General features: G+C 43.0%; 14 protein-coding genes across 14 annotated transcripts; 7 read left to right on the forward strand and 7 right to left on the reverse strand.

Annotated features, from left to right (window-relative positions):
* Positions 1-19,300: 19,300 nt before the first annotated feature.
* On the reverse strand, positions 19,301-21,739 carry LOC128709263 (ubiquitin-conjugating enzyme E2 G1). Its single transcript, XM_053804250.1, has 3 exons — positions 21,598-21,739; positions 20,359-20,461; positions 19,301-19,776 (listed from the first exon to the last, which is right to left on the reverse strand). Exons 1-3 carry the CDS (start codon positions 21,641-21,643, stop codon positions 19,422-19,424), a joined length of 504 nt encoding a protein of 167 aa, XP_053660225.1. The 5' UTR covers positions 21,644-21,739; the 3' UTR covers positions 19,301-19,421.
* Positions 21,740-23,658: 1,919 nt separating this feature from the next.
* LOC128709871 (zinc finger SWIM domain-containing protein 7-like) lies at positions 23,659-50,967 on the forward strand. The gene is made up of 2 exons (XM_053804907.1): positions 23,659-23,758; positions 50,606-50,967. Exons 1-2 carry the CDS (start codon positions 23,659-23,661, stop codon positions 50,965-50,967), a joined length of 462 nt encoding a protein of 153 aa, XP_053660882.1.
* On the forward strand, positions 24,970-31,053 carry LOC128709869 (WD repeat-containing and planar cell polarity effector protein fritz). Its single transcript, XM_053804904.1, has 7 exons — positions 24,970-25,052; positions 26,901-27,642; positions 27,729-27,935; positions 28,018-28,840; positions 28,911-30,604; positions 30,684-30,858; positions 30,962-31,053. Exons 1-7 carry the CDS (start codon positions 24,970-24,972, stop codon positions 31,051-31,053), a joined length of 3,816 nt encoding a protein of 1,271 aa, XP_053660879.1.
* On the forward strand, positions 31,654-32,137 carry LOC128709872 (ribonuclease P protein subunit p21). Its single transcript, XM_053804908.1, has 2 exons — positions 31,654-31,853; positions 31,921-32,137. The coding sequence occupies exons 1-2, from the start codon at positions 31,654-31,656 to the stop codon at positions 32,135-32,137; spliced, it is 417 nt and encodes a 138-aa protein (XP_053660883.1).
* Positions 33,311-46,397, reverse strand: LOC128709870 (3'-5' ssDNA/RNA exonuclease TatD). The gene is made up of 4 exons (XM_053804905.1): positions 46,265-46,397; positions 33,959-34,307; positions 33,740-33,851; positions 33,311-33,622 (listed from the first exon to the last, which is right to left on the reverse strand). The coding sequence occupies exons 1-4, from the start codon at positions 46,395-46,397 to the stop codon at positions 33,311-33,313; spliced, it is 906 nt and encodes a 301-aa protein (XP_053660880.1).
* A 46-nt stretch (positions 50,968-51,013) lies between the features above and the next one.
* On the forward strand, positions 51,014-52,020 carry LOC128708454 (cell cycle checkpoint protein RAD1). The gene is made up of 2 exons (XM_053803432.1): positions 51,014-51,163; positions 51,238-52,020. Exons 1-2 carry the CDS (start codon positions 51,014-51,016, stop codon positions 52,018-52,020), a joined length of 933 nt encoding a protein of 310 aa, XP_053659407.1.
* Positions 52,021-52,547: 527 nt separating this feature from the next.
* Positions 52,548-53,416, forward strand: LOC128707351 (RNA-binding protein 7). The gene is made up of 2 exons (XM_053802303.1): positions 52,548-52,631; positions 52,700-53,416. The coding sequence occupies exons 1-2, from the start codon at positions 52,548-52,550 to the stop codon at positions 53,414-53,416; spliced, it is 801 nt and encodes a 266-aa protein (XP_053658278.1).
* A 1,641-nt stretch (positions 53,417-55,057) lies between these two features.
* On the reverse strand, positions 55,058-55,891 carry LOC128719292 (tetraspanin-33-like). The gene has a single exon (XM_053812917.1). The coding sequence runs from the start codon at positions 55,889-55,891 to the stop codon at positions 55,058-55,060; it is 834 nt and encodes a 277-aa protein (XP_053668892.1).
* A 2,062-nt stretch (positions 55,892-57,953) lies between these two features.
* LOC128719805 (mediator of RNA polymerase II transcription subunit 31) lies at positions 57,954-59,192 on the forward strand. The gene is made up of 3 exons (XM_053813442.1): positions 57,954-57,984; positions 58,355-58,444; positions 58,534-59,192. Exons 1-3 carry the CDS (start codon positions 57,954-57,956, stop codon positions 59,190-59,192), a joined length of 780 nt encoding a protein of 259 aa, XP_053669417.1.
* A 13,351-nt stretch (positions 59,193-72,543) lies between these two features.
* Positions 72,544-72,882, reverse strand: LOC128708636 (uncharacterized). Its single transcript, XM_053803616.1, has one exon. It carries the CDS (start codon positions 72,880-72,882, stop codon positions 72,544-72,546), a length of 339 nt encoding a protein of 112 aa, XP_053659591.1.
* A 2,652-nt stretch (positions 72,883-75,534) lies between these two features.
* LOC128718052 (structure-specific endonuclease subunit SLX1 homolog) lies at positions 75,535-76,811 on the reverse strand. The gene is made up of 4 exons (XM_053811725.1): positions 76,627-76,811; positions 76,493-76,544; positions 76,230-76,424; positions 75,535-76,170 (listed from the first exon to the last, which is right to left on the reverse strand). Exons 1-4 carry the CDS (start codon positions 76,809-76,811, stop codon positions 75,535-75,537), a joined length of 1,068 nt encoding a protein of 355 aa, XP_053667700.1.
* Positions 76,812-77,726: 915 nt separating this feature from the next.
* On the forward strand, positions 77,727-79,667 carry LOC128708001 (DDB1- and CUL4-associated factor 12 homolog). Its single transcript, XM_053802957.1, has 3 exons — positions 77,727-78,764; positions 79,257-79,445; positions 79,509-79,667. Exons 1-3 carry the CDS (start codon positions 77,727-77,729, stop codon positions 79,665-79,667), a joined length of 1,386 nt encoding a protein of 461 aa, XP_053658932.1.
* A 4,900-nt stretch (positions 79,668-84,567) lies between these two features.
* On the reverse strand, positions 84,568-105,570 carry LOC128719013 (GTPase-activating protein). The gene is made up of 7 exons (XM_053812632.1): positions 105,516-105,570; positions 90,707-92,772; positions 89,692-89,939; positions 89,077-89,082; positions 87,909-88,107; positions 85,259-85,413; positions 84,568-85,195 (listed from the first exon to the last, which is right to left on the reverse strand). Exons 1-7 carry the CDS (start codon positions 105,568-105,570, stop codon positions 84,568-84,570), a joined length of 3,357 nt encoding a protein of 1,118 aa, XP_053668607.1.
* Positions 105,571-116,798: 11,228 nt separating this feature from the next.
* LOC128709369 (adenylyl cyclase 78C) lies at positions 116,799-126,912 on the reverse strand. The gene is made up of 11 exons (XM_053804368.1): positions 126,498-126,912; positions 124,488-124,885; positions 124,030-124,356; positions 123,517-123,709; positions 122,103-122,329; positions 121,119-121,280; positions 119,026-121,053; positions 118,638-118,934; positions 118,343-118,568; positions 117,011-117,156; positions 116,799-116,927 (listed from the first exon to the last, which is right to left on the reverse strand). Exons 1-11 carry the CDS (start codon positions 126,910-126,912, stop codon positions 116,799-116,801), a joined length of 4,548 nt encoding a protein of 1,515 aa, XP_053660343.1.
* Between the last annotated feature and the right edge of the window lie 15,628 nt (positions 126,913-142,540).

Here is a 142,540-nt window from a genome sequence, read left to right on the forward strand (position 1 = left end):
CGACCGTCAGCGGGGTAAATTGTATAGGGCTACCCTTTTGCTTTGATGTTACGGCCCTGGAAAATAAACAGCGTTGGCGTGCTGCTGCTGCTACTGCTATCCTTTATCGTGGGATCATCCTGCAAGCATGCAAGCGACATCGCAATGTAACCCTGACCATGGTTACCATGGCAAAGGAAAAAATCATGGACCATTGAACATAACCACACTAACACACCGCAGACATTAGGCGAGTATGTTTTCGTGTACGGATGTGTGCTTTTTGCTTGGTCAGCTGGGTGAAGAAATGGAGGCGAGAAGAAAAACAATTACCACCTGACAGCGTGCTTCACGCTTGATCAGAAAGCTTGTATTGAAATGACATCAAGAAAAAGGGAGGTGTTTCAACAACAATTTAAGCTAGTTTACTATTTGTTTATATTTTATTTTTTCTTACCGTTTTCTACACCTCATGTTGGTGAAGTACGAATAAATCTTCAACTATCGAACCATTTACTATTGCTGCGTCAGCTAGATAGCAATCTACAACGAACAAAGCGCCAAACACCGAAAGAACGGATAAAATTCACGGGCAAAGAAGATTGACTGCAAAGAATATTCATCTATGAAATCAATCGTTACCAGGTCGGACAGTCGACAAACTGCCACAGATAAAATCAGTCCCGGGCAGGAGAAACAAAACGGGATCTGTCAAACGTAGCAATACCACGTTTCCTATCGCCACCGCCTATCATCGCCCGTATCACGATCGTGATCTTCATGGGTCACGTACGATTCGTGCGCACCTATCTTGCCTCCAAAGCTATCAATTACGGTCCCCCAACCAGTGGAATGGTGTCTTTTTTATGTTGCAAAGATCAAGATTAAAACCGTTTCCGTGCGGGTGCACTCTCCGTTGAATGTGGATGGCCGTGCCGAAGGTGTCGTAGAAATCATTCATGCGGTTTGTTTTGCGGTTCACTTACCGTCACTCCAATCGAACTCAGCGACGCAGTGGGACGCGGCTGCAAACTTTTGCCAATCTTTCAAATACGTTTGATTTTTATTGTTTTGAAGCCGCTGCTAGTGTAAACTCAACGCATTAGATCAAGCTTTGCTACTTGCGAAGCTGATTGTCAGACAAATTCTTATGTATTAAAAATTGTTTTCCATTTCATCAAACACGATTCGCAAGAATTTAACCTTCGTAACGATATTTTTGTTGATTATTGTCGTTAGTTGAAATTCTTCCATTACGTACCAATTTTTTATTGGAATGTATTGATTCCGCATTCCGAAAGAGGAAAAATCAATTCCAAACCCTGAACATCATCCTGGCAAAACAATTCCCGCATTCGTTCGTTATCTAGGGCACACTCCGCAGAGGTCAGCGAGCTACACACACACACACACACTTATCAGCGCTGCTGGGTCAATAAAGGGCATCAGCTGTCCGGGAACATGCTAGCATCGGGCTAGTCAACCCGGACATGTGTGGCTCCATATCAAATCGCCCCGCTCTTACGGACGATGTTGTGAAGCTGCAGCTGTACTACAAGATGATCGTTTGTGCTGTGTGACCTCAAAATGGGGCACACGTAAAGCGTAGCAAATAAAACACGCACAAAAGCAATGGTGCAGAATGCGCCATTGAAGATGATGCCATTGAGAACACTTAATAAACATTGCTCGAATTGCGTGTCACAACGGTAATTGAAGCTTATGCAATGAGAAAATTCTTCCGATTATTCTAGTTGACACATAACAGGTTGCTTTTAGTAGAGTTGAACAACAAAACATCTTTATAGCAATGGCGTAGTCTTTCCGCCATTTTGATACCTATCCGTCATACGGGACGTTAATATTTGTTTCATTATTGGAGCGATGGACTGGCGGCATTAAAATTACGTCGACTTAACTACATCCCGAAATGAAGCAACAGTACGTGAGATATCATTAAATATGAAATGCTTTCGTCACCTTCCCTTTCGTAAACTAATATCATAACTCAATTAAGATGCGCATTAAACCACACCGCCACCCAATCCAATGGCCCTTCCAACGAGTACGAGCTGGTGAAAGACGAAAGGGATAGTTTACCAATAAAAATGATACTATATCGAACACAATTTCTGCAACCGGCGGGCGACTACTACACCAACGGGCAAGTAATTAATATCATAGCTCCCATGAGAACCGCTCGATTAATGGATACCCCATCCGTTTCTTCTGAGCATATGGGACCAGCAGGGTAAGGCAGGGTGGGCTCATCAGCTGCAACCTCTCCTACCGCTCCCACCCGGCGAGTCTTTCAGGGCCGGGGCCAATGCCACCGATCTAAGTGAGACAAATAGACCCCATCAATTACGCGCGAAGGTTACGCGAAGAAGTTCCGCCAAATATGGCGTCCGTTATTCACTATCCCCTACACACACCCCGGGGGTGCAGGGTGTAGCCTACTGCCAGGGCCCTTCATTAGCATCGATCGGCTTCCAGCGGCCAGTACCATCACTATCTTGTCTGCCCGGTTTCTAGTGCCACAGTACCACACGGTTGTCAACATCGCGCAGCGGATAGCTTACACGGTTCTGAAGATTCAAAACTCCAAGCCCATCTGTTTTTGCGCTGAGTATCCCATCAATTGTACACGATTGGACATTGTACGTACAACGATTCGATAATGCCATTCTCATGTTCTAATCGTTCGCGATCAATCGTTACTTCACTTAAAACCCGATAGGTGTGCAACCTTCTCTAAGTCGCTGATACGATGATGCAACATTCCACCGCACTTTAAGACACGTGTACAGTGCTGCGTAGATCGCAATAGTACAGATCGTACGGCTTTCAGATAGGTCTTTAGCTAATATTTATCACAACGTTGAAACACTCCGCCGGCCCGACTCCCGGCTGTGAACCGATAATTTATTCCCGGATAAATTAAACATTATGCCAATTACGACGCTCATCAAAGGAATATGCAAACGAGCAGCAAATGAAAGGCATTAAAATGCATTCGAAATAAACTTCTGCCTAACAAGCGCAGGACACGGTGAATACTTTTCATCGTTAATTTTATGAAATGATGAGCAAGACATTAAATGGAAATTCGCTCGCTACAATTCACTTTAAGCAACATTAAGGGTTCGTTCGCCCCTTCGCAAATGGTCTGCGCCGGTTCCCTGTTGGTGGACAACAATTAAATGGAAATAAATCTCCAGCATCAGGCCGATGGTGCCAGTATCTCTCTCTCCCCCGGATACACGCCCGTAAGTACATGTGTAAGGTTCCCGGGAGTTACGGAGAAAACATGCAATCAATTCCCGTTTGTCTTCAATCTGTTTGCGTACACGGGGCGGGAAGTGATCGCGGTGGCCGTACAGTATGGAACGAAATGCGATCTCGCGGCGAGAGGAGCGAAAGCAAAATAGTGCACAAGAATTGAGCACTAAAGGCATAATTGACCGCATGGTGTCCGAGTCTTTTAGATGGCCAGTTCTAGATTACAACCGTACGGCACGACGTTGCTTTGCCCGGCGAACGTCGCATATCAATTCCCGTGCAGCATGCTCTCGCCCGGGCCGGGTATGAACGATCCCGAGCAATTGAAAACGTGAACCGTCGCAGATAGGGAACATCCATCGCGGGCATCGTTTTCAATTCGTCAATTAAAACAGAAACCGTAATAAATGGAGGAAACGGGGCGGGGTAAGCTGAGCATTGAGCTGGTGCACCAAACCACCAAACGTTCCGTGCCGACGCGTTATCTTTCACTGATGCTCAAGCGCACGTTACCGATATCTGGGCAACGGAGACCTGATGGCTGTGTTCCCGTTGGCACTTTCGGTAAAGAAGTTGGCGTATATCATGCGGCTTATTAAGTATTCCGATCGCTCACTTTTCGCACCAGCACCACACCGCCCAACGTGAAACGCAAAACGTACGTTCCACGCTGCTGGAGTTGATCTTTAACGTTTTGTCTATTTTTAACAAACGGTTCCCAGCTGGAATCCCCATCATGTACCACCACCCCATTCCAGCACTGTGCCCTTTGCACCGTGTCTGACTTCCTTCCGGGGCTTCTTTCTCCTTCTGCTCAAATATTTTTAGATCCGTCGGTTTGTGGAGGCAAGCTGATTAAAGGTTTCCTAGGCGTAAGCGCTCAATGGTAAATGGTATTCCGTGAAGATGCCGTGCGGCACAATTTACTTTCTAACAAGCTAACTTTTTTTGTTTTTTTTTGTGGACGAAGTTTGATTTTACAGCTTGCGCAAACACTAATCAGTGCGAGCGTTTGGTAGAAAGGTTATCAGGGTATAAACATATGTTAAAACAAACCTTCCAAACTTGCCACAGAAGATTAAAATGGTACAGTCAGTCAGTGCTCACTCACTTCATGTGCTGTTCCATGGTTTTGTGCATAGCATGCCTCATCTTCCAACTCATATTTAACGGCCCGAACCACTTGATACAGTGTGAAAACATGCGCCCCAACACGTTAAGCAGTAAACGTGGCCAGGTGGCACGTCACTCAACCGTAAACGTTTGAACCATCAAATGGTTCGGTACATGATTTCTACCACATGTTTCATATCAAAAAGTTTAACGTTGCCAACTTGCTGGCGCTGGTTGATATCGAACCGGTGGTCGAAAATTCGTCCCAAGCCAGCATGTGTTGCTGCACTTGCTTCCACCCGGGTGCAGCTTTTAACTTTTACTCGCCTACTTTTACGTACTGCTGCAACCTTTCTCTTCCACGATGATTCGATTTTGATGAACTTCCTTCGCCAAGACCTACGGGTCGTGTGCAGTAGCTACTCGCTTTTATTGCTTCCGACAGTGCGGAGTGTTTTTTGTGTGATAAAACCCACTAGCAAAATGAGTTTTCCGTTTACAGCAGTCCCTACGAGCGAACCGCTTTCTGCAGTCAGCCGTTGGAGGAAAACACATCCACCCGCAGCCGGGTTTACCGGGGTCGCTGTCGCGCACAATTTATCGCTATTAATCATCGATCAGGAGCAAAAGGTTACTTCATCCGGATGGTGATGGAAACGGTAGCAGCAATGGAAGAGTCGCTTCGGTTTTCTAACCTTTACTGGGCGAGTTCCCCGTTTTTTTTTTTGTTACACGAGAAGGGACTCGTGAGGAAATAAATAACGAAAAAAAAGCACCCCAGTTGATAACCAATGCACCATGTGGGTTACATGTTGAACCTTCGACCTTTCTTCCAACGTTTGTTGATAGCAAGTGCAGTTGTCTCTTTGCTGGCTGTAGAAAAAGCTGTTCAATTATTTCGCTCTATCCATCATGGGGTTGGATGGGCGATTGACTGTGTGGTGTGCAATAGAAAAGAATGGCGAGAGAGAGGAACAAAAACGAAACAGCACATCCAAACCGATCGACTAAAACAACAAATCCCATTAATTGAGTCGCTTGAAACTGACTACTGCCGATAGTGTCCTCTCGTCTCGTGTTCTTTTTTTTGCGTTGTCTAAACAGAACAATGATCACCCAAACGTGCACAGAACTGTCCAGTAATGGTGAATTGTTCGTAGCAAACACACGATGCAATGTCGTCACTACTCATCATACCATAACAGCGCAATAGATTGAAGATTTGCTTAACCGTGCTGCTCGAAAGCTTCGTCCAATATTTATTTAACCGAGTGCCGTTCAATCTCCGCAATAAAAAGAACGGCAAATAGTATCATGACGCATCGAAGCTACATTTAAACTGTCAGTTTATATCTCGGTTTTGTCTATTTCAAATAGTTTTGAGTGAATAAGTTCATTTTTAATTTTAGAACGCTTTTCAGCGGTCAGCGTTCCGATGCGAGTAAGGTCGCACTTCTAAAAAGCTCTCTGTTCTGTGTACTACCTCGTACACTATCGAAAAATCTTCTAAGAATAATGATTGCGTAATTTCGAACGCTATCAATCCCCATCCACCGGGAGTGTAGTAAATTCATGCCGATTCTTTCATCAAATAAAATCCTCACGTACTTTGGTGATATTTTGCAAGAGAAAAGCAATAATGCACGTGCGTGTTAGATCTTCAAATATTCTAAATGACAAAATACCTCCCTACCGGGACTGGCGACCCGCAATTGTCGTCCATTCCCCGCGTTTGCCAGCCAGGAGGTCAGTGGCAATATCCTTGAGCATTGAAAGTGTGCGTGTGGCCAACCGTGTCCTTGGAGGATGGCTTGCGAGAAAAATCTTGCTATTCACTTGCAGCAAGAATGAACGACCTGTACACCTGACACGTCGGGGTTTGTTCGTGTTTAACGAGATTATCGGGAATTATTTCCCGCACGTGAAACTATGAGCTGGCTACGGAGTTTGTCGTATGCCGCGTATCCTGCTGGTGGCGCCTACGGTCCAGCAGCATAGCGCTCGAGGTGTATAATTGAAGCAATCGAAAAGAGGATGCAAAAGAAAGGGACAACAAAGTTTTGGTGCAAAGCAAAACCATGCAACGTACACACGAGGGGAAGGCCAGTTGGGGTTGCCGACGATTCGGGAACTAACGAACATCTTTTCTGAAGGGCTTGAAATCCCTTCAAGCGCCATCCTTTTGTGATCATTGTCTGGTAAGGATTATTCCACGTTTGATCTCGGAAACTACTACCGATCGGCATGAATCATGTCCCAAAGCAATTTAGGTTCCCTTTGAGAAGGAAATCTGGCAAAGCAACAAAAAAACAGCAATACCGTACTGATGGATGGATAAAGTCGTGTACAAAAGAACAAAATAGGTCGTCTGGTGTATGAGCGAAAATAGTGCGAACCGCGTTCGGAACGGTTGCTATATCGGTTCAGCTTTTCGGTAGTTTTTGAATTTTTTTCGATCAACCTGTCTTTTGTTGGCAGAAGAAAAGCATGTGCGTTTTCCTGTGACCTTTTTCCTGTTCAAATGAATGAAACCCGAGGAAATTGCTCGGTAGTTGAGATGTCATTGGTAGCCATGTAGACGAAATGTTAGTATTAAAAAGAAGATATTTAAAATTATAATCAAAAATAACTTTTAATGAAAAATTACAAATAATATATCCGCGGCAATAAAGTAACCAATATCAAGACTAACTTGGTGCAATTTAGTACAAAATTCTCGACAGCACTAAAAATCAATTAGAAAAATACGCGAAAAGTAACAGAAAGCTAGTTACCGAGCCAATAGAACACATTCAAGATAATGATTCTACGATTTATGATACAATCCATTGAATCTCACCCAAAAGATAGCGCCTTCATATGATCCCCATGTCACGTAAACTCACCTGCAACAATCGTTGCCTCATCCGGTTGGCTTCTCGCGCTCATCACTGATCACCGAGATAGCCGATTAGCACTTCATTTGCTGGATTTACGCGTTGCTGACGCCCGGGGTCTTCAAAAACACTCCCTGGTCGGGGTTTTTTTTTCTACTCTTGTTGCACGGTGCTACTGGCGGCCAAGCCCGTTTAGTCGTTCGGATATAATCACTTCCTGATTCGCTTGCCGCTGGCCGGAGTTGCTAGATGTTTCGCTTGCACGAACAACACCACATAGAAACAAAAAACAACCACACGATCGAAAATAGAAGCCCTGGGGCAATATCGAACCTCTTCACTCCTAAACCAAGCCCCTATTCACATTAACATCAAATCAATACGGCACAATTGCACTACACTGTTGTTGCAGATTTACCGGACCGGTATATACTTGCAATCATTTGCTTGATTTGCCTTTTGCGCCACTTTTCCTAACGGGCCCGATGGCGGTAGCTCGCATTTGCTTTCTTTACTATGAAACATTCAACATACTAGCCCGCGCCCGTTCTAGCGGTTCTGGCACATTCTAATGAGGATATTCCTTTTTCTTTTCAATCAACACTGCCTTGCTTTACGCTGTAAGCACTGGCCTATTTCTGCGATTGCTTCGGAACATTGATATCTGTGAATAGAAATAAAATTAAAAAAGAACGATCAACTAATTAATATTGACAAACGTTTGTATGTTCATGCAATTTATCTTTATATTAAACTTGATAACATTCATGTTTACATACTCGTCGTACAACGACGACAAAATGTTGGAGATGGTACACTTGTGGTGGTATCATAAACCGGACTAAGCAACCGGGGCTCATTTCCATGTTCGATCGCATTTTAAATTATTCAACCCACAATCGATATCAACACACATCGCGAGGCACTCGTAAGCAGTACTGCTGTGTGTTGCTGTGGGAAAAAACGGGAAGAAAACAATGCATTGCATTGACCGAACACCTGTCCCATGGTGCAACAGGCAGCGGTACTGTGAAGTAATTGTAACAATTTTAATAACGCTCAGTTGATATACACCGGGAGTCTACACATTTCCGCAAGAGTTGTGTGATCAGTTTTGTACAGTGCAAATCTGTTGAATAGTTAAACATATGTTCAAATAATAGTTTTATTAAAAATGAATAAAATGAAACGAACAGGGTAATGGAAGGAGTTTGAAAAAAAAAACATCGTTTTGTGGGAGTACTAACAAGTGGGCTCATAATTGTTTGCCCTATGATGATAAAACATAATTCTTACATAAACATACATCCCTTCAACGGTGGTACACCGATTATAGCGGTCTTTCAATTTTTCGATACCATTTTTATAGTAGTATTTGTTCTTTGCCTCAAAAAAGGCCTTAGTTTTGGCGAACACCTCTTCATCCGACGAAAATCCGAAGAAGCAATTCGTAGCCTAATTCAAGAAATTTTTCTATTGTTTTCACAGATTTGTGGCTCGGTGCGCTGTCTTGATGAAACAACACGTTTTTTTTTCTTCAAATGTGGTCGTGTTTTGTGGTTTTCGTCGTTAAAATGCTAGTCTAGCTTGATCTAGTAGTCGCTGATAATGGTTTTTCCTTTCTCAAGATAGTCGATGAAGATTATTCAAAAAAACTGACGCCATAATTGCTAGCTGATTGTTGCGTTTTTCGCCGTTTTGGAGCATCACGTCTAGTCCACTCGGATCACTGTCTATTGGAGTTTGGAGTGTAGTGGTGAATCCAAGCCTCATCTATGGTAACAACGGAAAAACGGACGGATTTATTTCGCTCAAACACTGCTCCGAATCATCAACTCGTTGCTGTTTTTGGTCAAATGTGTGCCCGCATGGCACCCATTTTGCACATTTTGCCAAATACTCGTAAACGATAAATTCTACACGTCCTTTAGATATCTTTGGGGTGCTTTTAGAACATCCTCAACAGCTTAAGGAACATCCTCTAGCAGTAAGTAGTGGGAAAAATTGAACCAAAATAGAAATTCTGGAAGCTGTATGCTGTCTCTGTCTACTCTCCACTGTATAGCTCTCCAAATTTGTGGTGAAATTCCGCTACTACAGCTATGGTTTCTTTCGCATTTTGTCCAGATACTGTCTATTAAAACCTACAGCTTTATTCTTGATTTTGTTTTCGCTCGAAATTTGATGTTTTTCGGCAACCTAGTGATGAATGGATAGGCTAATTATAAGGTATAATTTCACCAATGGAATATGTTCCTCTAGAGTCAATGCGTATTGCATTTGTTGGCTGGATACAGGAATCATAATTATAGCCCTTATTTCTTGTGAACACAGTTCTTCGTTCACCACAAATCTTCTACATTTTTATTGCCAGTCGGAGATCTGGTTTACGGTAGTTCTGTACAACATTTTCTACTACTGTTGTTTGCTAATCTGAAATTGGCATAATAATAGTTTTTACTTACAATAATTCCACTATGGAACACATTTACAAATAAGAAGCCAAATAATGTGGTCAATCATCCAAATGGATCACAGTTAATCGTCTTATTAACGAAAGATATACTTATCGATTATGTCGTTATTTTTTACTTCCAGATTTTGTAGATTATGCATATAAGAAGCACATACAACAACACCATTTAATATACATTCTTTGAGCAACGATTCCGTAAAAGATTGTTCTGCCTTTATATTTATGACTACAAGTGTAATTTCACTAACACTTCCTTATGAGCGTTTCGGAAGCATGTGCTGAACGGTGGTGCCCTGATGCAACAGTTGTTGTTTTTTCCATTTACAAGAACATGTATTGGATTTTTACTTGTTTTGTTCAATCAATACGCCGACAAATCACTCCTCATTGATCCCAAATGACACACATCATTACCGCCGTCTCATTATCATTTGTACGAAAAGTGCACCTAGCCGGGCAGAAAGGAGAAAGGAAACAAATAACGATTAGCACCGTAACGTCCTTTCGCTGACCATTGCATCAAACACTTCCAAACAAACTTTAGCTTCATTAGCTCGCACGTTCCAACTGATTAGATTCCCGCAAAACCATCAACAACGGCTTTGACCCCAAAAACCTGTACCACCAACCGTTCGATCCGGGTGGGCCTCTGCGCAACGGGAAAGAATCTCCTAGCCGAACATCCTGAGATGACGACGAACGGCACACTCGACGCCTGCACTAATGCTTCATTAGCTCGTTTCGGTGCGAAACCATTCCAAGAAACATTTATAGTCGGTGTGAATAATGGCGTATGCCGGCGATGATTTACAGCATGCACATTCTAATTATCTTGTGCGACCCCTTCGTGTGGGCTAGGGGTAGTTCGGAACGGGTGGGAAAAGGGGAGAAAAAGTTTGTCTCCCCCCGCCCGTTCGCTCTATGTGGCGCTGGGAAGGGTTTGCGTACAGTACGGTGTTGTAATAGTAATTACAGGATTCATGTACATGCATGCCGCCATCGGTGCGGTTGCTAAGCGATAGATACGATGACGAGATTAATGTTGCGGCCTTCAGCAGACAGGCTGACATCTTCAGGTTAACAGCATTTTTCGAACGTCCAAACGGTGGTTCGTTTGTTTTATTTTCTTATTGCATCATCTTTAATGAGCTAAATGAATTGCTGGTGAGACAACATACACTATAAACCTCGTAGAACAACAGGTCGGATCTAGGGGAATCACCGTGGAGGTAGCTAACACATCGTGAGCTAGTACACAAACATATCATTCGTATTATTCCGGACTTCAAGAGATCTATACTGGGATATATACACAGGATGTATACAGAGAACTCTACCGTCCATCCGTCATCTTTTCGAGTGTTCATTCAGTAGTTGTTTTCATTTCCGTTTGTAATTAATTGAACATGACTGTAGGACGTCTATTATTGGTTGCAACTTTGGAACACTCGAGAGTGATCATTACTACGGGTAAGTTTTCCTGAAGAGGATAATCTATTTCATCTCTTTCCATTCAACAATCCAACGCCTTGCATGGATTCTATCGCAAGCCTCGCTATGAGATAAGGCCCGTGAGCTAGCTCTTTGTCTTTTTTTCAAGTGAGTTGTTTAATACATCACAAAATGTGAACCGTTCTAAAACACTGACCAAATCCCGTACCTTCATCAAAACGGTGTGCATGTACAGTTGATCCCGCAAACTATTGGCAGACTAGTTTGGCAGCACCAACCGAGCATGAGATGCCGATGAATACAAGCTGAGTAAACCCAGCAAAGCTTCCTGTCAGTATACTTAAGATGAGAAGTAACATTTACCGTATCTCCTTCAGGCGTTCTGTAAACTATCGTGCGGCCTTTCCAACGGAACATCCCTGACAGTGACAGGTGTTTGTCGGCAGGTTGATGAAGAGTGGCCCAAACCTAATACATACTCTCAAAAGTTAGATGAACAATTGCTGATGCTAATGTGCAGCAATGTGTGTAATACAATACACAGCCATTCCATTGAAACCATTTGGCGGGGAATCATTCAAGAATTTATCAATATCATGATTTTTTTTTTGCATAAAATAATACAGCATCATCACAAGGAAACTCATCAAAGTCAATCATTACATGCGCTTTACATCGGCACCCTTCAAACGCGTTTGCCGATTCCGCCCTCCATCCCTGATGTAATGCTAACCTATCGATCATACACTTTTGTTTTGTTTTGTTTTTTTTTTTCAAAGTGCTAAGGTAAGATTTATTGACGTCAAAAATAGAACCTCGACGCAAAACAAAAAAAAAAGCCAACATCTTTAACTTCTTACCCACTCAAAATTCCTTCACCGTACACATTTTGAGTATACAACCCTTGATTTGCTACCGAAAATCGTTGCAATCACCACCGTGGTGGCACACACTTCATTCGTTGCTACAAGTTGCTCACAATCAAAAACCATGATGCTGCAAAATGGCACTGAGTGTCGCGTAGCTTGTGTGAATAGCTTGAAATGTTATGGTAAGTAAAGGCTTGGGTTATTTTTTTAAACGTTCAATTGAACCAAGGTCAGCATTGTTTCTTTTCCGGTGGTACAATGCGATGCTGCTGCTGGAAAGTGGAAGAATACAATTTTGCTCGTGTGTATGAAAAGTAAGCAAAAGTACTCAGGGCATTGCTCACATCAAACAGGGGTTGTTGATAAAACTTACCTTTACCCATTTATTATAAGGTTGTTGCATTAAAATGTCCGATTTCGAGCATAAAAATCATTATTTATTGAATAAACTTATCGAAAACAGGTTACAATGTCGAGGGTGGTATCGATGCCTTAAAAAATACGGTAACTTCGACATTGTCGTTGTCAGTCATCGTGTAGGAAGGGCAAAAACGCTCTAAGACGATGAGCTGGTGGGACCTTAATGGTATATACTACTATGAGTTGTTGAAATCTAGCAAAAACACCATTGGAAAATGGCGCGATACACAAAATACATTAGCATTTCAAAATGATTCTACCACACGGCAGCGCTGGTTCTGTTAATGCAAAAGCTATCTGGAAACGTTAATATTGGAGATGCAAACCCCATCATCAGGGGCGGCCCGGTGGCATGATGGTAGCGGCGCCGGTTTTCACACGAACGGCCCGAACCAAAATCCCATCCGGACCAATTCCCCGTAGCAAGGACTTTGGCTATCCAGCTACGGGTAAATAAAGCCACAGAAAGCCAGAATTGGCAGGCAATTGAGACCTCCTTGATAAAGTTGTTGTGCTGATAAAAAAGAAGAACCCCATCAACAACAACACCAATGTGTTCCACCAGTTCCAATCATAAAAGAGTGGTGGAGAAATGCTTCAAAAAACGAGTTCCCTTCCTTGGGAATTTGTGATTTAACCGACGTGTACATTAAAGTCACCTTGCGCTTACAGGCTGGAATGTGTTCTGATCAACATAGTTTTCAATGATAATTTGAGAATTTATGAAACGAACAAGCCATATGGTAATTACTAGAGAGTACTAACTTGCTAAGCTGTGCGAGGGACACAATCGTTCTGTGTCCATTGTCAAAGAGAAATAAGTAAATGGATGTTTAACGTACGTGTTGATTGTACTGTACGTGACAAAAGTCGTGTAAAGATGTGTGGCTTTCTCACAAATGTACTTTTAATTCGTTTGCCACACTTTCCTTAGACATAGGTGGCTATTTCCTTAGATATTATGCATTCTTTTTATGTACTTGTAAAAATACATTTTATTTTTACTTTCATAACAAAACACCTTGACCTAGTATTAATTAAAAGCTTCATTATTGGTTCTTAATGCCTTAAAGCCGCCGCCACCGAACCACCACCGATGGGGAATCTTCGTGTGTGAATCAAACCCCATTTCTAGTGACGTGGTGTGACGTATCCCACCCTATTGTATCGACTTATTTCTTTATTCATATCCATATATGTATGCTCTACAAGCTACGTGGTTCTATGCATATATCGTATCCGCAGCACTGATACGAAAACAGTCACGAACGGTGCGGTGTATGCTGCCTTTGGCCTGGTTCTTCAGCATTGGTAAACTTTAAATTTGTGTCACGAGAACCCACCGAACAGCCACGGAGTGCTGTTGTACTCCCACCACACGAAACAAGCTTTTTCTTATTATTATGCGAAACTTTGCCAACGATCGCGTACAGCTGCACCGTGGAAATAAGTTTTCATGCATCTGGGATTAGTTGTGTTTGATTTGTGCCAGTGCTCGGATACAAGATGTCAAAGGGAATGTAAATTGTTTCGGTAAAGTTTTATACAGCAATGGTTTGCTTTCGGTACGCAGGAATGGGAAAGAAAATCATGGAGTTCAATTAAACCAAAACGTGGTTCGTTCACTCGAGTGTTCTATGACCCAACAGAACCTTTAAAATAACTACACCAACATAATCCATCTTTTCCCACACAACAAACGCCCCCAAATGTAGCGATGACGGTCTTTGGTCTTCAGTGTGATGACCGTTGGCTACAACCTTCCAGATGAGGTTTCCGTTTCTTCTTCGATCACCATAGAACAACCCCACACGGTCAATTGTAAAACTGGGTCAATCGATTAACATAGAAGAACGTTGCTGGATGTGAGAAAAGTGCACTGCACTGCACGAAGCCAAAAGTCGATCACTTTACACCCGGAACCACCTTCGCCACACCACCATCACACTGGCGAAGCGAACACAAAAAAAAGGCCAAAGACTCACGAGGATGCAGTCTGAAAAGCATGATGCATTTCATAGCCCCGTTCCTATATCGGACGTCGTCTTTCGTACCATAAAACCGTCACTATCCAGGGGGTTTTAGGCAAAAAATAAACTGCTCTGAAGAAGCAAAAGAACATCCGCGTATCAAAGGAACCCGACCGATGCTGTGATTCTGTGCTTGGGGATTTTTGTTTTTTTTTTTTGTTCTTCACCCTGTTCTGCTTGTGCTCTGTGCGTTGTTGGGTATTGGTTGCTTTGGTGAAACGTAAAATTGAGCATTCTATCGCCACTTAAACGAGAACGATTAAATTAGGTCACACTTTCGCTTCGCGTTTTCGCGTGTTTGTCGTTTCGTTTCGTTGGGAAAATTGGAAAAATTATGCACAAAATTATATTAAGATTTATGATACCACTCTTTTTCGCTAGCAATCCTGCCGCACAACAAAATTAGCAAATTGTTTAATGACACACATCAAAAGAACCATTTTGCCCAACTTAACAAACAATGGTAGAGGAAACTGATAAAATGTTGGTTCACTGGCTAAATGTGTGTCACATAATTTTATATAGCTGGCATTTTCTTCTACCAGCAAACACGCAAAAGCAGCCGTCTTTGGGCAATGTAATAATATTCGGATGGAACGTCTTTGCACACCTCTCGCGGGAATGGTGATCAATAACTCAGCTAATTCCCAGTATATTCACCATTACTTCCCACACGGCGCACACGTGAAATCCGGCTCCGGTGGCAACGCACCCTAACCAAACGCCCATTGCCGGTCGTGGAAAGAGCTAAAGCTCGCGCGCGCACACATGTACACAAATCTCTGACCGGCATCGAAGGCCAACATCTTCGAGGTCATCCCGCGCGAGCAACCACCGGCACAAACACGAATCATATGGTTGACGCAGCGCGTTGTAGTTGTTGTCAGTTGTTCTCTTCACCGGCCGCATGTTACGCGTCTGTTTTCTGTTGCTGTTTGCACAACTTGCCTGCCTCCATTCACTGGGGTGGCGCACACCCCACAATAAGGCACCCCCCCCCCCCCCCCCCCCCCACGTCATCCCCTGGCCCGGTATCGCTTTTGCAACCAACCCGCGACTGTAACGTTGACGATCGGGTGAAGCAACCACAACATCCCCAATTCGACACGGCACCTTAAGCTCATCCGTGTTAGGTCGACGGGGCCAACATTTTGTTTAACGCGTTTTTTAAGGTTGCTTTTTGTCTTGAACGACTTTCAAAAGCTTTACGGTGCTCCTTCTTCGATTTGCCACAGCCGACAACAATACGGTGGAGCGCCAAGCATGAACCAAAACAAAACAAAAACAAGAAGCAACCTTAAGACAAGCGCAGCAGCAGTCGCCAAGATCGCGCCAAGAACAAGAACGAACGTTTTATTTTCACATCTTCTACGCTGTTCACTGCATTATACCTTTTGCCGGGTGTTTGATGCTGGGATGATGTGGGTATGTGGGGAGCTAATACGCTGAAGAGCGAAGCACGATGGAAAGAGAAAAAAAGAACCACAAACCGTCGCTTTTTGTTCGCCCAGCCGGCTTTGGGGGGACTAGTTTGCTGCGGCAGCCGGTTTTATTCGCGTCTTCCGCACTCTCGCTGTAACACGTTCGCACTCGCGCGAATCTTGCACGCACGCACGCACGCAAAACACGGACCCGTAGCGCGCGGTTTCGAACGTGGTGTTGTTTGCCGCGAAGCCAAAGCTTGTTTGTTTGCGAACGACGGTTCGACCAGCTACGTTCAGCGGTGTAACGATCGCGCGCGTGCGTCCCGGCTTTGGAAGCATAGCATTACGCGCGCCAAAAGGGAGTGAAAGAGATACGCTACATTCGCCCTCATCAAGCGAAACCCGAAGCGACTGACGGAGTGAGATGGCGAAAGATCAATCAGCGTTCGGCTGCTGCGTTCTCTTTTTCGTTCGTTTGTCCGTGCTTTTTTGCCCTACCGGCTCGTCGTGGAAACGATAAGTTTTCGATCCCGGGTTTTAAACAAAAATCTAATGCGGAAGCTTTCGCGTCTGAAAGTTTGTCGACCAGTTTACATGGAAAGCTTTGTTTTTGCGTACAGTACAGAATAATTGGGGTGATTTTACCAAATTAAGGCATATAAAGCTTAAAATTTAATTTTCAATGTTTTAAATTTGCAATATTTTCTCGAAAATATTTTTAAAAGTAAATTTTCTAATGGGAGTGGCTGTAACAATTGGTGATGGATTTTGGGTGGAATCAAGATCCCAGATAGCCGAAAAGTGATATTCGACCTGTTAAGGAAATCATGCCGAAAGGGTCGCACCCGCCGCTCGAAAATGGAAAATGCGTTTTTAGCCCGTATCGTCCAAGACTCTTGGCCATAGAGGGCTACTGAACGTATCGGATTGCTGTAAAACGTAAAATGCAGTATACGTTTTGCATCCATACGTGTTATGGTTGAGTCTTCTGCACCGTAGTAGCTTGTGCAGTCCATATTAAGCACCATTCTCGATAACACTGCGCTTCTGGGTCACGTTAAGTTACGCTTAAGTTTTTGTCAGAAGTTACGATCGTACCTTGGTAGCACAACTCCCAAACAGTTACTACATCTAATTCGTAACCATCAACTTTGCTCCCCAGACGGACCCTATCACGATCAGGATAATAGGATGCTACGTCCACGGCGTAATATGGCTCTCCAAGTTTTCTCCAAAACGGAGAAAACCATCTCATAGGTGGATGTATGGTGGAACTCAAATTGTTTCCCCATTGCGATAAAACTCTGAAACTAAATGGTTCTCTCTTAAATCGTATCATTCAGATGCAGATCTTCTTTATTTGTATTGAATTGTTTTACAATTGTCTCACTTGTACGCCCGATGGTTCTTACATGCCCTTCGCAGTGGTTGGGAAGGAAGCCGGTAAGAAGAGAAACAAAGAGTTTAAGTAGTGTAAGAATGTATTGCGTTCGGTAAAACATAAGACTCTTTCTTCTGTAAGGAACTTAGCCGAGAATGAACCGGAAGAAACTAACTAACTACGACACATTAGCTTCGCACTCATTTAATAGTCCATTCCGATCGTTATGCTGTAGCCAACACCCTCGGGTTTCCTTTTCACTTTTGCTACTTTTACTATTAGTTGCTATTCGTACGGGATTTTTCACGGGATAGTGCATTATTCTTGCGGCGCTTCAATTGCTTTCATCCACACATTCGCAATGCCAATCATTTTCTTTTCTTATTCCTAACTAAGCTGCCTTTTGCTAGAATACACGCATAATATTACTGAACCGTTCGTTGACAGGTTTGCTGGAACAAACGGCACCCTGACGACTTTTTGCATGATTCAGTAGCGGTATACCTTTGAACTACTGCCGTTGGCTGTATCTTCTCTTGTGGTTAGTAAGATTGTGATTATTGTGAAGTTTATGTTGGTAAGGTCACATTTCTGTTTTGTATGTACCACCCCTCAGTATGGGGAAGCAGCATCATTCGTGGGCCAATTACGATTTCCCTACTCCTGAAACGACTCAACTGCATTAGCTGTCCAGAACCCATTGCAAATGCCGCGTGTATTGTCTTCAGCCAATGCAATGGGAAAGCTAAAATTCTTGGCTAGAACTGGCTGGGCACTAGAAGTTACTTTTCCTAGCTTAACCACACACACGCATACACACACACACATTCAGCAGCTTGTGAGAAATTTAGATTGGTTTTGACTTAAGTAAAGAACAATATATTGGGCGGATAATTAAAATTTAAAAACACAAACAAATTAACCAAATGTTTGCTGGGATTATCATAATGATATGAAGGTACGCTATTTACAATATAGAAGCGACAGAAGCTCTCTAAAGCATGCCAAGGAATGGCAGGAGGGTTAAAGTGGTCACCAACACAAATCACGGCCGGGTAATCAAATTGCACCCAAATGAACTTCTCAATTTGAGCCTAATTTCGTTACAAATCATCATTTGACTACAATAAAAACTAAGCAAATGATAAAGAAAGCGGTATCATAAATCTGCGTTAGATTCGTTGATTACGAGAAGTATATTATTATTTGTTCTGCCCTTGTGCTTAACAAGCGCCACGCAAACTACCATCATTGCCCGCTCGGATTAAGACTGTTTGTTTTGTTTGTTTTTAATTCTTTCGCATGCACTTTACTTGTCGCCGTAAATGTAATAAGTTGTCGTAGCTTAATGTTCCTGAGTATCAAATTTTCTTCATCAAAACGTTATCCCATTCGCACGCTTTAAAAAAAAGTCTCAGTCCGTAAGCCGGTATAAGACATTCCCAATAGTTTCATATCAAACGAGCTAGAGGTTTGAAGACCGGATGTAACGAGCAAACTGAAGTATAAGGAACAAATTTTTGATCATTTGCGCAATCATTGATTTCGACCGTACGGGCTAAGAATCCTAAGTTTCACTTCATTTCAGTACGAGCCTGGAACTAACAGTCAATCTGCACTCACTGTTTGCTTATATATTCGATCAGTTGCAAATGTGTAGCTTAATCTCATCATCAATCACAGTCCACTTAATATTTTCGATTCATGCACAGTTTCCGGACAGGGCAGCATACATTATTTCTACTACCCTCTTTTCTCTCGTATTGTATTTACTTATACTCAGGCTTTCAAAGACTTTGCTCTCTTCCCGTCGCTTAGCAATCCCACTTCGCGTCTGCACAGACGTGTCACACCAACGTTATTTGTTTAATAACACATTCTTACCAAAGCTTCACCAAGCATGCCCGGATGAATGTAGGGGTCGTTTGTAGGAGTAGTAACAGCAGCAGCAGAGATAACGGTAGTGATAGTCAGTAGAAGAATAAGGGACACTAGTAGTAGACGGTACCGATACTTGATCCTTCAATGTGTTTCTTTCGTTCATTTAAGGTAAGTGTAATCGTACAATAATTAATTAATAAATATAAGACAATTTAAAAAAAAAGTATTATAAATGCTACTAACAATCTTCCTGACTCTTTCGAACACACCGGGCTACTTTTCGCTTAAATTCGGGATACGCCTCTCGCCATTCCTTTGCCGCGTCCACGTTCGCCGGCGACTCATCGTTCGGATCGGCCAACATTGAAATGACCGATATTAGAATCGTTTCAACCGTATGCACTGGTAACCAGCGCTCCGATGCCTTTTCGTAGCCCCATTTATCATCTCCCGGTTCGTGCAAGATGCTGATACAAACGTCTCCATTGCGATCGATGTTCGGATGCCAAATCTCTGTGACGAACTTCATGCGTGGTGGCCTTAGAGGATACTCCTTAGGAAAATGTAGATGCGCCTTGAAGAATCCGCCCTCGCTAGATAAAACAGATTTAATAAGATAAAAGATAAAACAACAATTAGACATGTAACTATTATAATGCATAATTTTTCAGACTTTCCATTTACTTTGCTAATGAAAGCAATTGCACTAACGGCTGTTACAGGTAAGAATTTTATGTAAAAAATGTGATAACTATTTTCCTCACACTTAAGCGCATCGTAGTTGACATGGTAAATGTTGTCTAAAGAGGTTAACGATGTTGTAACTTAACAAACTGGTAAGCAGTAAGAGACCTAAGGCTTTTGTTATTCAAAACTACATTAACAAGCTACGTCGCTCGATTATCATCGACGCTACAAAAATCTTCAGTTAACTCCCATTTCTTTCAGTTCAATTGTAACCCATTGCTCTCAGTGTACTATGGCACGGTGAAAGAGGTCAGCAGCACTATTGGAGCAACGTTTTCAATGTTTTTCCTCTATTTAAGCACACTTGCATTCGGGGTCTCAATGACAAGTGCTTTCTAATGAGGTTTCGGGTAAACCCTTTACTAATTTTTCCAATCAATTTCTTCGGCTTAAATATGTGTGTAATAACGTTTGCAACATGTACTTACTATAGAGTATCCGGTGGTCCTATGATAAGCACTTCCCATCGAAAGATGTCGTTATCGTCGATTAAACCGGCCGAAAATCCTTCCACAGGATTTTTGCTCAGCTCTAAAATTATAGAATATAATAATTTGTTAAGTACAAGCATTGAAATCTTTATCTTTTACTACGTTGAGTGGTAGACGGAAAGTCTTCTTCGTGTCGTAATGGTGTGCAATATGTCATCATACAGTAACAATATTACGTAAAAAATGCTCACAATCTTATATCTATACCTAACGAATCTTTTGGTTAGTGGAGGAATAAAACAAAAATATGTGCCATTTTTTATTGTACTGCTTGTTCAGAAAAGCAATAATATTGAAAAACCCAAAACATCCCACTAATATTAAATCGTGCCATCTTCATTAGCTCTCTCCCCACCCAACCAGCAATGGGTTGTGTTTCATCTTTTCATTCATTTTGCGTTTTCGTTTCACTTTCACGAAGGTTAAAGCGTAGCGAAAAGGGCAATGCCTCTGATGTCTGACCCTACACCCTACCCTACTACTACACTGCCAATGGTCGGAAAACAAAGAGACAAGTCACATTATATTCGCTCTTCCGCAGAACAGAAACTGGCTTCTGTCAACAAAAACGAAAAAAAATGCAAAAGGAAACTTTAATGCATTAGAAGGACGCCAAAGACGGTCTCGAAAGAAACGTAAGCACAGGTGTTGTCCACTTTAAGCATGCCGGTAGGGAATCGAGCGAACGAGTACGTAGGACATAATCTGACAAAGTTCAACGACGCACCGCACCCGCACGCACGCGTCCTTTCCTCATCATCTGCCAGGGCCCTTCAACTTGTCAATTTTAAACGTACGCAGCAGAGAGGCTCGCATCGGTGTACAGCCAGCGATCCGGCATTGTGGTGGAAAGGCGTCAAGAAGCCCCACCGCAGCTTGTTCTTCGGGGCACCATCACACGTTCCAGACCAGCGGACAAAATAAATACATGATAATTTGCTTATCGATTTACAACCCTGCAAGCTTGCGTAGCTTGGCCCTATAATGGGGTTTGCAATCAAATGGCTTACTTCTGTTGCTACCACTGCGGACCATTTGCACCGGCACTTCCCATAACGGGAATTTTAAACACACCACACACCGAGGACATCAACGAGGACTTTCCGTCTGGAAACACCCCCGTCACACAAACACATGTCCGGTCCACCCACCACACCACACTACTCCGCTACTTACCAGCCAGTTGTTTCTTGAGCAGCAGGGACGACTGAGGTTCTGACATTGGATGTCCGGGATATTGGGGTTGAAGAACTGCACCGCTTCTGATCCGAAAGTTAGCCAACGAAAACAAAAATATTGCACTGTGCACAAGTATATTTTCTACAATACTTTCGGTAGCACGAGCACCAGCAGCAGTTATTGAAGTTACTTTTTCTCCCGATGTTCAATCGCTTGAGCAAGCGTACTTCGTTGCCTCTTTGTCTCGCTTGGCTACTTTTCTCCCTTTTTACCTACAGCTGGTGGATTGCCTTTTTATTCTCACCACACCGCGCTCCCACCGACCCAGACTCGTTTTGTTCGTTCCGCACGTTTTTCCGCACTCGACCGCGTTTAGCGATTCCCGGGCCCCTGTTGCAAAATGAACAAAAATTAATATGCTATTACCATGTTGCTCAAAAACATTAAACAGCTTCCTCGGCGGTGGCGTACGGTACACTGCGTTATATCGAACGCGAAAATGCTCCGAAATTACCGGTTCCTTTTCTTCATCCACTCTGTCTATCTTTGTCGCACTATCGTTTGTCTCTTTTTCGCACACTTGCTTTATCCGACCAGTTCAGCAAAATGCTATTTTATTTCCAATTTTGACAAGTTTATAATTAATTAACGTCTCGCGAGTACCGCAACACCACACCATAAGAGAGCAGTATTGCAAATTGTTAGAATTTTTTATTCAACTTCTAGACGCTTCTCTTTAACGATTGCTTGCGCACAAGATAGCAACAACTCCACATTAAAGCCGCTATGGGCGATCCGAAACGGCCGATATAATCAGACAGACCATCCGGAATGCAAACTCATGCAACTTTTTCAATTGGTGACAGGACAGTAGCACAGCAGACAGACAAAGGGATGAATGAGCGAACACGTGCACGAGTACCTATTGCCGAGGCAGGTGTACAAATTAGCTGAAACGGGTCCGTACTATTTGCTAAACTTGAACCAATTCAGGGTCCTGTCTGATGAGTACGCAGTCCTATTTCGAGCGAACACCAAACGGAAGTGAAGCAATTGTGACACCAGTGTTGCGAGAAGGTTGCTCTCTCGCAACTCCGCACACCGGGATGATCCCGCTCAAAATCGTGGTCAGCAGTAACATTTTCTCTACGGAATATGTGGTATAAAATTGAGGCTTTTTGTTTGAGTTTGTTTGATTCCTTTGGTTTCAAATTGCTCCCGTTGCTATCTGAAGCAACTTTGTTCGGGAAGCTTTTCTTATCTATTGTTAGTTGTTCTATTGTTAGTTGCAGCCAAACAATATGTTACAAAAATTAGAAAAAAGAACATAATTATATAGAAAAGCTCTATTACATAGAAGCAAAGCACAATACTAATTGTTAAAATATTCACTTTTCATTTCAAAAATATCTCATTCCAACCGGAAGTTGAGTTCAGTGCTGCCAGCTGATGCGCCTTTTTTTAAATTACCGGCATATGTCAGTTATCAGCATGTTTGCATAAACCACTGTCTGCCTGGTCGACATTGCCGATAAATCGGTTTTTCTAAAAAGACAAGAATTGTGCATCGTAATTTAAAACTGTGAAACGATTACTTTTATAAACGTGGTTTAGCAAACAGCATCTTCCAACAATGAAACAGTTTTTTTCAATAGTAGGTGCGTTGTCGAACTGGAAACTGTTTTCTTCAATCGGCTTCTAGGTCCCTGTGTCACTTGAACTTGAACGAACGATCGAAGAAATATTTTGTGTGTCTCAAATTGTCCCAAAACATTTCCGCGTTTATGATTAATAGTACAGTTTTGCTCAAATTAATAATTGAAAAGAACATTTCCCGGTCGATTACGCATTGTATGCAGACGTTCGAAACATAAACAAACAATTTTTGAACGTGACATTTGTTTGACATCCAGTTGTGCTTTGGCGCTCATTTATTTGGAACATCACCGATTCTATCGAACCAAGTTTGCAGGTGTATAGTTAGAGAACTTATCTAACAAAACATACTGTGCAGTGAACTAGTGTGACTAAGAAGTTAAGTGCTACAGCATAACGTAAATGAGCTCTTTTACGCTGTTCGATGCAGTGGAGTGTTTGTTTCGAAGGATCAGTCAATCAATACGCGCCAACCAGCCAGCCAGCGTTGAATCAGCTGATCGTAAGTGTTTACATATCATTGGATGTAGATCGAACGAAAGAATGTGATGAATGTGATGTGATTTGTGTTATCACACTTTTAGCAGGCACCATTCCTTAATCAATGTTTTAGTTTATCGCGAAGCGTACAGTTTGGGACGGCGCGGTGGTGTATTGGTAGCGGCGCCGGTCTTCACACGACAGGACCGGTCGAAAAATCCTATTCGGATCAATTCCTCCCCACGCAGGACTGACTATCCGGCAACGGATAAATAAAATCAAAGAAAGCCAGAAATGGCAGGCCTGGACCTCTTGAGGTTGTTGTGCCGATGAAGAAGTACAGTTTTGTAGCTATAACTTTAGCCGGCAATGGTTGTTGCGTTGCTTTTGTAAACAACCAGGCCTTCCATGCTATGGAGAAATGTTCAACGGATTCTAAACTCTACTTAGCATGTGTACCACTTCCTAATTGTCCTTGTTGTGCCTCTATGCAAGCCTTCCGTATTCCAAAGCACCGGGAGTTTTTATCAATACATATATAGTTTCAATTTCAACTCGACCTCACGGTATAAACGCTTTGCATCTGTTTGCTACCGTTGGAAAAAAAATACGAGGAGACGAGCAAAGTCCGCGGAGCTCGCGATCGCGATCGTAAAACGCCAAACTGACAGCGGTATAAAGATGGCCCCCTAATTGAGTCGCGTTCGGTCACAGTCAACAGGTTGCCAAAATCCAGTCCGTTCTATTTTTAGGTGTATCTATAATGTTTATGTACGCACGTTCGACTATGATTAAGTAAAGCTAAGTGAAATTGTGTCGTTAGTCCTAGTGTACTTGAAAGTGTTTTCCCATTTCCCAAAAGCATCCAAGTGTTGTGCGTCGATGGTCGGATGTGTGTGTATGTGTGTTACTGCTGCTTACATGATCGAATAATAATGATCGCCAAGGGCCACTTGCTGCGGTTGTTCCATCGACGTCAGCGAAGGTGCTGTCGGTGGCTGTAGTGTACGTGAAAAAAAAGCATTTTTAAAGGGCCTTCCTATTCCGATGCCCGAAGCCACCGCTTATTGGCATGGTCGAGCTCCTTTTGAGCGATAATAAGCAAAGCCCTATCAGTGCTACAGTAAAAGCTACACAAATGAGGAGTGGAAGTTGAAACGACGGTGCAGTGCGAGTGCAATTGTTTACATACGATCCCGTGGGGGTGGTTGTGCAAGGTGAAGCAATCGCATCATGTTAACGCTACTGACGGAACTGCGATATTGGTCCACCAGGGAGGACATCATCATCCAGGATACGGATCTCGGAACAACAAAGTAAGCCACGTGAACCAGAATGAGCACGCTATGTGGAGCCGAACCACGGCAAAGGAGGATCACTTTGCTACGCAAAAGCAGATTTCCTAATCGATTACGCCAGCAAACGATTCGGCCACCACCGCCTGCATAATGTTGACTTTTTTTTTGTGAACTTTCCCATCGCATCCATCCAAAACTGCGTCGTGCATTTTTGCATTAATTCCAGTGCTTCACTGTGAGAGAAAAACGCGCCGAGGGTGCAGTGCTTTTAATCTATTGTCTTTGTGAGATGTTGTGACGGGTCGGGTTGCGGTTTCGCTAACCTCCCTCTGGGGTAGGGTGGTGGTTTCGTTCCACCGATCCTACTTTGCCTACTTGGAAAGCAACATCACCCTCCCTGCGCTGAGAGTGTGGGAAGTAAACGGCTTTTATGTGTTGTAACGCAAGACCCAGCCTAACAGGCAGAATCATAAAAGAGAAAAAAAGCTGTATGCGAAAAATCAACCACGAAACCCAAAATAGCAAGGTACAAAATCGGCTTTAACGATGTGCCGCCCAGAAGGCGGATCACCCACTTAAACCAAACCAAACCCCTCACAGACCGTGTGGCTTAAGCGTGCTAGGAAAGGGTTGAAATGAAAGCAAGGGCTGGGAGCATATTGTTTTCACCAACCAACAGACAAAATAAACACCACAATCTGGGGTGTTATCAAGATGGGCATCATTCTCACTACATGGAAAGCAGTTATCCATTTGATATTTTTGGAAATAGAGCAAACCCAGGGATCAGGGAAGAATCGTTTATGCATGTTAAATAGTATATTATGTATTGCACAGCGTAACCGCAAATACTTCCCATGTCCAGAACTAACTTTGGATAATTCATGTAACATTAGTGCAGAAAACACCGGCAATTGTTGTTGTTTGTAAAATGATAGACATTTTGAACACAATGGTTGTAGAAGCCAAAAAGAGCAAGGAAATGATGGATCACTTGCCAGAAGGGCATTTAATTTGTAAGGATTCTCAAACTGTTCAATACACAACCTAGCTACGATAATATTCGGAGGGGAGCACCATGCGCCAAGATTCCCATTCCCGGGCAAAGGGTAATTTAATTTTTGCTAAATTACTATATCAATCAGAGCCTTCCAGAGCTAGTAAGCTTGCCCTGTGATCAATTCAGTTTAGCAGAAGAATGTGTACTATGTTTACTCCTTAATGGTGTCGCTTCGACGTTATGATGCACATACCATGAGCAGAGCAACAAGTGCACTGCCTTGTCGCGTACGGTACACCCTTCTTTGCATGACCACCGATACGGATGCGTGCGATCGTGATCTGCAATTAAAATGTACCGTTCGTTCATTATTATACCGCCGGGTTGATGGGCTGGCTCAGTCGACGGTGGTTGCTCGGTAAAGGTCATTGCGAACGACGTGCAATCATGATGTTGGCGCACGTAAGTTGCTCTCCCTGAAAGAAGCACACCCGCCTATTTTGTCGCTGTTGGCGTATTATGAGCGCCAACACGAACGAGGTACAATGTTGCTCAATTCACATACATATTTTATCGTCGTGGGTGTCTGAGAGTTATACAATTTGATCTATATTTCGGCGATTGTACCTTTGCTATAAATTTTTAAGTACTACAGTATTGCAATCCCAATTTACGATGAACACTGGTTGTTATACTAACGTGTTTCCATGAGCAAGCAAACACGCAACAGCTGGATGGATGTGGAACGTGGAAGAAAAGAACAAGAAAAAAAAATTCTGCAAAATCATTATTTTTAGACCGTCAATTGGTTATCGAATGTCTGATGGTTAACACGCTGCATCACGCCACACGGCTTTACATTTTAGGTATTGTGAGAAAAAATCGGAATCCGGCCGAAGTCTTCTCAGCGAAGGAAAACGAAGCTACTGCGAATCGAGGGGCCTGAAATGGAGCCTGGACAACAAAAAGCCAAACAAACTGCGACACTCGTTACGGCTGTTGGAGGACGAACTTCGCCAAAAACGGCTCGTGTATTGCAAATGGAAGAACAACGTATTGCTACAGCTAATGCTCGCGAACGGGCTACTGGTGCATTTGTCGATAAATCCATTTACCGGCGATATCAATCGAATCTACTTTGATAAGTATCTCATTGGAAAGCTTATTTCGGAACACATTACCGATGTGGTTATTACGCAAAATCACATTCTGGTGGCGTACAATGAAAATCAGATTACCTTCGTTCAGCTACAAAAACCGACCGCACGGAAAAATAATCTCGAAAAGATCAGTCTGATGGACCCGAAGATTTACAATGTGCTGCTGAGCGGTACGGGCTCAACGACACGCAAAGTCCCGAAGCGGTTGGTCTGCAGCAGCAGCCTGAATTTAGTTATCGTGTGGACAAAATCATCCCAGAACGAGGTATACCCATGGCGGCCAACGGTAAAGGATCAGGATCGCGCTAACCTGCACGTGTACAAACTGAACGGTGCCCGTATGGAACTGCTCTGCTATTATTGGACCGAGTACGATCCGATTTCAGTAGAATTTTCACTGATGAACGACTATCAAGTGCATTGTGTGGAGCAAAAAATTTCCAAAAAGGTACGATGCCTGACTGTTCTACCATTCTGATGATTGTCTGTGAAGAGAACCAAACCTTTACTCATCAACTTTCACTTCCACCGTAGGGCGAAGTAACGATCGACAGCTGCATCTACCAGATTAATAAGACAAAAATGCGTCGTGTAGCCGTCACCTCCATTCCACTGCAAACGCAGGTTTGCTGTAACGCACTGAGCCCCGATCATGAGAAGCTCATGCTCGGTTGCATTGATGGTTCTATCGTACTGTTCGATGAGGGCCGCGGTATAACACATCTCGTTAAAGCCGCTTTTGTAAGTGTTGGAGCTAGCTTCAGGTGTTCCTGCTGTAGAGTTCGGTTTGATTTTACTGCTGTTTTTATTACCACCCTGACAGATTCCGACGTACGTTGCCTGGCACAGTGACTCATCGGTGGTTATGATCGCCAACGAAAAGTGCCAACTGCAGTGCTTCGACATTGCGCTATCCTGCGTTCGGATGCAGCTGCTCAGTGAGACGCAAGACAGCATCCCGTCCGGCACGTTCGATTTGTCCAACTATTTTCTCGGCCATCATGCACCATCCATTCAGTTGGGACGACTCAGCTGGAGCAAAAAACCGGAACTGGTTAACCACGGAGAAAAGTACGCTACGACGGATTCTTTCCTGTTCTGTGCCTTTGAGCAGGGGCCACTGGCATGCATTCGAGTGGTGGGTGGTTCCGGCTTGAAAGGTGACGTCCACACTTCCGGCCTCACGGCTGACGTTCTCGTGCACAAGTATATATCACTGAATCAGGTGGAAAAGGCGATCAACATTTTGCTCAGCCTAAACTGGGATACGTACGGGGCCATGTGTTTGCTTTCGTTGCATCGGATAGCGAACTATATTTTCAAGCAGCCGCTAGGCACGGAAAGGGAACTACAACTCCAAAAGGCACTCGGAAGTTTTCTCATTCCTGTCAAGTCACTGTGCTACGAGACGGAGCTCGAATTTGGTGATCAGGTGAACGATATTACGCTAAAATTCTTCCATTATCTACTGCGCAACAAATCGTACAACAAGGCGTTCAGTTTAGCCATCGATATCAATGATGCGGATCTGTTTCTTAAACTGCACGATAAAGCGAAGTCGGATGGTGATGTGGAGCTGGCCAGGGAGGCTCTTAGGAAGGTAGACGATATCAATCGGATATGCACCGATCGGAGCGATAGTGAACGTAAGTACAGTGTTTGTTTCGCAAAGTCAGCATTGAGACTAAACGCATCCCACTCTTTTCCATCTTTTAGATTCTCTATGTTCAAACTCGTCCTGTTCCTTATGTGCGGACAGTTTTGACGATGATGACGAATTCGAGGATGATGATAGAGAAAATCGAGTTGATGATGAAGAAGAGATTGTCGATGACGAAGATGAACTCGAAGAGGAGGAAGAAAACAGTAGTCGGGATGAGGCAACACGTCGTGTTAATGGTTTAAATGGCTCTTACCAGAACAAAAGGAGCGAAAGATCTGTTTCAGAAAATCCACGGCTTGATGACCTATCGAAACAACCCTTTAATAACGAAGTTCGAGAGAAAAGCTGTCGAACGTTCTCAACTTCCTCTGGTTCATCAAAGTCCTCACAGATCCAACGATGGAGCGTTGATCATAACGAACGCACAAAGAGTAAATCAACTCTTGCCCATCCTCCGCTACCGAAAACAGGCGACCAATCGTCCAAATCAGTCCCTCCTAAGTTTAACACACCACCGAGCAGTGCTAGCAGTAGGCAGGGAAGTAATTCTAAGCCCAACACACAACAGGATACCTTCTTTGGTCATCAAGATCGGCCTCCATTGCCGTACGTTTCCAAAAAACCGCCTCAGAACAAACCGATGGCGCCACCACCGTTTGCTATGCAGCGTAGCCAGACGGCTATGGCGCTGAAGTTGTCCAAACAGCAGCAGTCTCGGATAGCGGAATCAAAATTAAAAGGAAAATCGTTAAGCTCCAGCAATTTGTTGCTGTTGGATGACAGTCCTTTATCGTACGCGCATCCCTCATCCGGTATGGCAGCGCTCGGCCCCGGAACACGGTCGCGGCAAATTGTAAATCCCCGTGAAAAAGCTGCAAAATATTGGCAAGCAAACAGTTTGTCAATGGATCAGCTGAACGCTGCAAATGTTATGACAAACCGGGGCGGTCCCTCGCCGATGGTTTTGCCACATTATGCAGAATATGGCGAAACGACGGCTCTAGGCAACAGTCGCACTAGTATGTTACCTCCATCGTATCATCACCACCATCAGGACAATGCTCATCAATCGCCATCAGCCCAGCAGCATATTGTAATCGATGTCGTTCCTAAACCTTCCATGAATGGTTCGTTTCCTGGCGGACCTTTATCACCGTATGCAACGCAGTCGTTGGCCGGTGTGGTGCTGCCAGGATCAGCACCAAACATACTCGATCAAACGATCGGCATACCGTTAGTACAAGACGAGCCGGACTTCATTCGACGTCCGGGAGGCACACGTAAACCGCCGCCACCACCACAGTCGTCGTGGTATCCGAGCGTCAGTGCTCCTACGAGCAGCTGCAACAGCAGTAACGCTCCTCGCACTATCATTCATCAGTATCCGTTGATCTCTGGCAACATTCCGTCCAAGTTTCAGCTGCAACAGCAGCAACACCAGCCACCGTTTGAGTTGCAGATGGCAACGGCCGGACCGGGTAAATATGGGTCCAGAAAAAAACTGGACGCTCCCACCGCATCTATACTCTCGAACGGTGGTAGCAGTCATTCGAGTACCGGACAGTCGCTACAATCGGCAACGGCCAGCAATGGAGGAACGGGCACCGTCGGCTTACATCTAGCAGCAAGTAGCTCTGCCGGTGGTAGCAGCGGTGCCTCAACCTCATCATCTGCTGCCAATAAGCGAGACGGTGCGGAGAAGAATAAAGTGAAATTTTCCGACACCGTCACGGTCGCCGTCGTACCGGTAAGCATTTAAATCGCTCAATTTTCACATTTAACGTTCGGATCGCAGTACGAAAACTATAACTATGTTCGTTGAACAGGAAATACCTCGTAAAGAGAAGTTGCTCGTCGAGAAGTTGCGTAAACAGCCAATGCCACCGGGACCGGTAGGGTATGGACCATTTTCCATTGCCGATCCAAAGCGTGAGCTGGCAGAAAGTTTGCCCCTGTGCCATCCGAACGAGGACTATTTGAAGGATTTTACGCCAATGCAAGGTATGGATATACAAGGATATATGGGAATTTTCTGAGATCTGACAATTTTCCATAAATATTTGTGATTCTAAATAAAAACTGTTTCTTTTTTCCACTTTCACAGAGCTTATCGGCAACGGAAATGGAGAAATGGAGAAGAAAGAGGAGGAGAAAAAAATTCCAAACATCAAGGTGGTTCACTTTGGTGTAGTTTGATAACCGTATCGGAAGGATGTGGGGAGAGTCTTTGGCTCTACTAAAGCAGTATTCTGTTTGGTTTTGTAGGTGTACTTTATCAGTGTATTTTATCATTGTAAAATCAATTGTTATCCACCCGTCCAGCATCTGTTAATCATTCCAGTTACAGAACAAGAATATTATTATGTTTTCAGTTGTATATTTATTGTACTTATACTATGAGAGAAAGATGAAGTAGACGTAAAACATGTTTATGTTTATACATGTTTATAATTATAGATGCAATAATAAATACCTCTTATTCGGTACGAATATGTCTATAAACTAAGGAACAAAATTAATTTATCACTGGATCTTAAGTCGTTTCTTACATGTTGGTTATATGTATGTACGATTAAAACTTATTTTCTTATTTAGAGTTAAATTTAAATTCTCGATTTTCAAACTCTGGCGTGTCATCCAAGCGATTGTCGGAGTGGAATTATCCCCGACAAGCATTTGTTTTTTTTTTGACAGCTGTTTGTGTACATTCGGAGGCATTAACGACTCGCGGCACGTAAAATATTCAACACCGCGTACGATACCAGTTGTAAAAATACGTAAAAATATAAATATACTATGGTTTCCACCGAAAAAGATCCGGTAACATCAGCCAAAGACAAGAAAAAACCTCCAAAAATATGTGTTGGTCGCGAAACGCTCGAGAGAATGAATTTTCTCTACCAGGCCGCTGCGCTTATGTCCCAAACAAACCCACAACTTTCCGCTTCGTACGGAAAGTTAGCAAAATCAATCGGGAAAAAGGCTGTGATTCGGATGTACGTGAGTCAGCAATGTACAAGCTTTTGTTTTTTTTTTTTGACTAATGTTTCTATATTTTTGCAGGGAACCCGCGATCAAACGCACGCTGTGTGTACGATGTGGAGTTCTACTAAATCCCGCTACTACCGCGGATGTTGTTGATTTTCGACACAAGCAACTGTGCTATGTACAAGTGAACTGTAAACTGTGTGGATATGTTAAACGCTTTTATAACAGCAAAAATCATCAACTATGGTTAGACAATCCTAGTTCATTGGTAGAACAAATAGAATTCGATTAAATTTCGAAAAATGGCTTAAACCAAACTGTACAATATCCCGTTTTCGGCATAAGTGATATCCCTACATGATGAAAGCAAAATAGATACGAAGCCTTTTACAAAAATATATGATTCATTTATTGAGCTACCATTTTCAATAACTTACACAAACAAACAGTGTTACACTTTATACAATCAAATGTTACATACATCAGCGCAGCTTATTTGAGACATATAAAGTATGGCACTTCCGGCGTTTAATAGGCCGAACTGTAATTCTATTTGCTGATTCGCTTCTCACGATCGCTCTCTTACATGTACGTTGTGAATCATCCGAATAAGTCGCGTCAAACGGTTGGACTTTGTATTCTAGTAGTCGAACAAATTCCTGCGGATCTTAGCTTTGGCTCGTAGGAAAATGTCACACCACTATCTGGAAGACCATCGACAACATCTTCGCATTTTCATTTGTTTTCTTTTCTTGGCGTATGCAGGGCCAAAACTTTCTACGTCTCCACTTTCCCAATAGCCGCAATGTTTGATCCCTAACAATTCTGCCGCGCTCAGTCTTTCATTTGATATCGTATTAATAACATAGTTTGCTTACATATCGTAACAGTTTTACTAACATACTAACACGGGTAAACAATCTAAACTAATGTAACACTATGAGAGTATGAAAAAGCAATATTTTTCAAAACAGTAGCGTTTGAGCTAAAACGATAAGATAATCAGATAAGAACTACAATCGGATATCAGAACGAAAAAGGGATTGTTCTGTCTCGCAAGAAATGTATGTTTAACGTTAACTGTATCACCCATATGTCGCTTAATATAGCAAAAAGAGAAGTTTAACAAAATACACCTTATTTATAATAGTGTATAAGCTTGGAGCACTACTACTTAGCGCGGCTAATGAAACAAAGGCGATATTAATGATAGTTTCATTAACAACTGATCAGCATCCTTACTCGTACTAGCAATTCGTCCGCAGGACGTAATGTTTCGCGTTCCCCACGTCCTGCTCCCTTTTTTTTACGCTTAGAAGAACATGTTAGTTCCGTGTCGAATAAATCGTATAATTTTCATCCATCTGTTGGGCAGACAGGATGTCGTTCGTTTTTCGGTAGATTCCTCGCAAACTCGTCGTAGGTACCGGGTGTGTGCTGTTTGAGTATTCGCGTGCATCCATCATCATTGCGACAGGCCGAACAGCTTCAGTGCGTTGAATGCGGTGGCCAGGGCAACATCTTCCGGCTTTTTGTTCATAAATGCCGCTATCATTTCCACTATGGCCGGCAGACTGCAGGGTTCGTTCCGTTGAAATGTGCAGTAACGATGCAGGTAGAGTAGAGATCGTTCCGTCAGGCCACCCTTTACGTGCTGCGGTAGCTTGGAGGCCCGCGTATTCGGATACATGAACGGGGAGTCCGTCTCCACGAGCAGGCGCTCCATCGGTAGCCGGCCATCTTCGAGTAGCTTCCGTACGCCGGTGTCGGATTTGTCCTATCGGAGATGAGGAAAAACATAACCAGACAAGCCCGAAGCGAGCGTATTAGTGATTGTAACGTTTCGTGCCAGTGTATTTGCTATCTGCTCGTTCATTATTTGCTACATAACTACCTTGCACAAATATCCGGTCAGCGAGATGTAATAATCACGCTCCAGATATTTTAACGCTTCGTCCGTTGTGCCCATGAAACCGCGCACGATGATCGGCTGCGCTGGTTGGAATCTGGTTGGCGGAAGAAAAGATGCAAACAAACATGTATGTAAATTTGACTGCATTAAAAAATCGGGATTTTTATTTACAAGCTAACAACAGCCAGCCGTGCTACCTACTTCGTAAGTATATCCAATACATCCTCCTGGGCCGATCGTTCGTGTATGAGTATGGGCTTCTGCAGCTCGCAAGCCAGCTTTAGCTGACGCTCGAAAATCTCCTTCTGGATGCATGGTTCGGAAAAGTCGCGCTGATAGTCCAGTCCGCAGGGTCCGATGGCGACGCACTCGGGTGCATTGGCCATCACCTGGAAATCGTGCCAGGTGCTCGGTTCTTCGATGATCGATTTGGAATCGTGCGGGTGTATACCGGCGGTCGAGTAGATGATGCCGGGATAGATGCGGGTTAGTCGCAGTGCTTCCTTGCTCGATTTCACTGACGTGCCAGGAACCATGATCTTTTGTACGCCTGCAACAGAGATAGAACATACGAGATTTAGTTGTCGAATTGTGTTTCACATCAACTGGATGGAAAAAAAATGCTGTAACATCTTTATTGTGGGCAAGCATTTGGACCATAAAAATTACACACTTTTACGAAAAATACATTCACATTTCAGGTATCTAGAACATGAGCTTTCCATGCTCTACAGCATGAATGAACAACAACAGTGTTTACTTTTCACAGAATCGCAGCCAACCGAGCAAATCCTACATAAAGTATGGACATCATATGTTTATACTCCCCCCTGTGGATCTCCCTTGAGATTCCCCCAACCGATAGTAGTAAACTTATGCGCTTTGTGTGTAGCATTTGCGTGTTACTCGCCTCAATGTTGTGGCGGTAAAGTTTTGTCGTTTCTTCTTCCACCGCCTGAACACCATCAAATAGCGAAGCTAGGTGCTCTTCTTACGCTGAGCTGCAATAGCCACACCATTGATTCCGTCCGTGCCTGTCTGTGTTTTAGTAGCGACGCGGGACGAGCTAAAAAGTACATGTGCATGCAAATAAGCAGCACTTGGTAGTAGACGGTGGCGAGACAGACGGCTGCATGAAAAACGTGCATCCTCGAAGAATGTCAGGGCGGACACGAAGAGTACGGGCATCGGGCACAGAACGCAACAACTGGCGGAATGGAATGAAAAATCAATGGCCTCTTTATGTGTCTTCCACCAAGACGATTGTGTTAAGGGCATTTTGTGTGTGTGTGTGTGTGTGTGGGGCAGGTCCACTGTTAAAGGGCTGTTCTTTCTTCGCGAGACAAGGCAAGGTGAGAACCAACCACGTATTCATATACCAATCTAGTTCATTATTTGGCTTTGGCAGTTTTTCAACAAAATGTGCAGTATTATGGAACGTTAACATATGCTACAAAGTTGGTGTCCCATGTTTAATGTCCAATCATGGTAACTAAAATGTAAAATCTTCGATAATCGTGTTAAGCACGTTAACAGTGTGCCTAAAGCATGATGCGGCGTTGAACATCTGAAATACTTGTTCTATTGATATCATCCCGAACAGCATTGCATTATTTTATCGATAATCGAAAGTGTCGCTCAAAACCTTGCAGCAAAACTGTCGTTTCGCGCTATGAATATTTTAGTCCATGCTTAGTACAGGATGGTCCCAATAACAGAAAGCCCTTGGCTGATATGTTCAGGACCTTCTCCGAACAATGCCACCAGTTAATGCAGTTGTGAAGTTGACCAATAGTTTAGACTTCAGCATCGAAAACAATCACATTCAGAAGCTTCTAACAGAGCACATGATTACTGATAACACGGACTATGGACCACAGATATTCTTAAAGCATGAGATATGCTATTTTCTACTATAGTAAAACATTATCCTGACGATGCAGTGACAGTTTACGAATGAATAACGTTAAAATTCGTTATAAAAGGGTAGACTGAATGAAAATCATAATTCAATAACTCAAATGAGCTACAAAAATGAACCATTTTTTTTTGGTTTGACTCCCATCACGCGTTAGTTGAACGTTATTCGAACTAAATAAGCAACAAAAGCATGCTGTGGGCCACCAATTATCACACCTTAATTTTGCGAACAGCACAACCGCAGCAGCGTGGTGGTAGTAAAATAACTCATTTCGCTTTAGTTACGCATCATTTGCGACGTATTTTGCGAACCATTGAATGGGAAAATCTATTTCACTCCTCGTTCGCCATCTTTCGGGGTCGATTTCTATTGTGCATAGCTGCTGTAGCTACCAAACCAAAAACAAAAAAAAAACCCCAATTGTTCAATTGTGAAATTGTTTTTTTTTTGCGCGAAAAGGAAGCAGAGTCTGCCGTTTTAATGGGCATATTTTAGCATAACCGACCTGCACACTTTGCTGCGTATTGTAAAACTTTATACCGGGGGTGACCTTCACCGTTTTGGTTTTAGAAGTGTTTATAATCGTTATAAACTGGGCTATTAACACACTGGAGAGGGAGAGAGAGAAAAAAAATTGGTCCATTACCTTATTACCTACCATTCATTCTATTTACACTATCGCCGCAATGGTTCACATAATAAAAATGATACTTTGTTGTGTAAACTTGTGAGGATCGCCTCATAAATCGCACCCAACTCCAAAGCGAACGGCGATCGTATGCAAAAGGGAGGCAGAAAGAAAAAAGGCTAACCTGTCGTAGGACGGCAACATACTATCTCAATGCTGCTGGTGATTTTTCCTTACACAGCACCATATTTGGAAACGAGGAATAACGACCATCGTCATCGGAGGATAGTGGCATCGCCATTCAGGGTTACAGCGGAGAGAACACTCCGCCGGTTGGAGCATCGAAGCCATCCAGCAGAACCCGTTTTTTACTCGCCACAATCTGTCCCAAGCGATGGCAAATGGTGTCTAACCGGGCAGGTGGAGGACACATAAATACACGCATATACACACACACACACACACACACACACACACACACACACACTAAAAGCGGTGTGCACGTTTTTGGCATGGTCGCGAACACTATGTGTTGCATAATCCGCCCGCTGCATGCGGAAACTCCTTCCATCCTACGTGTTCTGATGGTGCAACACACCACCATGAATTAGTGGTTAAATGCAAAGAGTGGTGAGTTTCTCACTGCGTTCGAAGTATCGAATCTCTTTTCAATTCTCGCGACTATCCACCCACGTTAAACATGTTGTCCCCTAGTACAGTGCGTAACATAACTGTAAGCCCAATTTATCGTTTGGAAATTAACGGACAAGTGAAAGGGATAGGAAATGGAACTCCTGGCACCAAGGACCTCGAACAGAGTAAAGCATAATTTAATCTTCTCTTGGCATTCATGGGGCAAAGTTTGGGTTTTCGAATGATAAACTCTTCATGCTGCAGCAGCTAAATTATTTGCAAAATGGCCGGGTGTAGACTCCAACGTGGGACAAAACTCCTGAATCCAAAGTGACCATTCCTCGCCTCCCAAATCAATGCTCCGTAATGGGCTGAGGGCTGCAGTATCAAAACGCAGAAACCTTATATTTTTGAGAACCAATCGCCGAAACCTTTCTGTATTCGAGAAGAACGGTACACCAGCCCGAACGACAATATAGTCCAATCCTGATAGAACAATTTAATCCACATTCTGGACGAAACTTTATGGACTTTCAGAGTACCAAGGATTTGAATTGTTTTCACTCTTTAGTTGTATTGTTGTTTTTGGTTGGTCTTGTATGATGTCGATTCTCTATAACTGTATCAGCATCAATACAACCACTTAGATCCAGTTCAAGATGGAAATTCTCAAAATCTCGAACGAATTGCAAAATTGAGAAAGGTATAAAACACGCAACAAAGTACACAAACTGCGGTTTTTTTTAAACAGAAATGTTGTAAACGTTCCGAATAAACATAGTTTCCAATAACCCAAACCCAAAAAGTTATTTTTGTTTTAAATCGGAAAAGTGTATTCCGAGTTATTATTGAACATTCCGTGTAGTCCGCGGGTACCACCCACTGACTCTGACTCCCGCTGCTACCGAATTAATCGATACAATATTTTAGTGATGAAATATATTTTAATTTTTCGCATTTTAGAATAATTTTAACAACATTTTTACATACCAATAAAATAAAATAAATCGCAATCAGTGAACATGAAGTTGTCGCGGAAGGATTATGCTTAAAGTTTTGTTCATTGAATCACAATTTTAATATTCAAAAATTTAAACACCTGTATTGTAGTGTTAAACTCCTATCATAACTACAAAAATGGAAACAAAATATTGGGTGGAGAAATGCGATGGAAATAGCAAATTTAGTAAAACAAACCGAAGTGTATCCTTATATTTATTTCCGAAGGGCAAAACACTCAATCTTTCGGTTGTAAGGTGTCCATAACGGATACTTTAAGTAAATTTTTGGAAAAAACAAATAAATTGGTGCATCATTCATTAAGTTACGCGCATGAAAAGGGGCGTCCTTATACTTATTTCCAGCACTGTATTGCTACCAATTAAAGAGTAATGATTAGGAGTAACGAAACTTTTTATCGTTTAATCAAGTTGAAAATGACAAAAATATGAAGAAATAACGTAAAATTTTAGCACTATTAAATATCTACGTCCCTCTAGACATTCAAGAATAATAAATTAGCCATGAAACGAATCGAATCACTCAATCGTTGATTAGATTAGACTTCGGTACAATACTTATACGAATGGAAATATGCCAAACAAAAAGAAACGGTTAGACTAGAACAGTTTTACACCAATAATAAAATAAACACTTCCACTAGCTGAGTGGTGACGCAGTTTTGGCTTACGGTGAAAATCTTCGCCTTGTTAACCCCTAACCACTGCTGCACGCACTCGCTGAACTGCATTCTGGCGGGCTTCATGGTGTCACGGTCTTGATTGAGTTTAATTTCTCAACCGTGCGTTGCCTTTGTCCTCGGCCCGACCAGTTCGTTCAACACTTTCAACAACAGTTTACGTTCAATGTCGCCTCTGTGCTTGCTGGTTCGTATCAAACGACGAAAGGGAAATAAAACGCATTGCATCACACTCTTTTGCATCGTTTGCTTTCGTTCGCTCGCTTGTCCATTTCAAGTGTTGCTTTGCTGGTTACAACGCGAAGAAAGTGTGGTGGTAATTCTAAACGCCTTCGGGTCAAACGGAACCAACAACACCAACAAGTAATCTCGGGTGGCATGTATGCACATAAAAATGCACTAATTTAGAAGAGAATGAATTGGGAGGTCGGCAGGCGTCTTCAGCTTTGTAAGAATTCTTGATCCCTCCGCTGTACATTGCCATCCCGCAAAGGATGTAGGGTGTGCTAAACTCCCAATCAATGGGGAAATTCCACGGCTCATTCCATTCCATTCCGTTCCGTGAATGGTTTGAATCGAGATTGTCAAACAAGCTGAGGGACCGCTCGCATCGGTTAGAGATTACAATCAGCTGTCATCTTACGACGGGTTGTATTCCTCAATCGTACTTAAGCTGTCGAAGGTGCCGAAGGGAGAGAAAACAACTAACCAATACGATCGACAAAACGCTTCAATGGGTGAAGCATTCAATGCTTGGAATGCTTTCTCTTGGCGTGGATGGGATAGAGCCGATCCGTTAGTCGCCGTAATCGATCCCACCCGGATTTGCAAGAACAACTTAGCCGCGCCACCAAACAAATGCAATGCGCATGCGAACGGACGGCTGGCGTTGAGCAGAACGCTTGTTAAAGCCGTCCAAACTACACACCCGTGCACCGAACGCTGAATGCGTCGTTGTTTTGGGGTTGAAAATTTGGTTTAATTTTAGAAATGCGATCATATGCGATCACAAACAACATCGTATCATATGGTGTCGGGTGGGTTTTTGCAGGGGGGCGGAGGGATAGCAGAAGCAAAAAGAGGGACCAAATGTTTCCCTTATTTCACTGATTTTGTGAAGCGTTGTGCGAGGATTGTGAGCGAATTTTATGTACAGAATTTGCGTTGTGTGTGTGTGTTTTAATATAACCTCAAAAGTATAAATTAATTGTACTAATTCTGAAAATGCAATAAGCGGAAACTTGTAGAAATTTTCACATTTTCTCAGGAGTGCCTCAGATGGTTTGAGGAGTACTGCGAAGCATAAACGCATAAACGGCAACAGCCGACAATAACTATTCAGGAACAAAATCAATGAACAAGACGAACGATGAATAAAATAGTACTTCTTATTTCCCCAACCACTGTGCGCATAAGTTGTCTGCAACCATCATCCGAAAGATTCCCCAAACTGGTGACCCCGACGAGATCCATCATCCGAGAGATTCCCCAAAGGTTTATGAAAGTGTATTTACATGAATATTCATTCCTTCTTATAATGGTCCTGTTAGGACTTGACACTGATGCTGCCGTGTGCTAAGCCAACGCCGCTACCACTAAACCACCGGTCCGTCCAAATAAATATGAGTTCCTTGCATAATTAACATCTGTACGATTTATAATCGAACAATAAACTGTACACAAAAGCAATCACACTCTTTGTATCGGTTTGCATAGTTTGCTGAGATCAAATCGTCTTTACGTATTTTTTCCATCCGTTTTATCATTCCACAAAACCGGAACCGGTTACGGAAGTAACGTATCAATAAAAGAAATTTGTGCTGAAATGATCCTTCGATCATTATCTGGCTTTTTTTTTTGTTTCCTAAGACAACAGTGTACACTATCGCACACCAGCATCATCAATTAATCTGTATTGGAACGCACAACGGACAGTAAGTTTGCGACCAAAAAAACAAAACACACACTCACACACACTAAATGCGCATAAGAGAATGTCGGTAGCCGCGTCTTACGGAATTCCGATACAATTCACCAACGAAACAAAAAAAAACTCATCGTAACTTATGCCGATAAAAAGAAAATCATCTTTTTTTTTGAAAATTGAAAGTGTGTTCAACCGCGCACCGGAACACAGGTGGCGAAAAGTGATGCTGGCCAGGAAATAAATCGCATACGGCACAACCACACTCGCACACGTGCGTCTCACAAATCGCATCGGGCATCGGGCGCGCTGTGTAGAAAAAAATAATGATCGACAGTTTTTTTTTTGCCCATTCCTCTTGTGCATTACGATTGAAAGTGAAAATCAAACACTTCTCGTGCGGAATCTAGTATGGAGCAACAAAAAAAAAAAAATCAAATGTCTACCACACCCTCTCTCATCGATACAGTGACTTCACACAGTATTAAGCAGATGGATGCGGAGGCTCGGAATAATTCCAAACTATCCATTTGCTCCGCGGGGCCAACACATTGCAGCAGCAAAGCAGCTCAATTATGAAGCACTTAAGCAACTCCTAATGCCGAATCGGAGCTCCCCCGTCGCCATTCCCCGTGTCGTTGTCTGCGCAGTGAGCTTTGACACGCGGAAATGGTCATGTTCCGCATGAAAACGAGAAAACTGGCCATTACCGGCAAAACGAACCGAACAAGCATCATCATTGATGATGATCATCATCGCTTGCGCCCCCGGTGTGTAAGGCACGTTAAAAAGGAGCCTTTTTATTTGACGTGTGGAAAAGCAATACAAAACTACAGTGGGTGGATAATAAAATGCAAGCCACTTCCGTTCCGCGACGTTCCGAACGTAGCCAATTGTTAATGTCTTACAAAAAGATACGCGTGTGTTTGGTGTTGCACGATTTTCCTTTCGATCGGCACGATATCTCTTGTGTTCAAATTATCATAAGCAGAGAAAACGGCGAGTGTGTTGAACTTTCGAATTCGGGGGTGTCGATCCAAGACAAATGTTGTTGTGGCCCGGTACGGCTATAAACAACCAAAATACCCGCACGGTTGCTGTGGCCGAACGGTACAAAACATATAAAACATTATCAATTACAAATACACAATTTCGAGGTTTTTTTTTTTGCTGGTCTGTCCAATAGAAATAGAAAGTAAGCGTACAACAAACGAGAGCTGTTTACATCAAATGTTCATCACCTACAATTAGCCTTCCCGGGCCGTATATCTGCTGCTAGAATGACGAATGTTGGTCGATGGATTATATCTTCGTCACCGGCTTTTGCCACACTTCTGGTGGCGTGTCTTTCGCCGCAATGAAACGCTCCCCCTGGGTCGAGAGAAGCGTTCCTGGCCTTAGTGAGCTGTCAAGCGCATCAACAAACGCTACTGTTTATCGGTAGCGGATCCCATAACTGGGGTGCTAAGTGTCTGGTTTGGGTTTTGCGCGAGCGTCATGCATCATCTAGAGCGCTGCGAAAATGGAACGATGCATATGATTCAGACTGATTGAGCGGTTACCCCACATGGAGCAGGAAAGGGAATTCAAAATAGGCGCAAGATTGTCGGCACTTTTAAATGCTTGCTTCATTTCTAACAATTATTGTCTTAATATCGTTACATATGTAACGACTGAGTACCCGAGCTCGTGTAGATGGGTGCTGCTGGCTTAAACTTATAATGGCGTCTCTCCAGCACAAAACGATCGATACCGCATCCTATCACAATTAGTGTAGCGAAGCTAGCGGTCAGCATATTTAGTGTGATTTTAAAGCTTACTTTTGGCACGTTGGCAGAAGACAGTCGTTCGAATAATGTCTAGACTTAGGTCTAACCAATACGCATTGTATCCACGCACATCTCCAGCGTATAGGACAGGTCGACTGCAAGGTATGTGGCTGCGGCGTCGGATCCACGATGTGGATCATCTTTTATGATCCTGCGTGGAATTCGAGGCTGTAAGACCCTCCTTGCTGGACGCAGTTCGAAGAAAAGAAAGATCCCCGATATCCCAATTCGGGACTAGCTGGGGGGGCTCGGATGTAGCCCACCTCAGTGTAATTTTTGAATTTTACCGAACTAATGGTTTGTCCGTGTGACCCTATCTTCCTTATGTTTGTCTTTGTGCTGTATGCTGTATCCCGCTTTTAGTATGAAGAATAAGTGTTTGTGTGAATGGAAGAATTAACGAAAGTATGAATGAGTTTTGATGCGTGCAAGTTTTGGGTACGATAAAGCAAGTCGATCGCTGCAGAACCACCAGAGCGACTTGCCAAAAATCTGGCCGAAGAAGTAAAAATGGCAGAAGAAAGGCGACGACACAACCCAAATGACGATCCAGACCCTCGCAAGAAAAAAACACTCTATTGGATGACGAAATATTACACAGCAACACGGCCGAGTACACCCGGTATAAGGTGACCTTTCACTGTTTGGACAAGGAAATGTGTTCAAACCAATGTGAATTGTATCTTAAATTAAGCTACCTTTAGTTATAAGGAATACGGCGTGACCGTTCTGTTGAATAAAAAAAAAGCTTAGTGTTGATAGTGTCAAGGAAAATCAAAACTCCTGAGGTTTGTTACGCTATAACCATTAAAAATTTATGGATCACATTATAAATATCTGATATTTCTGAGTAACACCGTACGATCTTCTTCTTTGTCGGCACAATAACCTCAAGAGGTCTAGGGGTCTGTCATTTGTGGATTTCTGTGACTTTATTTACCCGTAGCTGGAAAGTCCGTCCTGCGTACGGTGGTTTGACCTGCGCCGCTACCATCATGCCACTGGGCCGCCCCATAAAATCATAGATACACCTTATACAGACAGCACCGGAGATATAACTAATATTGTGGATCACGCTAGATTCGCGTGTCTTGCATTTCCGCGTGTATACAACCCTACTGCACTATCGTTTATACTTGAAAGTTATAGAGTTGGCTTCACTTACTAGCTCGCAATGCTTTTTAAGTGACATTTCGAAGGAAAATATTGCAAAACTTATTTATTCTCTCGACTTCCGATGTTCAACCATGAATACCATCATCAACCATGTAATTGTTATTTGTTCGAATTGTGTACATTAAATTGGCTGGGCTGGGAAATTGAAACATCAGAGTATCTGCGAATCCCCGTATATCAGATACCGTGTATCTCAGGATCTACTTGTAATAACTTCATATCCTACCGCAAAGGAATTCGTTATGGATGGTTGATTCTCATTTGTTAGGGTAGCGCATGAAGATTTCTGCTTCCCCATTGCACTAGCTTAATGTTTTTCCTCAACCATGCGCGAAAAAAGCGAATAAATTGTGATCATTCAAATGCTCAAATTCAATTTAATCATTGCAAATAAAATATGCACAATTGCGAAATGCTTATTGATTTGGTTTAAACATCGATCGGTCTGATGATCGTTATTGGGGTTTGCACATGCGAACACGAGTTGAACAGCCGGCACATTTTGGGGTGAAATTTAAAATTCCACGCCGCTATTGTGTACGACCGGCCCCAGTGTCATTCCGGCAGTTGACGAACCCAATCCACGAGGGAAGAAACACTTTGCCCAAGAAGTCACGGAAGCCGAATTTAATGACCACCTTCACATGAAGCTTCCCTTCCCCTTTCCTTTTTGCCGGTACCGGAAGGTGAATCCCCACTGCCTCCATTACACCCCTTTTTCTGGCAACACTCATACTTTCAGCTATCTAACACTATCACCACTTCGTGCCCAAACTTTCACGTGTACGAGTGACCGGTAGAAAATTTCGATGGTCCACACCGGTCCCACCGTCAGCTGATTGCGTGATCACAATTGCCACTTTCGGTGCGTGGAAGTCAACTGCTGCTCGTATGCTCATCATGTGGGGTGGTTCCCTTCCTGCGTTTGCGGGCGCGACGTAACGTTACGCATGAAAATGGATGAAGACCGTCGTGTGGCGTAAGTTCACGACCGTGTCCCGCACGGGCACATGGCAAATGTTGTACTAGGTGATATATTGTCCCCTTTCCTTACATATGCCAAGAAAATTATGATAAACAAACAAACGATACGAGTAGCAAATTGATGTCACTTAGGCTCATAAAGGGACTGCGTGGAGAGGGAATGGTTATAAAGTATATTTTTACATGGTTTTCGCTTGGTTCAACTGAGCTAAGCTTGAGAGCTTTGTTCTTCAATTAAATTACCCTTCCAGCAATTTGTTTACAGCACAGTTTAACAGTACGCGTTATGCCGTGTAATTGGTGTTTTTAGTTCAGGGGGTAGTACACTTTTTAAGTTTACTTCACAAATCCTAAAATGTTGGGTCACAATCCTAACATGTTTACTTCATCGTAAATTTTCCCGGAAGCTCCAAAGTTACTAAGCGAAGGCAAGCAAGGTCCGAGGCAGGACAAACGCAATTGTCTCACAAAAACCTTTTTTTAAGTTGGTGGACATCATAAGACTATATCGGTTCGTCCGGTTTAAACTTTCCACGTCACAAAACATAATATTTTTTTTCGAAATTTTCAATTTTTTTATTTTTTTACGACCATACTTAAGATTGCTGAAAATTTATTGGAGATTATGAGAAAACCCCGATTTCCAGTGCCGCTTCAATACTGTCCGTCGATTAGAAGATTTCCTTCAAAGGAGTTTTGTAGGATAGGAAAACTCGTAAGGCGATTTTTCCAAAGGCGTCTAAATTGGGCAAAGATTTCTAATATACGCATAGAATGCTTAAATTCCTTAAAGGATTTTTCTTCGTCTCCTTTAGTGGCATTACAACCTCAAGAGGCCCAGGCCTGGCATTTTTGGCTATCTTTGACTATATTTACCCGCAGCTGGATGGGCAGTCCCGCGTACGAATTTTGAGGATTGTGCATTGTTTTGATTGGAAATAACAGTTGCAAATAACTATATGAAAATAGTGCGCTACTCCCATATTTTAGTGCTTTCCCATATGAGTTACAAGATTTCATATTTTTTTGATAAATGTTTTGATTCCCCTAGGGATGTAATGGGTAAATCAATTTCAACCCGAACTGAAACGTACCCTAGCGGGGTGAAACTGCTGCATCAAGGATAAGGTGGTGAAGCGGCTAGAATAGCCATGGCCACTCCTTTTCGTGGCAGGCCCCAAAACCCACTGTCACCTTGTTTTGCGAAAGGTGTTCACTGAACCACCACCACACCACATGCACGCACACGCGCACGGTTCGGTTTATTGGGTTGGCTTTCACCGCATTTCATGTGCGCCGATGTGGTTCACCGATCGGTGTGTTACTTCTGCGACCCTGTACCAATTCCGCCCTTCGCGCTGGATGTTGCTAAAAAAAAAGAAACTTAAACGCTTCTCCTGCCTGCCTAGCAGTGTCGCGTAGTATTTTCCACCACTTCCATAACCTGTTCCACCTGATATGGGCCGGTGTTCTGAGTTTGTAGTGCACACCTCGCATCCGGAGCAAAACCTTCCCGATAAGATTAGTTTGTTTTTTTTTTTCTGTAGTATTGCGCTAGATAGTAGGGCACCCCTTGCTGGTGTGGTGGGTTTGTTGCGTTTGAGCACCCAATTGGAAGGCAACAAACAGTGCGACCACAACCGTGTGTCCGTTTATGTTTCGTTTTATCAATAACGTAGCTTTCAATAACGAAACCGTTTTGCTGTAACTTACCGGAATCCTTTGCGCGCTGAATCACCGAATCCAGATCACGGATGTACTTCTTGTTGGTTAGATTCGCACCGACATCGACGACGATCAGGTTTTCGTAGCAGTGCTTCATTTCGTCCTCGTGCATGTTGGCCATAATGATGAGCGAGCGACAGCGAGTCGATGTTTCTTGTGGAATGGATATTGTTTCCCTTTTCTTTCGGATATATTTTCTCCACCTCTTCGCACTACACGGAAAGGGCACTCTTTTTCCTCTGCAAAGGTAAGGTCCTTTCTGGTCGTGGTGGTCGTGTTAATTTATGTTTTTACGATGACAAAAATTCCAACGCTGCGTAGTAAGGGCGGTACTGTTGCGTGCTGACTAATCGTTTCTTCCTATTGTACAGAACGGAGGTCTCTTTTAATATGTTTCTACACGTTCTGTTGATAGAATGGAACTGGAGCAAATAAACAGCAAACCAAAAGCTTGCAGCTCAATGGCTTGCCACACAACCACAGAACCTGATCGCAAACGATCTAAACCGCAGGTATTAAATAAAAACAAAAAAAAATCAACAACACCACACACCGCTGACGGTATGTGGTGTGTGACGTCGCCAAGAAAACACCGAAAACCACCACCGACCAACACACACACACGCAAACGCACTACACTCGAAACACGCGCGCACTCCGCCGAGGTCAGATGGATTGCGGTGGGCGAACTTGAGAACCAGGCGCCACAGGAACGCAACGCAACCGTAATAACAACAAGAAAAGACACCTGGCGGTCTCTATCGAGAGCGCGATGGTAAAGGCAAAAAATTGGCAGCTCTTGTGTCCTACCAGCAGCGTATTGGTTCTTTTCTTTTTTGTTGAGGGACAAGTTTCACTGCACGGGGTCGCGTTTTGTTGGGGCCCTTCTACTTTCACTACCACTACTTATCCCTTCCTTATTGATCCAATGTCGCGATATTGATGATCGCTGTTACGTATGTTCTAAATGCTGCGGTTAAAACGTCCTGAGGGCGCCGTGTTGTGAAAGTGTCGTGGTGTTGATGGAGTTTACAAAACGATTAAGTGAAATTGTTAACCTTCTGGGGAAATGGGCGAAAACACTACAACCTAAATCGGCACAAACAAACCTATTTCGCCACGATCGAAATACTACACCGATTGACCCACAACAGGAGGAGCAGAACGTGCGCTACAAGTATACGAAACCCGCACAAATGCGTCGACGCGCGAATCGGACCTTCCAACGGGGCTGATCGAGCTATTCAGACAGAGCCGGATGATGATGCGTTCGCTCATTCGAAGCCACGATCGTCACATCCAAGAGCGCAAGAGGGAGAGAGAGAGAGAACGAGAATTCGATCGCGGTTCCGCGGATTTGATCGCACTGTTTCTGCGTGTGCGTTAGATTCCCCAGCATATTCATCCTCATCTGTTACTCTCTTTCACTCATACACCTTTACTCTTCTTTCTCTCTTTCTTTCTCGCCCTATCTACTGTTTTACAAAGATGCCAACATTTCAGTGGATCGCGACACACATGTAAATAACGAATTATGTTTTCACAAACACCAACCACGAGCGAAATGCACGCAATGCAACGAGGCGAATATTAAAATTTTTATATCGCTTAAATACAAGCTGAAAGTCGTAATGCAAGAACGAGAAGTTTGCTGAGGGTAACCCGATTGATGCTGTTGACGGAGCGTTTAACAAGTAGGCTTGTGGTAAATAGCGTGATGAAGGTGTGACGTTTTGAATGCGATCGCTAAACGATCTTCGCTTAGTGAGATAAAGCACACGGAAAGGGAATAATTCTTTGGCAAAAGTCGTTGAAAGGTTTGAGAGCGATTTAAATTGTTGCGAATTATAAATCGCGTTCACTACACCGGACGCGTTTCCAGAAGAACATAACATTGGGTTGCATTATTGCCATCTCTGCACGGAAGAAGTGATCATTGAACGCCTCACTTGTAACACATCATCAGTTGCGTTCACCTCAAACCGACACTTTGCATGGTTGTAATCAGCAGGAGGATAGGTGTGTTCTTATCGGAAAGCTTGAAACTAGATTTCGCAGCTGTACATCGATTGGATGCGTGATGATAAGCGCGAATTCTTGACAGTTTCTCTCACTGCTACACAGAAGGCCACACGGAACACACTATCACCAATGGCAACGCGTTGCACCGTTCTTCCCGTATGAGCGTCACTCGCTGGTGTCATCGTTCAACAACATTGGATAGGAATGTGTTTGATCGACAAAGTAATACGGCTACGAGTGTCTGTTTAAACAAATATCACAACATAACTAAACAGATTTAAAGAAGGTAAAAAATGTTGCGTTGTATGCTTCATTCGCACCGTAAACTGTTGGACTAGATCTGCGGAATGCACAAAGTTATTCTTGTTGTTGATCAATTTCTTTACGCTGTGCACGGTACACGACACCTTCGCCGACTGCAGCACACGCAGAACACAGCAACATACAGCATCGGCTGTTTTAAGAGAATGGAAAGAGAGACAGAGAAGACAGAGAGACTGCTCACAACATGGATTATGGTGCTAATACACGGCAAACATAAACATAAAGTGGATAAAATTGTGTGTTCAACTATTTTATATACATGTAAAATTAATGATCTCTTATTCGATATTATTTTTTAATATATTTTTTTATTTATCTTAAGAACGGCAGGGCATGTTTTTTTAGTATTTTTAATGTATTATTAACTTTTTACATATTGATTTTTACTTTTTATTAATTTTTTTGTATAGACAAGAATGCTGGCTACTTCACCACATTTAATACTATCCTAGAAACACACTCTAGCAATCTTTATCTTTATATAAACATTTACAGTTATAGTGGAAAGTAGGTAAAGATGGACACAATGGACATTTTTTATAATGATAGGAAAAATAATATTATGGAACATTTAAAAAATGCAGTTAAAATTTTTTGTCTCCTTCAACTAAATCAAAAGAAAAGGCAGAAGATGTGATGCTACATTTTGAAAATATGCCTTAAATTATTTATTCTGAATGTAGATAAAACCTATCCTTCCCCTATATCTTATCCCGCCATACGTAATACATTTCAAACGAAACTTTTTATCGAGCCCTTTCGGACTTGTGTGTCCCACTTGTGTTCACGTCTACATGAGTTCTCGTTCTTTCACCCACATTACTGTTCTGTGTATTTGTTTGTTTCCTATTGTTCTCCTCATCTACCTTACTAATTAAGACAAATTTGGTGTAACCCATGTAAAGGACAAAATATGCAAATAAATTCAATTAAACTGAATTTAAAAACAATTTTGAAATGAAAAATTGAAAGAATTAATTTAAATTGTTCAATTATTTATTAATCGATGAAAATTATCAAAATCCCGCATAATCATCATAAATGTATAGCTATCGTGTGCTATAAGTGCTTTCGCTATATAAGTGCTATATAAGTGCTACACTTTACTTTTATGGGCAAAAAGTTATTTAGCAGCAGCTATCGTGTACTACAGGCAAGTTGATCGCTACGAAAAAAAAACGCACATTTAACTCATGTGAGACTGGCGGTGTACTGGCTCTATTTTGTTACTCGGAAGATCTGATGACATACAACATTGCTTAAAATCACTTATGATACAGTTATTTCTAGTTATGATATATTGATATCAAAGCTTTTAGTAAAGGAACTACTTAATGGGTTACTAGTCAAAGTTATAAATTGCAAGTTAATGAAAAACAAAATTCACTGCAGCACAGGATGTGTTTTGAATATTGACCTAATGGCCAATAAATACTTTGTCATGTTTCTGTTGTATTAGGTCTATTTCATAGGAGAAATGTGAGGTTTTGTATCTTTGTTAAAATATTTACAATTATCACAGCCTATGCAATAGTGTAAACTGAGCTATAGACTTAGTTGCTCTACACGGAGAACAATCATAAATTGTGAGCGCAACGCCGCTAATAACTATGAGAGAGAGAGAGAGAGAGAGAGAGAGAGAGAGAGAAAACGAGCCTGAGAAGGAGATCGAACGAGTAAACTGTTGCCAATTTAATAACTGATACTCCAAAGCAGCCTTATGTGTATTTTACACATTAATAGAAAGCGGTATTTTGTCCATTCAATACGAATTTAATTGATGAATTCATTTAGTGAAGTTTAGGTCACCTTAAAGTTTATAGCGTCCTACTGCGTAAACTACATTCTATATAGTAGCTATTATTATGTGAAATATTGTTACCTAAATACTTTTTTGTGAAATGGTTCAACTAGAAAAGAATTTTATAAGTTTTGAATATTTTCTTATGTGTTAATTTATTTTATGTTTTTCGTCTTTTTCAGTCGATAAATCACATCTGCTGGAACTGGAATCTCTGTTCGGTCAGGCATTGTTGTCACGAGCAATCGGGATAGTATACGGAAAGCAACCCATCACAGCGTACTGCAATTCAGACGGACAGTGTAGCATCCTTGACGTACCAGGGTCGAAATACGGCACCGTGTACAAAGTTTTCCCGGGCATCAATTTCTGTGCTTGCGAATCCTTCCGAGACTGGGTGTTGAAACAAAAGCGCCAACCCACCTGCAAGCACGTGCTAGCGGCACGTTTGGCATTAATACTGCGACGGATAAAGGACGAACCACTTGCCCCGAACAATTGTCTCGGATTGAAGCAACAATTCGTTGCAGACTGTATGAAATAATTGTACCAGCTGGAAGGACCTGAAAGCTACGCTACTGTACAGTTTGATGCAAAGAACCAAACGTTTGTTTAGCAAAGGGATTATTTTGAACCCCAAAATGGTAACCCAATCGCAGTTTAGCCAGATACAATTTCAGGCGGTGTTGAACAACTTTTCCATGCTGTACAATGTCATGAAGGCGGTGAATTTTGTCGATGTAAATGTTAGTACAGAACACGAACGGTTCTATGTACTTAAAGTGTTTTGTTTTTATTTCTGTTTGATTTTTAGAACGCAATCGTTCAGCTCAGCAACGATGGTATCAAGGTGATCGTGGAAGATGCAAAAAGTATCCAGGCATCGGCGTACATTACCCGTGCCTGTTTTTCGGAGTTCAAGCTTGCTATGGCAAAGCAACCGTCATCAGACACTGCGGCAGATACGCAGCCCTTTATTGCGTTCGGATTAAACCTGAAGGTGTTTACGGACTGTTTAAGCATGTTTACCGGTGGGGACTACAATTCGAGCCTTAAAATGATCCAAAAGGGCACTGGGGCACCCTTGATCGTGATTCTGGAGCAGCACGGCGAGGATAGCCTTATAACGGAATGTTCCGTGCGAACCATGGAACCGTTCGACTGCATGGAGCTTGACTTTGAAGACGAACAGCAGATATTGAGCAAGATCAACGTGAAGGGTGCGGAGTTTTTCCACGTGTTGAGCGAGATGGATCGCAATTGTGATGAGATAGAAGTGGCCATTTCACTCGGTGCGCCACATTTGGTGTTTCACTCGTTCGGAGAGCTACACTCGGAAACTAGTGTGGAAATATCCAACACTAGCGACATGCTTATCAGCTTCAGCTGCACCGATGCAAGCCGTAATCGGTACAAATTTAATCACTTTCGTCTAGCCATGCGGACGCTAGCATTGGCATCGAAAGTGGCCCTACGTACCAACAGCGAGGGTTTGCTGGGATTGCAAGTGATGATAGAAAATAATGATAGTTCGCACATTTTTGTGGAATATTTTATATTACCGCTGATGGCGGATGAAGATCAAACAACGATGTAAAATGTGCATTAGGTTAAGTAAGGTTCACAGCAAAACGAGACTTTAAATGACTATGAAAAAAATGGTTTCACACTTCAAAAACCTTACATTACATTACATGTTTTAGTTGTTTAATACCATTTTACTAAAATTCGTGAGTTGTAGATGTTATACTAAACGAGCATAGATTAAAATCGGGAAAAATTGTTCGTGTTGATTCAAAGCAACTTTTAACGAAAGAACACATCATCGAACAAAAACACATCGACAATTGAACGAAAACGTCAAATGAACCATAATCGAACGAAGTAGCTGTAGGAATTGGTGTACAGGGTTAAAAAGGGAAATGTCAAAACAATTCTCGACCTCGAATGGCGTTCAGTTTATAATCGCTAAAACACAACGCAAAGTATTTGTTTTCGTGTTCAATCGTTTATAGCCGCTTTCCGTGTTCCTGGTTTGGGTAATTGTGCAGCCTACAGTTTTGGTTAAAGTTGGCAGTAACTCCCCGTGTGATTACCCATTCGCAATCAACCCGTCTCACGACCATGAGCGAAGAGGAGAGAACGCTTTGGTGTGGAAATCTCAGCGAAAATGTTACGGAAGAGATACTGTACGAGTTGTTTCTGCAGGTATGACCATCGCTGTGTACCAATTACATATTCTTGGGCAATAATAAAACTGTTCCGTTTTGTGGTAGGCTGGTCCGCTGGAAAACATAAAGATTCCCCGAGATGCAGATAGGCGTCAGCGTAGTTACGCCTTTATTACGTTCCAACACGCCTGCAGTGTGGAGTATGCGATGAACATATTCGAGGGCACAGCGCTGTTGCAACGTCCGCTGACACTGCACAGAAAAGCTCGCAACGGCTCCAACGCTAGTAATGCTTTGGCTCAAACGAATTTTAACTATCCTATGGGTAGCACTAGCACCAGCAGCAGCAGTCACACGGGCAAACGTTTATCCAACGATGTAGCACCAGTGCACTTTCCCCCAATGCATCAGTCGATGGATGGTAATGCATACGCAGCATCGAATAAAACTCCGGACAGGTTAAATCCAGCCCAAAGGCAAAATGACATCATGTCTGCGATGTCGATGGCACTGAACGGATCGCAATATGTATTTACACCGGAGCTGTTAGCTCAGTTGGGCCAGCAACTTCTTGGCGCAGAACTTCCTCCGATGGACCATGTCAACCAGCAGCAGAGTTCGTTGCGCACGAAAATAATGCACAACGATCGATCTCACTATCGTGATCATCATCACAAGAAACCATATTCTCGGGACGATCGCTACGATTATAAACACGATCGCAACGATTCGCATAATCGCCACCGCTATGACAGCAACAGTGGACGGAAAAGTAACGATTACGAAAAGGATAAGCATCGAAACAACCGGAGCAGGAGATAGTGTTGGAATATTTGCGTCATGGTACAAAAAAAAAAAAACAAAATTAATATATAATTTAACCATCCCGACAGCGGAGTCGGTGCAATTATACTATTTGTGAGGACGATCAATCGCGAGTAAGCGGAGATGACTGCAGCGTATTGTAAATATTTCAAACGATTGTTTTCAAATGTATTTTTCATTGCAATCAACTCTCCCCAAAGCCCATTGCAAGGGTCTTGAGAGCGTATAATAAATCTGAAACCTGCTCTTTTATACCATTTTTTAACCGGTGTGATCACAGTAAAAAAATGCAAATCGTGTCCATGTGTGTATGCTGTATGACACGGTTTATATTTCCTTTATTCATTTGCAAATACCTATTTAATACAATTCTATTGAGCTTTACAAATATATGACATAGAATTGGCTTACAGTATTTTAAAGTCAGCACAGTCGTTACGATTCCGATTTTGAACCTCGTCTCTCAATTTCATTCCTTGTTTTGACTATCTTGTGTCGCAGTGTGTATTTTAAAACTTGGAATCAATAGTATGCCGACACCGGCGTGCCTATGCATTGGTTCACTTCTACTTGCTTGCTTGGAAGTTGGAATATTGTAGATTACACACGTTGATCTATGTTGCTACACATCATCAGGAAGAAACACCTCGAAATGCATAGCTCGTTTCCGCTTGTTAAAAGTTAAATTTGATATACTGCTACTCAGCCACGAGCATTTGAGATTGTTAATGAGATACGCGAGTATGTTTTTGTTTTGTTTGCCATCTCGGTATGTAGCAATGCCAAAAAGGAGTTTTGCAAACGATTTAAGGTTGAACAGTCTAGTTTACAAGTAAATACATAGTAATTGTTCTTGCCTTGGCCGTAACATCATCATCCAGTTTCGTTCTTGTGCATATCAGTCGTTCTTGTGCAGGAAAAGCGATCGCTGTCGTTGGAATTTCTTGCACCGCTACAACGCTACATCCTATTCGCCGGTAAAATGAACATTTAGAAACTAGTGAGTGATACGGATGGGATTGAAATGATATGAACACTCAGAAACTGCGAGCACGAAACAGATGCTTAACTTAACAGAAAGGAAGTAATTATAGTCGTCTACTGATTAAAGTTGGAATCGTTGCTTCGATAAATCTCACAAACAAAAGTGCAATAGTTGTTAAAAAAAATGAATTAGCTAAGCAGTGTGTGTTTCTTTACACAACACTGAAGTTCAGCGCTCGTGTTTTAATGTGTCAAGTTAATGGCTTAACCGAAGCACTGAGTTTTGCGCAAACTATGAACAGCAGGCGATTTCTCGAGCACGTGGGTACGCCAATCTGGGTAGGGTAGGAGGAAATGGAAAGCGGACACATCTTTAGCGCAATGCAGAGTGCGGTGGTGGCACATTGCTACTCACTCACCACCGCTCTGCGGTTTATGCTGGAATGCTGCGAACGATGAATGGGGAAATAATGTGTGTATGTGTCTGTATGTGTGCTGTCTCGATCAAAGCGCGCAGATCTGTACGACAAAACACGCTATTGTGCTTCGCAATTTTTGTTCTGTTTTCTGATTTTCTGGCCTTCCCGTCCGTTGTTGCTGCGTTCGCGCTGATCACACTGGTCGACCGCCACCTCCCCACCCTACGTAAATTCACTATGACCAGCTACTTTTCTGCAGATCTATCTGTCCTTCGAGCGTTTTGGCCAGATAGATGATGAACAGCTGGCTGATGGCGGCCCCGAGCGCTATGCCCGCAATCACATAAAGGTTCCGCTCGGCCCAAACACGCACTATTTCGATGCAACCGTTGGTCCAGATCTTTTTACTAGCCGCGGCCACCGACTGCTGCTGGATGTGGTAGCCGCACATTATGTTGACCAGCCCGGAGGAAATGTCCGTCGCGTTGATGCAGCAGCTGTACGGTACGCCGCACTTTTCCACACTCGGCGATGAGCAGTTAAAGTACTCGTTCTTGCCCCAGTCCAGGTAGCCTTCATTGCTAAGCCCACAGCAATGGAACTCTTGCTGGGCAAAGTCGATGAGATTCTGCAGGTCCGGATCGTCCCGATAGGTGGTGATGATTTTGTCCGTAAACGATTCCTCCAGCACCGCGTTTACCTTATGCGGAAACACGAACGCCGTAATGGCGATGGCCATTTCGCAAAGGAAAAAGATCAACAGGCAGAGCGAGTAGAACTTCAGTAGGCAGGTGTTTTCGCGTAGCGCACCAAGGCAACCAGCAAGACTAACCACAAACACGATGCCTCCTGCGATGATCATCACCAGCGACAGGTTCAGTACGATGTCGTAGAACGTTTCCAACTTTATCAATCCCGTCGCCTGCCATTTGTCAACGAACGCGTAAAATCCGATACCGATCAGCAGTCCGCCAAATAGCCAGAATATGAAGTTGAGCAGGAATATCATGTACTTTACGCAGGAACTGACGTACGTAAAATTGTTTGTGGGATAGCGATACGGAGGCATTTTGTTGTGCTGTGACGTTGTCCTTCAGCCTCTCGTGCGTACCCTTGTATGGGATAGATATTGCTCCAGTTAGTTGACACTGTGGAGCTGGCTTTATTCAGGCAAGATGCTGCTGATCTGGACTGCCACCAGTAGGCATTGGCCAGCGTAGGAAATCCTTTGTTTACTGTTTCGTAAAACACACTGCACAACAAACGAACCAGCATTAACTAGGACATCCGCCGATTGTGCATCATGATTTTGACGAGCTTAACACGGTGCAGCTATACCACACTACACTAAACACCAATCAAGAAAAATCCTTTCCACTTTCGAAACTGAGCTGATGAAAATTTGCTTCTAAACTTGGCTTTCCTGCCTTTTTTCTTCTCTCTTCTCCAGTCAATGATTTATGTACAGGGGTCGTGTTCCAAACACTACCGAGGTACATAAAGTCTGCAACAAACTGCTTTTTATGTTTTGAACGCAAGCTTGACCACGATATTTAATATTTTGTGTGATTACCTCCATTTATGTGTTTTATGTACAAAATCAACCTTTACAATTATTAAGGTATTTCCGGCTAAAATTTAAAAAATTATGTTTTTGACGAAACTGCTGTCAAGCACTCGAAGTTTTTAACAAATTCGTCAAGTTTTATACCGCTGTCAAAAAGATGTTGTCAATTTGACAATAAAAAAAAATCAAGCGAGTTTGACGCGTCAAAACGCAGCAAAAAGCAACAAAAGGAAAGGACGACAAAAAGCGGCAAGGAAAAAAGTGCGTGTGTGCTGAAATATCGATGGAAAACAATCCCATCGTCTGCGGGTTTACATTAATTCTGGACTAAACACACGCCCAAACTCCCATCGTGCTCCATACTGGGCGTGCATTGCGCTTACTGCGAAAATCTATCATGAACCCATACGGTTGTGAGTACGGTTGCCTATGTGGAGATCATAAATCATCGTTTCTTATTATCTTCCTGTGTTTAGATGGCCAATTTTTGCACCAAGCTCTGTACGTTCCATTTATGTGTACCTGTTCGGTTTTCGTTCGTTGCAATTTGGTGATGAAATTCGTATCTCGAATATGTTGAACACAACTGCGTAGCCAGCTTGCTATAGATCTTACCCCCATTACTGAAATTGTTGTGTTTCCTGGCCACCGGCACGGTGCGGTCTGCTGGTAGCTAGTGCGCCTTGTACCTTACACCTTGCCGGCTGGATTTATGTTAAATATTTCGTTGGCATACCTTTGACCGAACCTGGTACAAAGCTTCCCCATTTGAACGGGTGTTAACAGTTCAAGGTTTCAATGAAAGTAGATTTTTCAAGTCGGTAAATGCACGAATCCTGTAAAGATCACACGGCAATCTCTCCATCATCCTGCAGCTTCAGGAAACGCTCCATTCGCATATGCGAATATGAATCAAAATTGCAATGCCATACAGAAATCGGTGATGGTGGAAAGTTTGCCATTCAATGTTGATAGTGTACATAAACCTCACAGTGGTATATGTATTTCCTTTCTAGCACCGTACCTGTTATGTTGTAAATAATATGCTCCTGATTTTATTTGTTTTTTCTTTCTCTTTTTCTCTTCCTCTTGTTCAATGATCGCCCACATATTTTGCTGCTCTAGCTTAAGATCGGCGTAATGAAGCGGATAGCAAGTGAATAGCGCAACTCCTTCCCATATTATATCCTTCTCGTTAGACTCCCAGTGTCATTCATCTTTTTTTTTTAAACATCGAATTGTGCTTAATATTATCGGAAACGCTACATCAGTGGTTCCGCTGCTGTATTCCTTTATTTCTTCGTTGTCGTTTTGAACTCTAGCTTCTTTCTGTTACCTTGCCTAAACTGGAAAGGCCTAGAGCATTAGAGATCCAGTATAGATTTAAACCCAGCACACTACTCTATATCGTTAAAACAACGGTCATTTACTGCAGACCCACCTAGCCTTTGAAGTTTATTTCCGTAAAAGCAAAGATAAAGCACATACCATTTAAATATATATACACACACACATCCAAATTACACCCAACACATAAACATATCGAGATAAAAAATTAAACGCCATGGCTAATAAAATGGTCGGGAAGGGTAAATGTAAGTACTTTATGTTATTCTATTTTTCTATCTTCTATCTATCTCTTTGTAACTAATCTTAATGATATGCACCAAAATGTAATGTAAATCTAACGATGTAGTCACGACTAGTGTATTGTATGTTTGTTTGCGCTATACAGAAAGTAAGTGTTTCAAAAAGTTGTTACATTCCTTAGCTATGTGTGCTAGCGCACTTAACCCAGTCCAAAAATTGGTATGCACAATCGGTACACGTACAACTAACTCTCTGTATTTTGCCACCTGTGTGTACTATCGGTGCCGATTTCGAATATACCGCAACAACAACGAAACTAATTGCACGTATGACGCGTGTTTTTTTTTACTCCTGACGGATTCCTCTATCTTGCAGTGCCGGTTGAATCGGAAGATGCGCAAAAGCTAAGATTTCAGGTTGAGCTAGAGTTCGTGCAATGTTTGGCCAACCCCAATTATTTACATTGTAAGTACCGTGATCAAATCCGACTACTCTGTCTACTCTGTGAATTTGTCGAATTTTCTACTAATTTTGTCTGTCTGCTTGCTGGTTAGTTTTAGCTCAACGAGGATACTTTAAGGATACCGCATTTGTAAACTACTTAAAATATCTGCTGTACTGGAAGGAACCCGAGTACGCGAAATACCTCAAGTTTCCCATGTGTCTCTACTTTCTGGATCTTTTACAATACGAGCACTTCCGGCGCGAAATCGTAAGTGCACAGTGCTGCAAATTTATCGACGATCAAGCCATCCTGCTCTGGCAGCATTACACCCGTCGGCGCACGCGGCTCACGTCACTCGGCACAACCAGCCTTACAGGATTGGCGGTTGGGGGACAGCCGGTCGGAGGCGGAGTCCAGGGAACGCTACTGTCGAACGAACCAGCCATTATGCCCAACAGTAGTAATAATGGTAGTAATAATGGAAACACGATCGGTAACAACGGTGGTGCCAACAGCGGTGTTGGTAGCATCGGTAGCAACAATAATGGTAGCAGCAACAACGGTCCAAGCAGTGGCAACGTGAATGTGCCAACGTCGATAGGTCAGCAACAGCAGCAGCAGCAACAGCAAAACGGTGCCGGAATTACGCAGCACAACGGTGTAGGCGGAGGAGGAGGAGGAGGTGGCGGTATGATGAGTAATGCATTGGGGACGATCGGTAGCGGAAGCGGTATACCTGGCGGAGGCATCAATCAAAAAGTTCCTTAAGCGTGGCGTTCACCAAATGGTCGACCAATCGTTAAAAATGCAATGCTCATAAGCTGCGTTTGCAAAACGTATAGGGATGTTGGTTGTCGTTGGTTGTATAAAGACTGTTTTTTTTTTTTATTAAAAATAATACTTAGCGTACAGTGTAGATCCTAAACATAATAATAGACACAATTAAGTATATTCCGATGTTTGTTTGTGTTTTTATTTAATGAAGAGACAATTCTCCCAAACTTCCACCAGAACTATGTGATTGACATGCTAGGTGATGGCGTATGGAAAACTCTCAGGGATCTATGCCACCACCCAAGAGTCTTCGCCAAGGAGATGGGCTAGCTTTTCTACTCTTAAACCTAGCGCTAGAAAGGGTCTAGATTCGCGACTCGGAGGTGGAATCTTTGAGGACCATCATCAATTGGCGTACGGTGATAACATAGACATCATTAGTTTACGGCTCTCCTACATAGCGGATGCTTACCAAAGGATTGAGCAGGCGGTGGAAAACCTCGGGTTGGGGATTTACAAGGCAAAAACCAAGTTGATGGTGGCACCACCAGTGGCCCTGCTAACACATCCTATCTTACGCAGGGTTGACGTACAAATAGGTGAGTGCACTTACGAAGTCGTCCAAAATTTTACCTATCTTGGGTTAAAAGTCAGCACCGACAATAACTTTGATGTTGCAATACTCGCTAGAGTGCTGGCTGCCAACCGGTCATACTACAGTCTCAGGAAACTTCATCGCTCAACACACCTGTCGCGACGAACGAAGCTGGGACTATATAGAACCTATAAAGTTCCAGTACTCACATACGCCTCTGAGACATGGACTTTATCCAAAACTGACGTAACCCTCTTAACCGCGTTTGAGAGGAAGATGATCAGAAGGATTTTTGGCCCCATATGTGTGGAAGGACATGGAGACAATGGAGGAGCCGCTACAATGACGAGCTCTTCGAGCTGTATAGCGAACTTTCTGTCGTACAGCTGATTAGCTTCATCAGGCTGCGGTGGGTTGGTAACGTCATGAGAATGATATCGGATGACTCAGCCCGTAAAGTCCTTTTAGATCGTCCACATGGACAGAGAAGGCGGCCCAAATTGCTATGATGCGTCCGCCAAAAAAGCCAAGATTATGGATTTTGGCCAAATTGGCTGAACCATGAGCAGAATCGTCGATCTTGGAGAAAATGCAAGAAATAATATTGGAGTTGTTCGAACATGCTGACTGTATATCTCTCCTTAAGATTTTCATTGTGAAGCTGATCGAACTGAAAATGCTCAACTATCTATGAATGTGATGCTATCTACAAAAAAGCTAGAAGAATGCGCTACCAGGGCTTCAATAGGGAATGTCGAATTCGAGTCAGAAAGGAGCTCCAAAGTCTCTATAAAATTGATTTGTAATACTGCCATACGATTCAGTCGTGGACTTGAACGAATTTTGGTTCCAACGTTTTTTTGAAAATGCTCCAAAACAATGTTGCTCCAGCGTGTAGTCCATTCTCATTTGAAGCGATTCCCGCTACTGACACTGGTTTTAACTACGGTATAAACAAATAAGATTAATAAACTTCTTTATGTGAAGCACGACCTAGTAAATCATTCGGCCAAAAAGAAACTTGCATTGAACACTTACATAAAAGATTTTTTTTGTACAAAAATCACATAAAATCACACATATTCTATAACACAGATATGATATGAGCTACACATTTGTACGGGAACATTTGAAAACAATTCAAAATCACGCATGCATTAGCGTTTCCTATCGTCATTTCCCAATTTTCGCCCAGTATTGATCGGTTTGCGGCAAGGTGGAAATGTTCGTGCCCTACTGAGGCGCTGACCACGAGGTAACGAGATCTAACGGGTGTTCCGATATTAATCGGTTTGTTTCCAACCGCCAGGTGAACGATCGATGATTTTTGTGAACGAAAGGAAATAACAGAGCGTGGGGAACAAAAATCACATACACACAGCGCGCGGCGGTGCTGTTGCCGTTGGCTTTCGGGTAGTTTTGTTTGTTCATTAACGGTCGTCCAAAAATCACCTTCAGTGTAGTAATGCGCTCGCATGCATGGGAACCGATCGTATCCGCGCACCGGGGCATTTGCAGTTAGATTGGATGACACTCGAAAAATGAGACCAGCAATGAAATGCGCTAAATCAATACGACATAAAGCAGCGCTAATGGGTGTTGGTGGTGCTACGCCGTGGTGGAGACAAAAGGTTTCATTCTTAATTAGTTCATTCAGGAAACAATTTAAGCATTCCCCTTATGGATGCCCATTTTTATTGCAAAACATTGTGCATTATTTTATATGGTAAGAAAATAGAGGGAAATTTATAATTATTTCCTTGTTGGATCGATTTTCAATGGTTTCATCGCAAGGGAAAATATCTTTCACCCATCAAGGGTGGACAGTGACAATGTTCGCTTTCACTGCTGACGGAAACCGGCCTAAGCGAGTGGCATCAATGCCACCAAGGAAAACCAAACAAAGGTCACGATAAACCCTATGATGACCTAGACATGGACTGGTGAAGATGACACTTTCTTTCGTTAGCATTTTCCATTTTTGCCCACAAACGCCAGCACGATTCGTTTCGAATCGAACGAAACCATGGTGGTAGCGATTGAATATCACCATCCGTTTGTGTCATCGTGTGCAGTTGCAGTAACGATGGGTGGTGGAATTTTCCGCAAACATGCCGCTTCCGCACAGGAAACCCACGCTTACACCAATGGGCCGCAGCTTCGCCATTCGCCTTCTGGTAGATGATGTTTTGGGGAGAAATTCTAACCTTCCGCGCCGAAAGAGAAAATGGTGTCGTCACGATCTCTGTGCGAAATTCCACACAGCAGTGAGCGGGGTTTTCCCCCCGTTTCGGCAAACAAACAGCATTGAGGTGTTGTACCGTGTACTAGAGGTATCTTCACCAGTGATATTTGATGACCGGGATTGGGCAACGTTTACCGCCAAGTCATTTGAATTTCCAAGTACTAGCCACTTTCGCCATCAATAACCCGCTAGTGGGACAACATAATTTATCATTTCGTCGCATACATCCGTAATGAAATCAGCCTTTAATTCGGCATTGCATGTTCAATTCGGTGTAGCACGGTTGAACATTTTAACTAATTAAAATAACTTGGACGCACACATTCGGCCGACTTTCAGTTCAGCTCGGCTCATTAGTTGTACCTCACTGCGTAAGTGTGACAGCGTGGCTTTTTACCTGTTAGTAAACCGTTAGCATGTTTGACATCTCCATTTGTTTAGTTTCCTGTTGCTTGGCTGGCAAATCAGCACTGTTTTGTCTGGTCCAAAAACTAAAGATGAAAAATATGATGAGTAAAAAATTTCTTTCCATTCATTTCTCATCCCGTTGCTTTGTTGTTTTATTCCATACCATGTTCCAAAGCATTCTTTTTATTCTTTTCTATTCTTTTTATCTATTCTTCCTCTTTTCTTTCCTTCCATTTTTGCTCTTCTATTAAAACGCGTAACACAAACATTTGTTATAACTTAGTTTGTATATTTGTATATGTTACACTATTTACAGCTTTGGACCGAAGCAATGCCTTTTCAAATAAATAAATACAATGCACTTAGGCCTAATGGTTGCGCTCATTTTGTCAATAGATAATTGATAATAAATAACTTAACAATATAAAAGTAGAGAACATACGCTGCTCGGTGCAACATTGCTGCAACACCGGTCCCAAAAAGAAAGGGCTTTCGTTACCTTTTTTTCCCGTCGCAAAAACATGCAATCGAAATTAATTTCCTTTCGATTGAACACCCATTTTTTCCCATCCGCTCCGTGTGTGAGAGTCCGTAGGAAGAGAGAAAGAAGGACAAACGCACCGAAAGACGTTTGCAATCGTCGCAATCTGGAAACAACCCTGTAGCAACAGCACCTTTGATTTGAACAAACTTTATCCCATAACCTGGCTGCCCATCCAAAAAACCCAGGGCTCCGTAAATCACCGAGAACAGTTAGCGTAGCAATTGTTCGCTTTAAAATAAACAGTATCGCTAATAGGTTTGGAAAATGTTGGGCCACGTCCAACCGAGTATAAACCATTCGCCATTATTATGATGGAGCACAAAGGGGGGTATTGAAGGCAACAGAATCATCCGCCAGCCCTTCGAACGATCGACAGATCCATTCTGATCGGGCAGACATACATAAAGCGACCTTTTGAAGCTACCGATCAAAACAGAGGCGTGAGGATGCAACGTGAGTAGAGCACACAGCATTGTTCAGCAGTTTTACTTTTCTTTTCGGCCGGTTAATTGCCAAAATCAACAGCAGTTAGCGATGGTGCCGCACGGTGATGGATTCCTTCCCGTCAGTTCTTTCACCATGTTGACGCTGTTGTGTTCAGCTTGCTTCCCATACCCCTGCCGCCTTCATTACCCTACAACGTACGCTTCGTCTGTGTTGTGTTGCCGATCATTGAAGAAATAAAACAGCAAACTCTTCCTACTACTGCTACACCGGCAATTGCTTTTCTGCTAGGGCTTTAGGTAGTTTAGCTTATCGTTTAGTTGAAGGCAGCGTTTAGACCACCTGGATCTTGTTTTTTTTTTTGCCGCTCGCAACACTACTGTGGCTTATCGTTCGCTGATCCTCGGCATGCCAGCCCCCAACCTTCAAGCAAGCAATAAAAAGACCGTTGTCCGGCCGGAAAGTGGAGATTAAACAAAACAACAATAAGTTTCAAAAAAAAACGGCAAACATTCCACTATCTTCACTGCCAAGTTCGTTCCGCTGGACAGAGCGTTGCCAACGTGTTCGGTAGGCGATGGACGGGCCAGCGCATTCGCAATCCGCTGTTCCCGGTTTAAGTTGCGATGTATAGAATGCAGGGTAATGGTGAGGTCAGCGAGAAGGGGTGGGACGGTTTGCCGGCTTCTGGATGGTGGACTGTCGTGCGTTACTTCGGCGGTTACTTCCCGGGGCACTTCCGCAATACTGATTAAGTTTATTGTGTTTTCCATTGCTTCGCCATCTTCCTATGGGTGATTGTGTTGGTGTGTGTTCAACATCCGCGCAGTAATCGACCGATGCGTCCGTTGGTTTTATGCCCGTTTGGTCAAACTACCGCCGCTTTTTGTACGTTCTGCAAATAGAAATAGCGAAGAGAAGCAAATGAAAATGGGTACAAAAAAAAAGTACACAATATGATCTACGTTGACACGCATGCATTTCTCAGTGCAGCACAACCAGCCGTGTGGTCATTTTTTATGTAGATTTAAACAAAAAAAACGTCTCAATCTTCCCGGATTGAGGGAGCATACACAAGATTGGGGAGGAAATGTGCGTACCTTTATGGCTTCATTAGGTGTCCCCGTGAGGACCCATTGCTCTCGCAATACAGTCCGGTAACGACTTTCTCGGTACCGATCTCTAGCCCCCGGACCGGTATCAGGCTAGAATATTTAAATCACAACAGCTCGGAAATTAGGCCAAACGCGGCGGCAGGTGTGTCGCTTCGATGACGTTACGTTCGAATGCCGGAAGAGGCGCCTTTACATTCAGCGAATCCAATAGGGAAGAAAGTAGAAGCAAAACCCCTGCACGGCTCACCGGTACGGTGAACCTCTGCACGAACAAACAAAACAATTACGCATTCCGTACGGGAGATCGATGGAAATGTATGCAAAGAAGTTGCGGTCATTGAATGTAGGAAAAAAAGAACCCATCATACACTTACACACTCAAACTCACTAACACGCGATGCGAAGGAATGGTTGAAAGGGAGAAATTGTGCGGATAGGACATTAATGAACGGTTATTACCTTCATTCTTGTGTACTGGCAGATAATTCTGCTGCTGTTAATCAAAGCCCTTGTTTGCCCGTAATAGAAATACAATTAAAGTCTAGCTACAAGGTAGGACCGAAGGTCCGAAGGTAACAGCAGTGTGTTATATTTTTAGGCCATGGTGGAGATTGTGGAATGATAAATTGTAATATAATTAATTTTCAATAGATTGAGTGTGCAAGTAAGTTTCTAGAGGGGTTTTTTTTCTATGAATTTGAGGTTTTATTGTAAGAAAGTGTTATACAGTTTTGTTGGAAAGGAATCAGAAACTTTAAACCATTTTCTTGCAAACCTGAGAAAAACCAATTGCCGTCTTTGGAGATCAAATCAAGGTCTTTTGTAATTCTCTCGACTTTAAAAAGAGTACTACAGTAAGCGCATTTTGCATTTATCGAAACAAGCGATAGTCTAATAACGCTAAGTCTCGGCTATAATATAATAATATATAAAGAATATAGGACAAATTTCTCCTGCATTTGTCAAATCCATTTCTGACACCGTTCTGATTCCACCAAAGCATGACTCTCTGCTAGTGAATATTTCGCTGTCAATTGATCCAACTCACTCGGAACACAGTTACGACAAGAGATCGATTTTTCAACAGGCGTGTTAATACGATGACCCCTGGGATTTCCAACATTTTGCATGCATTGACTGAAAACTTGGAAGGATTTCGCTCGAAAAAATATATAACGCCGATATAAGTGCCCAAATATAATATACACTGCTGGTAACAGATGTACGAATGAAATCTGATATTTCTGCGCTGATAATATACCGGTGGCGTTAAACCTTCGTAAGACGCTTGAAACTTATTTGAAGATCTAATATGCTTCATGAATAAGCCATTTTTTTTTTCGTTAAAACGGCCTGGCCGTATCGACTTATTTTACAACGTAGCCGGATAGTCAGTCCTTGCGACGGGGAATTGACCCGGATGGGATTTTGGTCCGGTCCGTTCGTGTGAAGACCGGCGCCGCTACCATCATGCCATCGGGCCACCCCTTGAAGAAGCCACTTGATACAAACAAAAATTCATGATATATGCTTTTGTAATGAGGAGATGCGTTAAGAATCTTTATCATACTTCATCATACCTCGTTCGTGTTTTTAAAAATTACATTGGCATTTAAACCATGCTAAGCATTGAACCATTGTAGTACAATATACTTAACTTCCTTTCCACAATTATAAGGTACAACTTTAATGCTATCGATCAACAAGCAACAGCTGGCTGATGCCGCACCGATGATCAATAGCCCGCCAATATAACCTCTCGGTTGGCGAATAACCATTTTCACACAGTTCCCGTCACTTTAATACGCGTGCAAGGTGTGTTACAACGGGGTTAAATGGCTGTGCACCGAGAACAACCCGAGTGTTGGCGGGGTTTGTCGATGTGGGCCAAATTGAGGCAAACATTCCGTTAGCGTCTGGAGCTTTCTTCCGAACGGGAACGGATCCCGCCCGTCCCAACCGGTGCTTCTCCCTTCCCTGCGAACGGACAGCTGATTGTAATGAATTGTTGTGACTTTAATTTAAAATCGATAGAAAACGTTAATGTACCATCCGCAACGTATCGCAACGTAGAATTCAATCTGCCTTCCACGATGCCTAAGTCGTCCACTGTGTGATGTGACGATTAATCGGTTGATTGCATCATTCGGTTCAATTTTCAGCATGGTTGATGGCAATGTTGTAACCACTGACGGGAGGTTTTATCAAGTTCAAGTTCACCGCAGTACAGTAAGATAGTTCAAGCGCTTCTTTTCGTACAATCGAGGTTAATTTCTTCGCCACACCGGATGACACTCAACCGCTGCGGACGCCAAAGAAAAAACTGTTAAGTTATGCTGCTGAACGTAAATTACGTCAGGCAAAAGTGCTGGGGCGTGCCAGGGGGAAATGCGTCTAGAAACGACATAGAAATATCATCGCGCGTTCCAACCCGCCCCAAGTGCTGCTCCCAGCAGACGATCATCAAACGTGGCGTATATTATTAAACAATTTGTCAAGCTCTTGCGGCCAGGTTTTGCTGCGTTCTGGTTTCGCTGTGCCGTGCATGCGAGAAAATGTGTCAAGCTATTGGCGTACGACCGTAGCCAAGCATTCACACGCCCGTGACGCCACATCGTAACGTTAGGATGAAGCAATCAGTTAAGCAGGCGTTAAGTGAAGCCACCTAAAAGAATCCACATCTGTGAGTCTTTCTTTACGCTCGTACAATGATGTCACACTCATTCCCTTCCGGTGAGGTGAAGCTATGCTAAAGCAAACGGTTATTAACTCATTTTCGAGCTAATTTCTCCTGCATTAAGAGATCCGATCTGCTGTGGCTTCTCGTTCGGGAAGAGTTACACCAAAAACATGCAGCCATTTTACTGGTGGATGGTGAATGAGTTTGTTGTTGCAAATGGCAAAAAAACGGCTCCACTAATCTAGTGAAAGTTACAGCTAATATCAATTAATGCTAAACCGTTGTTGAAGGGCTAGTAAACAAGATAATTGCTGATGATGTTGTTAGCGTTTTACTGGTCTGCAAGGTTTGGCTTCTGTGTGGCACAGAAGCACCTCGCTGTAGCCACCGCCGGTGGAGCATGAAACAGATCCTGAAGCTATTTTCGAGTTTCTAATGCCCGGAGCAGCATTAAAAGAATGAAAACGATGCATGGCTGGAAACCCTATTTCTGGCAGGGATTATGAGCCCGTTTGACGATTGCTTGCTCTCTCCACACCATCACTGCGGTATGACATGATCGTCCAGGCCGGGTCAGATTGTATGGTAATAAGCTTCTTAGTCCACTGCTGACTGAAACTTTCTCTTGCCTTTCGATGGTAGTTTATAACACCGGTTACAGCCGTTGACACACCGATGACATCATCCTACGAAGAATCATATCGCAGATGCCCGACAAGGTGGACTTGATGTAAAATTATTGTTCTTAATTTTACGTGACACACAATGATAATGAAATCAAACAAAATTACCATTTTCGACAAAGTAGTTCATCTATGCATTAACCTCAAAACACACACAAACGATCAATAACGATCAGATTTATCAGACGCGTAGAAACTGTGTGAGATTGGAATGGTGGCGGTATAATTAAATTTGCATACCCACACCCGATCGGTGGAGCCCATAAATCTATAATTGGTAGATTGGCCTTTAATGCGTTTCTGTTTCGGGTGAAACTGGCATCAGTGAAGAAAGTAGCATACACAGTCTGTCGATGAGTATTGGGCAGTGTATCATTGATTTCTCCTAGCCAATTAGCATAGTGTTTACCATCTTATCATAAAGCTCTTCTTTATTTATACACTTGCTAATAAGATGTCATCGATTACGAACAGATCTGGCATGTTATGTATGACATGCATACGTTAATGCAAACATGAAACGTGTGGCAGATTTATTACGGACAGAACAGTGTAAAAAAAAGTTTTAAACTTGTTGCTTGAAATTCATTTATTTGATACAATTTAGAAAAAATAAGTTATTTGGTTTATTATAAATTGTGTTTTGAAATAAAAGTTCACATCGGTGATCAAAATTTCCATCTGGAAAACAAAACGATTTCTATTCTTTCCGCTCCAAAAGGATACCAATCATCACGTTGCCATCGAGACACGACGCGCCTACTAGATACGCTTCGATCAAAAGACTTCAACGCCAGCGCCAGCGACGAACCCGCTCCGGTTCCGTCGTTTATAAAGGAAGCGCACGTTCCGCACTTTGAAACGTCCGCGTACGCTTTTCGTGAGAGAATTTCATTCCATTTTTCCACCCGCTAGATTCGTTATGCAAATTGTGCCCGACCGAAAAATAAAGCCCGTATGCTTACCGATCACGTTTTCGATTATTTTCACCTTTTCCTGATCGCTACCAATTGAAAGCGATCCATATCGGAGTGCGGCGATGAGACGGGACTTTCTGCCCAGCCCGTGACGGCACATTCGGGGCGGTTTTGTTTTGTGAAATCAAAACTACAGCAACAGCTAAACCGGCAGCCACTATTTATGGGACCATGGCCAATGTTTGGCTTGCGGGCGCACCGGTATCATCGAAAGTGTCCCATACGGGGGCAGCTATTTAGCGGGAGGTTTCACTTTTTCACACACCGTTACCAAAAAACCGACCCAAAACTTTAGCCCGAAACCGGACGTACCGAAAATTGGATGCCAAAATGATGGCAATGCTACAGTGCAGGAACTCAGCAAACGTACGCACACATTCACTTTGTGCATAATAAAATGTACGTCACCTCAGGTGAATGTACTTTCGCTGGTATTCGGTTTATTTAAAGCTTGTGATTTAACAGGAACAACGGGAAGGAGGTAGCAGGGGGTTTTCCTGCTCTTATTGATAATGCTTCTACAAATGAAGGCTTCCTTTGCAGTTTCTTATCTTGCTTCCTGCCTAAATAACGAGACTGTTTCCCTTTCACTACAATCGAACCCGGCATAAGCTGGTGAACGATTCGAAGAGGCTTCGAGCTTTCCTCGCACGTAAGCAAATTACTGCACAACATATGGATCTTTTTTTGGGATAATTCGATAAGTTATTACATTGTAAGTTCGGTGCGCAAACTATATGCTTCAGCCCTGCAGCCAACGCCCATTATCTTAACGCATCTCAAGGTTCTTGACGATCGTCTGGTACTACGGAACAGCTGCCGCGACTGCCGACGTTCGTTGCATTTGGTCTCCCACGTACCTTTTCCATAACAATTGTGTTTGTTAGAGCAGAACCAACCACTCGTAAGAATTACCGGTTCAGACATGCTCTGGTCCGGAGCTTGAGATCCATTGAGCAGCAATAAAAGAAAAGAACCGCGGGCGTGTTATTTGCCCTGCTCCCCCTGCTACAACCCGTTTTCTCAGCGATTGATAACAACAACACTGTGAACAGCTGTGATGGTTTGGTGGTACATGTTCAGCATGCCACACGAAGAATCTTATCACTCGGCGAGTGACCGGGAAGGGTATGAAAATCAGTTGCTGCAACGCCGGTGCATTGCCATTCTGGCCTTGTTCCGGTACGGTGGAACTTGTACGATAAGCCGTTAGGCTCGTTGGAGTAGAACAACATATTCACGACACATCATTCTTTGGCACGCACTGCGGGAGCATAATGGCGTTGGCGTTGGATCGCATTCGTACTTGCAGTTTCGCTTGAAGGAGCTTTGCACCGGGACAATGTCAGGTCGGTACCAGGAGTATGCTGAGAACTCTATGAGACATGAAAACTTCAGTGAGTGGCTCGGAAGGGCATCACGAACAAAACAATGTGTCCTTCGAACAGCTTGCATACAAAAGTGTCTCAAAAGCAAATAAGATATTATAAAGTTATGCAAAAAATAAGTAAATCTCAACTCACCATCGGCCTATAAATATAAATCTCTATTAAAACTAATTTATTACCATACTACCAGTAAGTAGAAATAAATTTTAAACTATATTAATTTTTTCTTCGACCCAATAGAGCTATTTGATACCAACTTTTGTGTTATTTGGTCCAAAATAGCTCAATAAACTTATGTTCATCACGTTTCTGGGAAGTCAACTCTTCTTTCGTTTGCTATCCGAAACACTCACTTCTCTAATTCAAATCATATTTAGCTGACATTACTAAAATGCATCACTAAATGGTCTAAATTTATTATCACCAGATACTGTTTCGTCCACTAATTACCTATTCTTGTTGAGACACCATTTCATTCCATCACATTTCCATTTCCATTTGAACCATAATTGAAGACACTTTCGTTTGTCAACATGACTGCATTACTTTCGTCCCTTTCCCGGTATATACGCCTGCCGTAAGTAAGTGTAAAAAGGGAGGTTTGAGGGGGTAAGAGGGTCGCATATTGCAATTCAGTATGACGCCCGGTTCGTCATTAAACCTTATGTCTTGCGCGCCATTCGCCGCGAAACAGTGACCACTTTCACAGTGGTTCGTCGTTGGGGCTTTGCGCTGAAACGCGAACGTCGTGCCGTACGTTCTTCGTGCGACAAACAAATACAAACAGCATACATGTACCCTTTGTGTTTGTTTTGTTTGGGCAACTTTTTCCTCGAGGAGGGTACGGAACAAATCAAGTATTTTAAAAGTGTTTAATCAACCAGCCTCCCATCACACCTGCCGATGAACTTCTGTAGAGGGAGATGTTAGGATATAACAAAAGATCACTCGGCGATAGTCGGGGCTCGGTACAGTTCTGTAGTTGCATTCCGATACGCCAAACACACCAAACTCTCCCAAGCTCAGTACACAACAGCTCGTAACCACACCGGATTACGGGCAATGGATCGTGTTTTATTTACATCACACCCCAAAACTAACAACGTTCGGATGGCCCGGAATGGGGTCATCGAAAGAAGCAATTGCCAAAGCACCAGAACAAGGGCTGAGGATTTATTTTGGGACGCCTTTACCGCCGTCCTGTGTGCGGTTTTGTAGCTGCTGCTGCTGCTGCTGCTATTTTTTTCCGGGTCACTTTTCCCGCGACCGAACAACCGATCCACTTGCCGATACTTTCCGCACGATTCGAACCGCAAGAAGCGGGACGAACGATTATTAAACCATAAAAAATGCACAACCAAACCACAAAAAGGAAATAAAAAAGATCGACAAAAACGCTCCCCCAATGGTGTGCGAGCACTAACGCACACAGTAATGGTTGGGCGTCATTATTTGTATTTGAATTTTTACTCTCGTTGAGAGATTGCTCGGTGGATCGGAGATGCATACGGATGGGAAGGGGGAAAGAGGGCAGGTTATTTAATGAAAAATGCTCCAAACTGTCCCGTCCTACCATTCTCCAGCTGCACACCAACAGCGAGTGTGCACTGATCGATTATGCCGGTGGAACAGAAGCCGGAAGAAACTGGCACAAGTCAGCGTCTCGAGGCAGAAAAGATGATGCTGCGCGGCTCAGCGTGTGCCCAACCAACAGCAACAGTCCTCAGTGGCGCATCGAAAAGCTTGGCGCGCGTGCTCCTGACTGTAAATGACTGCGCCCCATCGATTGGTTCCTTGCTACTACCTCACACAATCCCCCCTTCCCCTCTCACAGCCCCGTGACCACTATTCGCCTCCTCGCCCCCTGAAGGTGTTCCAACAATTCACCCAGAAATGAAACACACAGAAGCCACTTTCTTTTGCGCCAAATACCGTTCCACTCAGAAGAAAAGCCGATCGACAGCCCGTCGATGACGGCGCCGAAACAATGATCGACCGGTTTTCGGACCCACCAAAGCAGGCGTGAAATCTTCCAATGGGGTATACCGCCAGCTTGTGCGGGGGGGAAATGGAACCGTTGTGCTGCTGGTTTCACCTCCATTTGCACGGCACGGCACGGCACGGCAAATTGTGTCATAGGGATCCTTCGCTATCCTCGCATCCGTTGATTCCACGCTGGTCACGTTCCACGTGCCATAACGCAATAACTATGAGAGCAACGGATTTACCCGGTGCATTCTTATCCCATTCGGTACTACTACTTACCTCACAAACCGAAGCTAAAATCCTCCCCACTTTCGTCACTCAGCACGTCGAAAAAGTCCGAACTGTCATCGACGGCATTCGGTGGTACGAAGGCGCCACCGAACACGTTGTCCAGCCGCTCCTCGACCCCCATCTGGGTCGCGATGCCGTAGATCAGCCGCATCAGCACCAACCGTACAAAGTTGGGTGTGTTCGTTTCCCGCGACTCGTAGTACAGCTGTTTCAGCGTTTTCCGCGAAGGACCTCTCCGCCGGTTGGGAAAACGACGCCTTGCATCACACATGCTCGCGACGGTCAGCAGGACGATTAATGCGACCACAACCAACTGACGGGTATTCATATTGAGGCGGATGTGGTTGTTTTTTTTTATTTGTAAGCTGTTCGAAAATTTGTCGAAATACACCGCACAAAATTGAGCTGTGCCTTGTACGATCACTGGCACAAATGCATAAACACACATGAACTTGATTAAACTGCTAGTAAATTTAAATGTTTGTCACTGTTTGTGTGCACTGTCGTAAAGTGTATTCTCACCAGAAAAAAACACACACACACGAGGCGGGACAGGATAGATCTTTCAGCGGGTACAATTGCTTCCACCCTTGAAGATGCGGTCTGATCGTGTTGAGCGTTCGAGTTTAAATGATCAGGATTTACAACACATGCACCACATGAAGTTTCGACCGGATGGAATGCTTGCTATCACACTGAACGCTAGAGTTAGAGTGATCATCAGAAGTTATGATCCGTACTGTGGAAAGCTTTGGCGAAAAGCTCGGACAAACTTTTCTCCTGCTTGTTCTTGCTCGCGCTCGCGAGAGCAATCGTGGGTTCAGGGTTGTCAAACACACTGTCAACAAAAAATGCTAGGTATACCAAAAAGTTCGTAGCATGTTGATATCAGGTGTTGCACTTTCATTTATTACATGTTGTATCATTTCGCTGCAGTGGGTACACCATTCCGATCTGTATTTGTGTTGTGTTTGTAATGTGTTTTGAATCATGTTTGATATAGGAAGAAAAGGGCTGTCAAAAGCCATCGTACTTTTGTGAACGTTTGCTGAATTCTTTAACTTTAGCAACTTGTTGGTGGTGGTGTGCACGATTTAAAAGAGCTCATTCTGATTTGGAAAATGAAGGGGGAGCAACGGAGACTGTTTCTTCAACTTCGAGTAACTGCTTCTCTATGGCAACGTCGAAAGGGGATTTATATCAGATTGTGACTGCCGATGAAAAGTGACCAAACGTCCCAAAACGTCGGGTAATTTGTGGTTATGTCTTATCATCGTTATCCAAGCCAACCATTAATGGCCAGAAGATCTTTCTGCTTGTGAGCATTGTGAGATTGTGAGCTGCTACAATCAAGTGAAAATATCACAGGGGAAGTCAACTGACGAGTCAATCACAGCAATAACCCGGAAAAAATCAGCGTATCTCGAATTTCCGCGTAAGTCGAATCAGGGAGTAAAATCGTTTATACTAAAATCGTTCAAAGTTAGATAGTTGACTTCCTTCTCTGCACTTAATTTATTCAGCAAACTGGCTACTTTTTCATAGAATACATTGAAATAAACTAAAAACAAATGTGTTATAGGACAAAAAAGCTATTTTAGACCGATTTTACACCTTTTTGCTTAGATTTTGTGCTATAAACTAACTCAGCTGTTAAATTTCCAAAAATCGCGTATCGCCGAATCCGCGTATAACAGGAACAGCGTATCTTGGAGACTGCCTGTACTTCTCTCCCTCTCTCTCTTACGACCTATAGAATCATATGCCTGCCCAATAATAATAATCTCCAACGTTGGAAAGTCTCTTAAATTTTTCTTACACTACATTACATATGCCTGCCATTTCTGGCTTACTAGACTTGTTTTACCAAGTAAGCGGGTAGTCAATCCTTGCTATGGGAGATTGGTCCGGTCTGTTTGTGTGGAGACCGGCGCCACTACCATCATGCCACCGAGCCGCCCCTTACGTACGACTTAGAAACATTGAAATGGGTATTTCTATCACTTCGATTGTATTGATGTACTGGTTCAGTACACCTGCTTTTCTACTTAGTTTAAGTATCTCCGTGATGAAATATAGAAGAAAGTAAGTTGTGTTGTAATCATCAAGCTTTAATTGTGAGAGTTTAAATGTTTGGTTTTAATTGTGCTCTCTCAACATGTCAGGTTGGGACATTACTCCTATTCCTATGATCCGGAGCATGATCTGGCTTTCCAGCACTACTTCAATTACGATCAAGTCAATGAAAAGGTCGATACAAGGATGGCAACCAAAGAGAGTAGTGGTTTTTTCATGACGGGTCCGAAAATTACCCTGAATGATAGGAAATAATAGTGGCAAACGGTGACAATATTTTGAACCCGAAATAAATAGCCAACTTGTCACAAAAACTTAAAAGAAAAAAAGAAAAAAAGCTATAAACTTTGGGATACTCCTTATATTCATCGCGATTTTTTTATTGCTCTGCGCATGTGGATCAGTTTTGAAATTTCACTTAAGTTATGTACAAGGCGCACTTAGTGGAGGGAATTGATAAAACATTTAACAATCTTCCTGAAAACTGCATTATTAAGGACTTCACGTATCGTTGTAAATAATTTCGAAAAGCAACTAAAAGTCGCTTCATATGAGAAATGTATTGGTCAAAATTCTTTCCAATCGTTTTGTTCGTTTCCAACAGTTCATTACAATGGTGTTAATATCACGAGACGAATGGCATCGAACGATTCAAAGAAATTGTAAATGATTTGATTTAGCATTAAACATAATACATTAGATCATACTATGCTGATAGTAGTGACACATAAATTATTTTTCGTGCATAATAACAATACGTAACTCACTATTATTATTTATAACTTGCTTGCGTTAAAACTTTTTCATTTATTGGGTCACTTTACACCAGATTTCTTTAACATTGTTTTACAAAAATTTACATTGAATTAAAGCCATGTCTTATCTTTCCCTACGCACATCTGTACTACCGCTCCTCATCCGATACATCGTCCACCTCGAGTGGGTCAACGTTTTCCGCATCATCTACCAAATCGCTGCAACCGTTGGCTTTGCGTATTACATCACCCCACAGAAAGTGTCCCTCACACACGGGACAATCGCCCTCGACGGGAACGTACTGACCTGCTTCTAAGACTATTTCAGCCAAACACTCAAGATGACTAACAAGCGGGCAACGTGGTTGTAAACATCGTAACACTAAATCACCCTCCCGTTCCATTTCCTCCACGTTCATCGTCCGGCTACATATTGTACAATCTTTCGCTGTTGATTGTGAAACGTTCTGCACGATATCTTTGTCGCCCTCCGAGTCGGAACTAATCACAACACTCTCATTGCTTATTGGTGTCGCTGGAGTAGGTGACTTCCGCGCAGGGTTTGGATCATCGCCGACTTTCTCACCACCCATCACAAGCAGATCATACTCATCGAAATCGTAATTGATGGCTATTTTGTTACTATTCGCTTGATTCGTCACGGGCCTGCTAGTTGTTTGTGATTGCGCCGTTCTTTCACCGGTCACTTCTGTCTTCTTTTTGCGCTTGACCTTCTTTATTCGCCCAAAACAGATCGGCATATGAAGGGGAGGCTTTTTTCCTACCTGAAATGATCGAAATGTTTGAACCAATGATAAAGAAATGTGCGCTTTAGAATGCATACTTCAAATTCCCGATGGAATTCATCCGCAAGCCAGCGGATTACGAGTGGTAACCGGTTCCATGGCCCAATTCTCAGCATTTCCGTAAGTATGCGAAAGTTGTATTCGAAGTTGGATTCCTTGCGAAGCTTTTTCTGTAGTTCTGGAATTTGTTTAAGCCTTCTCGAAACGCGAGGCTGCTGCCAGGCCCATTCGAACTGAAATTAATAAACTATGCAATCAACTTCTGCTTTTGGAAGCAGAGCATTTTACCCTTTGTGCCTACCCGTAAAGCTGATATGTTGTTCGGGAATCCGTGTACAATCAAGACCATGGTCCTATTACAAAGAGTATTCGCTTTGAAGTATTACATTCTATAAAACAGTTGTATAAGAGTAGGGCGCAATAGGTCAGCCTTACCATGGACCACGGTTGGACGTTCGTCGTGCACCGCCACCGTCCTCGCCGAGGTTATGCTGTTTGATTCTACGGTTCGGATCAACAGTATAGCCAATGTAAGTGCGGCCGGCAAATTTTGGATTTGTGCTTTTACTCACTAATAAATAAACACCATGGAAATCTTCTATCTCTTCTACGTTATTCATAATAAAATCACATTAAGTATGAAACGATTTCTTCATATCTACACCAACATAAATTATTGTGAAAAAACTATTTGCCTGCAAAGGGAAAAGGGATTGTTTAACACAGAAAACGAAAGAAATGCAATTTTGGCATTGTTTATTTGCAATATAAACAAAGATTGCACCATGGTTGCTCTATCGGCCATTATGAAAGCGAAATATAGAACGTTTTTCAATAAATAAAAGATACAACTGCAACTACATTTCACTGTTTCCATTTATACTGATTACATTACTGGTTTTCATATCGAAAATATATCAAAATCACAGAATTTTAGTTAATCACGTTCAAAAAGTGGTGTAACTTCCGAGGTTGTTCAATTGATGTCATGCGCGCGGTGTAGCATTTGACGTTTCCAGGCGAAAACACACTTTCGTTTCGAGGCACCCTGTGGGGAAGATTGTCAAATCGAAGTAAAGAATTTTTTTGTAGAGAAAGCTAGAATTGCAAGCAGTGCACATAAATTCGTAATTTCAAGTTTACAAATCATCAAGCAAGGAAAGGTTAATGAAATTTATTCATTTTTCATACAACGTATAATGTGTGAGAAGAATAGACATGTTTAGGCTTCGTTTCTTCGCCAGCGAGTGAGCTAAAATTGCTTGTGCCTCCGCACCGTCGTCCCATTTACCATCAACTTTTGTGTTGCTCCCCCATTCGTGCTTCATACTGCTGGCACCAATATCTGATCCGCTGTGGTATGGTTCCTGGTGCACAGCGGAACACCACAGTCCTGCATGTCAGTATCGATATTAAAAGTGTCGTTTCGGTGTTCTGATCGATTCTTTAGCAGGGTGAACCGATTGGCTTGACGGTGTAGGTACAAGCAGAGGCACACACTGACATAGCACATCCCGAGCAGCGCTTCGTCCAAGATGTCCAAAACGTTGAAACGGCCTGTGGCTGGTGAACGGCCTAGTTGCTACATTCCCGCAAGGCTGGACGAACGTCGCATTAGGCATCGGATGCTGCGCCAGGAACGGCGCCGAAAGCCCGACAAACCGGACGACTTCGTGACGTACGAAGATAGCGACAGCGAGGAGGAAACGCCAAGCCAGCAGCACCAGGTCCTTAGTACATCGTACAACTTTGTAGACTACATAAGAAGCAGAGAATCAGACTTGCACGATGAGCGATCGATAGATCCAACATACGCCAGCAGGCACATCCTGACGCACGATATGTTTCGCGAAACACCCATCTCCTTGGGCAACATCAACAAGGTGTTCTGCTCGCAATGGCTCAGTAATCGACAGGTCGTGTTCGGGACCAAGTGCAACAAGCTGATGGTGTACGACGTTAACATGCGACGGGTGGATGCCATTCCGACGCTACCAAACAGCCACGGGGCCAGCCCCGATACGCAGTCCGGAATACACGCGTGTCAGATTAATCCTAGCCACAGTTTACTTGCGACAGGTGCGAGACATTCTGCCGATATTGCCCTGTACAGGTTGCCTACGCTAGATCCGCTCTGTATCGGTGAGAATGCGCATAGGGACTGGGTGTTTGATATGTGCTGGCTGGACGATCAGTTCCTGGTTTCCGGATCTCGTGACACCAAGCTTGCACTGTGGCGTGTCAACGAAGATCTGATGGAGTTCCCGGAGGTAAAGGACGGTGAGGAAGAACAGGATGTGCCAAGCTATGCGCACATTACGCCCGTTGCTGTGAAGGAGTGTCGCGGGGCGCAGAAGATACGAGCGATTTGCTTCAATAAAGAGTACCGCGAGCTTGCGCTACTTTCGCTAAACGGATACATGCATCTGTTTAATGCGGAAACATTCTCACAAAAGCTCTCACGGAAGCTACCCAACTGTCAGGAAAACGTGTGCATAGCTTGCCAACCGAATGGTTTGTACGCGGTAGGATGTCGTTCATACACGCTGCTGCTGGACCCACGAACACTGCAGGTAATTATCATGCTCGTTTGCGAATGGCAAACTAAAGAAACATTCAGATGAGAGTGAGCATTTTCAGCGTGTAAGACAGGTTGACACCAAGGTATGTGGTTGCGGCATTGGTTTCCCTGATTTGGATCATTATCTATGGTCCGGGATTAGGTACGAGCGTGCCTAACCGCAATTCGAAACATAGCAACATAGAGATCCTCTGATGACTCAATTCAGGTGTTGATAGTCTAGCTATGAGTGATTTCTTAAAGCTTGAATTTATGAATTTTATAGAGCGAACGGTTCAATTGTGTGAACTGTTCCTCCATCCTGCTTCAAAATTGCGGAATTGCTGACGGAGTTGCTGGCAGCATCATGGCCGAGTGCAGTACAGTGCATAAGGCAGCGGAATGAAAGTTGGAGACGTAGTTGGCAGTTTGTCTGCAATATGGCAATGTAATGGAAGCATTACTTCACATGGATTTTTCAACATTATTTGTTTTTTTTTTTCAGGCCGTGAAAAAGATTGCATCGCGCTACAGTGGCTATGGAATACGTTCGGCTAGTTTCCAGGGTAACATTCTCACCATAGGCACCGGTATGGGGATGCTAATGTTCTTTGACATACGAGCCGGGAAATATTTGGAATCGTGCATCAACTCTTCCCGAACGGTGGTACTGAAAGCAAGCAAAGGCTACGTGGTTCGTAGGATCGCCAGCATTGTACCGCAAAAGCGTAATTACGTGTTGTTTTTCTCATTGTAGGCCCAATTTCCAGACGAAGAAATGGATGGATTCCAACAGAACAAGTACTTGCCTGCTATCTACACGCACTGCTACGACAGCAGCGGTACCAGACTTTTCACTGCTGGCGGACCGTTACCGGCTACATTAATAGGCAACTATGCAGGTATCTGGCAATAATGGTAGTCGATAGATGATCGTGCCAATGGTTTCTTCTATTGGTTAATATGGCTATAGCAACATTAGCGCGTGTAAATTTCAATGTGACGATTACGTTTGAACAGCTAGGGGTGGTGACATTTTGGGACGGCTTGCATACAGTACGCACGGATCGCAGCTGGGAAATGGTTTTGCAAATAAGATAAGAAAAATGTCAAGCAAATCTTTTCTCAGCTCTAATCTCTGTGCGACTCTGTACAAGCAGTTACAAAATGTAAAAAGCTTTTCTTACATTTTCTCTACCAATAAGTAAGAAATTAAGATTGAAGCTTCAAAGTTAACTATAGAGTGACACGTTTTGAGATGAAAAATCCTTTGGTTTATGCGAAATGCGATTTTTTGTTTGTTTAGTTTTATGAATCTTACCGAGGTTTAATATAGGAACATGTGTTTTTTTTATTTAATTTTTAAGAACATTATTGTTTTGAGCATCACGTACATAGGATTGGAAATGTAGCATCACCATCGTGCATAACATTAATCGTCCCATTTCATTGCTATCCTCAAACGGCAACTCGAATATTTAGCACGATAAAAATAGGTTTGATTCGTGCTAAATGTTTGTTCGTTTGAAGATTTCATGCAATAGGGCAGAATGGCAGACAATGGCAAATGCATATAAGTTGCTTGCAACGAACGACGACCCCCATTAGATGGAAAATGTCAGTCTATCAAAGGGATGTAATGTAAAGTAAATTATACAAGTAACGCTATAACCATCTCAGCTCTGATTCAAGCAAGGTGTGTAAGATGGTCCTTGATAGTTTTGTAAGTTGATCACCACAATTCGTTTAGGCATGGTAAAGAAGTAAAATAATAGAAATTTCATAAAAATGCTAATAAAGTCAATCTAGAAAATTATGAATAAGATATTTAACAAAGTCGTAAGATCTTTAAGACAGTAAATGTGTACCATTTTGAATGATTTTGCTTTAACACTAACGGTAAGCTGCTTTCGAGGATGGAATTACTCCATATCGGATTTGTTACGTTAATTTAGCGAGTAAAAATTAAATATCGCAAATATTCCGATCATACAATAATAACTAATCCGAAATGGACCTTTTTGGAGCCATCCCCTCCCTACGTCTCTCCTCCCCCTGGTAAGCTTTAGCACTTATCTAGCATGCAGGGAAGGAAAAAGCCTCGCTTTTCGGACAGTACACTATCACAATTCAAATGCTCTTTCCTTCACAACAGTTTCATTCGAGGCTCTAGGCTTCTAGGGCTTCCCAGGCCCCACCATTAGATCCGTAACTGCTGGAGAATGAATTGTAAAATGGCGATGCTAGATCGCTGTCTGATGTAAAGGATTTCTGCCAACAAGCATGATTGCAAGATGACTAGTAAATGTTTAATGTTAGTTCTTGTTGCTCCCCCCGTAGCCCCACCCTCACCCCCGTCAAAAATTTCAGAAAATTTATCATGAACACCCGCCCCCCTCTCCTTGGTTATTTCTATAATTTGTTTCTGACCAACCCACCCCCTCCCCCTTCCCATCCAAAACGGGATTTAGTTTTTAAATACAGGCTGTAACTATCATTCCGCCCAGGGTCTTCCAGGGATTTCCAGCATTTTGAATATTTTTTCTTTCAAATAAAACGTACAACAAAAATTGCAAGCAAGTTAAATATGTTTTCAGTTGATCGATTTCTTATTCTTTATCTCATAATCAGGAGCAGTGAAATATGTTTTGTAACAATTCACTCAGTGTTTTTAAGTTATCCATCTTCTGCCCTTCATCTCTCGCTTTCTTCCTCTTTGTCTCTTTTGTCCACTTACTGGCTAGCAAAAAAAACTTGACACATTATTAATGCATCTACAATAAAATTAATAATATTAATAATAATAATATAATTCAATATGTATATAATAATATGCATCTTTAGCATACACTCCTAATATTCCACAATTCCGTAGCCCATACTCACAGTGCGCCACTTAAAACCTGTAACTTTTCGAGCAGATTTCCCTATCTAAAATACAAACTTTGTCCCACTACTAGGTATACCTTTGCATTGCTTGCTCGCTTTTGTTTTCTTTTATTACCATTTTTCCCCTTTAACTCTACGAACCAGTCAACGAAGACGGTACGAATGAGTTAGAGAAAGTAAAAGGTTATCCGGTATTGAAATGATTCACACATATTACACCTCAATGCTCTTGTACGTATATCATAACTTTACAAAACGACAACACAACATAAGCAAAAAAAGTTTTTGTGCGATACTTTCGTACGTGCAGTGTCCGTGCAAGCAATCTAGTAAATGCTCCACAATCGGTTAAGCTGGTACAATGTGCTGGAGACGAGGAATCGAACAGGGAAATGGTTCACTGTTTTGCTTTTAATTTAAACTATAGTTCGAATTTAAGAACCAAATGCAAAACAAACAACCACACAAAAATCTTATCGTTTCGTAATCATTTTTTTATGATTTGGAACATTTTCAAACCACGTTATCTTCCGCAACATGCAGCCCAATGGGCAAAGAATGCGTGATTGATTTTGTTGCTTTGTTGTCCTGTGTCAACGCTTGCCATTATAATGTTTATCTCGTCCGTCCCATTGCCAATGTAAGTTTTATGTACTAATCTTGAGATTCCGGAAGGATATCCGCGGAAGGCTCTAGTGCATACGAACAATACACACAATACCCAATACTATGTCGAACCTTTTCCTTTCCCTGTTTGCTCTACTAGTCACATCGCTTTACCGCTCGATCTATGTAGATTACATCACATACGCTTTTAGTAATGACAGAGGGTGATAAGTTTGAAAATTTAGTATTTACGCCCTCCCCGCCCCAATGGTGGGTAGTAGTTATCTGCTAACAGTAATCATTCATCTTCTCCGTGGGGGTTGGTTTTAAGCAGCACGTAAATCGTAACGTTCCGGTACACCGATCGGTACATTGGATTCTGCTGCTGATGGTGGTGTTTCGTTTAAAAAGGCTGTTCAATCTTACATTCAGGTTTTGTTATTTTCAGGATTTGTTCTACACACCACACGCACAATGATGCATTATGTTGCCGCTGAAGAGATCTCAAGGCGCTATTTTCGCATACAAACGCACACCCGTGTGCCACAATAGACCGTTGTGTATTTAAAAGGTGATTGTGATCTTGCCAAAAGCACCACTCGCAGCAATAAACTATTGTTGTCGTCGCGTTTGTATTGCGGTGGTGTGCGGCCAGTTCTAAAGAGCCGAACTTTGATTCTACACCGTCGCATCTTACAATCTACTCGCCTTTCGATACAAATGTTGCATCTTGAGTACGAATTTTCACCTATAAAGTTAATTGTGTTTATGTGCATAAGTTATTTTGGTGCTGCTCTATCTTCCCGCCTCTTGGTTTGATGACCATTGTTAAGAAGTTATTAAATTTAAAAAAGGAAATGAATAACAACCGTCTGCCTGCGCGTTTCTTTGCACAATATATTGGTGTAGAGTCTTATTTTAAATTCGAATCATTTCATTCTCCATCTGTAGATAGGATGTGTGTGTGTGTTTGTGTGCTTTAAAAAGACAACATTTCAATATCATTTCCGTTTCGTCGGTAGTCGAGGCCGTCGTATTTTTCGGCCTGGTTTAGGAATGCAGTTTAGAGAAAAAAAAGGAAAAACAAAACAGAATCAAATATGACCGCGTAAACCACAGCTTGAGATTACAACGCATAAGCACATGAAACCGCATATGTGCGGATGCGCAACCAGTGTAAATTAAATTATCAGATTTTAGGCTCATTAATGTATCGTAATGTAACGTATTATTAGGCTGATGATGAGTTACCCTATGTTAAACACCGTTTTGTGTATAGTTGAGGCAGAATCTTGTTACCAGCATCCGCGAAGAATGTATATGTGTTTGTTTGTTTGTTTGTTTGTTCTGAGGAGGCATGTTGTTTGTTAGTTTAAAAAAAAGTTAGTCTACAAATCAGTTACTACAGCGTCTGCCTAAATAACGAAATGAAAAAAGTACGTCCTTCTGCACACCTTTTCCGCAGTGGAATGATTATCAGACTGAAAGAGTGTACTACTTTGACACAGTTGAATGTGTGCGTGGATGTTGTGTGTAGAGAGCTATACATACATTTATCAGTAGCTAACAGACTATGAGCAAATGAAAATGCAAACAAACCCATTTCTGTTTCCCATCTGTTCGTCTCTCGAACGTAGAACATCTGATTGCTCAATACGACAATCATATTACATGCTATGAAGGGAACCTAGTGCGAAACACAAATTATGTTCCAAAAACATATTTACATATGCTACAACTCGTTAAGTGTACAGCCGGTTTAGGTGTTGATCCTTTTTTTTTCTTACAACGATATCAACTACTGAGAGATGAGAATGTAACGCATTCTAAACTAAGCTGTCGCAATTGTAAAACAAAACAAGAAAATTATAACGGAAATATGATTTACAATTCTCTCTCGAATGCTCTCTAATTTTGGTGCTGCATAATGCTGATCGTTCCATTTTTCTCGCTGCTGTTTGTAGCGCAATAGATGATACCTATCTCTGTTCCTATCATTTTTTGCAGATAAACAGTGATCACCAATAATTAAGGCAAGAGAAGTTCCTCCTCGAACGTTCGATCAGCCGCGTAAAAACAAAAATCAATACTTAATAAATTCTTCGTACTATACAATAAATAAGTTAAACCGTTCGCCGTATGGTTTTGTTTTGCCATACCACGAAATATAGTGTATGTGTATGTGTCTGCGTATGTGTGTGTGATAACTAATGGAAAGTAGAGTTTATGATGATTGTCCCCTACGGCGGTTGACTAATACGCCACCGTCGAGTCGATTCGGTGCATTGCCCACAAGACAGTTCGATTGTGTGCCCATGTCGCTAGCATTGCGTCAGGGGATCACCGCCGTCTGCGCTGCGCATTAGCAAATTCCGATGGGGGAAAAAGTGCGCCAAGCTGGCATCGGGATAGTGCTGGGTTGAGACACTGATCGGCGTTACACTGCCAATACCACCATTGCCAAGTGTTGTGGTACAACCGGCAGTAGCGATCCCTACCGCGCTGTTGTTAGTGTTTGACATGCAGGACGAATTGGCAGATTGCGATCCGTTCAGGGTACCACTTCCGGTAGTAGCTGCTGCACTTGCTGCCGCCATAACTGCCGTAAAACCGGACCTTGGCATGTGTAGATAGTTATCATCACCGATCGGTGCCTGCCGGCTACCGTACTTGAGGTCGCGGGCCAACATCGACTTGTACTTTCGGTGAATCTGTTCTAGTGTCGTGGCAATTTCGTTCAGTTTTTTTATCGTTTTCCGCGCTGCCATTGGATCTTCATAGGCCGTGGTCGGATCCAACACCTCCAAGCTGTTAATGTTGGCAATGATTAGCGAATGTAGTCGCTGCAAATCGCGCGCCGGATCAAGGGCGGTCGCGAGCTCCATCTGGATCGGGCCGGAAGATGATACGGGCGTACAACCTGCCGCATATTGGTCACTTTCATTGCAACTGGAAAGAGAACGGAATGGTTAGTACACCATTTACTCGTAGAACACTCACTCCATGTCTTACCATGTCCATGCACTGTTAATGTATGCCCTAGGATGAAAATTAACGAGTCGGGCTTTGTTGCTTTGACAGATCTTACTCAGCAGATCAATCCACTCTTTCTCCTCCACGCAGTTTGCTGTTTGTACATAGAGGGGTCGCTGATCTTTTTTAATTATCTGCAAATATCAGTATCAAATAATAGGAAATTGATTGTGATTAAAACACGTTTTAAAAACATGTCGGGTTTGAGGTAATATAATCTCGAGCAGACCGAGCCATGCATAGTATAGGACCAGACTGATCAATCTAGAATTCTTGTCACGTAGCAAAGCGTAGATCTACGGTTTTCTTCCCTAATCATCCCGCATCAGTGCAATGACCGAATTTAAAAACGGATGCAATAATTGAGTTGCAGAGAAAAAATCTTATTACTAATTTGTGAAGCTGTTTAAGGCGCATACGTAAATCTTCACTTATAAACGCTATGAGACGAACGTGTGCACATTAGCGGGATAAAATGGAGATACGATATTGCATCCCAATGGCGTCATATGCCAAATAAGAGAACACGTATGGTGCGGTAGATGTGACCAGAATAACGCCACTCACCGATTTTAATCAATATATAGCGTTTGCATATTTTAAAAAGGTGCGATTATTTTTTTTACACTTTTACATTCGACGGTCGGTGCAGTTGGTTCTTGCATTAACCGTAACTCAATTTGCATTTATCAATTAAGGGTGTGATGCCGGGGTTGTGCGCTATTGACGAGTTATGTGTGTTCGCTACATGAGATATAGATTTGTGCCGATTGTGTTTTGTTACACGTAGTTGAAGTATTGCAATATTGTTACATACAATGAAAATCATATACATTTTCAACATATTTATTAAATATGTTGAAGGAAAAACAAAGGGCTTATTTTATTTTTGCAGTTTAAAAGACTAAAACCGAACAAGCCCTGCGACACAATCTGTTAATGTTCTTATGTTCGTATTTGCAAGGCATATTCATCCTTGGACGACCTCAGAAAGGAATAACATCCAACTCCATGAATGGATGCGATATTCTTTCCTCTCTCAACCGGTGCGATGAACTCGAAGCCTTCAGCGGCTCGGCAGTGAGAAGCAGTGCTAACAATGAATGAAGTGTGTCATGCATCACCATCCACCAGAGCGGGACAACACAACTATGTGGTCGTGGGGAGAGGAGTTTTCATGAATGGAAAAACATTTTCCCACTATGCTGCTGTACTTGGACGCTTGCGCACTATCGAGCTGCTATCGGTGAAACGAGGGGCCAGCCATGGCAGCATAGCACTCAAAACATTATGGTGGAAAACCGCCAGCGGCATATTTCATTCGTTTGGCTCTGAAGCTCAAGCACCAAAAGCGAATATGGGGGTAAAGCAAAATAATGTGGGGCGGCTCCAACATACGCAAGTCGTCTGACGGTAAAACGACACACCAATTCAATTCGATGTAGCTTTTTTGCCTTACAGTTAAAACGATGCCTATGGGAAATAATAAAAGTGAAACTGCTTCAAACTACAACCCTCTTTTGCGGGATGGTGAGGGTGGTGTGCTCATCGTCAATGTGTCTCTTTCTTGGGCGTAATTTACCGTCTCCGGCGTGTCTCATTCAATTGTTTTCTCAAACTATTGTTAATCTTCTTTCCTACGACTATCCCGCTTGGTACCGTGTAGTTTTGGACGGTCGGTATCTCCCCGCCGTTTGCTCCGGCTTTTACATTCATTTGGAAATCTTCAGTCACGGCAAAAGCTTTAACGTTTGCATGTGCAGCCTCTGTCAGCCTTCGTGTGTAGCACGACCCGTTGATGGTAAATTCTTTTCATTTCATTCAGCTCCATTCTTATGCTGGGCGTAATGTGGGCCAACACATAGCATATGGATGCCGGGGCTGAAGCATAAAGCGATTGGCGCATTTTTGCCTTAGTATTCCCACAATTATGTTGATTATGTGCGCTCCTCTCCGTTACCTTCGCCCACAGAAGTGGCGTATAAAGGCGTCTTTTTGTTCCACCTATCTTCTGTTAAAAAGCTTTTAAAACATACGCTCCTACACGCTTATATTTTGCCGGTGTAAAGAAACTTGTTTTTTTACTCGCTCAATAGCAGCAAGCAACAAATGTACAATTGAAACCCGTATGTGCTCCCATAGTAGTATATGGGAAAGATGTACGAATGGTTTTCAAACGCGTATAGGAAAAGAAATCGATTTACTCGGCGTGTGTCCTATTGCCCCAGAGACTGTTTTCATACAAAGAGAAACGAAAAAATCTTAACTTTTGTCAACCAACGCGTTTAAATGATGAATTTTTAACGTTAATAATGTGATACATCCGATAGAAAACTATTTAGGCCGTCACACCAGATTCAGTTCGGCACCTTTGTCGGTGACCTACTAATCGGTAAGTATCTTAGAGGGTGCACCGTTACAACTAGATCGAAATCATTTTTTTTGTCTTATAATCTTTAATGAAGATCCTGTAATCGTACGTACGATTTTCTGATCATGTTGAAAATTTAATAACATAAATTTCCAGAACTACGTGTAACATTCCCTCATCAAGTTAGGAGAAAATAAAATAAATTTCAATGCGATTATCTCTCAAAACCATAGAAATAGACATACGTCCTGCACTTACCTGAAAAATATTTTGCATCTTGAAGCTCCTTTCATTGAGCCGTTCGACAGCCAGTATATCAGCTAGCGGTATATCACAGATGGGTCGTTTTCCCTTGGCCTTTGCGTAGCTAAGCGATTGTGTCGTCAGCCGGAAGTAGCGCTGCTTGAAGTTCCGCCTGCCAAACCGTTTTCGTCCTTGGGCGCGTTTCGTCATCATCCTACGTTGTGTTTTATTTTCGGGAAGGGCGGACAACCGTGCATATTGGAAATAGAAAAGGAATATCTTTCGTAAGTTATTTTGTTCGTATTTGCATTTAATTTAAAAATTATCCTATTGCGATCATCATTAGCTACGAACAAAGATTACACGCTAATCACGAACCGTGTGAAATACTTTCATGTACTTCTAGCAACAAGCAATATAAATCAAGAAATAAAAACATTAATGATTAAAACTTTAAAAAACACCTTAAAGAAAACAACTTTTTTCAGTTTTATAAATACACCTAAAATCATAATAGGTAACGTATTTTCTTTTTTCCACAAATGCAATTGCCTTTAAAGCAGCGTCGAGTGAAGCAAACTGCCAAAGATGATTGCCATAAATTAATAGTGAAAAAAAAATGAAGGAGATGGTGCAATACACGGAGGGTAAGGTGCAAGCTACCATGGGGGCAGAACGGTGAACAGAGATTTCATCGTTTGGGCCATCTATCCGTCTATTGGGCTGGTTACATGCGCGGTTGAGCAAAAACAATACAATTATCCAGGTAACAATGGACTCGTGTTGCTGAAGATAGGTGCTAAATGTCGCAGGAATAGACATACATATATCACGAAAGTGTAACAAAAACGCTCAACATAAGCTAAAAACTAAATAAAATAAGCTAACATCATTGCAAATAAAAATATTCCACATGATCAGAAATGATAAAAAGGGATGTAAAAATAAAATATTTACTACTAACAGGTATACATTTCCAAGAATAAAAGTTTTAAGTTACTTATATCGCGAAAAAACGATTGCAATATAATGGTGCAACAAAATCAAGCGATACAATTGTCAAACGTAGAACAAACAACAACAAAAAAAACATAAGAACGACAAATTGCTTAAAATTGATCTGTTGTCAATGAAACAGTATCTAAAGAAATGTGCCAGCAACTATATTTCCAGCCACACTTACCATTCTCTTCCGGACGGATTTTACGAAACATTCCCACGAGATAAGATTAATGATAGTAGTGATGCGTTTGCATTTACGCATTTGTTCACGAGGATTATAATTTGTGATACGAATTTTGTCGACGACACACCCCCGTCGATCGATAAAGTGTCCAATTATTTCAATGTTAGCATCAATCGTTCGGTTACGTTTCGCGCACATTGCAGTGCAACACAGACGATAGAGAGGTGAAGATAAAAGGAGGAAGAAAAATAGAAGAAAATATAGATACGTAAACGATGGAAATGGAAATTGGAAAGAACCTTTAAGACAACAATGTTTGCAATTATGCTATCGTGACATTGATCCTAAACATATGATCATAATGGAGATAGTAGTTGATTTTCTAATTTCCAATTGGTTTACAATCAAATTTGGTATTGTATAACTATAGAGTTGGGAAGTGGAGCACATATACAAACATTCGTGATAGTGCAACAGGAACAATTTTACAGGGAATATCCCAAAGATATTAGCATTCAAAAATCACATCTGGGGCAACAGTATAGGATGTGTCAGATGTTCCAAAACGAACATGAAAGAAACCGGTACCATCTTCGTACGAATGCTACTTACCCTTCTTTCAGCACCACAGGTTCTAGTATGCTCGATTGCCCTTCGCCAGTGTTGGTAGCGCCAACGGTAGAAATCACCTCCAGGAAGTGCTTAATCGCTTCGACATGCTGCTCCGTACAAAACTTTTTATACAGCTGCTCGGTGTACTTTTCTTTGCACGGTTGCTGCGCCGATCGCGAACTGACCAGGTTACCCATCGATTGGATTGTTTTGGAGATCAGCGTTAGGGTGCGCGTCGTCTGTTCGTCCTACGGTATGCGAACGATCGTGAAAGGTGAAGAGAAATGATAAGAGAATTTAAGAAAGAAACAACAAACAAAAATATTCGTGTTTTTTTGTGTATAAGAGAAAATAAAGCAACGTGATAGATCGTGGTAGAACCTTTTTGAGTAGTTTCGAATTCATCAGCCAACAACGCGTGTTTGGTGCGCGTGCCCCAAAGAAAAGATGTTTCATTCACAAACGCGACGGTTTTCTACCTCACAGCAGATACCTTATGAACATGGAGACGAAGGTGAAGCATCAATGAATGAAAAGGCACATTAAGTGTGAACGCAAAACATAGCGTGTTCTTGATAAGATAAGATTATTAATCCTCCCCGGTTTTATAAATGCTTCTACTATCGTTGGCATGAGGTACGCCGATCTTGTTTAGCCGATAAGAGACGTGATTAACACCCAAAATAGCAGAAAATAATACGCTCTTCAATGTTGTTCGTCGCTCAATGTCTATTTTCATTGCTTGACTATTTTTGTCCCGTACATCCAATCACCTTTCCCACGTGTTAATCAATTTTGGACAAACAGGAAGTGCGGCGTTTACTTCTTTACACAAGATAACGAGCTCTTTGACATTAGCTACAATGTCACAGCATTAGCTTCCCAACACAGCCAACAGGGAGCTAATATATTACATACTATTACACATATCTGCACATTCGCGAGAATGCGAGACTATTGACAAACGGTGTAGATTGCAAATGAACAAGAAAAAATAATACAAAAATGTACTCACCACTGGTTCGGTAGTCAGATCGAACAGTTTCGGTCCTAAAATTGCAGGCGCAAAGAACCGCAAAAAGATGAACCCCGACACTACGGAATAGCGTACCTCCTTGTTCTGCGGGAAGTATTTGGCGGCACATTCGCGCAGATTGTGAAATATTTCGCACAGTATCGCTGGACACTTAACCGCACTTTTCGTGATCGCTTCGAACACCTTCCCGACGTAGTCCTGCAGATTGTGCAGGTTGCCCTCGATGGCACTAACATCTTTCACCCGGGATGGATCAATTTCGCACGGTTTCTTTTCGGCAAAGATCTCCTCTACGATCGGGCGCAATGTTGCGTGCAGGTAGTGCAAACCGGACAGTCGCATCGCCTCGTCCATCATCTTTGACACTAGCGTATTGCCGCGAAAGATAGTCGTCGGATCGGTGAGTTTCGAAATTTCGTGATCAGCCAACGCTTTTATCATCGGCGCGATTACGTTGGTGTGGGTGAACAAACGTACCAGCGGTTGCGCTACCTCCGTTTTGTTGTGACTGATCTCACCTAGAATATGTACCGCACTGGCCGTGATCGGTTTTTGATCGATCGATTGAATTAGGACGTTGTACAGCTGGTCGTAGGTCGCCAAAGGAAACACATGGTCGGAGGTGTAGTTTAGCTTCAACCGTAACGACCCGAGCGAATTGTCGCAGGACAGCCGGGTACCTGGTGGCGTTGCACAGGTGCGCATGGGTCGTGATTGACTGGTGCGCGGCTGTAGAAAGTACCAGGCGCTCGGTTGCACCGCATTCTGTTGCTGTTTCCCCCGAACTGGTATGCGAATCTCGCCCAAAAATACGTCGTCTCCCATGCCCGGGCTGGCGTGCTTGAAGCTAATGACGACTTCACAAAGATCCGCACCACCGAGCGGCATTACCGTGTACATGTTGTTGCTGTCACTTTTCGAGGAGTCACTCCCGTGCCCATCGATACACAGATCAAAGCTGAACGTTTCGTCGAACGACGGGTTGATGGTCTTTTTACGCACCTTCGTGCGCTTTGTGATGGTTTTTTTGTTCGAATAGTGCGCCACTACGATTGCGTACGGATCACAGAGACCGTTTTTGCGTGCCAAATCCAAACACTCCGTTAGTTTGATCGTGATCCGACTGCTTACTCCGCCGCTGACCAACATACCACCGGACACGTGTCCGTGCACGACGTCTCCATTGCCCGATCCATTGGTATACAGCGACAGTAACAAGGGTGATGTGTGGCTGGAATCGAAAAGTTTCAAAAGCGGCGTCATCTGACTACCTGCCCCACCGCCGCCACCTTCCATAGACCCGCCGAGGAGTGTGTTGATACCCTTTGTTGGGTAAAATAACTTTAGATTTGTACTAGCGACAGAACTATTTAGCTGAACTGACATCAACGCATTGTTGGACGACGGGTTTGGCGAGTGGGCGGTCGGGTATGGGAGGATGCCACTGTTCTCCTTAGACTCGCTGCCCACCAATATACCACCAACGTTTGCTCCTGATGTGCTGTGAACGTTCAGATGATGATGGTGTAGGTTCTGCTGGTTTAGATGATTTTGGTGAAGAAGCTGCTGCTGCTGTTGCTGTTGCTGCTGATGCAACCACGACAGTGTTGTCGGCTGTGTAAGATACCGATAGTCCTCGAACTCCCCGGTGTGCTGTTTCAGGTTGCCCACGCCGTCATCAATGTTGATAAGCAGGTGGGCCATACCCTGCACCTCCGAGTCCTCATCGACGGGGCGCAACGGAAACCAGTGATCCTTATGGTTGTACTGGTGCAGATCTTCGCGCCGGATCGCTATTTTGCCGTACGGTTTGTCCTGCTTCAAGTGGCGATCGCGGTCCCACACGTACACCGAAAGGTACCGAAAGGAGCGCGGTATTTCGAACTGGTACTCTTCGCCAAAGAATGGCGAAAGCGTACGCTCGATGGTGGGCGTCCGGCAAATTTCCTCCTGGTCGAGCGCGATCGTGCAGTACACATCTCGGTTTTCTTTCGATGACGTGGTACCACTATTGCTGCTGCGTCCCACGAGACTTTTTGCTTCCCCTATAAAGAAAGAAAAGAAAAAAATGGATTGCAATCATACGAGCAACTAAAGTATCATTTCATGATTAAGTTCTTGGTCTTCATGTTCAGTAACTACACTAGTGTTTTCCTTCTCTAGTGGTGTACTTGGTAGATGCACAGAGAGTGGTAGAGTGGTGTACTTAGTAGAGGTCTTCACACAACAGTACCGGTCCGAAATTCCATCCGGACTAATCCCCCGTACGCAGTGTGACTGAATATATCATCCAGCTACAGGTAAATTAAATCAATAGCAAGCCAAAAATGTATGGTTGGTTTCTGTTTGAAATGACTCTAGTGTTTTGCGGATTATCCTCTCTGCTTGTTTTGTTTGAAATATTTAACATTTGCATTTCAACATTATTCATGTATTAGGCAAATAATTTGGACTAATCTAATTCTAATTCTAAATCTAATTCTAATCTAATCTAAAGACTAATCTCGTAATTTCGAAAGAAGTTGTGCTGTTCTTTGAGCAGTTTCGGTTTAATAGCTTTAGACGTGCTTCACATATTTCGCTAGTAGTTGGATACATACATTCTCACCTTGATACCCGTCAACCAACACTCAAATAACATTGCATAAAGGTGCTTTAGATATAGAACCTCATCGTTTGTCATACACCAACGTGCTCACAACAGTAAAAAGGTGGTTACTAGCGCAAAAGGAAGAAAAGGGTATTCCTGATGCGGATATGGGTTATTGATAAGGTTTTTTTTTTGCTGACACGGCTACAGCACGCGTCGACGACAGCGATAGCTGCTCCAACAGACCCGCAGGCGACGCCAAGCTTGCTACTGCTGTAGTCGTGTATGTATTAAAGCACAACTACGTGATGTCATTTGCTATTGGCCTTGCCGATCACGATACACGGTTTGTCGGTAGTTGTGATGTTTAACTAGAGAAGGGCTACGAGTTTTCCGTCCCCCATTCGTCTCGGAATGGTCAAGAAACATTAATGAATCATTAATGCACAACGTATTCCTTTTGCTGACTCGGCAACGTAAAATCTTCGTTTTATTCGCAACAGCTAGCCGAAACTTTTCTATGATTTTGTCACTAAAACATGAAACTAGTTTACATTGTTGCCAAATGTAGGCACAATCGAGCACGCGAATCGGATCAATAATATTAACCACCTTCCGATAGGGATTTTTCGCGGTGTAAATGAAGGAAATCACAACGACACACAGTGCCGCTTCATTAAGTTATGAATGAAACGGACATCACCAGAGTTTGATTCAACGTTTATATTGTCGTGGGCGTCTGCGCATGGCACCGCCGAGTATCTGTAGCATTCGCCATTGTCAGTTGCACACTTCCTTACGAACGGAACGGATACAATAAAGTGGCAGGGCAAATTGCATAAAAACGTGTCCGTAACGTTAAATGGTCGGTTTGATGGCAAACGCGACATGTATCTACATACGATTGACAATAATTGACAATAAATAAAGCCGTCAAAGGCGGCAAAGGAAAGCATCGTTGAAAATTTCCCCCCCAATCCATCCAACCAGGCGCTGTCCAGTGGGCCGAAGGTTCGGGTCGAATTCTAGGGTACGGTTCTGGGGAATACATTTCCCTCGCTGCTCCTGTCGCCTGTTACGAAGCCTCGATCTGTCTGGCCACGCCATTCAGCTGTCAATATTAATCTCCATTCATAACGCTGTGCCCGCCATTCTACACCACCTACACAGTTTCGATCGATTTCCAGTTCGGAACGGTTGAATGGCAAAAAAAATCGGTAACAACAAAACGAAAAAAAAAACACAAATGATAGCATCCAACCGTAACATTCACGAACGGAAGCTTATGTAGGGGAAGAGTATTACTTGGGAATGGGGAGGATGAGGTGGGGAGTATTTTTTCTGTTGGTTAATGTATTCCGTTGCTGAAGGACTTTTGTAGGGTGTTGGTTACCAAGTACTTCCTCCTAGCCGTAGAAGGACACGTGTGAGAATTCTTCCTGTAAAGGTCAAATGCTCCATTGCCGGTGTGCGTCTTCAAGGTTAATGATTTTCCACAAGCTCCACAGACGGGCGTTATATCTTACACGATGATAAGAATGCGGTGGAACGCGACGAGAGGGAAAGTTTAACATTTCGCACAGTATTAGACGCTTCAACAACAGGTGTGTTTGGGAAAGAAAAAAAAAAAAAGCTTAACATAAGTGATAAACCAACTTTCACTTCATCATGTACTTATACCACTTCCAAAACATTGGGACCGATTCTCTCTGGCAAGCCGAAATCGCTCCCTGTGGATGGGGGGCATCATATGCGATACTTTTTTCATTGTTTTGTTTTGGGGCCCGAAACTCAACCACCACTTTCAGCACAGATGTGTGCGCCCGACCACGGCACGAAGTCTTCGAACGCGTGACCTTGTGACCATCGCCTCCGTTACCGATTGCGCAAAACGTAATGGAACACACATGGAGGCCAACACGAAACGGCAAACCAAAAACAATAACAAGAAAACGAATCAACTCTCAAGTGACATTGGCAGGAGGTGTTGAATGAATATATATATTTACCATGTGCGTATGTGTTGCATGTGAAGCAGCGGAAGTGTTGCATGTCTTAAAGCATTGCATTCGTTTGTCAAAACGTGTCTGGAAAAGCATAAACCGAACTCGAACACTCCCAAACCATTGTTTGTTTCATTGTCCATCGCCCTTAGATGCCTTACGCTAGTGCAGCAGCACAACAGACCAACAAATTTGATAGCAAAGTTTCCAAAGTCTACGATGGATGGTGGCACTTTAGCACTTCCAATCGAATCCAAATAAACTCGTTACGCTCCGAAAGCTGATCGTTTTGAATGTTTTCGCACGCCCGCACGGCTGTGTATTTCTCGAATTGGTTGAGCTCCCTCTTCCTACCCCACCTGGAGGGTGGTTATTGAGTTGAAGGGGGTTGAGTGTTTAAAGCAAACAACAACAAAAAAAAACCTATTTCACCTACCCCCTATTTCACGCCCGCTGTAGCCAAACTGCTGTGTCGAACGTTTTGGTGAATGAAACTCATTAACATCTACATGCGAGCTACTATGCCTCGACACACGCCCTCGCCCTACCCATCATTCCGTGCCGGCTCGCGTTCCTACGGGCACGGGACGGTTCTTATTTAAATTACACAACTGCACCACCACCTCGCGGGCGGCGCTCCAGAGTGAACCGATCTCCACCGATCGGTGGCGTGCTTCATCAAGACGGGCCCCGCCGACTGAATCGACTGATTCAACTTGAATGTTTTATTTTTTTTTGTTGTGCCAACCCATCCAACCTCGAACCAATGTTCACGGGTAACTGGGCCCGATTACCAGCGACAGCGACAGTGGCTTATCGGACCGGAAGCGATGAATTACACTTCCCCAACGGGCTGTACTACAAGTACTCGCACACTGGACCGTCTACGACACACAGAGGGCAAGCCTCTGGTGGTTGGAGATAGTGTGTCACTAAAGTGTAGTGTGCGAGAGCGAAGCGCCAACATATCATGTGGCAACAATCATAGATGATGCAACACGATCGCTGCAAATAGTGGATGCACTCGGGAAGGAACTGATTATGTCTTTTCCTCTTCGCTCAGACTCGCAGCTAGCAGCTAGGTTAGTATAAATCTGAGTGACGGCTATGATAGAAAGGATTCTGCTGGTCGTAATGTTTATTTCACTACACACCTGATTGTAAAAAGAAGGCAGCTGCCAACATTATTGAGAACTTGGGACTTGTTCAGTAGTTAAATATGTACACGAAGCACATTGAAGTAGAGTACGGTTGTAAACGGGATTTTTTATTTAGCTCCGCAACAACAGGAAACGGCCATAGCTTACAGCCAAACGGGGCACCGGAAATAAATTCTTTACAGAATAGTAAATCTCACGCTTGTTTAATGCGGACAGTGAGCGAGTACCACAAACCGGCCCGAACAACGTACGGTTCGATGAGCTAATCGGGACGTCCACACTACGCTAGGCGACAGCGACCGGCCGCAATCGGCAGAAGAAGTGTGTTTTAAACGGCACACAAACTTGTACGATGTGCCCCTCCCCCACCCGGTGCCCAGACACGGTGCAAGAACCAATTGCTTTGGCTGCCAACCGGAGACACGATATAGTTTACGTTCATTAAGGAACGTTTAAAAGAACCTCGAACGTGGGCCTGCCTGTCGCGCTACAGCCGACGGGCTGGGGCCACACATTGCTCATGGTACAGGCACAATACACAGTACTCAAAGGCAGCAGCAGCCACGCAGCAGAAGGAAATGCCGCCGATTGTGTATCAAATTACAAGAAGCAATGGTTCGGCTTCCTTCCCGGATTCCGTTGGTGTTCTTGCTAGGGCGGGCTGGTGGGCCTTTTTCCTGTTGCTGGGTAACTTTTTCCTTCTTCGTCTCTTTACCAAGAAGCCCAAGTAAGTTACACTTCGGAAGGGATGGAGGTTTTTTTTTTCTTAACTCTCCAGCTGTTTTTTTTTTACTGCACACTCCCGGACCGGGACGGTGAGACTGACTCATTGATCAACAAAATGACACATACTCACAGACCATATGCGTGCCATTGGAATAGTTTTCATTACACACTGTTGTGTTTTCTACAAATGCTGGTAAAGGAGGAAAAGACTGTCAGACGATAATTGTTTTTTAAACATAGATTCAACCATTTTGGATTTTAAAGGTTGAAAAAGCAGTAAAATAGCGCTAAAGTACTAATGTTTATTTTATTTATTCTAATTGAAATACATTAATCATTCATCAAATATATTGCGGTTCGAGAAGTTTTGCACTTCGTTCCGAAAAGTATTAAAACCTATACTACAAATACCCGCGTTCTACTGGTAATAGCGATAAATGGATCCACAATTATCATGTTTACGTTACTCCTCTACCCCGAACGTGATGTTTTTTTCTCTTCTTGCTGCACGTTTCTTACGCCCCTATCGGAAGTCATTGTTGCTTCCTTGCACGAAATAGCCCTGTATGTGAGACGTGAACCCATGTACAGGAGAATGATGGTTACAATTAAACGCCGTTGCCGTTCAAATTGTTTAATGGTTTGTTGTATTACAAATAAAATCTTCCATTTCAATTTATATTGCACGAAGACAGCTGTTGAGTCGAATGCAACCTTTCATTACAATAATAGCGTCAAACCCCAGAGAGGTCCCATGACCTTATGCCATGGCATTCGGTCTATAGCCGCCGTAAGTCATGGTTCAAATCTAGTCTGAACCCAAATTGCTTCCTTTTGTTATTTGTAAGCCCCAAGAACTATGAGTATCTGTCCTTTTTTGGCCAAATAATACCAAAAACTCGCGATTTTTACCTTACTTTCTGAGAATTTAACAAATAAAAGTAATCAATAATGACAATAGTGTGTGGTGAAAGAAACCTTTCTTTTAGACGCGTTTCCAGATGCTGTCGCGCACGTCACAGCTCTCATATAATATTGACCTCCCGCGTACACGAGGTGAAGCATTGAAGGCCTAACCGTGTGCGTAATAAATGCGGAGAGGTTAAGACAACCTCGGCCATCGATCGAGGAGCATGTCTCATCGTGTCTTGAGACTGTTGAGAACGCATGGGAGATAAAGTAATTTCCTGACCGATAAGTGGCGCACACACCACCACCACTCTGGCAGTGAACACACTCGTCTTCGCGCAATCACGCTCCTTCCTTCCTTGCGGCACATACTTCATCAACCTACGTTTGTATCAGCAACACTTCCGGCCGTCAGACCAGTTGTTGTTGGTAATATTGGTGAATTTTGCGTTGCTGCTTGTTAGATTGAATTTGCCTTAACACAACCTAATGCAGGAGATGAATTCTTCTTCGCCGCGATGATGATGATGATGATGGGTAAATGGCGTCGGTTCGGAAACGCTACCGGTGCCAATGTGGGCCGGTTTATCGTTTGTAACGACCACCGGAAATGACACACTACTACTCACTGCATCGCACTCAACAACCAACCGGGCCTGACCGAACACCGTAGATACGTGCGCACACGTATGCCAGGCTTCAGCATGCTCGGTATGTTAGTGGAGTAGTGGTAGCCGTTGACTGTCTTCTCCCGCTTGTTGGATCAAACGGTGCCGCACGTACCTCTTGGCGACACACAGCGAAACAACACGTTTAAAGTTGGGGGTGTGGTTTCGTCAGACGATTAAACGTGGCCCACGCATGCACTCATCGTTAAGGGGGACACTTCAGGTGTGTGTTCCCCAAGCAAACAGTGCCCATGTGTTGCCTCTGGTAGATATCTTTTAACAGTGGGTATTTGTGGAATTCTCAATCGATCAATCGACCCGAATGCATTTTCACCGTCGACCCATAATCAAAGGGGATACTAATTTGTTCACTAAATTGACCACGAAAAGCCTATACCAAGGGGGCCACTATTGCACACGACCGCTCTTTATAAATCGCTTCCTATTCGACCACACACTTCCGCTGATTTCTTTTTGCGTAATGTACGACGATCGATTTCACAAGCACGGAGGCGTTGGAGCGATGCGATGAGCAGAAAAAAAGCCCATCAACTCCTAATAAACGCAACTCCGCCGCTACGTGACATTCCGTGGGACGAGGCAAAGGCAACACGGATGATGATGATGGGGCGTTGATGGTGTTAATCATGCGCATGAAAATGATGATGACGGGGATGTGTCTGCGTCGTACGATTGTCACCTTCAACTACGATAAATCGTTACGAAACTGGCGTAGTACGTCTGCGTCAAATGGCGGCCGTTTCCGGTGAATTCCTTATTCTACAGGAACTTTCACGTATGATAGCAGGATAGCCTTGTGGTACAGTTGTAGTGTGTAGCTTAATTTCGGTGCACGCAGTATGTGCACATGTCCCGGTGATCTTCTCCAACAAAGACATTTTATGTCCCACTCATAGCACAATGGGAGAAAGCAAGCTAACATTGAAGGCGGAATGCATAAAACTCGCATAAACGGTGCACACGAGATCTTAACGAAACGACGCATGTTTTCCCACTACTATGTTTGCCACGGCAAATCTGGGACCACGCGAACGAGTTCTTCTCAATACTTCAAGCCCAGTCGGTGCGATGTCGTTCGCTTGATGAGTCGCGCGATCGCGACAGTGTCCGTCAGCGGCTGCTCGTATACATTGACGCGCATATGGCGGCAACCCGGTCCCAGCTTGTGATGCTGGGGTGCCGCTGATCGCGATGCCAGCAATGATGAAAATCGAAGGCTTCGGGTGGAGGAAAAAAAAAAACTTTCGAAAAATTGAAAGTTTCTTCTGCGGGCGTTGTTCATATCCGTGGGACGCACGTATACGTATATCTATACCTGCTGCCAGACCGTGTTGGAACGACGCGCGACAAATCTGGATTTGATGCTGGCTCCCCACGGTTGGATGTTTCGTAGACGAGCGACCCAACTGCCCACAACGAACCGACGTTCCGCAGCACGGACGGACTCAAGGCACCCGCGCCAAACGGGATGGAATGAATAATCCAATATTCGCTTCGAATGGGCAGTATCTTCCTACGGAAACCGTTGCCGCTAAATGCAAATATATGTAATCGGTTTGATTGTGCCTGGGCGTACGAAAGACTTGCCTGTTTTATGATCGATAATGCCAGCTGACTATTACAAATATTCGGTCTATGAATTTCCATGAAGCAAATGCACTGCCAGATCCTTACAGTTGGCGAGTAACAGTAAGAATTAGGAAACATTAATTAGATTTACAACAGCTTACTAGAAATACTGTTTTATTCCTTACAGATATTCAATAAAGGAAGTGAACATCAGAGTTCCTAGTAATTTAAATAAGCTAAATATTACTTTCAGTGTAGACTTTTTTTGCCCAACAATGTTCTCCGCAATACATGTGACTCACGCCAACGACACAAACAAGTTAAGTTATGCATACGCAAGTTAAATGCTTTAGCCCACTGCCACTGCTTTAACCGAGCCAAACAGACAACGTACCTGCCGCCTTCTTGTTTGCGACCAACACGGCAGGGGGGGGGGGGGGGGGGGGGGGGGGGTGGGCAGAGAGGGAAATGAGGAAAAGTGTCTTATTGCGCTTGACAACTTTGAAAATCAGTTACCAGTAATCAGTAAATGAAAATCAGTACTTCCATCATACATGGTGCATGGCGATGGTGGTCTGGTGTATGTGCTAATTAAACCATTAAAGGTAAGGCACGTACCGCTGGTTCAGATCCGATTGCCGCGGTGAAGATTCGCGCGGAGTAGTGGGGGGGGGGGGGGAAATCTGTACGAACATTAAAAGAAAATCTGTAACAGCCCATAGCACAGAAAAAAATAGCACATTCCGCCTGGTCCAATTGGTAAAATGGCGATGGAAAATGCTTTAAAAGCCTACCGCGCATGCGGATGGTGCGTCCTGTATTCAGGTCATTCGAAGGGTACTGTTACTGTTGCCGACACCAAAGACCGATCCACCGATTGACAGCCGGTTATACTGATCGAGTCATTGGGCACAAAGGCGAAAATGCCTTCGTTTTTTTTTTTTTGTTTTTTTTGTTACTCGGTTTACAGGTGTGGTAGCAAAGGCAAAGGAAGAAATGACATAAAAACGGTAAAGAAAGTACGGTAAAACCTACTTTGAAATGCACATTTAATAACTCAGCAACGGTCACTTAATTTTTGCACATCATCTTGGATATTATGACCAAATTATTTTGTGGCCTGTTTGGGTCGAACCATTTCTTTCCCACAATCATTTGCCCCACTTTACCAACGTAAAGGAATTTTCAAAAAAAATGTCGTACTATGTCGATTTTCTATCCAATTCTTCCTTAAACGACAGAATCTCGCTAAATACAGTTTAAGCGGTCTTTCTTCGTGGATCGGCTTACAGATCGGCTTATGATGAATCATCGACAAAAACCCAATACGGCATGACCTGTACCACACAAACGGTGTTTTACGCGTTGGTCGTCTGTCAAATGCACATTCGCGGTCGATCTAATGGCATGATCTAAGTCACCAACCGTGGCGCGGTGTGTTGGCGGCATCGGTCTTTACATGAGTCACTTTTTTGTTATTGTTAATGACCTATCATTAAAACAAATATAAAAAAATACCCCATACGATGCGTCTCGTTAACGGCACTCAGAGTTCATCAGTATGATAGCTCTGCACCAGTATTGTATTGTTAATAATGTGCTTCCCGTCTGTAGAGCGATCTAGCGAACGTCATAATGACAGAACGTTGATGTTGGATGTCAGTCGTAAGCATGAGCACCCTACTGTACAATTCTTTGAATTATCTCATTACATAGAAAATGTGTTGCAGTACCGGTCTGATGATCTGCAATGATCAAGCACTGGCAGATTTTAATAAAGAAAAATGTTCGACAAAACAAAGGAGCCACCTTCGCGCTTTAACAGCATCGTACCAGCAACATGTTAATTTTATTGGAGCATTATTATGCGATTGAATTAAATAATGCATAATGCCAGGAATGAAATATCTTTAACTGGTGCTTTTTCGAAACATGCAACACAGTTAGTTCACATGGTTCTATCAATTTGTGTACTATATCAGTGGTGGCAATATATTTTGCAAAATAACTTATTCTGTAGATTTTCATTTAGTTAGGTTCGCTTATTGGTTTCCGCATTGTTTTGAAACATTTTTCGACTTGGCGAGTACTGGGTTGGAAATTCCGTATTGGTTGGATAGAGCTTAATGTGGGAAAACAACAGAAAAAAAAACCAACGAAAAATACGATTTCAGTGGTCTGCCGACTGATTTTCATCTAGAAATCTCCATGCGAACCTTATCTTTTTACATCACACGATTTTTGAATCATACGAGCTGGATTCTACTTCCTTCACATATCGAACAAAAATCTCGATATTCCTTTACCGGTTCGGTTGAAAAATTTTGCGTGTTGGGTCTTAGTCATGTTAGTACGAACATATTTGATAATTTAACAGGACGGTTCTATCTGGCCATGACTAATTATCGGTTCAAAATGAATGGCACGATTTTTCTGTACTAACTATAATACAATATGAGTGCGTCCTCACTTGCAAATGACCTTTTTGTTTTGTGGGGGACCGATTTCACTCGGGGACAGTAGGTCTTCCCCGGCAATACACGTTGACGTCACACCGCGCCAGACCACGCAGCCGAAGCAGCATCGTTCATCAACGTCAATTAACATCTCTCGCACCAATTTGCCACTTTCTATTTCATTGGGATTAATTATGAAGCTACGTGTATTTCATCCCTCGCCTTTTGTTTACACGACCGTTCACACACCATTACGGACCGCGGATGACCACCGTGGCGGAAATCCCGATGAGCAGAATATGCACTTTGAAACGCAACAGTAATAACGAAAAATAGTAGTGAGCGAGACACATCTTCGCATCGCTACTAAAGTGACATTGTAGAGGACGCTTTCAACGAGTTTTAAAGGTACCTGCCGGAGAGCACAGACAATAAGGAAAGTGCTTTCTAGCAAGAACAAGTTTGCAACCGGTTACAAATCGTATAAAACACACCGATGCGAGGCATCCTTCCCTTTCAGACTCGGGCTGAGTTTATTAGTGTCATCGTGAGCTGGCGACTAGTAACCACAGCAACGAACCCTCCCGGTTGGTTAATTGGATGCGTGCTGGTTTTGTTAAATTTTCTCACTTTCAACATCGGCGGACAAGATTTTGTTTTCACTGCCAGCTTGTTCAATTCAATGCAGAGCGGGAAAAATTCCACCCAGGGACACAATTGTTGGTTGGAGATGAAAAATTTACTACTACTGCAGCATCCCCCCCTCCACCCCACCCAACCACTACCACCACAAGGGAGAAAATCGGTTCGTGGGAAATGGCACCGAAAAACCCGCGCACTATTCCATTGTGCATTGTTGGGTGTTTTTCCTCGTCCGTCCGTCACTTTGGAAAGAAATGGTATTTCATCCCGTAACGGGGTACTGCTCGGGTGGATGGGTAATATTATTCCTTCTACCATCTGCCTCTGTCGCACTGAGCCACGGAGAGAAAGTAAAATATGTACTTTAGCATTTTAAATGTTTTGCAGGCTTTACTGTTTTAACTGCCACAGTTGACACATTAGTGAAAATGAGAACCAAAAAAAGTGAGAGTGAAAGAGAGAACAACTGATAATGGACATAGTGTTGGATGGAAAAACCGCAATGCCAAAGGAAGTATTTGCCTGTCCTTTCCGTGCGTCACTTTTTCAGCTGTCCTTTGGCGTCGCTTCCCACGGTTATTCGATCCGGAAATGGAAACCAACACTTGCACAACACCACCTGCTTTCTCGGTTGCGCACACCAACTTGATCCTTGATTTGTTTGTCTTCTGTGGTTTTTTTTTTGTGTCGTCTTTGGTGCTGCTGCTGCACCGGAAACATGTGGGTATCAGGGAATACTTGTGCGTGCAATTAATGCAATCACTTCTTTGAACGCCTGAGGTGTTTTTTTCTTCTTTCTTTTGAGAACGTTCGTTTCAACTGTGCGGGTTGTTCTCGTAGGTTGGAAACAACTGTCATTTCTTCGTAGGTGCAAGTAAAAAATGGCGAAAGATCTGGCATGGAACTGGAATACCGTAGTGACAAATGTTCCAGCCGGGCAGCGCATTCTTCAATAGCCAATCGATTGTAAATAATTACTTCAAGAGTGTTACTTTGCACACCAGTCTCACATTCGCTAGACGATGGTAATTTGGCTTCCAGTTCAATTCTCACGCGCGGTTTACAATAATCTATCAAGTGGAACGTACATACATCTGGAGTTCTGTTGACATTCAATCTCCGCTGCTGAACTCAACTCGATCGACTTACGGGAAATCAACGCAACCCCATTCATGCCCACCCATAACCCTTTCCTTCTCCACCACACCACAATGCAACATAGCACCCCACCCAACACCCCTGGCAACGTAACGGACCATTCTCTCTTTCTATCTCGTTCTCTGCCTACACACGCGTTCTTGGCTTCACACACACGTACACTCTGGAACATACTCGATATTCCGCACGTAACTCACACCAATCTCTACTACCGCCACAACCTGACGGACCACCTATCCACCCACCCCCTGTTCAACCACTTTGATTCCTGTGAGTGATTCGTTCCATCACTGCGTCTCCTCACCCACTGTTCCATGGCGCACTCGGACTGCTTACACACAGGCAATTTCCAGTAATTCGCAAAGCGCAAATCATAAATTTCGTGTGTTTGCGATTCAACTGTAAGCGAGGTTTTAAAGGCACTGTTCTTCTTCTTGATTTCCACGGCTAAACATCACAACTCGTCGTCCTCCGCACGCACTGCTAGTACAGATTTCCAACCGTTGCTAATCACGTACTTCCGTCGTTGCACACATAGATCTTTTGTAGCGCCAGAAATTAGCGTTGAACAACCTTTCGCAAAACTTTAAACGGTCTTGTTTCCGTTTCAGAACCACAACACTCAGTCGATACAAACGCACACACACACGCACACTCTTTTTCTCGATCAAATCACCACCTTCGACCCCCACCCAATCTTCACGACAATGGTTCGCTCTGCAGGATTTCAATCACTTCTGGAAACATTGGTACACCGTTCGGCTTATCTTCACAATCTCACACAGCTCTAACAAAACAGCCAATGCATAGCAATAAAGGGCTTGCTACGATTGGCGAGAAACAATACAAAACGCAACACACCACCACGGGATCAATCACCACTTACCTATTTTGATCTTCAGTTGCTCTTCGACACGAACTTTACGTGTGTCGTCAGCCATATTGAATCCATAACTATGTGCTTCGGCGCTCCGGACGTACAGCGGGTTGGCTGCCAATGTTGCTTAATGGTTTTGGTGGTTCTACCGGATGAAAGGCTCGGTTGATTTTCTTTTCTGATGATGCTGCCCCGTTCCACACTCGAAAGCCTTTCGCTCCGTTGATAGTGCGTTACCGTGTGTCGCTTGTTCGCAAATGTATAACTCCCACGAAACACGACACGAACGTTTTGTGCGTTCGAAACGCTGGCTCAAATGCTATTGATGGCTGGTGTGCGTGATACGTTAGCTCGCTCGCCTGCCTTACTTCAAACGCTCTACAGCGTTGGCGTTGCTCAGTGTACAGTGGGTGTGTGTGTGTATGTGTGTTTGTGTGCGCGCGCGCGTGGAACATCCGCTCTCGCGACCACACTCACACCACTATGCAGGCTTTCATTTCGCGCATACTGTCGCTAGCTCGCTCACTCATGGAGATTTCATTCAACCGCATTTCCATTCAAACACGCACACACTCGCACACTCGTACCCTCGATTGAACCGTCTTCTTCTTCACTGTTATTCTTCTGCTTCTTTCTCGGACATCGCTTTTTGATTCATAAATCGAGCATTTGCTGATCACTAACACCAAATCGATTGCTTTCCAACGGTCTCGTGTGCTCGCACACTTTCACTTCACGTGAACGTTTTCATCGCCGTTTCGAGTATTTTCACGAACGCGAAACAGACTGAAATATGTTTGCAGAGATCTGAAAGACGACGCTGACAGTAATTTGTTTTCTTGCTGCACACGTTTAGGAGATGCTAATACTTTCCACACAACTATCCGATAGACATGGTTGAAACACACTATTCCAGCGTTAAATTCTCTAGCCACCTACTTCCGATTGTCCGTTTGCTCTCTGGCACACTGGGATAGGCGTATGATGGTGCGGTTTCAAAATGTATCACATTAATTTTATTCAATTAGTAGTTCTAATGAATCAGATAATTCCTGTTTCAAGCCTCAATTTAATCGATGCAAAGTGTGGAACATTCATTATAATATCTGCATAAAGAAAATTATTACTACTGTTTTCAAATTAGCATTTGCAGTCATCAAGCTCCACAAATATAAGCTTTTTAGCTTATTTGCGTAAGACAAATGTAAGGAGTAAATCTGCAAAGAGAAACCCACTATCTGCATCTCTGGTCATTCCAGATGACCTTGACAAAAAAAAAACCGTGTCTCAAAATGATAGCAGGACAACTGTGGCACGCTTTGGTGAGTCCCAACGCCGCGCAAAGATGCATTGGTTACCACAAAAATACAGACTTAATAGCTATGACATGTACATGTATCTTACGAATAACACACGATGTAGACGCGATAAGATGTAGAATAAAGGAAAAAAGAAATTGCATACTGATGTGTCTTAAATTATTAATCCAAACAAACATTTTAATTGCTTTTGTGTAGCAAAAAAGATTTTGACCATACAACTAATCTTGCTTACCCCATTGTGCTATGGTGACGTTCAGTTCGTGTGTACCAGCGTGCGAGATTGAGCGCGTATGAAATGTTCTCACACTGACGCACACTAAAGCTGTGTCGCCCGAAATCAAAGTATGCGTTAACAATTCCATGCACGCACACAGGTGTGTGCAATTCGTTACCTGCTGTTCATCCGCTCGCAGGATGTGTCAAAATTTATGATGTTTTCATCCTGTACATCCGATACTAACGATCTACTGATCGAAAATATTCGTTTGGCCTATTTAGCATCAAAGTGCTATTGCAATAACCTAGTGCAGAGTATCGTTTATGCTTTCCCCCTTGCTGAACGTATTATGGACGCAATCGGAATGATAAACACGGTTAGAGAAAAAGAAGTGATGAATGAACGTATACTACACTAGATCTTCTACCGCTGTATAGGGACACACACTCGGTCCGAGATACCAGTGCGAGAAGAACATGAAGAAGCTGATTGGAATTGTGATAAAGAAACACACTCGCATGGCATTTAAATTTCGACGTCACCCGTCCCAGCACACACAGCTGCAACGAGGAATGACGGGGAAAAATAAAATAAACAAAAACAATCCATTTGACATAATCTTCCCAAAAGGGGACAAATCTGCTTTCTTTCTTCTTCACGGCCGCACAGTTGCATCTTAACTCGCCAGACAAAATAAACTTTCGCTTCGGCGAAGGTCACCGGACTTGTGTTTTTTTGTTTGTTCGAAGGCCATTTTTAAGAATTGCGCAAATATTTCCAATACGTTCAGTCGCGGAAAAGATTCTTCTGCGGTCAAAGGCTTTTCTTCGTTTCGTTTCGCGTAGAAAACTGAACTGCGACTGAAGTGTTCGGTTTGGTAAATTGTGCAGCAAATGAATGCACTCCAATCTAAGGAGGCCGGAATATCTAACACACCCATTATGCTTGAACGTTGTATTGTCCAGTGGGTCCCAGAGATTAAGAGACCTTGAAAACAGACAAGTGTACGCAGCAACGTGACTGTCGGATCGAATGCAATCAACGAAGGTGTACAAATGGCAAAAAAGTAAATACACTTGCATTCAGCTCTTGCAACAGCAACAGCATCCTATCGCGGAGCTAACTTGCATCACCCTTCCTCACACTCTCTCTCTTTCTCTCGCTCTCTCTCACACACTGAAGTGGACAACACTCTCTCAACCTTTTTTCGACAACATTCCAGTCGGCCATTCACGAATTCAAACATTCACATGTGTGGCGCGTACCACGAATTCCTCTGGTGCCAGGTGCAAAATGTGTCAAAGTGTCATCAGACAAAACACGTCCGTAAGCTGCATGAGAAATTCTGAGCATTTTTCGGTGCGGGAAAACACTTCCATAAACGCAAATCAAACCACGGAATGGCACGAGATGGTAGGGTAAGTTTATTATGTTGCTTTTTCTTCTTTCTTTCCTTCATTTGCTTGTTGATACGCGGGGGATGATGCATTCATTCATGTAAATTCATTCATAGCAGAGAGCGCGTGTTAAGGTTTCTTGTTTGTTGCCGTCGCCCGCTTCTTACTCGCATCCGATTTCTCGCACAATTTCCTCTCCCGTGGCAGAAGAGTTGGGCACATTGAGTTATAAAGCGGATCTCCCTCTCGCAATGCTTTGTTCCGCTTACCAGAAGGCGGCATGTATGAATGAACAATGACCGCGAACTTCCGCTCATGCCTTCGTCACTTCCGTCCGATCATCAATGCTCATATGTCTTTCTCTCTCTCTCTTTCTTTCTTTAATATGTCGCCTATATGGTTAGCTGAAAAAACTGATACCGTCAAATGAATATTGTTAATCTTTGCTCACTAAAAACAGTAGAGAGTAAATACTCTACTAAAATAAGAAGATGGTACAAATATTACATGCATAGCCTATATCAACTAAATAACTACTTTTGGATTACAATATTAATATCCAGCTGGGACACATGGTAAACACTCTGTACTGACGCATTTGCTGGTTAACATATAGTATCATACACATATGGGCGCCTCAATAAATGTGACTTGGTGTCTAATAATCGTCATTTCCGGTATTACTTTTTGTTTTTAAAGCTAACCATACGGTATCTTATGCTTACCCACGACTGATAAACGTGTACAGAACTGCTCCTCGTGTTTTCGACACTTTGAAATCGGTCATTTCGTCTTCGTGTAAAAAAACGCTAAAAGCGTTTGTAGCCGATGAGCTCTTGAGACCAGATCGGTATGAATTGTTATGAGTTACCGAAATCGAACGAACATCAGAGAGTGCAATTTAACCCAATTAATGAGATAATATGGAACCCTGGCCGAAAAACGATCAGCTTAGCGTGACAAAGGGCTACTGTAACTAAGGCAACTATCACTCTTCTGATGTCAAATCACCTATATACACGTAACGTATAAGTAGTAGTTCGTTCGTTATTTTCATACTGACAAGACAGACAGAACTTAGGAGACGAATGATCACACTTAAATGTCAGTCAGTGTCCTCACATGTTTTGTAACATGATGTACGTCAAGGTGAATTAGAAGCCATCAACATGGACACAATCATATTTACTACGTTTTCAACGATGAGAACTATAGATCTCGCAAAAATGGGGCGTCCTTTGAAATTTCTACACTGCATTCAAATAAATTATGAATAAGCGCCAATGTCATGATTTCTTGTTGATATCATTCCCGCTTCTATCACTTTTCTTCTCTTCATCTCGCTCTTCCACTGTTATTTTCTCTAAACACTGTTCGTGGCTTTGTATGTGTGTGTGTGTGATTATGCTTGAGAATGGGGTGTTTTTTTTACTGTTGTCCTTCATTCCTTTGAGCTTGCACATTGCACAGACGGTGTAAGAAATAAGCAAAGCACACATGCTTCATTTTTATTCCTGCACCGTCCTCAGCCCAGTAATCTGTGCCTTCCACGTACTTTTTCCCCTTCAATATACGCACACATACAGACACTCTGTACGGATCGGTTGAGACATTTAGAGCATTTTAGATGCTTTCGTAGATCTTTTTTTTACTTCTTCTACATGTTAAGGGTAGAAACATTACTTCCGGACCCACGCGCAGCGCAGCACCATTTCTCTTCGGTGTCATTCCAAAACGATTTCCCACGCTTTGCGACTAGCGTACCCGCAGCCCCGATGCATGATGCATTTGTGTGCCTGCGTGCCGTGCATCGTGCGTGCGTGCATTACTGGCGCAACGTACCGAAGGAAGCGGAATTCAAATAAGGCTCCTCCACTGTTTTCGATCGGCAGCGTACCACGCGCGGTTGCCTGGATTCGAAACGCATTCGGTATGGAATCGGTTGAATAAATCGGCCGGATGGCTCTGATGTGTAAAGGGGTAGTGCAGCCACGCAACAACCAACGAATCTAAGCAAGCAAGGAAAGGCGGGCAATGGAAGAACAAGCCTTCAGCTCCAATACCATAGCTACGAAAAAAAAAAGCAAATAACAAACAAAAAATACCAACGCAAATACAAAGCAGCAACAGCAGAACAGCGAACGGCAGCTGTCACCTTTCGTGCCTCCTATATCTCGCATCACAACGGTACATACGGAGGTGGACCAGTGAGGTGGGGTGGAGACGAAAAAAGACATCTGACCCAAAAAAAAAAAACCAAAATTGCCGAACAACCAACTCGTCCTTTCTGTAAGCGAACTTCGCACCTTCGCAGTCGATCGGAAGGATTGATCAATGCACTCGAGCCGATAAATATTGTGGGTTAGTGAACGCAAATAATCGTTGCTATTTGAAAACTATTCACTTGCTAAATGTTCATCATTGCCTCGCAAAACTCTTACAGTGCCCAAATCACAGCATGAACAGCTGTTTACAGGTCAGACATTTGATTAAACGCACCTGCACGCCTCTAGAGCCCGCCGAAATCGACACTGTGTCGACGTGTCCGTACGTCTGCGTCCAGTTCAACGCATTGTAGCGCAAGTGCAACGGCACAACCAGCTCCATTGCACAGTGTTGGCCTTTGCGCCGCACTAACAATCGGTACGGCCTCGACGCACGTAGCCGTTCGGTTGTAAAGATGTTGGGAAACAATCGAAAGCTCGCAACGGCAGAAACAAAACAATCTGGCCCGCTTTCAATCAGCTCAGCGCAATGAAAACTGAAGCAATCAAAAACGCACCCCCGCACCAACGGTATGCAGTGGAAAAGCAGCAAGAAGGGAAAACATTTTTCGCAAACAATCGATAAGATGCAGCAGCAGAACGGGACACGATGAAGAAAACCTGTTCGACGAGGGTCTGTGTTTCACCTTGCATCTTGAAGATGCGACTCTGCAGAAGGTTGAAAATGTGCAAAACAAATCGGCGGTTGTTTGCACTAATGGCCAATGCTGCAATCGATCGCGGGGATTTAGTTTTTCTTTTGCATAAAATATTCCTGCTCTCGTAAAAAGGTTTTTTTATTCTGGAATCAAAAATATTATATTTCGGTACCGACCTGATGGAAAGACGGTCCAAGACGTTAGATTTTGTTTTAATTGTTTTCTCTAAAAAAACTTCAAAAGAATTAAAACATTTTTAATATTATACTTCAATCGTTTAGCGGTGTCGGCCTTCCACAGGACTTGTCAAAATGGCCCATGGTCAGGCGCCGACATTTGAGAAAACTTGTATCATCTTAATTTGGGCCTGCCACACCTCCAATGGTCTAAAAATACTTTACAGATTGTATCGTCCGGTGTCATTCTAATGCCATGACCAGCCCATCAGAACCTGACAAGACAAATGTGTTACACAGCAGTGGGATCACCGTACAGTTCGTAGACCTCCTCGTGGTAACGATTACGCTACCCCGTGGGCCAGATTGTGCGAATAGGCTAGCTGTCAAACCTATCAGCCTATGCTTCCGTTGTGTAGATATGTGCGTGGTTGCGAGAGTGTGTATCACCTAGCTCGTCATCGTACCTTTGCCTTGTGTGGTTTTGTACCTAGAGTTGTTTGGCGTCAGTGGTGACTCTACGTTCGTGCCAAGTAAGTTGCAAATTGTGAAAAGTTTATCAAGGAATGCAGATCAACTGACCAAATATTGTGCTACGAATATGCACCAACAAGTAAGTACTTATCACATACATTAGCTGGAACTGTTGAGAAAGTCACAATTTCTATTAAACATGTATCATAACTACATTTCCAGGTGGTACAGAAGGAAACTCCACTGCAGTACCGCAGCAGTAACCGCAGGAAGACGATATCGACACTATGGACGAATACCGAGGACAATCCAAAACTGATCCTGAAAGTAGATGATTCTGCTGCGATGGTCATTCCGGTGGGCATCATCATTATCATCACCACAAACATGGACTGCGTTTGTCGTGCCTGGAGGTGCCAGTTTCGTTTGAGAAGCGTTGCTTGAACTATATTTTTTTAATATTGTGCGGTAATGTCCACATCACAAAGTGTAAACATTCTAGTGAAATAAAAAAATGTTTACAAAAAAAACAAACTACAGTCAGTACCCGAGTTACTCGATTCCTCCGCGTATCTCGGGTATCAACTGTATGTTTATTAATATTTAATAACCTTGAGTAATAACAGTATTTATGAACAACGGGGGCAGCATCAGCAGCGAAGCATCAGAGCTGTCAATCTGAATTGAACGAATAGGTCTTCTTCTTCGTACGCCTAATCGTACACCTTGTAACTGTCATAATCGGTGTACTTTTAGCGACTTTGTGCCGTCAGGGTATAGTCCTTCAACACATCCGGGGCCAAACAATGCCAAAGAACATTTTCCTCTCGACGACTCCTCAACGACGAGTTTCCTCAATTTTGAAGAAAGTCCCGTGTTCCTGATGTGTGTACTGGGGCTATATAGGTTCGACATAGTCCTAGTCTCTTCAGCACTGTAGAATAACCGGATAGTAATCAGCTCTCTAGTACGTATCTCAACATAAGCTTTTGGTGCTGACTTTTGATAAAGATGGGTGGAAAGTAACGATCAACTGTCAACAAAATACACAAACTAGAGCATAATAAAAAATAATATACAACGAGTTTCAATCCTGTCGAGGCTGCTCTTTAAGCTTCACAAGGGCTTAATAATTTTCACAATGCAAATAATTGAAAGCAACCAACACTGTGTATGTGCGAGGAACGAACGATAGGAAATGGAATTGGTTGGGCTTCGGGCGTGTGACACATGCTGCTGCTGCTGTTGCATCCAACTGCCACCGTTATCGAGCTGGATATTCCTAAGTTCCGGCCATCTACATCCGGATGGTCGAAAGAAAACGAAAGAAACCTTCTTTTCGCTGCCTTTGCCACTGACGCTTCGGCGTTCTTTTCTTGCCGGCCCGCATTCCACATCCGCTGACCGGAAAATGGTGACGAAATCGTTGTCGTCTTCGCGGTTGTCTGTTTGCGCTTGTTTGCTGTTCTTCGTTAGAAAGCGGTTTGATGATAAATGTGTTGCGGAGCAAAAATACTAACCACTAAGCGCAAGGTTCTGTCGCTTGAGGGACCCGGTGAGTGCACCAATGCCCTTCGGGACGGGGTCGGCTGGTGTGGATGTTGCGGAGATGGTGTATGTTCCGTGCGCTCTGTTCCGCTACTGGCGCTACTTCCGGTTGCTGACAGGCTTCGCCGATCGGGGGGAATGTGTGTTTCTATTTGCCCATTGCTTTACTTCCGGCCACCACGTGCTCACGATCGAATTTAGGGCCACGAGGGTTACCCTGCAGCGTTCGGTCGAAGCGGTTGTGGTTGTGTTGCCACCTTTTGTTGACTAGTGTTCTATTTATCAACTCATCGGACCAATGACCCCCTCCGGGTGGTGCGTTGTGTGAAAGGGTTGGAAGAGTCTATAATTATTTCTCGCTTCCTTGTTGTGTGTGGTTCAATTATCGCAACAGTGGATTTAGGACGTTGTGAAGTTTGAAAACAGAAACTATAATATTTAACTGAATTTCAATGCAACTTTAGTAAAGGAGGCGTAATGCACTTTATGCAACATTCGCTGCAAATGCAAACGGGAAACAAATCTAACTATCGAAAGCGCGTCGAATTTGGTCGCTTGCACAATTGTACGCTTGCAGTACGTCATCCGCAAGCGGAACAGTGCGTAACCGGGCGCTGCTATTTGCCGTCGCTTGCCCATTCGTCCAGCAGACAGTGTTGATGCGTGAAGAATGCAGCGCGCTGTGGAATTCCCTTGCCAATGGTCATGCAGTGTGCGAACCCAACGGAAATGACACCATCATCATCACCGTCGTCATATACACGGGCGATCGATAGTGTTTCCGGTGGCCAAGCATGACCACAATTGCACACTTTGATGCAAATTCGCACACTTTCAATTCTAGAAACTCCAATTGCTTGGTCAATATTTCTTCCATACTTTAACAACCCTATCGCTTAGTTGACTACTGTTGTGTAAACTGTGAGGATAATGTTTTGCATTATATAAACAAAATTATTAACCACTATTTTCAATCAATCCCGTTTGTTTGTCATTTTCTATTCGTCCTCACCTTATGCGTGCCTTGTAAGAATGAACAGATATGCTGATACACAGGGAAATGAAATTACACGAGGGAATAGTGTAGCGTATACATTCCCGTCCCGCGACACAAGAACGAATAATAATTACTTAGTTACTCGAAAAACCCATCTTGCCACGCTCCAACCGCTCGCCGCACACGCTCATATTGTTTGGAAGTGAAACATAAATATGTCTACGCATCGTTCATTAACCGCAGGCAAATTGATGAAAACGATCGATATTGTGTTCGCGCGTTTATAAAATATTTTTCCACCCGTTTGCGTTTGGTGGTTTGGGTTAGGACGTTTAAAAATAGAATCATTAGAGGAACAAAAAAACAGATCTGCCGACTGGTGTTACCATGCCGTTTGCCAGCTGTATCGAATGCAGAATGGACTATATTGGACGGGAAAGCTTGTCGAGTGACATGTTGCAGTTATGTGAAAGCATTTGTTAAAAGATGTTGGCGAAAGGAAGCTAGTTTTTGTGAGAATTGTTATAGTTAAAAGTAGATTGCCGCAGCTAGATGTCTTAGCAAAACTACCATTAGTGTGTCTACATCTGTGTATAGTTTCTGGTCTTATGTAAAGGATTCGGTAGATTAATATTTTTGTTATGATGGTGAAAAATATGTTGTGCATTTTTTAACAAAATAATTAACAACTTTCTCAACAACAAAACAAAAATCGAAAATTAAAGCTTTCCATAACAAACTTTTTCTATCAGGTTTTTTTTTGTAGTTCGCTAGCTTAGCCATGCTCTGTTCTATAATTCATCATAAAAGCCTTTGGCATTACTTTATATTTTAAGTACCAACGAGGGGGAATGCAGAAAAAGTCACTTTAAAAATTGTCCATCACGTTTTAGCTTCCTCGGTTGAGAAACTCTTCATTCGAACCCCATGCAACTTAATATGGCTTACTTAATATGGCCAAACTTAACTGATATGTTACTATTAAATAAATATTAAATAAATAACATAAAAATATTAAAAAAAAAAAAATTAAAAATAATAAATGGAACAAATATGTAAATGAATAAATAGCGGAGAATAATAAGTCATCCATTTGAGTGTGTAATTCGAATATTTTTAACGGAAAAGGATTTAAAAGCAATGGAGAAAATTATTGCATGCGAGTTGGAAGCAGCCTTTATGTGAGCTGTGTCTTGGATGGAATAACTCTAATACAATCCGCTAGGTGGCGCCACATAGCAAACAAGTTACACACAGCAACGATTGATTTTCGGGAAGCATCTTTTGTTTTCCATAAATTGAACTACAAGTTTCAAATGCAAAACGATAAGCACATGTGTATGGATAGTTTTGTTTTATATAAAAAAAACACAACATAAAATAATTTCATTCTTACACAGTTTTTATTTCAGTTGATTCGATAAAAAAAAAACGCCGATATCTTTCTGCTCCATGACGGTTAGATTATTTTTCTTTGGTTTCCGTTTATTGCACATTGTTGTTCCGGTTCGTAAAACAAAACACGACTATGGACGGTTACATTAATTACCGTGGTTTGTATTATGCTTTCCTTACAATAATAATTGCTACAAATACTGAAAACAACAACAACAAAATTTTGTTGCGCACATTCGTCCGGCTACACGGCACGGCACTGTCCGAGACGTTACAAATAAGGTCGCTCGTGACAACAGTCCTTTGAAGATTGAATACTATAACTATGTCTTTTAAACACTAAGCTTTGTCTCGTCGTGGGTGGACATAAAATTGTGATACATTTTTTTTCTCATCATCACATTCCATGTGTTTGTTTGTTGCAAAGTTAACTCAACAAAAGCTTATTTGCAAAATTTAGTCGTAAAAGGGACCATTACATAGTTATGCTAAACACCGATGGTGTGCTGGATTGGATTGGGTCCAGTATACATTTATGTGCGCAATGCAAGACTTGCTTCTCGGTTCTCTAATGTAATGTGTGTACGTGAAGTCCAGTCCAGCCTGTTTCCTGCGAGATATGGTTAATCTACTCTAACCACACACTAATTGCGTCTCCCTGAACCGTTCTAGCTATGTAAGCACTTTATCCTTGAAAACCGTTCACAGTTACATCAGTCTAATCCGCTAAAATGCTTTGTCCATTCGTGTTGACTAGAAAATTTGGCTAAGACCGTCAACCGGCATTACGGGATGCGCATGCGGGGAAGTCGAGGGAAGACCAACGATGAACGGCGCACGCACTCACAGGCCTGTCTGGTGGGATTTGGGTGGTTCCTGGTGCAATTGCCGGAATGATGGTATGTGGGGACTGATGCCGAAATCCTCCGCTGGCATAGTTGAGCCCATCGTCGGCGATGAAACGGTTGGATACTGGAAAATTGGGCGTTTCAATCAGTTCAGTTATCGATCATATCAGGTCGTTATGGTTACGTCTGCCCGGGTAGGTTGCTTACCTTTTTCATGGTATAACTACGGCCACGGACACGAGTCGTATTGCGGCGCACCGGATTGTTACACGGCGCTCTCTGATTCAATCTCACTGAGCTGAATGTGCTTCCCCGTCGCCCGAATCGGGTTCTCGGAGAAGGCGTTGCGGTTGCTGCGGATAGACGAAGCGGTAGATTAGTCACGCTGTAGACTGGTGTTAGAGTTTGGTTCAAATGTTACGGGAGTTACACTGAGATCACGGATGTGTCCCATTACATTGGCGGGGAAGATTCAATTTCCAAAAGGGGAAGAAAATACACACGAAATATCAAACAGCTTCAACATACATGCGGCAGTGGATGGTTAACATATTGGTTAGTACGCAAATGGATATTCGTTTATCGTCAAATACGATTGAGTAACTACGAAATGTTGTCCTATGTACCACCATAGATGCGTTAGTTTACTTAAGCTTGAATGGCGATCATGGTTTGTCGGCAGTTAGTTACTGTAAGGATTTCTATAGTATATGTAATTATTGATGGATAATGGGAACATGGGTCGCAAAGCATTCAATACAGTGTGGTTTTTGACAGTTTTGCAGGCAACAGGTGTAACACGTAATCGTCAACAGGTGATTGTTTCGGTAAGCAGCAGCAATTACGTACGGTGGCAGTAAACGCATCTTATTGACGGTCAAGTTTTTCGCTCGACTCCAGCCACACTTTTCGGCTACGCGATGTGCCACGACACCGCAGAGAACAGAGAGACACACACACACACAGAGATACGGAGAGATTGCAACACGGCAGTATAGTGTAATAGTACCACGTGCGAGCAAGTAGTTTGTGTACGGCGCGCGAGAAAATTACCAACAACAAGGCGTACAACAGGTACGTAAGACGAACAATAGAACGAGAAAGAGAAAACATTGTATAACTATATAGTGTTGAATAGAGCACGGAACGGATAGTAGTAAGTAAAGAGATCTTGTGAAAGAGAAGATGGAAACGTTAGGATAGAAGGTTTAAGCTATTCTACTTCCGGACGGAATGGGGATTTATGCCCCGTAGTTTTTTTTCAGTTGAGAGAATTAAGTACGTCAATAGGTTGGAACGAGTAGACAGATTATGGTTAGCGAATAGACAAATATAGACGAAAATCTAACTGATATCTTCTTATCGGCGAACAATCATTTACTCTGTCACCGATATATTTAGAAGTATGTACTTATTCTGAGATATTATTCGTGGGTATATGGACAAAAAAAGACCTTCCTAAAGTTCGTCACGATCTGGACAACAGAACGTATGCTGACGCTTTTAGTCAATGACGTAACGAGATCAGAGAATACTCACGTGTTGTGTTTATATTACTCCGCTTGGAGGCTTGCATCATGCCGAACACGACCGCCGCTAGCGAGCTGTGCTGGGACGTTTGTCGCTGTAGAGACGGTGTCTGTGCCTGGGGGACACCGGCCGGCACGAGGGCAGGCGACGTTAATTGACTGGCAGATATGTTCTTGCCCAGCACCCAGTAGGTTAGCATTAGTCCTTTACCTTTCACATTTACCTCACCACGTTGCTACAACAGAAACGAAATCGTTGGGTCGGGTGTGGGGACCGATCGCTAGCTCCACACGTCCATACTCACCACGCAAGTGTATCCCTTCGTCTGCAGCAGGGCGGCAGTGTAATCCGGTACCTGAACTTTCCAATTTTCACCGGTCGAATCCATACGCGAGGCAACGTTTACCGTGTTGCCCCAGATGTCGTATACTGGCTTGCGGGCACCGATGACTCCGCTGACTAGCGGGCCACTGCTGATACCTACGCGCAGCTGAAACGTGTTGAATGCATCCTTGTTCACTTCCTGCAGCTTCTGGCGCATGGCTAGTGCAAACTCCACCAAATCGCAAACTGCTTCCTCGTCCTGCTCGTCAACGTGTTGCTGTTTTGCGGGGGAAAGAAACACGTTCGTTCGTTGAATAAAGTTATGAATACACGACGCTAAGCACACAACTAGCGCTAGTGCCACTTACTTTTTTCGTGGAGCAGAGATTCGATGCGGCCATGTACGTCGCTCCGACTGTTTTGATCTTTTCGACCTTCTCAAATCGTGGCTCTTCCAGCAGCGAATCGAAATCGGATATGATCTCGTTCAGTATGCGTATGCAAGCCTTCCCATTCTCAATGTCCTCCGAGTAGAAGTCTTTAAAGTTCGGTATGGAGGCGAACATCACGCCGCACAGTTCGTGCATCTTGGCGTATAGCTCATCGGTGCGTTCCTCGGACAGGTAGTACGTGGCGACATGATCCGGGAGAATATTCTTAATCAGCAGATCATTCAGATGGCGGTTGGATTTCATGTTTGAGAGTTCCTTTTCGGCCTGTTCCTTCCAGATGAAATCCAACCGCGATGTAACCTCCACAAGCCGTGCGTGATAGGTCACCATCGTTAGGAAGACACCCAGCAGGATCATCATCTGTGCTGCCAGTGGCATACCGCTGGCCTGTATGTACTGCAAATCGTACGAATCGAACACCCTTTCGAACACGAGCAGTATTAGGAAGGAGTAGCACGCGACCATGGCAATGGCCATAAACGTTTTCACCAGGTAGTACAGTTTAAGGGCTGTCGCCAGTGAGATCAAGCAGAGCACCCAAGTGAACACAACGTACTCGGGATGCACACAGGATGGGTGCAGAACGTTCGGATTTTCTGTTTGTCCATCATCCTCGAACAATTCGTCACTCTGCAGTTCGATTGGTGCCTCCGTGGTGTTCGATTCGAGCTCATTCAGAGTACGATTCACCAAGTTAAGCTCCATCGCTGCTCCAAGCGCGCGTCGCATAAACGTCACCGAGGTACTGTTCACATTCAGCAGACCGTCGGCCTGCCAGTGTGAATAGCTCGGATTTACCGTACTACGGTCCGGTGTGATTTCCACCTCCTCCAGATCACACATCATCAGGCCCATCGAGCTAGCGATCGACATCAGGATGATGGTGAGGCAGACGAAAATCGTTCGCCTGCTGCGATCGTGCACGAGCGTCGAGGAGCTTTTCTGCAGAAACTTTGGCAACCCGGAGAACTCCTCAGCCATCACCAGGATACACCCGACCGTCAGGAGAAACGTGGTGATCGACAGGGCGACGATCAGTATTGTGCATCGTGGAATAATCACAGCTTGGCACAGTACGATAAAGATCCACACCACAAACACGCACAGCATATTGGAACGGAACATGTCCTCACGCAGCTGACAGAAGGTGCCTTCCTGGGACGAATCCTTAAACTTGAGCGTCCACGTGTACAGATACTCCTGACGAATCTCCTTATTCGAGTTGATCTGTATGCTCTGATCGATAAGCTCGTCCACCTCCTCCGTCGACGTCAGTGGATCTTCCCGGTCGGAGTGTTTCTTGTCGCGGAAGCTTTCCGCCGCGTTCACACCGCACTCGTTCAGATTCTTGAACGGAATCTCGGGTATCCAGTCGGTGGTCGGTTCATCTTCGTGGATTGTCGATTTGCTTGTGCGCTTTGTGATATGGTTGTTGTTATTGTTGCTAGTGTTGTTGTTGTTGGTGTGCTGATGGGTCGCATGCCCGGTGCCATGGCTCGTTGCCGAGGCTGCCGAACATGTGGCCGTCGTGCCGGTCGTATTTGTGCTGTTGGAAGTGATGCTAGGAGTTTTCGAATCTTTCCGGAAGCGGGATTCGCCGGTACGTGCAGCCGTTTCCTTCTCGAACTGTACCGTGCTCTGCCGATCCATGAGACGCTTACGTGGCCGCAATGGTTCGGTTCGCTTGATGAGGAAGGTTTTGATATTCATCATCTTCAGATGGCTGTCTCGGCTTCCACCGTTGCCCGGTTCGACCTCGTACGTATCGTTGAGACACTTCAGGGTGGCCTCGGAGATATGGACCCTACCGGGGACACCGCCCGATTCCATGTGATTCGCAATGACGACATCGTTGGACCACACGTCAAAGTGCCATTTCTTTTCGCCCAACACACCGCACATTACCGAACCACTATGGATTCCGATACGCATATCCAGATCCACCTGCAAAGGTGAGGAATGAAAAGGTTCAAAGATGATCCCCGGAACTCTGAATATCTTTCACTCACATTCGTCTGACACCGGACGTCTTTGATGGCCTTAATCATATGGAGACCAGTTTCGACACTACACACCGCATGATCGGGACGGCTTTTCCAGCTTTGACTGTCGAACATGGACACACAATAGTAGCAATCGCCGAGCAGTTTAATACGCAAACAATGGTTGTCCTGTGAAGTAGACGATGCTATTAGGCTTATATTGTGTCAAACATCCGGCAGCTGAGGTATGCATTTTCAAAAAAATGGACTGATTTTAGGGATTTTTTACACGCGTTCTTTGAACACAGTAATCTAGAATCATTGATCAAGCAAGCATTTATCAAATCTTCTCCATTTTGGAGATGAGGAATACCGTATGACAGAAGCCTTGTACTTTCCATACACAAGCGCTCGGGCTCGTCAAATACAGAACTTAGTTTTCGCCACAAAAAAGGAGACATGATCGTAAGTTGCAGCAGGGACTAGAAATGAAGGCTTGAAGGTAAGGTAGCGTCATTGTTCCGCCAGAAGGTTGAAGCAATCGACCGATTGGCGAAACAATATCAATAAGCCAAGATACACATTGTTATGCAAATGCGTCATTCGAGGCCAGCCATATCTCAACAGCAGGCAGCAACTAAAATTCTCTCCGAAAAACCAGTGCCGAGTTTTGCTGCATACCTATTCAGACATTGGACCTAAGGTCACTAATCTTCCCCATGTACTTGAGATGAGATTTTGGAGCGGAAATCAATTGGAGGATCTACCCGGAAAAAAGTCATGGTCAACACGGCTTGGCCAAGGCACAACAGGCTTAAAGCATACTCTACCATTGAGTATTCAAATTAGATATTCATAAGGCTAAGATGGCTAACTATTAATGGTAACAACACTAAAGAAACACTTATTGTAAAGAATGTTATTTGTTAAATTGATTCTTTCATTGTCTTTCGAAATGAGTCCATTTGTAAAAGAAAAACGCAGTCAAAATGCACATTAAATTCAACTTACCTCAGCAATTTTATCGAACCGTGCAAACAAATCGTTCAATATCTTGACCAACTGCTGGGCGGACGTTTTGCTCGCCAGCTCGGTAAAGCCCTTAATGTCCGCAAACAGAATGCTAACGTTGTCCATGTGGTAGATGTACAGCTTCTTAAACTGTGTATCGACCTGGGCCTGTTCCGGCGATTTGTACATTTCCTTTCGGATGTCATTGTTGACGAACATGGGCAGAACTGCAGGTGGGCCGGGAGGGGATGGAACATAAAAGACATTAAAGTATGTGCTGTAGAAAGTCCATTGAAAAGTCCAAGCATAATTATTGGGACCCGGACCCGTTAGTGCACAATTGTTTTCGATTTTTTATGTGTGTGTGTGTGTGTAACGTTCATAAAGTTTCATTCGATCCTGTCTGTCGGCAGGCGGCTGTTATGACGGCAATTACGTGAAAGTTTTTCGTGAAAAATCAACCAGTATTGTCGTGCCAGTCAGACAATGCCGGAAGAGTATTTTACCGATGGGGAATAATTATGCAAATCGCGAACATCGTCAGCTAGTTAGTAAGTCAGCAAATAGTTAGCGCACAAGCAGGACGTATAAATAAGGTCTCGTGGGAGAACTAATGTCGATGGGGCAATGAGAGTGAGTTGCAGAAATTAAAATGTGGACGTGCCAGAAGGTACGTTGCAAATGCGCTCGGTAAATACTTTCAGCAGATGGCTTTAACGCTTTGTTGTGCTTGAACCAACAGCAGAATAGTAAAATTTTCCTTTTTTTTTCGCTTGTTTCAATCTGAATGTAATGTGGAAAAATAAAAACGTGATCTGAGCATTGAACTCATTCGGAACCCGTTGATATGCTTCAGACATGTGGACAGCACTTGAGAAACAAGGGTGCCCGAAAGGCACGGCCATTGTGTGGACATGAAACAAAACTCAAAAGAAGAAGAAGAAGAAGAAAAAACTCAACCACCCTACAGCCTACAGCGTTCCCATTAATTAAATTACTATCGAATACTTCTTCAACCAAAACCCCATCGAGGAAAGCTTCACTAATTTGATTTTCGCTCACACAGCATCCATCTTCTGGCCGGAGAGGTTCGCTTACGGCTAGCACCAAAATGGAAATAAAACCAAAAAAAAAACACACATACAAAGCACAATAAAAAATAGCCGAGTCTTGCATACAGCGACCAGACACAAGCCACCAACTGTTTGGCGGCTAATGAAGATATCCTTCTTCAGATCGATTTATGTTCAAAATCGTTGTTTTTTCGTGGTGATTCATCGTTGTGTTTGAGTTTTTTTTTCTGTTCACCTTCAGGCACTAGAAGCGGTTCCCCCTTAACGAACGGGATGCTTGAACGGGTCGACGGATTACTTACTCGGCTGCTTCCATCACCGTACCGGGTGGAGCTACTTACTTGAGTCGAGCAATCGCTGCGTACGCTGGTACTCCTTTTCCGATTCGCGCTTGTGCTCCATCGCTTTGTGGGTTTCGATGAAGGCTAACCGCTGTCCGCGGTCGGTCAGATATTTGGTGTACATGCCGGCAAAGTTGATGGCCAGGTATAGCAACAGATTGGCAATCATCTGTCGAACGATGCAGCTCGGATCCTGGGATGGTAAAGAATGGAGATGTAGCTAGGAGTTTGGAAGAATCGCTTGAATGAACAGGTGAAATATCCTGGTGCCTTTTTTTTATTAAAAACAGGGAATGTTTCCAAATCCCGCGAGTAAAGGCTGTTTATTATTAAAATGTTTCTTAGTTTGTGAACTATTATCAAGTTAACTGAAGGGTCAAGAGAACTACTTTCAAGTGACACTTATATAAAATAATGTTCATATTGTGTTGGAAGATTTTTTGAACAGTGATCTTTTTTTCGTTTGGTGTGTCTTGTGTTAATTAAACGCACCCAAATAACAGCAGCACCTACCTTGTCGTGGAGAAATTTGTTTAGCGATGTCACCACCAAATGGCAAATGGCAGTCATCGAGCCGGCAATCATGCACCATTTCAGCGGCAACGGTAGCATGGCGTACGGGACGAAGATAATGAACAGCACGTACCAGATCAAATATTCGCGCTCGGCAAAGCCCAACCCTTCGCCGAGGAATCCCTGCAGATTCAGCAGCAGCCAGGTGCAGACGGCCGCCCAATGCAGATAGTTGTTAGCGAACAGACGCCAGCTGCCCAGCACGCAGATCAGAAAGTTTGAAATGATACAGCACACGGACCAGGTCACCTCGTGCGGCTTGATTGTCTGTGGAAGCAGAATCAGCAAAAAAAGGGGGAACCAGTCAGTCCGGCCGGGGAGGGCGACCGAGCGTGTGGTATCGGGGGTGGATTAATGTTATTTATTGAATCACTGATAACACTGATAAAGCCCCTCACCATGCCACTGTTGAAGCCGATCCAGACCGAGGCCAGCACCACCTTCAGCACCAGGTCCACCACGTTCACCAGGATCAGCGACTTCTGCCGCTGGCGGTGCGAGTAGGTCAGGTAGGATCGCTCGAGCGACGGTGCACGGAACGAGTTCGTCATGGATGGGCACAGTATGCCCTTTACCACGTTGCCGCGCTTGAACGCCGAGTAGGTGTTGTTGGTGTGCGGGGCATTGTGGGTGCCGCTGGGGGGATTTGTTGCTGACCCGGGTAATTCTCCCCCGCCCGGTGGGGGTGGTGGTAATGGGTCGCCACCCTTGTTGCACTCCTGGTAGTCGGTGCCGCACTGCTGGATGGTGAAGGACGGTGACATTACCCCGTTCGGTTGTGGTTTTTCATTGTCAGCTGTTAGTTGTGTGGACGCAATGTATTTGAATATTAAACGTTAATTTGATTGAACAGCGTTGTGATTAATTGTGCATTAATGCATTTTTGGCCAACAGAAGTGCAGCTGTAAGCTTAAGTGTTGGCAACCACCCTGTGTCGTAACTAGCTGTCACTCTCAATGACAGTAACGCACTATCATAGTGGTAGTAATAGCGCGGCACAACTCAGGACGTAGATCAGAGAGCGTTGTCCGACCGGACGGACAAGAGCATTTGAATCTGCTGTATTGTAATTGTGTCCTAAAACTAAACCAAAAAACACTTAAGCTAACCTAGCGCTGTTGAGACAAGAGCTTTGATTTGAAATGTACTACTGCTTGTACGTACATATGTTGAATTTAGTGTACCAAAGTACCACACAAGTAATTGTGTCTCGAACCCATTAATTTCAACGATGTTAGCATCGCTCATATTCAATAAATTATACTTATCCTATAGGCAACCGAAACTACACCCAGAAAACTCAGAACTTCGAAAAAAGCTCCCATTCAACCGTTTGGATAGCTTCCCATAGGAAAAGTAATTTGTCTTCGGGACAGGCTTTTCCTGCCATTCATGCTCGTACTGGCACGTGGTGCTGGTGCGGTACCATGCATCCCGCATGGTTTGTTGTGCTTAATAGTCGCTGTGTCATCGGCACCATTTGTGTTTCTTCTTCCTGCTTCCTTTTCTTTTTTTTTTGTTGCTGAACGACCGATCCTATGAGGCGTGAAAATGTCTGTCCCTTGCTAATACTATTCATGAACGGAAGCATACTGTCGCTCCGGTCTAGCTTTTACCTTTCCTCCCCGCTGGCCATCCGGTCCGATCGTCAAAGGCACACAGCGAGTGCTATTTTTAGCACTTCTTTGGTCAAGGCACTGACGTGAGTGATAGGATGGCAAAGGATAATGGTGGGAGAGAACAAAAGAAGAAAAAAAAAAGGAAGAAGCAGCTAAACCGGAGAGGAAATGAAGAAAAACAAGGATAAAGAACATCAATATATGTTCTCGGCACCTGAGTCTACCATCACTCCCAACTCCCAACGCAGTAGAGTTTGTTACACATGGCTGCGGGAGAACAAATTATCGATTATTCAATTTGGCTGGTAGGTTGGCCACTTCGCGAACGATTGGCAGGGCACGCGTTGGGAGGATTGGCGCGGGGATTGACTTTCCCCGTACGCCACTCTGCCGTTCAAGGGACGAATTTTATTAATAGGCTCTTCCGTTGGATATTATGTTTGTGTGTTTTTCTGTCCCGCTTCTTGTGCGCTTCGCGCGCTCAACCTCGCACAGGATATTACACACATAAAGACGTGCGTGCTCAGGAGCTTACCGGAGCGAAAGTTATCCTATCTACTGCCGCCCCAAACCTGGGGCGTTGGGTTGGCTTGGGTTGGAAATTTGCATCCCTGCAGCGTCAACGCAAGGGTGGAATGGTTTGTGGACACTAGCACGCAGAGTGGCAGCTTTTGTTCTGGCTCAAAGCAGCCGGTTCCTTTCGATGGAAACCGCATCGATACACAAGCAGAATAGGGTGATGATGTCGCATGGTGGAAAGCCTTTTGCAAGAACTCTCTAATAACTCACCTCTATCCAAAGGGCCGCTTGGATCATCGGTGCGACTCGGATCAATCTTAGGCAGGTCCCCAGGTCCCCAGGGCAGGTTAGGCAGGTTAGCTTCTGGTTCGCATTCGGCAAGGGAAAGTGACCGCAATCGATCGCTTCGCTCGGTGGGCGCCGCTCGTGGCACGGAAGTCGGTGGCGCGTGTCGTGATCTGTCGTCGGCATTGTCGTCCGGAGCTTGGGCACCGTCTCCTGGGACGCGCGGTATTTTGGCAATATCACTAATGACGACACCATTTTCCACCTGTTCCTGCTCGAGATCAATCGTTGCGGCTGGATTAACAATACCACCGTGATGGCACTGGTGGTCGCCACCTTCCTGATCCAGTACACCCGCAGCAATGTTGCGGGCAGCATCCGGCGACACAAGCAGCTCCATCGCAGCGATATCAGTGCTTGTGCACGTTGGAGAACGTTATTTAAGCAACTGTTTAAAAGAAAACAGTAATAAAGTGTGTAAAGAAACGGGAAATACACTCACGGGTCGATTTGAAACGTAAAAAGCAAGATGATATTATAGCACTGCAAGGCGGAAGTTTTTTTTTTCATTACGAAACATTCTGCTGATTCTAATCCCAGGAGAAACGTGATATTGTTGCTGTGGGGGAACGTTCGGCATTTGTTGAACCGTTTTCCTGAGTACAAAGAAAAAAAAACCCTCCAGACACACACACACACAAAGGCCCCTTTCGATGGGTGAATATTTCACAATAGGAACCGAAAATCAATATACATCAATAGGGATGACAATGTAGAACGTTCGGTATCACAGCACTTGCTGCCAGAGAGACGATGAAATCTGAAGCAGTGTGTATTGAGTAATGACGTTAAATCGTGGAAATTGTTATTAAAGTCACATTCATAAGTATAAACGTTTATGATTAATTAATGAAAATGATTTTATTTTCTTCATCGAATGCTTGTCTTCGTAATACATTGTTTCAATTGGACATACGTGAATAAATTAATCGAAATGAAAATCGAGTATCAATAATAGTTTTGGTAAAAGTAGAATAATTGCATAAATCAAATAGACATTACTTTGAAACGAATGAAGTTGAAAAACGCCCAAATTATAATTCCATGCACAAAGCAAAAAAAAAAACAATAGATCATTTGACAGTCAGGAAAATAGTTTTGTAACGCTCGCGATTGTACATGTTATTCCCTATGTTTGGATTCACCTATCCTGTGGTGGTCATTCTGTGGTTTGCTGTGTTTGTGCAGCGACAAAGCTTGCTTGCTTTACGTTCTAAATGCTAACCGTCTTTTGTAAAGCTATTTATGCTGTTTTTGCTTTGACATTTCTGTCTACGTTCAGGACCAGCGTTATGCCCTTACGACAGGTGAGTGAAGTATTTAATCCACTACCTTTGTTGGAGTTTTTCCACTTCACTTTCCAACGTATTGTTTGGTAGTTTCGTGCTTCCCTTTTGCTACACCAAAAAGTGGGTGGCATCCGGTTTCGGTTTACCACTAGCAGACGATTGAGCAAATTACACCGCAGTGGCAGCTTTTCACCCCACGATCCATTGCTGCACGGTCATTCGAAAGTCGCACAGCCACACACGACTCCAACGAGCCATCGCGTACGGGTTGCAACTTGTTTGTGCCATATGCTGTTGATTCGCATCCTGAAAGCTCACAGTCTTCCTGCAAGCGCTAGCTTTGTTACGGTCGTGACTTAAAGCAGCGAACCGCAACTCTAGCGTACGGCAATCCGCTTATGGGGAAGACCGTAACATACCATTAACACAAGCTATTCTTCTTGTCTGTTCTAGCAAACTTGTTTAAAATTGTATTGACACATTAACGTTGTCGGATTTTTTTGGACGATATTTTATGGCACAATTTTTACCAGCACGGTTTTTACTTGCACTTGTTCAAATTTATTGCCTTTTAATCTGCTCAGTCCGAATAAAAAGAGGTCCTTCGGCTCGAAACTACTCGTATATATAGATCACGATCGCTATCGCCATCTGGCGGAATCAATCGCTACTTCTCTGACGTTCAGGGGTGTCAAACTGCTTTGACAAATTATTTACAAACCATAACCATACCATTCCTGAAGATCGTCGAATGGAAGGCAGGAAATGAAATGAGCCAACGTTGTATTCAGCAAAAGGAAACGCTTGCCTAACGGGTTTCTGATTTTCTGTGCAATTTTCTTTCCAATGCTGCCAAGTTTGCCTTCCGGGTACCGGGTACGTACCCGCACTTCAATTTACAGATCGATGCAACTGCAATATCTATTGTGAGGATTTAAGAAGAAAATGGTACAGTAAAAATATTCGTGCAATACACAACGTTCCTTAAGGATATTTATGCCAAATTGTTGCCTCCCTCGTTTGGAACGCCCTACACACAATCCATTACTGGGCGAATGGCACTATAAATCGATGCCATCAAACGGATCCGCAAAGGGATGCATGATTTCCGAGCCATTCAATCAACCGCTTTCATTTGATTTCTGAAGAATGTTTCGCTCTTCAAAAAAACATATAAACAAAGCCACATAACGCACGAACACTGGAACCTTTTCAAACGTTGCCCACGTCGTCCTTCGCCAGAACAAACAAAACATCTTTCGCCGTTGTGGCGTGAACCGTACATCCCGTGAAACCAGGCAATGGCCCGTAAAGACTTTGAGCGAATAAATAGCCCTTTGCCACCGTGGCGTGGAATCAAATCGCGTGAAAGTCCTAACGCAAAAATAAACATAAAATCCCCGTGAGCGGTTTTCCCGGCGGTAAGAGATTTTTGGGTTGGTTTTCCGTTTTGTAACCCAACTTCAACTCATTCAGTTTTACTTTCACAGCCACGGCACGGGACTTCATCTTTCCCGCAAGCTTTTTATCTGCTGAGTTTGCGGTTTTTTTTGCTCGTTCTTCGGTTTTTTGCCCTTTTATTCCCACCAGATACCAGACAAGGCACGGTTTTACGAGGGAATCAATTTTCCATTCGATGCTGGTGTGACATTGTTGCTAAAATACAGAGCATCTCATTGACTGTGGTGTTATGTGAAATGCCACCAAAAAAGCTTGCCGCGCACAAGCAACGTCAGTCAATCAGCCACCTTCAGGTCAACTCTTTCCTTACTTTACAAACGACAGGTAAGCCTAGCTGTTGAAGCAACATAAACCGTGCTCGATGAGCCATCAATGATGCGAGCTTTCGTTTGTGAACTAAATCCTCATAATAAATGAGCATTTTATCGATTACTTTCCCTGTACCGCTCGGTACGCATTGGTGATATCGTCCGGTAGATCGTTCCAACAGTTTAACGCGTGCATTCGCGCAATTTATTGTGTACGATGGGATGTTTTATCTTGTGGTGTCTTTTTTGTTGCTACTGTTTTTCGAACCCACCCCAGTTCAAGATCGTTCACAGGGGACCCATGTTTTATCGCGTCGCGTCATTCCGCATGGGCAGGGAAAAGTTTTGGCAAAGCTGCATTGACGTTGTTTCATTTCCAGCCCCAGCCTACATTAAATAGCACACAGCTTAAGCACTTTAGCGAGCCTCGGCCACGCCAGCATACGAACGTCAGACGAGCAACGCAAAACCGTGTCCGATCTTGTGAAAACGAATTAAGCCTACAGTAACAATGCCAACAATGTACGGTGAAGCAGTAATAAAGTGTCCATAAAGTAGGATGAAAAATGCGCTACGAAGAATCACGCACATGTCGTAGTGTAGAATGGACATGATAAAAACGTTCCATTGATCCCTTTTTTTTTGGAACGGTTCCATGTTCGTGGTCTGGAAATAGTCATCATACGCTAGCGCAATAATCCGTTGGGGTCCGGATAGTAATGGGGCACATGTTGGCTAACAATCTAACATACCACGGTGCCCAAAGTTAAGTCGGGCAAAAAACAAAATCCACTCTACTGATGTGGCTTTATAGAGTCAAGCTAGATATATGGCATTTATTGTCTTAACGCATGCATACTACAATGAATAGTACGAGTTGAATGGTTTCTTTATATTCATGGTCAGGCCGTATTGCTTAAAACTATTTGAAGCTTAATCTAAAGCACAATTCACATTAGTTTGGAGACACTTCCTTCTCCGAACAGGGAAGGGTCCAGGGTGTGCTCGCCAGATTTTATTGACAGCACTAGTGCACTCAGAAAGAGCATTAAATTGGGCGCAGGAAGCGATAATGCTTCATTTTATATAATGGTAGAAAGGCGGGATCTTATTCTTGGGCATTATTGGGCACGGTCAATATTTAGAACATGTCTGTTTAAGAAAATTAATTTCAAACGACAAACCAATTAAAATAAGATAATTTAATTTCTCACACACAATCATACATTCTTGGAAAAACGCTGTTGATTAGTTTTATAGTAGTGTTATTAATGTGATTGTAATGTAATACAGATTACCAAGGGATAATTGTTAAATCACATTTCCTGTCTAGTTAGATGCACAAATTTATGAAATTTTCTATATAACTCAGTGTTGTTTATTGAAATCATTCGTTAATTTCTTGTGAAAAAATGTACTCTCAAAACATGATGAAAAATGTATAATAATCGGCTAGAAGATAGGGACAAGGTATATACAACATGCTGCATCAAACGTGCTATGTTGTCTCTGTTTATTCATTTCATAATCCACGTTAGGTAAACATTTGGTCAGGTAATAAAGTGCAGCATAGTTCTTGTAAAAAAAGAATCGCCTTGGAGTGTGTACGGAAAGAAATTATAAATTCATCTCCGACGAGTCTAATAATCGGCCAACGCAGCAGTAAATTAAATCGTTGCTTTTACCATTTTATTCTCCGTTGGAAACATCTGGCACGATGGACATAGTAATAAACGTGCGGAACGTGATTTGATTTCCAATTCGTTTACTTGCATACATCACAACGATACATCGTGAAGCACCTAAACGAATGACCTTGAGAGCGTTCAGCATAAGAAAAGGATACTTTTAGATAAACTTCTTTTTCATTTGTTGTATCGTGGTCCGGCGGTGTATTGGTAACGGAGCCGGTCTTCACACGACAGGACCGAAACAAAATCCCATCCTTTCCATTCCCTCCTTAGGACTGATTATCCAGTTACGCGGTAAAATAAGACGATACCGGCCTTACCGTTCTAACGACCATAACAAAAACAAAACAAAACCTTTGATTTCAATGACAACATTTAATGTAAATTTTGTGTTCTCGGCTTTAGTGATGAAACCATGCTATTGCAGTGTTTACGGGGATTATATTGACAAGTTCAGCGAGATGTTGTTCGTACAGAAGAATTGTACAGAAGATGGCGTTGACATGTTCGGTAGAACTACTGAGCAATCGTTGAATGATGTTGCTGGCAACACTGCTGCTAGCAAAGAGCAGCAAATAGCAACTCAGCTTCTGTCAAACCCATAGCAACCGCGTTGCCAACAGTAACATTCTACTATCGCTCAATAGTTATGCCGAACATGTCAACGCCATCTTCTCTACATTTCAGTAACTTGCCGAACAAGTCAATTATATGCCCGAAAACAACATCTCGCTGAACTTGGCAATATAATCCCCGAAAGCCCTGTAATGTTTTCTAACAAATGAGCCAACAATATTCACATGTTTGATGTTGGAATCGTTTAAAGAAGGTCTACTTTTGAGGACAATTGCAGCTAAAGAGGGTGTTATAAGTCAACACAACATACTCTGAACAGCAATAAGTAATTTTTGCAATAACCACAGGATAATGGTGGTTTGCCGTATCCATTCAACTGGAGTGCACTTACTGCGTTTGTTATGATGCACAGGAATGGTAAATTATCCCATTGCATTCTATTGATAGCATTGGCCTACGGTTTGGAGCAGAAGTGATTGCGGTTTCTGACGATGACCATGACGATCAGCGCCATAAAGCGTCTGCGACTGGACTGCAATGATAGGATAATAATTATTTAATGAAATAATGGTTGCATGCAGTTTCCACCTGCCTGTTTGCTTCAGCAACGTTATGCAATTGACCATATGAGTAGTATAATTTTCAACTATTGACGGTTCATGTTGTTCGCTGGATGAAACACATATTTTCTAGGCATTTTCTACGAAACCACATTACACAACTGGTGCGAATGGTACGAGCGGGTCGAAGGTTATGTGTACGTGGATTGGGTTGAATACCTGTAAACCACTGGTATTCAATGTTAACCTTATTATCCCTATCTAGTACTAGTTAATTTAATTACAATATCATCGCAACGTAACATGTGGGCTGTTTTACTTTTTGTTAATGAGTTAAGTGATCATTTCGAATAGAATTTAATAGCTATAATTAAAGTAATGTTGCCCAGAGTACTACCCTGCTAAAGTGATGTAAAGGAAGTAAATTTTCCGCTCATTCCGCTTGCTTGTTAGTTTGCCCTGAATAGCACGCTGCACCTTGGCCGTTTATGGTGGCCATAAAAATCTACCGGCCTTTTCTCGATTTGAGCCGATAACAACGTCTCGCTCGCCCCTTGGCGATCCAAACGCAACTATGTATCGTCCGGAACTACACTCTTGCAATCGGGGTTCTTTTTTCGCACTGTTCCACACCTGATTCGCGGCGGTCCATGACGACAGGGTGGCAAACCGTTGGGATCAACATCAGGTTGACGGGTTGAAGGTAACTGCGTCAACCGAACTAATGAACGTACGGAGAACGAACACCGGAAACTTGGCGCTATCCATCCAGCAAGTGTGTCCTGTGTGACCGTTGGCATGGCATTGGAGGACGCGATCATAAAATTTAATTAGAGTAAAATGGCTGTCAGTAGCGTCTGATGACATCAGTCTGCGCCCTATCTGCGGGCATAATTATTGACCGCATTCCCTTGCGGTAACCTGGATGCTCACGGATGCCTATCATGTTTCCTCCTTTTCTACACATCCTTTAAGGTAATTTATCACACTCAAGCGAACAGCGTTGCCCTTCCGGAGCGAACTTACAGCGACATAGCTCCTGCCGGTCGGCGCTGGTTGCTGTTGTTCACCGTACGAGGTGTGATTGTTAGCAGAGCAGGGCAAGTGAAGATTAAGTATGTATCTACTATTACCTCTAGAAACAGTGGTTCATATTAAGCGTTACATATATATTATAGTTATTGGGATTATTCCGGACTCGGGTGGCAGCGTTGTAAGGTCAAGCATGCAATGCGAATGGGAAAACATCACATGTACGGTACTTCAGAATAGTTAAGCAATTAAGTAAAAATAATTAAACTAGAAGAAAATGTATACGAAATCGTCAGACATTTTTTGACTATTATAACGATAAAATCATAGATGGAGCAAAGCGACCTTTAAAAATATCTTATGGAAAATCATGTTTGCTGCCAATTGACTCACAACCAAATACGGAACTGATGGTGACCACTGTCGGGTAACCTATTTGCCTCCAATGTTTGACATGACATAAGGTAACGATAAGTTTAAATTGTTTAGTGGTACCGTGTTTTTTTATCCAGCTCAAGCTGTATGAGTGGTAGTTTCCCTATTACAAAGATGTCAGCCTAAAAATCTTTTGAATCAAAATGAATTTCCGGCTTACCAACTAATCACGCTAGATAAGATAGTTGGTGTATGGTGGAGGAAAACGCTATTCAGATAGTGCACTATCATCGATCGATAAGATAAACAACATCGAACCATCAATTAGTCAGAGAGCGGAAAAGCAAAACAAAACCGTACACTCCTATAGGTTGTGTCATGCTGAAGCTTTTTAAAACTTCAGTATGCTTTTGATTCATTTTCACTTTTGTCACTAGCAAAGTTGGAGTCACATTTTATCCAAATCCTCAATTTTACTCCTTTAAAGGAAACGTCCTGCGCATACCAAAATCAGGCTTAGTTAAACTTTTCCTCATCCGACCGAGAGCGAACCTTTTTGCAGCATGGCATGGAAATATGCTATAGCCCGAATCAGGAAAGGTTAGCCTATCGGAAAAAAGATCAATACCGCGCCCAAGATAGCAGGCTCAGGGTCGATAAGCTTGACAGGATGTAGCAAATTAGCGGACGGTTTACAGGATAGGATGGGCGTAACAAAGAAAAAAAAACCCCAACCAGTAGAGATAGCGACGGAAAGCCACTAGAGAGCGTGAATCTCCACCAGGAATAGTAAAACAAAAAATGCACAGCACACGATAAGGTGTACATGGACGGACGGAAGGTTTACCACCCCGGCACAATATACATAGACACAGACATATATAGGACGCGACGAGGGTGCACGGGTGCGGAAGGACCACATCCCTCATCGTGGAAAACACAGTAAGTGGAAAAAAGAATCGGGTCTCGGTGGTGCATCGATCGACCACCGTCAGCGGAATGTGTCAAGCAGCGACCGGCGTTAGATAAATTATTTTCAACAAGATAAGGCAAACGATAAATTTTCCCTTCACGCCAATCGATCCCTCGGTTCGCCGTTCACTTATCTCGAAACCGTCGGCCACGTAAATCCCGCCGAGCGGTACGCGAATTGTTGTTAATCGAGATGGTTTACGTTTGGTACACCTACGCCGTTAGGCTGGAAAATCGCGATCCTAAACTGGTGATCAATTTTTCGTTCCGTAATGCTTTAGAATTGTGACGATGTGTTGGCCCAAGATTGATGCGATAACATATTCATTAAAAGTTTACTATCGTGTTAGCTTAGCTTGCCTTCTCGTGTCAAGCTTCAAATTAAGTGATTGACATTTCATGGTTGGTTGTTTATCAAAGGGAAGAATTTAAACATGAATTTATAAAAATATATGTGGGAAAGGGGTTTGACAGGCCTGGTAAAAGAGAACGATATAAGCGATGATTACAGGTATGAGCGAGCAGCTGCTATCCGACTGGCGAACGGAGAAGACAAGCGAAATAAACCGAATTCTTATTACACTTAAGCCCTCTCATTCCTCTTTCCATACATATATGACAGTTCTTGTATTTGATGTATACCGATTAGACCGCCAATACTAATGAATTCTCACATTAAATGCATCGTGTACAGAATAACTATATATTGTTGTCTTTTCAATCAATGGTTTACTAAAGCCGTTTAAAAGTAATTAAAATGATCGCTAATACTTAGTTAAGGCATGATCGATTCGTTCATAGCAGATTACTTTAACATTTTTTATTGTTTCTACTCGATGTTTGATGATTTTAATAATCATACATATAAGTTTAGTACATTGAATTTTAATTGCACGTAATTCTTTAAAAGTTATTACATTGCAACGTGTGTTATTGGATTAGTTACGATCAAAGCAGTACTGAAGTGATTTTTTTTCTTCTAGTAGAAAGAGTGTTTATAAGTTTGCATTTAAATGTGAACTTATTCGGCAAGGTATAACACGCATACAATATACCTGGCGTCTCCATTGCAGCCTTAAATCACGGTAGTACAATAAAGGAAGGTTTTGCTCGCTTTAATGCCACCTTTCTATGCAATAGATTATGAACTAACTCATTCTTTTTTTTCCTTTCAGCATTACCACAGAAATGTGTGTGTAGTTTTATATGAAACTTTTCCTATTTGTACAACAGCTAAAATTTCAGTTGATGAGACATCACCTCTGACATGAAATAGACATTTTCTATTACCTCTTTCCTTCAAATTCGAAACATGTTTCCGAAAATAATGAACCATACGTTTTTATTTCCGTCCTCGAATCCACGAAATGTTAAACTGCATATGTCAAAAGTGCATGTTCACGTCTAGCTTGCATGTATGCATCTGTAGAATGTCAACAACATTCGAACACCTATCAATCAAACTATTGCACGGCGAAGGATGTAGCTCTGCGTGTCTGGGTTGTTTTCAGCATTTTAGTTTACGTTACATAAATGGCATTAGAATATACAGTAAAAAAAAGAAAATTAAAAAAACGTTATTAACTACCTGCTGTTATGTTTCCGGTTTAGAAAAAAATCAACGGACAGAACCAGAGTTGTTTAGGGGTACCAATCAAAACTGGTGCATAAAGTGCACTAATGATGTCTCATCAATTTCCACACTCAAAACATCATATTTTATGCAACAGTTTGGCAAAGCTAGCGAACTTGCACTTGTGTTTGTGGACTACGAACACTTCGACTGTGGATAACATAGAAGAAATATAACAGATATATAGAAAGATAAAAATGTTTACGGTAAAGCTACTTTGTATGCAACGTCACAATAGATTGTATCTGTTATGACAAATTGCATGTATGGCTCCCATAAAATCGAAAAACATTGACAAGTTCTTTTCTACTGTATAAGTAGATTAAGAAATATATTTTCGATCTTTTAACATCTCCTGCTGCTTGTCGTCAAGCTTTAACCTTTTTTTTTGGCAAACCTCGTGTTAAATGGGATGATAAAATGTTTATCCACTCATCGAGATGAGTGTGATAAGAATGTTTTTCATTTCATTTTGTTGTTTTGTTTTCGTCACATTGTAACTGATGTAAGTTGCACGGAGCTAAAGCACTTGTATCAAAAGGAAGGAAAGTTGCTCGAACTGTATTAAATTATACGTCATCTGTATGCATTGGTCGTCCCAGCGCAAAACGTACCCGTGCGGGAATGTCATTTGTTATCGGACTGTCGATGTGCTTCTTGCGAAGTGTAAAAACTGTCAATACTGGTTGTTGGAAAGTTGGAAAGAAACATTTGTTCGCATGATAGTCCCAGCGTTTACGGCTAGAAGTGTGTGTCTGGATGTGGAATCTCGGGATGGTTGGATTAATACAGCGTCACGTTTCACGGGTATGAGTGTGCGAAACGGAACAATCCCGAGCGTGTGGAAAGTAGCTTCGATGCAGGAAGCGTCGGCAGATGCCTAGATCGTCGATCACGTTCCAGCATGTACTACCCGTCTGCAGTCTAGACACAGCAGCAAAGCTTCTTTCACTTTCAGCATTTGGACAAATGGTGCTGCCAATTGGTAGACAGCGAGCAACGTAACATGCTCTTCGTATTCTTTGTAGCTGAAACATAAAACAATGTCTTTTGAGTTGTCTTTGCAAATTAAACAGACTTGATGCAATGGTTTTAGTCTATTCCAAAGGACATTAGTTCCAAGGAGTACTATTATTATGGGTAACGAAAATTAGATTGATTCAAATTACGCTGAAACATAATACATCTCATTGCGAACATACAACCTTCTCATATACAATCCAAAGTTGCGTGTATCTGTTGCATGTAGCAATCGTAATACAAAAGTTACCCAGGCAAAACCATACGGAATTTATCGCGAAACTTTTTTCTAGTGCTTCTGAAATGTAGTATTTCTTGTGAAACAATTCCCAGCTCAAACATTTACCATACATCTCTATTTCGCTTTTCCTGGCCACACATATTTACCTGCACTGTAGGTCTACTGTAGGTCTATTCTACCCGTCAAATTAAGCTTTCGATGCAACACTAAATCGCTCATCTTGGCCGGTGATTCTCAACAACCTCGTGCCCACGCGGGTCGGCCCGCGTCTTCTCAGCAGCTTCATTACCCACACTGGTGGGTGCTGTCTTATCTGCAGCGAATGTCGGACGTTGTGAGAGGGTAATTTATGAAGCGAAGGATCAAATAGAATTATGGCTACGTATGTATCACACGCGACCGGCTCGATTGAGAACCATCACCCGGCACCTAGTGTGTCTTACTGCAACTATCGTCTGGCTGGCGATACAGGGCAGATGGAAACTTTTGTGTGAAAACGTATTGGCTGTGAGTCGGTGTGTCAGTGTTGCAAGCTTGTCTACAGCGCATGTTATATGGCTTTTGGAACAGTAAATAAAATTAGGTACTTAATCAGTAAACACATAAGGGGAAACATAATTTAGCCACTTCCAATCGACTTCTCTGTCGAGAATGTGTGCCGTAAGTGCAGATCAGTCGTTTGCTCATTAGAAGAATGCGTCATGGTGGTAGCATTTGTTGGTTTAGCGTTTTTTTTTCTAAATATACTTCTCATTGACATTGCAAGTATTACTTTCGTTCAATTGCATTTACATTGTTTGGAAAGATAATTTAAGCTTACGACAGTGTAGATATACAGACAAAATTCTAAATGAAAAATTTGCTACAAAATTAAGTAGCTTTTGAGCTGAATTAGTACAAAAACAAAATTAAGTAGCTGAAGTGACAGCAATTAGTAAGTTAGCACTGGTATGGCACAGAAGAAATAGACGATCATTTAGTTTCCTGATAATGTATTAACCTAGCAACTTTTTAAATACTCTGAAAATCCTACAAATCGTTCCACTCTAGTCATTGCCGGGGCAAGTGGTGGGACTCAGTTTGACCTGTTTGAAATTCTGTTTAATTATGGACCATTTATTTGAAAATAAATAATTTCGTTATCCAGAAATGTAATATCCCATCCCCAAAGCTGTCATTCATGTAATGTTATCGCTTTAATAGTAAACATTCCCCCTGCGTTCCAGTTTATTTACATCTCCTGTTCTCATTAAATGTTTTTCAACAAAATCCCAAGTCCTTCCGCTTCCACAGCAACAACATCGTTTGAAACTTTTACAAAAATTGGCAACAGATCAAAACCCATCTGTGTTTTTCGCTTCATTTTATAGATAGATATAAACCCGCCAGCATGTTGTTTGACGCAAAAGTAGTAAATTCTTAGCGGTAGTAAACTGCAAAATGCCACTGTCAGTATATAGTGTTGGCACTAAAATCAAAACCAATCGATGTTGTTGATCACCAATCCTTGACCAGCCGGTGCAAATTGGTGTAACACTCTGTTCCTTTGCATACAACGAACCAGACAGGACAGAACCACCTGCAATAGATCACAACAACTATGGTGCCTAAAGTAGCTTCCGAACAGTGGACGTCAATACATTTTGAAGGGTATCCTTTGGCAAAAGAAGGGGAAGAAAAAATCCCTGACCTAACTCGGAAGGGAAAAATAGAATTAATGAAGCACTTCCGTTCGCGAATGTTCGTAGCAAATCCAGCAACCTGTTGCCAAGATAGAATCCACCGCCAGCAGCGCACCGAAGCGATGTAAAACCCGCAGGTTGATTGATCTTTCCGTCACTTTGTTCCCGATGAGTTACAGACCGGTTCCTACCAACCGACCAACGCACGGGGTATCGAAAAACCATACCGAACCTCTAGGTCCGCTCGTCCAGTGATGGAAGTGCATTTGACGTTTATTTATAGGAAAATTGCCACGCAAAACTCAACACTACATTCCACATTCCGCGAGGGCACCATTTCTCCACGCAGCACGATGCTGTGGACTTCCTCATTTTCGCCCGCACACACACTCGCGGGGCTTTGGCATTATTACGTTTTCCCATAATAATTGTTTTATTTACATGGTAACGTACCAGTTCCCGGTGAACCTCGCGCGCGCTACTGTGCTGTATCGACGGTACGATGGAAACGGGTATTTATAATTACACTTTACTTCATTTGTTTAGCTTTTGTCTTACACATTAACGTTCAACGGCGGGTTGCAGGGTTCAACGCAAGAAGGAGTTTGGATCTTGAAATGGGTTCGTCTTAATGAGGATTTCCAATCGGCTGCGTTCATTGACTCGCTATTGATATCGTATACGCATGAAAGGAAGTAATTTAATTAACAGACAGAAAGTTAACATTTCACTTGCAATCTACCAATAGTTATTGAATCAAAAATATATACAAAAAAAGGAATTGAATTTTTAAATGATTAATATATGTTCCCCATCTTCTACGCCTTTCACACCATTAGCCATCCTACAATACTCGATGATCTCAAAGGGAAAGGATTAAACAAGTTGTAAATTGTTGACCTACCAACAACTGCAGTCATAAAATCATTTTAATGGTACATTGTTTGCTCACAAAAAAAAAAACAACAAAAAGGAGGAGCGAAACGACAAGCTCGACAGAAAAAAAATGTCGAGCTGGAAAAAAGAGAAAAACCGAAACCAGAATGAGGAGAATTTCGGCAACGGGAAGTATAAACTTCGTCGCACAGCAAAGCGTGTTCACTGTGTCGCACGAACGAAACAGGGCCAAAATTAAACATAATCAGGCCGCGAACAGTATATTGGATTGTTCGATGTTGTACCAACTGGGGAAGGAGCTTCACGCGGGGCATTCTGAGGAGCTTTACATTAAATAATTGTCAACACATGTGAGTGGGAGAAATGAAGCAGGGTTTACACGGGAACTGTTTGTTCTATTGCGCACTGTACTAAAGGGTGTAGCATTTCTTTTAGTTTATAATGCTTGAAGTAAACTATTTGTTGCGTTTTACGGCACATGTGCCGTCTGCATATGAAATAAGAAAATATCACTAATGGTAGTGAAAGTAAAAATATATCAAATGGAAAGCCTGAAAGCTGGCCGTATTGTACAACCGCTTTATATCACGCACTATCTGTCTGTGTTGTGTTGCATCACCGGGAAGGAAGGAAAATACGGGGAAAAATCGCGGAAAATCGGATGTAACGATGTTACGGTGCGTTAGATGAACCGTTTCGATTCGACTGGTGGGGTCAACTTTTGGGGGGTAAGATAAAACTTTTATTACATCCGTAAACTCTGGTCGGAGCAGCAAAACATTTGCCGATTTTTTTTTTGCTTTTGGGTGGGGAGGGGGAGGGGTTCTGTCTGCTTCTTTGCAGCCAAGGTTGAACGGTCGCCCATCGATTTGCCGGATCGTCGCGCCTCGCAACCGGCAATAAACGGAAAGTTGTACGGGTAAACAAGAAGCATCCTCGCTACCGTATGCGGCTGTATGTGAGCACCCGCCAAACCAATTGGGACCGCAGCAGAGCACCACGCAAACGCGGAACCTGGCAAACAAAAAATCTTAACTCAAACAATTCCACATGTACTGCAGATATGTATTATGTCCGGCTTCTCCCTCGGTGACCTTTTTTCTTCTCCCCCAAAATAAAACCGGTCTTTGCAATTGGTGGTGAAGTTGAGGTTGATCCTCACCGCGTGATCCACCATCATTCGCAACGGCCATGTAACCCATGTTGCAAATCAAGCGTAATAACACCCCGAAACTGCTCATCCGCTTCACTACGTACCAGAAGATGATGATGAGAAGTTTCGTTTGAAGTGAGTACCGAAAAACTTACTTAAACCACAGTCAAGTGACTTCGATCGTTTCACTTCAAATAAACACTCATTACCGCACGGCGGGATAGCAGATGAAGTTTCGGGTGCAGAATAATTTACTCGCGAGCTTATTTGTTATTCCATTAATTGTAAAGCACTTGATACTTGCCCGTACACACAGCACTGCACTGCAGGGATATCGTCATCGGATGTGGGGTGTTTCTTTTTGCTTGTTGTGCGGCTGTAGCTTTGACGATTTATTTCTTTAGAGCGATTGTTTTCCTTTTGTTTTTTTTTCTGGTGCACACACAATCACAAACCGCCCCGTGTGGCCGAACCGTTTGGGTTAATAATTAGCTTTATGATTGGGGAGGTTCAATTTTGTTGGCCACTAAGATCACTCAAAACCATGAACATTTTTAACTGTAGAAGCACAGATAAACTGATTATTACATGATTTTAATTATTAACATGTTACAATAGGGCAACTTGTAGCTACACCATCATTCCGTGTACTATTTGATGAAACCACACGATCTGTTACGTCTAATACACTGGTACGATCATGCCCTTCATCTTATTATGCACACAACTCTAATTTATGCACAACACTAACAAACGCACAGACTTTGGTAAGCAATGCATCAATACCATGCCCTTACACACTGCCACGATGGAGCCACTCACATTTCACATTACACTGCGACTTCCTAGTGTGCTGCATTTGATTGCGATGCAGGCAACCGTTATTTTTACAGCAGTTGGATCATATGCACTGCACTCGAAACCACTGCTTTCTTCCAGCATTAACATATATTTCAGCCACTACAAACATTTACTTTAATGCATTAGCTCCACTGACAATTTCACTGACAAACAAACAGTTCCCACCACCGTTCCAAGCGCGTTACTGCACTTTCTATCATCGCTATATTGCTCGCTA

The sequence above is a fragment of the Anopheles marshallii genome, chromosome 2 (genome assembly GCF_943734725.1).
Source record: "Anopheles marshallii chromosome 2, idAnoMarsDA_429_01, whole genome shotgun sequence".
NCBI lineage: Eukaryota > Metazoa > Arthropoda > Insecta > Diptera > Culicidae > Anopheles > Anopheles marshallii.

What these genes read in the sequence shown, in the direction of transcription:
- LOC128709263 (XM_053804250.1), bottom strand. Translation starts at nt 21,643, where the DNA reads ATGTCAGAACCTCAGTCGTCCCTGCTGCTCAAGAAACAACTGGCTG. An exon ending in GCTCAAGAAACAACTGGCTG is followed by an intron (nt 20,462 to 21,597) that starts GTAAGTAGCGGA and finishes CTATAATTTTAG; the next exon opens with AGCTGAGCAAAAATCCTGTG. An exon ending in GGACCACCGGATACTCTATA is followed by an intron (nt 19,777 to 20,358) that starts GTAAGTACATGT and finishes TGTTTTATCTAG; the next exon opens with CGAGGGCGGATTCTTCAAGG.
- LOC128709871 (XM_053804907.1), top strand. Translation starts at nt 23,659, where the DNA reads ATGAGCTCTTTTACGCTGTTCGATGCAGTGGAGTGTTTGTTTCGAAGG. An exon ending in CAGCGTTGAATCAGCTGATC is followed by an intron (nt 23,759 to 50,605) that starts GTAAGTGTTTAC and finishes CGTCTTTTTCAG; the next exon opens with TCGATAAATCACATCTGCTG.
- LOC128709869 (XM_053804904.1), top strand. Translation starts at nt 24,970, where the DNA reads ATGTTAACGCTACTGACGGAACTGCGATATTGGTCCACCAGGGAGGAC. An exon ending in CGATCGGAGCGATAGTGAAC is followed by an intron (nt 28,841 to 28,910) that starts GTAAGTACAGTG and finishes TCCATCTTTTAG; the next exon opens with ATTCTCTATGTTCAAACTCG. An exon ending in GGATTTTACGCCAATGCAAG is followed by an intron (nt 30,859 to 30,961) that starts GTATGGATATAC and finishes CCACTTTCACAG; the next exon opens with AGCTTATCGGCAACGGAAAT.
- LOC128709872 (XM_053804908.1), top strand. Translation starts at nt 31,654, where the DNA reads ATGGTTTCCACCGAAAAAGATCCGGTAACATCAGCCAAAGACAAGAAA. An exon ending in AAAAAGGCTGTGATTCGGAT is followed by an intron (nt 31,854 to 31,920) that starts GTACGTGAGTCA and finishes ATATTTTTGCAG; the next exon opens with GGAACCCGCGATCAAACGCA.
- LOC128709870 (XM_053804905.1), bottom strand. Translation starts at nt 46,397, where the DNA reads ATGGCCAACATGCACGAGGACGAAATGAAGCACTGCTACGAAAACCTG. An exon ending in GTATTGGATATACTTACGAA is followed by an intron (nt 33,852 to 33,958) that starts GTAGGTAGCACG and finishes TCCGCCAACCAG; the next exon opens with ATTCCAACCAGCGCAGCCGA. An exon ending in TGACCGGATATTTGTGCAAG is followed by an intron (nt 33,623 to 33,739) that starts GTAGTTATGTAG and finishes CATCTCCGATAG; the next exon opens with GACAAATCCGACACCGGCGT.
- LOC128708454 (XM_053803432.1), top strand. Translation starts at nt 51,014, where the DNA reads ATGCAAAGAACCAAACGTTTGTTTAGCAAAGGGATTATTTTGAACCCC. An exon ending in AGGCGGTGAATTTTGTCGAT is followed by an intron (nt 51,164 to 51,237) that starts GTAAATGTTAGT and finishes TTTGATTTTTAG; the next exon opens with AACGCAATCGTTCAGCTCAG.
- LOC128707351 (XM_053802303.1), top strand. Translation starts at nt 52,548, where the DNA reads ATGAGCGAAGAGGAGAGAACGCTTTGGTGTGGAAATCTCAGCGAAAAT. An exon ending in TGTACGAGTTGTTTCTGCAG is followed by an intron (nt 52,632 to 52,699) that starts GTATGACCATCG and finishes GTTTTGTGGTAG; the next exon opens with GCTGGTCCGCTGGAAAACAT.
- LOC128719292 (XM_053812917.1), bottom strand. Translation starts at nt 55,891, where the DNA reads ATGCCTCCGTATCGCTATCCCACAAACAATTTTACGTACGTCAGTTCC.
- LOC128719805 (XM_053813442.1), top strand. Translation starts at nt 57,954, where the DNA reads ATGGCTAATAAAATGGTCGGGAAGGGTAAAT. An exon ending in AATGGTCGGGAAGGGTAAAT is followed by an intron (nt 57,985 to 58,354) that starts GTAAGTACTTTA and finishes TCTATCTTGCAG; the next exon opens with TGCCGGTTGAATCGGAAGAT. An exon ending in CAACCCCAATTATTTACATT is followed by an intron (nt 58,445 to 58,533) that starts GTAAGTACCGTG and finishes CTTGCTGGTTAG; the next exon opens with TTTTAGCTCAACGAGGATAC.
- LOC128708636 (XM_053803616.1), bottom strand. Translation starts at nt 72,882, where the DNA reads ATGAATACCCGTCAGTTGGTTGTGGTCGCATTAATCGTCCTGCTGACC.
- LOC128718052 (XM_053811725.1), bottom strand. Translation starts at nt 76,811, where the DNA reads ATGAATAACGTAGAAGAGATAGAAGATTTCCATGGTGTTTATTTATTA. An exon ending in ACAACATATCAGCTTTACGG is followed by an intron (nt 76,425 to 76,492) that starts GTAGGCACAAAG and finishes TATTAATTTCAG; the next exon opens with TTCGAATGGGCCTGGCAGCA. An exon ending in AATTCCATCGGGAATTTGAA is followed by an intron (nt 76,171 to 76,229) that starts GTATGCATTCTA and finishes CGATCATTTCAG; the next exon opens with GTAGGAAAAAAGCCTCCCCT.
- LOC128708001 (XM_053802957.1), top strand. Translation starts at nt 77,727, where the DNA reads ATGTCCAAAACGTTGAAACGGCCTGTGGCTGGTGAACGGCCTAGTTGC. An exon ending in TGGACCCACGAACACTGCAG is followed by an intron (nt 78,765 to 79,256) that starts GTAATTATCATG and finishes TTTTTTTTTCAG; the next exon opens with GCCGTGAAAAAGATTGCATC. An exon ending in AAGCAAGCAAAGGCTACGTG is followed by an intron (nt 79,446 to 79,508) that starts GTTCGTAGGATC and finishes TTCTCATTGTAG; the next exon opens with GCCCAATTTCCAGACGAAGA.
- LOC128719013 (XM_053812632.1), bottom strand. Translation starts at nt 105,570, where the DNA reads ATGGCTGACGACACACGTAAAGTTCGTGTCGAAGAGCAACTGAAGATC. An exon ending in GCAACTGAAGATCAAAATAG is followed by an intron (nt 92,773 to 105,515) that starts GTAAGTGGTGAT and finishes CTTTCTTTATAG; the next exon opens with GGGAAGCAAAAAGTCTCGTG. An exon ending in AGATGCAAAATATTTTTCAG is followed by an intron (nt 85,414 to 87,908) that starts GTAAGTGCAGGA and finishes TGATATTTGCAG; the next exon opens with ATAATTAAAAAAGATCAGCG.
- LOC128709369 (XM_053804368.1), bottom strand. Translation starts at nt 126,912, where the DNA reads ATGGAGCTGCTTGTGTCGCCGGATGCTGCCCGCAACATTGCTGCGGGT. An exon ending in ATCTCTGCTCCACGAAAAAA is followed by an intron (nt 118,935 to 119,025) that starts GTAAGTGGCACT and finishes CCCGCAAAACAG; the next exon opens with CAACACGTTGACGAGCAGGA. An exon ending in GAGTAATATAAACACAACAC is followed by an intron (nt 117,157 to 118,342) that starts GTGAGTATTCTC and finishes GTCTATCCGCAG; the next exon opens with CAACCGCAACGCCTTCTCCG.